Source organism: Nesoenas mayeri (assembly GCF_963082525.1).
Source record: "Nesoenas mayeri genome assembly, chromosome: 9".
In the NCBI taxonomy this organism is placed as follows: Eukaryota; Metazoa; Chordata; class Aves; order Columbiformes; family Columbidae; genus Nesoenas; species Nesoenas mayeri.
This window is the reverse complement of record NC_137557.1, coordinates 16794941-16934034: the sequence shown is the minus strand read 5'-3', so window position 1 is coordinate 16934034 and position 139094 is coordinate 16794941. Positions and strand designations below refer to the sequence as shown.

Below are 139094 nucleotides of genomic sequence, written 5' to 3'. Positions count from 1 at the left end.
TTAATTCCTGCTACGCCGCACCGTCTTCTTATTAAATCCAGGAGTGGGTTCCATCACATTTCCCTTAAAGGGAAAAGGGAAAGAGAGAGAAATGGAGCAGGATTTGTCTCAATGAAATAGGAGAGATTAGAGTTTGCCGGATAAAGAAAGTAGGAGAGGGGGGAGGGCACAAAATATGAAATTTTGTCGGCATGTGCGTGCGTTCTCTCTCGCAATGACCTCCTTACGCCCCATCCATCAGCCTGGGGTTGGCTTATTCTAACGAGCGGAGCCTTTTTCTGGTGTGTACCAGGCCCATCAGACACAATCTGCATGCCAATTACTGGAACAGACCCCCTGATACCGAGAAATGGAAATGAGCTGTCAAGCGAAAAGCGGCAGCAGCGGCGGGTTGGGTTTGGATCGCCTGCGCTCCCGCTCGGGTCCGTCTGCGCCCCGCTTGGCGTGTGGCCACGACAAGGGGGTCCCCGATGGGAAAAGTCATCTAGAATAATAATTTTTAAACAATTAAAATTAAAATTTAAAAAACCACCACCCAACTAGTATATTTTATTGTTGTTCACCTCGGTTGCTAACATTTGGGGCACAATGTAAAATTCACCAGAGGGCAAGAGCCAGCAGGAGGAGGAGGAGGGGGAAAAGAGTTGGGATAATTGTGTTTTTGTGGTGGGTAGATCAAGGGAAGGACACAGGGAGGAAATGTCATCGTGAGGACAAACCAGAACCAGGTCTGGTTCCTCCGATGCTCAAGAGTGGGTGTTCACCAGCAGCGCCAGAGCGTAGCACCCCAAATCTGCCAGCTGTGGGTCTGGCACCTGCTGCGGGGAGGGACAAATCCCACCCCAGAGAGGGACAAATCCCAGCATGGGGATGGAAAATTCCCACCACAGGGGATGTAGGACAGGGAAACGAGTTGCTCAGGCAAACATCCCCTCAAAATCAGGGTACCAACCAGAGCACACCTACCTACAGGATGTTTTCCTTCAAAAATGGGGATGGTAACAGGCTCTCCGCAAAAAACAGCAGCCAGGGCATGCTCAAGCTGGTGCCTTACAGCCCTCAGAGCCTGGAGAGCTTTGGAGAAATATTTGGGGGAAAAAATGCACCAAAACCCAACCATAATGCTAATTGTCTGCATCCTGCAGCCCACCAAGCCGTGATGGAGGAGAGCAGCAATTTGGGGACAGAGGCTGGTCAAGGAGATGATGCGTCCCCCTTTACAAAGGGCTGGAATGACGCAGGAGATTGAGGTTGGAGGGTTCAAGTGCAGGAGGAGGAAGAGGAAGGCGACTCTCTTCATCCCATCTTTGTGCCAGGGGAAGCCTGTAGGGCTGGAGCTGCCCCTCTTGGCAGCTGCGTTCCGGGGGGGTCGCAGCACCGCAGCTTGACAAGCATCGCTTAACGTGCCTCACCGCTCCGTAATAACCTCATACATCAGCAGGGAGAGCCCAGGGAGCGCGGCCGGACCAGCTCTGCTGCCGCATCAGCATCATTAGCACAAGGGCCCTTGGCCTGATATGCAAACGGGCTGCAGGTCCCCAGGAGAACGTCGGTTATTGCTGCATGGCTGTGGCACAGGCCCAGCCTGACATCTAGTGGCACTGGGCAAATTGGGGCAAATTGGGGAACCCAACAGCTCCCTCTGCTCCTCAGGCGCCTGCAGATCTCCTCATAGAATCATCGCAGAACAGTTTGGGTTGAAGGGACCTCCAAAGCTCCCCCAGTGCCCCCTCTGCCATGAGCAGGGACATCTTCACCAGCTCAGGTTGCTCAGAGCCCCATCCAGCCTGGCCTGGGACATCTCCAGGGATGGTTCATCCACCACCTCTCTGGCCAACCTGGGCCAGGCTCTCACCACCCTCAGGGGTCACAATTTCCCTTTATCCAGCCTGAATCTCCCTCCTTTAGTTTAACACCATCACCTCCCGTCCTACCACAACAGGCCCTGCTAAGAAGTCATCCCCATCTTTCTTATCAGCTCCTTTTAAGTACAGAAAGGCTGAAATAAGGTCTCCCCCAGGAACAAGCAGGACAGGCGGAGCTGAGTGACTCAGTTGCTTTATTGACGCCCCCGGCAGCCCCGTCCCCGGGCTGCCTCACTCAGCGATGCTGCGGAAGGACTGGACGGCGGGACTGGCCGCCCCCCACTCCACGGGCTTGCGGTATTCACCCTTGGTGAGCAGGTACTGGCGGCCCCGGTAGTTGGGATGCTCGTAGAAAACCCAGACGCCCTCCAGGACCCTGCAGGCATGGACCTCCCTCATGTGCCACTTCTCCATGATGGAAGGGCAGTCTTCGGTGGCTTCGAACATCTGCCCGCCAAAATCACCCTTCTCAAAGAGTTGGATGTGGCCCCGGCCTCCACTGGGCTAGAAAAAGGGAGGAGAAAAATGGAATCAATGTGTCCCCAGCTTTGCCCATCATCAGCGGGTGGGAGCAGAGCTGATGCTTGGTCAGACTGGGACCAGGCACCACCACCCCCGCCCCAGGACAGCTGAACAGCCCCCAAAAGCACGGTGGGGAGGCACCTGCAGTAACTCCCGTGCAAAGAAAGCATAAAAGTACTGAGCCCCAGAGCATTTGGGGCTCAAAGCCCCACCACGGCCCCAGTTTTGCAGAGGGAGATGAGGCCACGTCAGCGGGTCCTGGGCTCGGTCCCGCTGCTGCCACGAACCCTTCAGCTCTGCGTGAGTATCGGGAGAGACGGGACCCCTTCCGCTCCCCGCTCCTCCAGGCAACCAGGAGTTTAATGAGCTGCTGACCCCAGCTGGGTTTATTCCAGGCGGACGCGGCGCAGGTATTTTCCACTGTGTTTTGAAGCGCTGTGTTGCCCGAAGGCACTCGCGGCGGTTTTAATCTGCAGCTGCCTGGACAGCATCTCCCCCCCGCCTCCCCCAGCCCAGCTCTGCGGGAGATCTCAGATCCAGGCACTGATGCTGCAGCTTTTCTGGGGGTCCCCATGCACACCCCCAAACATGAGGGGAATCCAGGCACTGGCTGGATATGTTCCCTGCAAAACCCCTTCCCAGCTGTGCAACCTGGGACACCACAGCTGTGCTGCTCAAGTCAGTGATGCGTGGAGGAACAACCACAGGCACCAGTACAGGTTGGGGGGACCTGCTGGAAAGCAGCTCTGCAGAAAAGGACCTGGGAGTTCTGGGGGACAACAGGGTGACCATGAGCCACCCATGTGTCCTTGTGGCCAAGAAGCCAACAGTACCTGGGGTGCATCAAGAAAGGTGTGACCAGCAGGTCGAGGGAGGTTGGAGGTTGTTCCTCCTGCTCTGCCCTGCCCTGGTGAGGCCACATCTGGAGTTGTGTCCAGCTCTGGGCTCCCCAGTTTAAGAAGGACAAGGAATTACTGGAGAGAGTCCAGTGCAGGGACACAAAGATGCCGAGGGGTCTGGAGCATCTTTGTGCTGAGGAGACACTAAGAGAGCTGGGGCTGTTGAGCTGGAGAAGAGAAGCTGAGAGGGATCTGATCAATGGGATCAATATCTCAGGGTGGGTGTCAGAGGATGGACCAGACTCTGCTCAGTGGTGCCCAACGCCAGGGTGAGGGGCAACAGGCACAGACTGTAACACAGGAGGCTCCATCTGAACATGAGCAGAAACTTCTTTGATGGGAGGTGCCAGAGCCCTGGAACAGGATGGTTTCAAGTGTCATTCCCACTCCTGGTGACACCAGGGCTGTTTTCCCCATGTCCATGCTGCCCAGAAGGACGTGGGGACACTCACAATCAGTTCCCTATGTCAGAACGAGCCCTGGCTGGTTAGAGGTGAACAAACTGGTCTGAGTGCTCCTGCAAAACCCATGTCCTTCTGGGACAGGCCTTGCTCCCACCAGCAGATTTGGATCAGTCAGCAGCAGCAAACTGGAGAGCGACTTGCCTGGACACTGAGGTCTCTGGAAGAAGATGCAGATAAAACTGCTGCTGTTACCAGAAACCCACCTACCAGGTTCTCTGAGGGACCTGTGATAAGAGTGGAAGAAATTTATCTTCTCCACTTTTAGAATCACTTTGGTTGGAAAAGCCCCTCAAGATCATTGAGCCCAACCGTTCCCCCACCCCTGGCACTGCCCCATGTCCTGAGAACCTCATCTTTGTGTATTTTCAACCCCTCCAGGGCTGGTCACTCCAGCACTGCCCTGGGCAGCCTGTTCCAATGCCCCACAGCCCTTTGGGGAAGAAATTGTTCCCCACATCCAACCTCAACCTCCCCTGGTGCAACTTGAGGCTGTTTCCTCTTGTCCTGGTGCTTGTTCCTTGGGAGAAGAGACCAAACCCTTCCATGTTACAAACGCTTTGCTATTTGCACCAGCACACTAAAATCCTTAAATGACAGGTGTCTAGTTAAGATATCCCTCAGGAAGAGGTCACACTTACTATCTGGACGGCTTTGCAGGAGCCGAGGCGGTCGTTGAGGCCCATCCACTGGTGGTAGTCAGGATACTCGCCGTGTGTCAGAACGTACATGTTCCCAGAGAAGTTGGGTCTCTCATAGGCCACCCAGGTGCCTCCATCTACCCGGATGGAGTTGCAGCGGCTCAGGTAGGTGTGAAAATCGGGGCAGTCGCTGTCGCACTCATAGTAACGGCCTAGGAAATTCTTGTCTTCATAGAAGGTGACCTAAAGACAAGAAGAAGAAGGGAAGCAGGGAGTTTCCTCATCACCCCGCACCTGTATCCATATTCTAGCCACATCACAGTGTGAAATATCTGAAAACAAAGCCCTTGAGATGTCAAAAACTCATCAAGCCCAACCACTGAGCAGGACCAACAAACCCGGCCACCAATTCACAGCACCCAGTTCCATCCCAATCCAACACAAAGCTCCGTCGGTGAAGTCCTTGCCCTCTTTGCAGCAAAACACTGAAATCATTTACCTCCCAACTTCTCTAGGATCAGAAGTCACTAATTATGGCCAAGGGAGCCAAGAGTAGCCAATGGACTGTACTAAGCGGAGCTTCACTTAGTCTGGCTTACCAAGCGTTTGCAGTTAGACCTTTACCAAGCGTCTCTTTCCTCCTGGGCCTTGTCTTCCAGCCTCGTGATCGTTCTCCTTGTTCCCACTCTAATGGTCCCCAGTTGGCTTCTTCGAAAGTCAACGCCAAAACTGGACATAAAACTGCAGGAGCATTCCAGGTACATGGTGGATAGCACAGGTCTTCAGACACACGAAGATTGTGTTTGCTGCTCCTGCTTTGGTTGCGGCAAGCTTGTGATACGGCTGACAGATTTCTGACCCATCACCATGTTTCTTTCCCAAGAGCTGACTGCAACACCCTTGCCTTAGGGACACTTTTTCCCTATTTGATCACAACCAGTCTGAAATGATCTCGAGAGCAAACCCCATTCCTCTTGCCGAGGAATCACCAAAACAGCCAGCCCTGAGAGGTGACGTGTTTTCTTCAGAAAGCCCTTTGTGGAAACATTGCCAGGTCCTAGACCCAGACCGGTCCTTCACATGTCCTTCCAGATGACAATTAACCATCAAGAGCTGCTCTTCGCAATAAGACGTCCTGAACCATCACGTCTATTTTGACTCTATCCTTTGCTTGCTTGTGGTACTGTGATGCCGGATCATACAAGAAATTACAATAGTTTATTTAACAGACGTAGAGATGAGGTTCTTAGGGACATGGGTTAGTGCCAGGCTTGTGTTTAACAGTTGGACTCTATGATCTTGAAGCTCTTTTCCAACCAAAATGATTCTATGAATTCATCTCAACAGATCCCATTCACCTGCACCCAATCACCCACCCATCTTCCAGCTTAGCAGGAGTTTCATTAATTACTCCAGCATCTTCTAGAGTCTTGCATTGACTCAACTGATGTACAAATTGGTTGATCCAATGCAGCGCATGCTCAAGACAGTGTTTCACCACTTGCTGAGAGAATTTCCCTAGCCACCACGATTTAAACATCTAACGTGCAGAACCCCATAATCCAGTTTTCCCATAGTTTTCCCACAGCTTGAGCATTAAGACATCCAAACACCTTTTGATCCTGGCTGGTTGTACATGAGTTGGCTGCCGACATTGCTCTAACATCAGTGCCGTTAAAATGCTGTTCATTGTCACCGCTTCAACCCAGGAGACAAATTCCAACCTAAGACAACCCTCTTACTATTTTGTTTTCCATTCACTTTGTGTTAATAAATAATTTAGCCACAGTTTGCTTAGAGGTGGTTGGTCAGCGTGTCCCACCAGCCTGATCAGGCGTTTGGGGACTCAGACTAATCATGCCAGAGGATTTATGTCCTTGCTCTTGTGGCCTGTTAATAGACTTTTATTTAGATAATGTCATTTCCCTCACATTTTCCTCTTATTTTCAAGAGCTGCATCTCCCATTATGAACCAGCCATTTCAATTCCAGATTCATCGCTTTGTTTCAGTCACATCTTACCCCAACGCAAATCACCTTCCTTCAGTAACAACGTTTAATAACGTTTAATTCTCTCCTTCACCCTTTTCTTCTCCCTGGAACACGCGAGGCAAGAGCACAGCACAGAGAAAAGATGTGATTTGCACTGAATTTGCTCCTCCTGGACATTTTGCTGCTCCACAGCAACACATAGTGAACACATTCCCTGCAGCAGGCACCTGGCGCTCAGCAGGATAAAGACAGGACAGGTTTAAGTCTCTTTCAGCAGACAAGAGACCTGAGCATGAACCAGTTGCACTTCTCCAGCGCCTTCTTATGTACAGGGACATAAAAAATGTAGCACTGTGATCTACAGCCCCCAGGTCGGAAGGGAGCAGCACACTGCATTCGGTTCCTAGTGCCTGCTCAGAAATAGCCAAATCGCTTTGAGCCAAGATCACAGAAAAAAGCTGTGGAGAAGCAGGGACTGAATCCAGATCTTCCACGGCATCTGCAAAACCCCTCTGCCCCTTGGGTCCTACAGTCAATACAGGCTACAAGAAACAGAACCCAAAAGCAAAATAAAATGCAAAGATGTACATCTGTCCACAACCTCTTAACTCTTATTTAAATTTGACAGGAGAAATTGGCCACTAGCCCCAAGTTCTCCCCCTCCTTTCCCAGCCATTTGGCCCAGCCCAACCTGCAGCAAGGTCTGCGTGACCAACCAGCTCTGCGAACTTCGAGATCGCGGCGTCGGAGCAGGATCCCCAACTGATGCGCATCGCTAACTGCAGCCGAGCTTCCTCATCTGCCTTCTGCTCCAGTTCCAGTTCAGCTCTGCCGATGCCACCACATCACCAAGCCGGTTCACATCTCTCGGGGAATGTTTTCAGGCATCTTTCTGTTGTAGCAAACCCTTTGTTCTATCATTGAAGATGTGGCGGCTGCTGCTGGCATCAGGACTCGGTTCCTCTCGAGGAAGCGTCCACGAGACTCTGCTCTGCTCATCACGTTCGCTGCTGGCACAGAAGCCTCCGCCATCAATTTAACAAGGCATCAGGTCCTGCTGCATTTTAAAATATCCCCTCACCAGTCACTGTGTTCCTCTCCAGCCTCTCGCAGAGCCAGACCTAGAGGAAACAGCCAGGATCTGGGAAAAGACTAGGGAGGGCTCAGCTCTGGGTTCCCTCCACCCCAGGAGGGGTTTCGGGCACCTCCTCTTGCCAAGCAACTGACAGAGGGGAAAGCTGTCAGCAGAACAAAAACCACCAAGCTTTTCCACAACTTACCCCTGATAAATTCTGTACTCTGAGCCCCAATCGCGAATAGGCTGCAAATAAACTTACCTTGGTTCCAGCTCTGGACATTTTCCGTTCCAGCCAAGCTCCCCGGTGCTGGAGGAACGTCAGAAGCTGTTACAAACAGCCAGGATCTCAGGCGCCCTTTTTATAACGGGCTTGTTTTAAACCAGACAGCCGCTTCGTCATGAGAATGGGATCCAAAATTTGAGTCAGTGATTCTGAGGCTATAGCCCGTTTCCAGAAAAGCAAACAGGATTATGGAATAAAGAAAGGCTTCACCATCCTTCCTTTGTTACCATTTGCTGAGTCAGAACACCAAAACTCGGCCAAAACGCACTCAAAACACGCAGCCCCCTGCCAAGTCCTGGAAGACGGGGGACGATTTGGCTGCTCTCTCCCTTTCAAGCATGTTAAACAAGGAGAAATCCTCGTTGGCTCTAAAAGCCCAGCCCTGTTTGTAGGGAAGAGACTCAATATTTATCAGAGAACATTGCCCCGCAGCAAAGGATGGAGCTACAAAACAGGGAACACGTGCTCAGATGGGCTCGCAAAGAACAGCTTCGGCTTCAAAAAACACAGAGTGGAAACAGCAAAGAGGCTGTAGATTTTTACAGCACGCCCTCAGCTTGAGCTATATCGCTCCAAATGGTGCCTGATGTCGAGAAAAATAATGATGTCTGGCCACACACCCCCAAAATGAGCAATTCCAGACATCGAAGGGTAAAGAACGATGCCCAAATTTCCGACAAAATCTGCCAGTGTCACAAATTCAACTCAAAACTCTCACAGCGCTGCCTGCGGTTTGACAGAGTTTTCATTTGAACCGCGCTCAGCCCTGCTGAGCGGGGAGGGTGAGGATCGCTGGCTCCTGTCCACCCGCACCCCCCGCCAGCCCGGCGTGAAATAAAACCACCTCTGCAGCTATTCGCTGCCCAGCCCCAAGGCTTAGCGACACAAAGGGACGCGAAATCCAGCCCAGCGGCACCCGAAACGCACAGAGCCCGCTGCAAATCCCTCAGGACAAGCAGTCTCGCGACAGCGGCTCCACGCACGCCGAGACATCAGCACCTCGTCCTCTTGCATTTTAGGCGTCTTGAATCGCCCAGCGCTGTTGCTTACAGCTCTTTCTGCTACAATGCTGTGAGGCCACTTCATATATATATACATTTTTTAATTCAAATTCTGCCTTACAAAGATCAAAATGCAACCATAACCTGGGTCCTATCGAAAGACAACTCAGTGGGAAATCTCCAAGCTCCGCAGCAGTCCATTTGAACATCACTCCTTGAAAAGTGGGTTAAATAGAATAAACTCGCCTTGTATTGCATCCCCTGCCTCCCCAGGAGCAGAGACCTTCAGAAAAGTTTTAGCAACACAATATCATGCACTAAAAGTGCTCTCAGTTTGGATAACTCTTCTCAAGTCACACACAGCTGCTGCCTTTGGTCCCCACAGAGATGCCTTTGCCCATTTTGCCTAATTTATGTGCTCAGCTATGAGGGCATCTCCCCAAAACAGGCTCCACCAGCACATGGGAATGGTACTACTTTAATTCAATACTCTTTACAAGAAACATTAAATGGTGTTTCTATCAAGCCTGAAAACCTCCAGCTCCATGGTTGTTGCTACATTAGCAGTTTTATCTCAGTTGGCTGGTTCATATTTCACTCAGCAGTAAAGACGTGTCCCACTAACACCTGCCGCACAGGTAAAGCCCTTTCCCTAGGACACGCGCCAGGCTTAGCCCAGAACTCCGTTTTATTGACATTTGTCAAAACGCCGCAAATGTATATAAAGCTAATTCCATAAAATCCCATTGCTTAAGTGCCATCTCATATAAAATAAAATCCACTGCAATTCATTAATAAAAAAAATAAATCAACAATTTCTTTGTCACATTTATACAACCAGCGCAGCCGGATCGTACCACAAAGCCCTGTGTGTGGCTTCGCGCCGGGAAGGGCTCCTTGGTGGGATATTTGCACCCTGTGGACACCAACCACGATGGCAGCTTCCCCGCTACAGCATCTGCAACACAGCGTCTTCATGGACACACACTCGCTCCCTCACCAACAGGGTCGTTACAGGGAAAGTGGCGGCGATCAGAAACCCCAACGTGGACAGACAGACGGTCGCCAGTCCATGACAAGCATGTTCGGTCTTAATGACAACTGGTTTTGGTGTAACGCTGCCTGTTCCCGGGGCTCTGTAACAAAATAGAGGAGCACATTTTACTCCCAACACTAGCAAAGGAAAAGCAACTCGAAGACTAAATTAAAAATAAACATCAACTCTCAAATGGTTTGAAACACACAATGGTAGAAAAACCCAGTAAGCGCTTGTCTGCGACTCCTAAACCACTTTTACTTGGGAAGAGAAAGATGTTACAAAGTAAGAATTATTTGAAGTCTCAGTTGGTTCTGTTAAGCACAAAGTCAGGCAGGTAAGAACAGATTTAAATACATAAAGAGCAGCTGTTCAAATAGGTTTTGCCGTCAGATTCTGCACAATGCACCTGCACAGGCGCACACGGGTGTCCCCAGCAAATCAAACACAACACCTGCGGAGAACAAGGGAGGTGCTGAGTACACAGTGAACAGATTCACCCTGAAAAGAGGTTTTGGCTGCAAAATAAGAACTAAAAATCAAATGCAAGGCTCTCGGGAGCACGTTCACTGAACAGCCTGCTGCTTCTCCCACCTCTGCCTGGGCTTTGCACACAAAATGTGTTCTTGACTCACCCTTTCTTTTTCTTCTGCTGTCCAGGACGGCGATGCTACCCCGCTGCCTGCTTGGAGCCCGCGGCGGGGGGGACCAGGCTGTCCAGCTGCTGACGGTTCCCCGTCTGAACCAGCCACTCGTAGAATTTGTTCTCTACCAGCATCTGGAACTGTTTCCTCTGATCCCTGAAACCAAAGGAAGATCGGCAGGGATGTCAAGGTCACATTAATTATTATATTATACTTCTAAACCTCACCTTTGGTATCCAAATGAGGCTCCAAATATATCAGCTAAAAGCTGGGCTTGGTTCCTGAACTTCCTGTTTTAGGAAGAGAAGGTTTTTACCAAGTAAATGTGATAACAATGAACCCCAAAGACTGAACTTGGCGGAATTAGAGAAGTCACACAAAGTTCCTCATCCCACCGGCACAGCAACCCAGCTCAGAGCACAGATTAAAAACTGACTGAAGAGGGAGAAAAAGAAGATTAGTAACCAGCGTTTAAGCACTGAAGACACTAAACTCTGTTCTGACAGCATCTGAAAGAGAGAGGATGGAGATCAGGAAACAAAATGTGCATCTAAACACTCCTCAAATAATTCTCATTACTGGTAAATAACTTTTGGGGTGGTTTTGGTTAAGACGAGTACTAACAAGGTGTACAGCTCACAGAGTTTCTCCAGAACTGATCCTAGCCCTCTGGGAACAGCTCAGCTCTGGAATTTCTTAAGCCAAAGGTACCATGAGTATTGACTAACTCCTGCTGCATGTTATTTTCTACAAGCTTACGTGATTCCATTTGGGACATATGTAAAACATGAACATTTTCAATATCCTGTGCACATTTCAAGTGGTTTTGCTTTGAACTCACTCCTAATTGGATGTGCTGATCCCATCCCATACCGGGAAAAGCAGCAAACCAGCCAGATTCATTTTTGTGCCACTCGGTTTCCCAGAGGCTCAGGGTCCCCAGACCCTTTTTCTCAAGTTAAAGGCTCTTCTTTGTACTATCGCTTCCATTTGAGACATTCCCCAGAAAACAGGGTTCTAGGAGAGAAACTTAAATTCCTCCCCAGTGAATGTGAACACAAAGGCAGACGCTTCTTTCTTCTCTTCGGGTTTTATCTTCTCCAAGTGCTTTTTATATACGTTGATCTGCTGCTGACCCCGAAAGACTTTCTGTCTGATATGCTCGGAAAATGAATAAACAGGATTTTATGCTTTTGCAAGTTGTTCCTCAAGCTGTCTTACTGGGCCTGTCTTACGGGGTTTTTACTTTCAGCCTGGCAGGATTTACATTCTTTTTTTGCCCCACTTTCCTCATTCAGACAACTTCAACTTCTTGAAAGACATTCTTCTTATTTCTAACCGTCTCTTTCACCTCCCAGTTCAAGCACAGCAGCTTTTTTCTTTCTACAAGCCTGATATCCTGTTTGCTCTAAGCTTCCTGGTTGTCTCTCTCGCTGTTTCCCTGCCTGCAGGAGACAGAGACATTTTACACCGTCAGCTGCCCACTTTTTCAGCAAGCTTCTGAACCTGGCACAGTTTTCCCCCTCTCATGAAATAATCCACTCCGGTACCAAGCCCTGGCCTCCTGTGACTGCTGTTCAATCTAAGCACATCATCCGTGTTACCTCGTATTTCTTTAACAGGAAGATTTTTGACAGATCAAATGCCTTTGCAAAACTCTAGGGTGAGAAGCAGCAGCCCTGGGAGGACCACAGCTGGAGGGCAAAGAAACACCTTAGATGAGGTTGATAGACGCAACAGATGACACTAACACAAGGGCTGAAGCCACAACTTCCCTCCCCGCTGCCTTTCAAGACTCAGAGACAGAGTTTTGAAGGTTTTATGACTCTGTCACCACTGCTGGGTCACTACTGCTTGGCCAACCTCCCAAAATCCTGCCCCAGAAGCCTTTCTCTGGTGTGATGGGGAGTGTTGACAGTTTGACCCAAGAGGTTTTCATATTCTGTGTTCTCCAGAGGATAAATCCCCTAAGATCACCACTTATCAGCCCCCAGTTACACACCGTTACAAGCCATTGAATGCGCACAGAACAGAAAGAAAAATCTACGTGGCTCTAGCACAGCTTAGAGAACAAAACCTGTTCTCATCTCTTCAGGCTTTCACAATCTAATATCTGGGTTTCTGTCCCCATTCTTATTTGCAAAGGAAGCCAGGTTCTTCAGGTTACTGCAGCGAAAAAGGTTCACAAAAAGATAAAAGCAGTTAAACTGAAGTCAGGAGAGATTTGCACCCCTGTCTGACCTGGCTGGCTGCAGAAGAAAGCACAGTGGCAAAGGAAGCAAAGGGAAACTTTTCCAGAACTCTGCAGCAGGTAGTGGGAAAGCAAACAGACATGCATCAGTACGTGAGACAGGCTAGGACAGGCCTAGCTAGGACAAAAACAGCTGGGCAGAGGATTCCATGTGATCTAACAAAGAGAACTTGAAAAGCTGCTGCCCATGAGGTGACCTACTCGGTTCACAAGTCCATTCTTAGCTCGCCTCAGCAACAGACAGGACAGTAATTTAAAGCTTCAATCGCAACGTAAAGGTTGTGCTAAGAGCGATCACCCATCAGCCACGGGCCAGTAACAGGTCGAGCTGTTGAGGGAACGCACCCAGATCTCACCCACTGCAGCACTGGGAGCAGAACAGAGACAGCAGAGGCAGCAGCAGCGTGAAGGGAGGTGTGAGTTCCTCGCTCAGCAGTGTCTAGCCAGGCATCTCCTTGAGCCTCGCAAGCCAGGAAAGCGCAATATCACAGAGTTACGGTTTTGAGCATTATTCTCCTCACTATATTCATACGGAAGACCAGAATCCCAGGATTGCTAATTACTACAACTCTAGAAATGGCGTGCAAGACAAAGCTCATGCAAACCAACCCATTAGTACAGCATTTTTGTTGAGCTACACGAAATTAGTCTCCCGTTTGTACGGCCGAGCTGGGAGGCAGCTCCCAGGTTGCCGTCGGGGCGCTGCACTTACTTGGTCAGACCCGCCTCCTTCACCATTTTCTGCCAGATCTGCACCTTCTGCTCCCGCTGGCTCAGCGCTTTCTGATAAGCATGGGGCAAACCCCCCGGCGTCTCCGTGGTGTCTCCTTCCATCTCGAAAGGAATCACGAAGGTGTAGAAGTCCGAGGGGGGCAGGAGGTGGAAGACGCCAGTGTCACCGCTCTCCTTGCACACCAGCACGGGGTTGTCCCAGTGGTTGGGCAGCGTGGCCAAGCCCACCTGAGCCATGTGGTCTTCCAGCATCGGGTAGTGGGTGTGGAACGGGGCGAAGCTGATGGCATGGTTCCCTGAGAGGATGAGAGGCTGCGTGGGCGTGAGGATGTGAAAAGTACAGCCAGCAGTGGAGGAAAGGGACAAACGATGGCAAACCACGATGACCTTGACGTTGTCGCAGCTGTGGACGTGAACAGAGGCCTGGACAGGGCCGAGGACAAACGTGCTGTTCCGGCACTTCTCAATGGTCACGGAGCTGCGGAAGAAAACAAGGACATGGTGAGAAGGAAACAGCAAAACCAGGACTTTTCATCTAACATGAACTTAGTGCTTCACCAAACTTACTGAATAGCCACAAAGATTATTAAGGAAGTGGAGCATCTCCCCTGTGAGGAAAGGCTGAGGGAGCTGGGGCTCTGGAGCTGGACAAGAGGAGACTGAGGGGTGACCTCATTCATTGTTATCAATATATAAAGGGTGAGTGTCAGGAGGATGGAGCCAGGCTCTTCTCGGTGACAAACAGTGATAGGACAAGGGGCAATGGGTACAAACTGGAACACAGGAGGTTCCACTTAAAGATGAGAAGAAACTTGTTTGGGGTGAGGGTGGCAGAGCCTGGCCCAGGCTGCCCAGGGAGGTTGTGGAGTCTCCTTCTCTGCAGACATTCCAACCCGCCTGGACACCTTCCTGTGTAACCTCATCTGGGTGTTCCTGCTCCATGGGGGGATTGCACTGGATGAGCTTTCCAGGTCCCTTCCAACCCCTGACATTCTGGGATTCTGTGAAAACACATCCAGCTGTGTCCCAGAAGAATCAAAACTCACCGGAGGGGAGAGAGGAGATAAATGAAGGACTCATTGCAGCGATGAATTCTTACATGAGCCCCCACCAAGGTGTCCGAGCTCTTGGCCAGCGTCTGCTTGTAAACCTGGCTCATGATCACCATGGGGAGCGCCTCGGGCACCGCGCGAGTATTGCAGGCAATCTTTGCTCTCCGGGTTGTTCCTTCAACTGCAAAATCAAGTTCACCAATGCATTTAAAATTAAAAAGCATAAAAAGACTATACACAGACATGACAGCTCACTGTTCACACCCCTCAAGAAAATGATCAGCCCAAAACTTCAAGGACAGTATCATCAAATTTTGTCACTTCACAAGAATTGCATATTTTAAGACAGCAAAATGCTCCCTCTACAGTACAACCCTTGAGCAACCTCCCTGTCCTACATAACACGCTGCCATTCCTACACTTGTGCAGTCAGAGGAAATAAAACATTAACCTGATCCTTTTTCCTCTTAAGGGGGAAGGTGTCACATCCCTGCGGGTGAGGCAATGCGATTCAAGGCAAGAAAACCCATACCAGTTTTCAGTTTGCCACATACACATCACATTATCTATTTTCTGTGTCCAGCTTTACTTGAATAATGAGGACAGCGATACTGGCCTCACTCAGGGGAACCTATGAAAATAAAGCCATTACTGTTTGCTCACAGAAGTGCTCCAATGACCAGAAAAACACACACAGGTGTCACGCAGTACCTCTAGTCCCACAGACTCACCTCCACACTGTCACTCTGCCCACTACACTGACAGCAGGAAGAAAAAGAAGTAATAATTCCCCAGGCCCCTGCCAGATCCTGGACAGCAAGAGAAGCCAAGGCTAGAAAACTATTTCTGAAAATCAAGCTACCTTGCTGTGCCCACGCAAGTTTCTTCCCAGACTTGAGGCAGGCAGTCATCCCAAAAGGGTTTGTGGTCAGGCAAGCCCGCAGCCAGCTCTCCAGCTTGGGGAATGTGAAGGTTTTGGAGACCTTTGAGTAGCCGTTCTGTGCCTGGCAGGGCAGCCACAGCGCGAGCTCGTGCAGGGGATGGACCGTCCTGGACTTGGTCATGGTCCCTTCGATGAGAAAGCCGAGGGCGCAGACAGCTTCGTAGGACACCACACTGCTGCGGGTGGAAGGGGACGAGGCCGCGAGCTGCTCCGGCTCCAGCAGCAGCTCCAGCAGTTCCGAGAGGTGGGTCTGCACGAAGGCGCGGTGCTCCTGATCATTCCAGTTCTTAGCGGGCAGAAAAACACAGAAGGAAATGAGTTCTCACTGAGCTGACAAGCTGCACTGACATTATACAACGCATTGTTGCTTACACTCAGTCTAAAAGAGGGAAAGTGAGTAAAACACGGTGCTGTCACCTGCTCACTGCTTCTGAAATACAGAAAGGGAACTGGACTCATCAGCAACCTCTCCTCAAAAAAGAGAAAACATTTTATTCTAGCTCCAAGTACTAAATATTTCATTCTTGAAAGCAGAAACAGACTCGCCAACAACCCTTCCCACACAAATTCCTGGAAACAAATCAATAACTGACAGTCAAGGTCTCACAACTGCTCGATTGGAAAAATGGCCGTGTCTATTCCAGACCTTCGGAGATGATTAAGTGCCGCCTTCCGAGGCGCTGCGGGGAAAAGCGGAGGGTCATTTCTTCCCAGGCAAGCAGACCAATAAACCAAACAACATCTGAGGGAATCATTAGTTCACATTTAAAAGGGCTCCAGACCATTAAAAAAAAAGAAGGCTAGAATTATGGCAGACCTTAACATCAGCTTTTAAATAATGCTGGACTCTCCACAGCCGCCCTGTACAAGTTCCTCTCATTTCTTTTTTCATTTCTTCAATCGGTATAAAGTTACCCAGTCCCTATTTTTAATTATTTCACTGTGCCCCAAGCTGCGTTTCGCTAATTCATGCAGCTCACAACATCATCATCATGATAGAAACGCACAGCTTTGCAGCTGCCAATCTGGAATTTACTCTAAAACACAGAGAGCTGCAACTGATACATCCAACTCACTTCTCTTCTTTCAAAATACTGGGCAGTATTTTTAAAGGAAACAGTGGCATTTTTGACATGGTTGATGCACAGCTGACCAAAAAACCCCCCTTTCTGAAATATAACTTAATGGAGGGACCATCCTGGGATCCTATAGTGGATCACAGGAAAGCAGCTGCCAGAGTAAGAAAAGCAATAGAAAAACCACAGGGGCAGCTGCTTCTTACAAAGAGAATTGCCCATGCCCTAAAAGAACTTTCACAAGTTGCCTTTGGACTCTGAGGAATTCCTGTGGATGCCTTTTAGACAGAACACATCAACTGACAACCAATGACAGGACAAGGAGCAATGGGTACAAACTGGAACACAAGAGGTTCCACTTAAATAGGAGAAGAAACTTCTTCTCAGTGAGGGTGGCAGAGCCTGGCCCAGGCTGCCCAGGGAGGTTGTGGAGTCTCCTTCTCTGCAGACATTCCAACCCGCCTGGACACCTTCCTGTGTAACCTCATCTGGGTGTTCCTGCTCCATGGGGGGATTGCACTGGATGAGCTTTCCAGGGCCCTTCCAACTCCTGACATTCTGGGATTCTGTAAACTTAATTTCATTTACTGTCAAGTGAAGTGTCTCAAATGTGATTCCAGCTCAGTTTGTACCACAGGCAGTGACACCCTCCCAGGAACAAACCAGCCCCTTTCCAACCCACCCCAGGGCAGCACTTTGCCGTTTCCCACACAAGAAAGAATCCAACAGCTGCAAATACCTTATTCTCCCCGGCAGACTTTCCAGTCAGGCTGGGAGACCTAGTCCTGGGGCTGGGCCATTCCTCCCCGATCAGAGACCTCCGCAGAGACACCTTGTGAACCTGCTGCACGTACAGGAACAGCAGGAACTGCAGAGTGTCCACGGAGAGCTGGCCAAGAGGGAACAAAACAGGCGTTAGACTGGGCCAGGCCAGGCCGGTCACCCCTAAACCGACCCCCGCCCAAACTCCTGCCTTGCTCCGCTTCTGCTCCAGCTCCTTGGCGCTGCCACACGCCGCCTCGGCCTCAGCCCACTCGAGTCTGGCGTGCGGGTCTCGCCGGAGGAGGCTGTGGAAGAGCTCGAAGTAGAGCCAGGCCAGGCCGTGGCCCAGCTGCAGCTTCCCACAGGCGATGTGCCGCCAGCGGGGCCACGCCAGCCGCGGGAAGCAGCCCTCGCCTGCTCGCGCCCGGGCGTACGCCGCCACTTTCCGCAGGTAGTGCGGGGCGAGGCGGGCGGGCGGCGGGGCCGGCAGGGCTCCCAGCAGGAACGGCTCCGTCCGCACCCACAACCGCACCGGCGCCGCCGCCACTGCCGCCTCCATGGCGACCGCCGCCCACTTCCGGTGCCCGCCCAGGTGCCAACCAACGAGACGGCCCTTCCCTCCCGCTTGGAGGACTCACCCTCCAGCACGGCGATAGGATAGAGAGCGGCGTGACGGACCGAACCGCGATTGGCCAGCTGCCTCAAACCGACGCCCCGACAGGCAATTGGCTGGCGGCGTCGAGCCGGTGGTGAAGTGTGCGCAGATGATAGGGTGGCGGCCCGCGGCGCGCGGGGTCGCGCCGCTCTCCTATTGGCCGGCGGCGCTGGCCGGGCCCTGTTTCCCGTCTGATGGTGGCCGGGCCGGGCGGGTGGTTGTGGCGCCGCGGACCCGCCCGGAGCCGCCGCTTCCCTCAGCCCCGCCGCCCCGGGCAGGTCTGGCCGCTCCGTCATGGCCCCCGGCTGGCTCGGCCGCCTCTGCCTCCTGCTGCTCTGCCTCTGCCAGGAGGCCGCCGCCGGGTGAGTGCGCCGGGCCGTGCCGCCGGGCCTGCGTGTTCCCTCCCTCGGCGCCGGGCCTGGGCCCGCACTCCGGGCTCGGCGCTGACAGGGCCCCGCTGCCCTCCCCTCTCTTTCTTCTCCCTCCTCAGGAGGGACTTCTACAAGATCCTGGGGGTGTCCCGCGGCGCCTCTATCAAGGACATCAAGAAGGCCTATCGCAAACTGGCGCTGCAGCTCCATCCCGACAGGAACCCCGACGACCCGCGGGCGCAGGAGAAGTTCCAGGACCTGGGGGCGGCCTATGAGGTGAGGCCGGGGGCGGCGGGATCCCCCCCCACCTGCGGGGGGCTGTGGGGAAGGGTGAAGTCCTGACTCTGTTGGAAGGAATTTGGGGAGCTCTAAGTCCTCTCAGCCCTTCCCAGGTCATGCAGGGTGGACAGGGTTCGTGGTAAAACGTGCTGTGAGCATGAAGCCGAGCTTGGCCAGTGACTTGTTTCATGAGGCTTCACTATATAGTGTTCAGGGGAAGGTGAGCGCTGAGGCTGTGGCCCTGTTGGAAGGAATTTGGGGAGTCCCAGACCTCCCAACCCTTCCCAAGTTGTGGAATGTAGATGGGTTTTATCGTAAAATGTGCTGCGAGCATGAAGCTGAGCTTGGCCAGTGACACGTTCCATGAGGCTTGGCTCTATAACATCCAGGGGAAGGAGAGAAGTCATGACCCTGTTGTAAGGAATTTGGAGAGCCCTAAGTCCTCCCAGCTCTTAGGTTGTGGAGAGCGGATGTGCTTCATGATAAAACATGCTGGGAACACAAAACTGAGCTTGGCCATCAACTTGTGTCATGAGGCTTTGTTCTATAACATTGAGGGGAAAGAGAGGAGTGAAGTTATGACCCTGTTGTAAGGAATTTGGAGACCCCTAAGTCCTCCCAGTTCTTCTTAAGCTGTGGAGGGTGGACGGGGTCCATGGTAAAACGTGCTGTGAGCATGAAGCTGAGCTTGACCAATGACTTGTTTCATGAGGTTTCACTATATAATGTTCAGGGGAAGGAGAGGGGTGAAGTTGTGACCCTGCTGGAAGGAACCAGAGAGCACAAAGTCCTCCCAGCTCCTCCCAGACCATGGAGGGTAGATGGGGTTCATGGTAAAACATGCTGGGAACACAAAACTGAGTTTGGCCAACGACTTGTTCCACGAGACTTCACTCTATAACATCCAGGGGAAGGAGAGGAGTCATGACCCTGTTGTAAGGAACCCAGAGATCGGAGAGCCCCAAGTCCTCCCAACCCATCCAGACTGTGGAGGGTGGACGGAGTTCCTGGTAAAACATGTTGTCAGCATGAAGCTGAGCCTGCCCAATGAGTTGTCTCATGAGGCTTTACTCCGGGGAAGGAGAAAGGAGAGCTTCTAGGAATATAAAGACCTTTCTATAAGGTGCAGGCACAATACCTCCTTCCCTTATATTGAATTTCAGACATTCTACTAAGTGAAAAACAAAGGTAGGGAGGCTGCCAGGCTGATGAGAGAGCTCTTTCTGTCAGCGGACAAAAAGAGGCCTTAGTTCACTTAGCCAGGAGAAAGTGAAGGCAGCAAGTTAAAGTTATTTATGAGTTATTAATAGTTCTTTGGGGAAGAAATAGAGTTGCATCAACTGTAAGTATTGGCATGTATAGGGCCTGGCTGTAAGTTTCAGCTGATAGGAGGGGAAAGGTGGTTGGTTTGCCTCTTAGAAGGTGTTAAGATGGGAAAAATAAAGGTTAATCACAAATGCACGAGGCTGTCTGTTGTTTCCATAATAAAATAGTAGTGTACAAATGATACTTGACACTAATAGCCCAGTGCATGATAGCCCAGGGACTCACTTACAGAGTCCCTTTGAAGGAGTCGAGCTTCCGAAGGGAAGGGTTTCTGTTCTCGGTCCACAGCTGTAGCCTGGCTTGTGTTTCCATCCCTGACGTTCCTCAGATATGCAAATATAAAATAAATGAGGAAGTAAGAGAAACAGCTTGAATGCTTTCCTCTTTGGTCAGGAAAAAAAAAACCTGTATTCACTTTATTTTTATATCAGAGCCAGGACTTCTTTTTAGTTCAGACTTATCTGGCTGAACTCTGGCAGGGAAATTGGTGAAGGTAAAGAATTTCTTTTTGTGGAAAAAAGTATTTGCCAGCTGTCATTTGCAGCATCTAAAGATTGATGCATGTGATTTACTTCAAACCTGTGGTGTCATTTCTGTGAGTTGGGATTGTCATATTTGACAGTATTTAAAGCATGGGGAGTGTTTCTCTCCCTCTTCCTCAAGCTCCAGTTTAAGTCTAAACAGCTGAGAGTACTTTTTCTATTAAAAACATTGGGGAGAAAGTGGTTCTAAAATCCAATCAGTAGGGATTGTGGTGGCAGGAATAGCCGAATATTCATTTTATGCACAATAACCATATCTGCGTCCCCCTAACCAGGGTATTATTACTGCACAACAGCATCCTTGTTCAACATAGAGTGTGGAGTTCTGTGTTAGCACATGAAGTGAGCTCTTGTCAGGTGCTGGTGAAAATTAAACTAAGAAACTTCCCTTTAAATTCTTCATTCGTGTGTGTTTTGCTGGGGGACATGCATCAGAATATTAAAATCCAGTATTGATGTAAATCTCTAGCAAAGCCTTCAAATAGATTGTGGGGAAAGTAGGTTAATTAAACTACTCTGTCTTCATTTTAACAGCCAAAGGAATTTCCACCCTGGTCTGAACACCAAAAGGAGACAAGTCCCATAAGAGGGAACTGAGACTCCACTACGTACAATCAATAGCCTCAGGGTGCTTTGGGGATGGAGTTTCCAGGGTATTTTTTCTAGGCTGTGGTAGCTTTACTTACAAGGCAACCTCATGTAAAAGAAACAAGAACTCTCCTCAAAATACTCTAGATCGTGTTCTGGAGTTGTGATCTCCAACAGGCTGCATGAAGAAGGAAAATGAAGAGAAAAGCAAATATTTTGTCGTCTTAGTTGTATTGCTCGTGATATCACCAGGATTGTGCAGGACTCTGCCGGAAGAATTTTGCTCTGACACCAAGAGATCACGGAATGAAAAGCTTATCCCAGTTTTAGGAAATGTGCTTCTTAATGCAAAACCTGAAGGGACAAAGGGAGAATTGAGCTCTTACCTACTAGATGGAGCGAGTAAAGTCACTGTTGTTTTTTTTTTCCTGCTGCTAGAACTTGTAATCTTTACAATTTGAGGCTGTTTTTTATTGTTGAACCGTCTTTTCCACCTGTTTAGTTGCTTTTCCACTCCTCTCTAGCCTCCTGAAAGCTAATCTGGCAATTTTAACCTTCGCAAACACAGTATTACACAGTATCACAGTATGTTTGGAATTGGAAGGGACCTCAAAAGATCATCTAGTTCAATCACCCTGCTGGAGCAGGAACGCCTAGGTGAGGTTGCACAGGAACATGTCCAGGTGGGTCTTGAATGTCTCCAGAGAAGGAGACTCCACAGCCCCTCAGGGCAGCCTGGGCCAGTGTCTGTCACCCTTACTGAGAATAAGTTTTTTCTCAAATTTAAGTGGAACCTCTTGTGTTCCAGCTTGATCCCATTACCCCTTGTCCTATCATTGTTTGCCACCGAGAAGAACATGATCGATGGGAGAGGAAGGGGAAGGAAGACAAAATGTGATGGGAAACTTCTGAATCTCTGGGGGAGGAAGGAGCAAAGATCAAGACTTAGGAATTAAACTCAAAGCTTTACAGTCTTGAAAGCCCTGTGTGTTGGGTTGTGTTATTCTGCCTCAGCACTGAAGTTACCTGTAACTTTTGCTGCCCTTAGCTGCAGAGTTACCATACTGGGTAGGTTCAGCTTCGTAGCAAGCTTGCCATCGTTGCTAATTGTTGTGAAATAGGAGCCAGAGAAATACACGTTCTGTGTGTGTGTGAAGAACAAACTGAGAAACGAGGGTGGTATTATATGGATTTTCAGCACGTCCCCCTTTGTAGGAACCAATTTGAATTATTCCTTCAGATTCTTTTTTAATCTTTAAGATAAATTCAGTATTGTTAATATTTTGTGTTGCTTCTGCTGCTTCAATAAACTAACATTTAAATAAACTAAGGTCCTGTTTGCTTGTTCCCTGTGCCAGGTGCTGTCGGACGAGGAGAAGCGGAAGCAGTACGATGCGTATGGCGAGGAGGGACTGAAGGACGGACACCAGAGCTCCCATGGAGACATCTTCTCCCAGTAAGGAGCTTTTGCCACTTTAGGGCTTTCTTACAATTGGAATTTTAATTTTATGATGTTTGACACCGGCAAAAATCAACGTTAAGGGCTTTTACGCAGTGAGGAGTCACTAATCTTCAAGAAACAAGTTCACAGGTGCTGCAGCTGCATTAAACATGTAGGAACTTGCGTTCTCTGGTGTGTAATTGATGTTTAACGTGTTGTCACACATCATGTGTGCGCTTTGAGAGTCACTTTTTCTTTTGCTCAGTAATGCTTTAGCAACTTACACTACATTTCAGAGCAACTGTAGATTTTTGGATCGTTAAAACCTGGAAGTACTTGCACATAGCTTAGGCAGAAACTGATCTTCTCTTTGTTTAAGGCTCCTTTGGTTCTGCTAGGCGCAAATTTACTAACAATTCTTAAAGTTGCTCTTCTCCTGTCATCCTTCTGGGTGAGAACTTGCAGAATCTTCTGATGTGTTTTGAGGAAGAATACACAGACTTGCTAGGGTGTTTTATTTTCATCCCCCTTGTCCTCAAACTACTGAAAACCAACCTGTTAGTATTGACTAGATGACGCACTAGTCAGAGTTTGCACCTTGTGCTGGTAGCTGAGCCGCACTGCAGCACGGAGACGACTTCCCTTAGACCTTGGGCAGATTTTGAGGTGTCGGCATTCAAGTCCTGCTCCAAAACTCGTGGTTTTTAGTACAGAAAACTCTTCCAAAGTGACCGCTTTGTTTGAAGGCATTTAGCGGGTGTCCTCAAGGAGCAAAAAGAGGGATCTGGATGTACTACGGTGTTTTTGTGCTGCTCTGTCAGGGTCTAGAAGGATTTGCTGAGCAGCACGTTGCTGCTGCCTTGGCTGTCTTTTTTCAGCAAAACCTTATTTAATCAAAATTCCTTCCTGAACTAATTGGTGTGCTTTACTCCAGCTTCTTTGGGGACTTTGGGTTCATGTTTGGAGGGAACCCTCGCCAACAAGACAGGAACATTCCCCGAGGGAGTGACATCATCGTGGACCTGGAGGTTACGCTGGAGGAGGTGTATTCAGGAAACTTCGTAGAAGTAAGTTGGACCTCTTGCCTGTCACTGTCCCCAGCGTGTCCTCAGGTTTGAGATGCCTGGCCATGCTGGAAACGATATCTTCTCCCAAAGAACGGAACAAAAATGGAGGTTTGTTTTCTCAATACCTCGCAGTGGCAGTGGAGGCTGTTTATTCCTAGCAAATAACACACAGCAATACATTTATTCACCTGTGCTATGTGGCAATTTCTCTATAAAAAGATGCTTCTTGTGACAGTTGGCTGTCAGTGGCCACCTATAGCTTTTTATTGCAGTAGCCCAGTTGAAAAGGGTGTAATTGTTCTCACTCTAGAACTCCGTGATAATTGAGCACCCATTCATAAGCCTCAAATTCACTTTGCAATTCTTGTTGAGGATTTTCTGGGGCCTCTTTATATGGCCAAACATGTCACTGTAAATTTGTGGATTACATACTCGGCAAATGTTTGGTGGCTTTTTAATTTTTTTTTTTTTAAACAAGCTACATTTCTGGTGCTGACAATCCCTGCTGTTCTGCATGTTAGAGTTTGTGTTGAGTTTTTATTGTGGTAATTGGGGAACTCCAGATAATTTTGTCTGTCGTGTGGGACAAGGAAGCTATCATAACCAAAGTGTGAGGTGTTCCAGTGTCACCTTTCCTATCTAGAAAGGTCCAGGAAAAGCAAAATGCCAATAGTGGTGTTGGAAAGAGTTTTTCTGGTATGTAATGCGTGATCGGCAGGATGAAAAATATCAGTGTGTTTCGCTGAGGCTGTTCGGAGCTACTGTGGGGGCAGCACACGCAAAACCAAATGATGTTCAGGTTGTTTGAGAAATGCAGAGCATTGGGGAGACCCCAGGGTGCTGGTATTGACCTCGTCCTCTTCCCCATAGGTTGTCAGGAACAAGCCGGTGGCAAGACAGGCGCCCGGCAAGCGGAAATGCAATTGCCGGCAGGAGATGAGGACCACCCAGTTGGGTCCAGGACGCTTCCAGATGACTCAAGAAGTCGTTTGTGATGAATGTCCAAATGTCAAGTGAGTTTTACGCTCTTTACTGCTCTGTGGGTGTTTATTCTAAACCTGCCACTAGATGGAGGAAAGTATCTGTACTCCCAGTAAGACCCCGGGAATTTGGAAGAACTTAAAGCAAGCTTCATATTTCTAAGGAGCTGGGATTTATTCTTAGAGATGGCCAGCTTTGTTAGATGTAGAGCTCCCCAGTTTGCTCTTTCAGCCTCTTATTCCTTGAACAACTCCAGTGGTAGTTCCACAACTGAATGTGAATAAGCAAAATCAGGAAAGCCCAGAGTTCCCAGCTGGGAACAGCTGGACGTGGAATACTGTGGTGCAGTCGCATATCTGGATGCTGAATGTGCATTTAGGAGCTTAACCTTTTCCTTCTCTACTAGGTGAGTATCAGCAGACAAGAAAGGCAGCGCTTGCCCTCCAGATTGAGATGTGAGCAAGGAGAGAGTAGGTGTTAACTTGTGAGGGTGTTCTCATTACCCCAGTGATGTAAATTGGTGTGTCCACCTTCTGTTGAGATCTTAGTGCTCACTTGCTCTTCCCCTTCACAGGCTGGTGAATGAGGAGCGGACACTGGAAGTGGAGATCGAGCCCGGCGTGAGGGATGGGATGGAGTATCCTTTCATTGGGGAAGGTACGTGTGGGCTCTGCACAGCTGCGCAGCTTGGATTTGCCCCTTTTCCATCACGCAAGGCTGGTTTTTATAGCAGTGAAAGTGCCCAAGCCCTGCTTTGGGTCACCTGTCAGCATGGGTAGTTTTAAGTGCTGCATCCTCTCCTGGCTTTGGAAATTCCAGAGGTTGAGGGAGCGGATTCTGCCCCTCTGCTCTGCTTCCCTGAGACCCCCTGCAGCTCTGCGGTCCTCAGCACTGGACACACATGGACCTTCTGGAGAGGGGCCAGAGGAGCCACAGAAATGATCTGAGGCTGGAACAGCTCTGCTGGGGGACAGGCTGAGAGAGCTGAGGTGTTCAGCTGGAGAAGGGAAGCTTCGGGGAGACCTTAGTGTGGCCTTTCTGGACTTAAAAGGGGCCCATAAGAAAGATGGGGACAGACATTTCAGTAGGGCCTGTTGTGACAGGACAAGGGGTGATGGTTTTAAACTAAAGGAGGGAGGTTCAGGCTGGACATGAGGAAGAAATTGTTGTCCCTGAGAGCCTGGCCCAGGTTGGCCAGAGAGGTGGTGGATGAACCATCCCTGGAGACATCCCAGGCCAGGCTGGACGGGGCTCTGAGCAACCTGAGCTGGTGCAGATGTCCCTGCCCATGGCAGGGGGGGCACTGGGGGAGCTGGGAATGTCCCTTCACCCCAGACTGTTCTGTGATTCTTTGTTAATCTGATTGATGCTCCAAGTTCCACTCCCTTTGCTGGTACTCAGGGCACACACAGAAATAAGCTCAAAATGTGATGGTTTAGATAACTCTTGAGTAGGAACATCTATTCCAGGGTTGAGTATGTGAGGGAATCCCCTCTGCCCAAGGAGATCAAGTCCTTCAACATGGAAAGGACATCATTAACATGCAGGCAAGTCTTTTAGAACAGCAGAGAGGTATGAGCTCGGTGAGGAAATACTCCAAGACCTAGGTTCTTTCGTAACAGGTATGTGTAGGGCAGGTTTTAGCCATGTGAAGATGAACTTGTTTTTTTCCTTTAGCACGTGAGCTGCGAATCTCTCTTGTGTTTAATATGCTGCTTGTTTCTTCAGTTGCTGCCAACTATCTCCTTTAAACAGAGCTTTTCTTTCTCTTCCATAGGTGAACCCCACGTGGATGGGGAGCCAGGTGATTTGCGCTTCCGAATAAAAGTTCTTAAGTAAGTAACTGGCCCAATTAGACCCTTCTTTCTGGTTTTACTGGGAAGGAAGCTTGCAAGCAACTTTCTGGCCAGTGTTTCCCATGTAGCTTTATCCTTCAGCAACTTTGGTGCAGCCGCGAGTCTGATACCCAGGGCTGTGCAGGATGTTCAACCCTGATGCCGCTGCAGTAGCTGGATTCAGCAGTCTTAAGATGCTGCGATAATTCCGCTTTTATTTTGTTTGGCTTGAATTCTGACATGCAGAAGGAGCTCCTGTGTGAATCACATGGAATATCTCCTTTTTCCATCAACATATATCTCTCTTTTGTAAGGAAGTGCACTACTAAAGAAGCTGTGTGAGTCACAACTTCTTGACACGCCTCACCACTCATGGCCCTAGAAATAGAAAGGTTATTAGTAGTATATATCTCACACAGGAAAATGAAGTTAAATATCATTCATTCTTCACTTCCTCTCCAATTTGTGAATTCTCCAAGCTCAAAAATAGAGGGGAGGAAGCTAAAGGACCTATTTCCCTATGGGGAAGGAGGAAAGTTCCAATGTCTCTTATTTCCCCAGGCACCCAGTCTTTGAAAGAAGAGGAGATGACTTGTATACAAATGTGACGATCTCGCTGGTCGAGGCACTTACAGGCTTTGAAATGGATATCGCCCACTTGGATGGGCACAAGGTGAGGCAAGGGGTTGTGTGTAAACCCGATTTAACTGCAGGTCTCTTGTGCTGAGGTTTTTGCTAGAGACTTCCAGACCAGTTCCATGGATCCAAAACAGGCTCAGAACAAGGGGTGCACAGTGTGGGTCTGTGTACAAAGCTGTCACAGCAGTGATTTTTTTTTTTTTTTTGTTAGTTCTCATGTGTCCTGGCAGTATTATTGCTTGGGCCCCTTGAATATCATTGATTTTGGCAAAGAATTTACATCAGTTGAAGCTTTTTGGTGGGTTGGAAGGGGGGGTATTGGGTGTACACACACAACACTAGTAACATTGGAAATTTCTCTTGTCTCTAGGTTCATGTTGCTCGGGATAAAATCACAAAACCGGGGGCCAAACTGTGGAAGAAAGGAGAAGGTCTTCCAAATTTCGATAACAATAATATCAAAGGCTCCCTAATAATAACGTTTGATGTGGAGTTCCCCAAAGAGCAGCTGACAAACGACCAGCGGGAAGGTGGGTGTTTTAAAGCTCCGTCGCGGCAGTGGGGCTGCACAGACCTCTCGCCAGAGCTGATAAGAATTTGGCAGGACGGAAGCATCAGCCCGTTGCACTCAGGAGGAGCTCTGCTTCCCCCATGCCCCTTCTGCAACATAACACAGTTGGCTGATGCCCTGAGATTAACTTCCATTTCCCTTTGAAGCAAGCGAGGTTGGCTGTTGGTGGTGTAGGGAACCAGATTAGGTTGGGATGTAGCACTTGGCAGGTTTGCAGGTGCTTTGTTTCGTTGCCGGCCATCTGTCTGAGCTGAACGGTGTCCTGGGCTCAGCCTCTCTTTGCGCTGCCTGTGCTGGGATGGGATCACAAGCTGTTTTCGAGCTCCTGTTTCCACTTTCTTGGACGCAAGACTTTTGAAAATCGATCTACTGTCAAAGGTAAAGAGTGTTGGGCAGCATCAGGAGGAGGGTTGTTCCCCTTTACATCTTCTACCCTATGTGCTTTGTGGCCGTATAGAATCATCTTGGTTGGAAGAGATCCTTAAGATTGAGTCCAACCATAACCCACCCCTGGCACTGCCCCATGTCCTGAGAACCTCATGTCCGTCTGTCCAGCCCTCCAGGGATGGTGACTCCAGCACTGCCCTGGGCAGCCTGTTCCAATGCCCCACAGCCCTTTGGGGAAGAAATTGTTCCCCACATCCAACCTCAACCTCCCCTGGCGCAACTTGAGGCCATTTTCTCTCATCCTGTCACTTGCTACTTGGGAGAAGGGCACAATGCGGATGTGTGGTAGGAGAGATCTGCCCTTCAGCTTCAGCAGTCAATTAAAACTCAACGAACTGCACAGAAATCCTAAAATTAAGAGGAGGGTCCGTGCTGTACTCGTAGCTGGAAATTCCTCTTTGCTTCAGCAGCCTCTGCAGTGGGTTCTGCCGCTCTGCGCAAGGCACCGAAGGAGGCATCAAGGGCCATGTCCTCTGCTACAGGGTAAAGAAATTTCCTGGCACGTACCAGTGCAGCTTTTTGGAAAGTTCCCTTCCCCAGAACTTCTTCCTGCTCATCAGGCCTGTTGTACTTTCTTCTTCCAAAGGTGGATTCTGGCAGCTGTCATGGTAGAATGAGGCAAACACACAGCTTTCCTCAACTCTTCGTGTTTGCAGAGGGAAGCCAAGCCCTGGGTGAGCTTTTCTCAGCCCTGTGACACTCTCTGCTGTGTTGGTGACACCGTGGTACTGTTCAGAGATCAGTTGTCCAGCGCTGAGCGATGTTCTGTGCTTCTGGGCTGTGCTTGGAGTAAACCTGGTTTGTGTTTTGGCCCCTGTTGCTTTTCCGTCTGGTCGCAAGCGTGTTGTGCCCGACAATGGCGTCAGCGTGAAGTCCCATTCCAGGATCTGCTGCCCTCCTTGAAGCTTTGTAAGTTGATAGCACCTTTCAAACAGATGTGAGGTTTTTCCAGCTGTTGCTCTTGATGGTTTGTGAATCCACTGGGCAAAGAGCAGCAACAGAAACCTGAATGTCTGTGAAAACCACTTGCACACCTTTATAGATCTCCTGGAAACAGAGAGGTGATAGTACAGGTGTGAGTGCGTTCAGAGACGGAGCCTTTGGGTGTTCCACCCCATCCTGATGCAATTCCCCACGTCCCAGGAGACGGTGACAGGGTGAGCAGTCAGCTGTGTGCTAGAAAACCTCCAAACATCCAGCGATGGAAGGAGTTTTTGGGAGGGAATAGGTCTGTCCACATTGTACAGGAGCAGCTCAGCGTACTCAATTCAAAGGAAGGCTGCAAGCTTCACAATTCAAAACATCCCTTTTTTCTTATTGTTGGCGGTGGTCCTAATTTCTTATCTCCCCACCATATGTGCAGCTCCTGGGGCAGTCAGAAGATACTCTGACTCCGAGGGCACCACTCTGGTCAGCCAGAGTCAGGGAAAGCTTTAGAGTCAGGGAAATAATATGCTTGTTTTCCTGCCAGTGTGACATGGTGGAATTTATTGCCTGTTGATCAGAGGTGACTTTCTCTTTGACGTATCCCCTGTTCATCTCTACTGCCATGTGTTTATCGCCTTCTTTTTGGAGCTTTGGATCCAAAGCTTTAACTCTGGGGTGCTCAGAGAGGCAGCAAAGTGTCCAGGCTGGGTTGTAACCTCTTATCTGTTAGTGGCGTTAGAAAATTCTTGACGTTTGCTCTAGTAAAAAATGCCTGAGGCTGCAGTAGTGCCAAATATCAGGAATCCTGCCTGGAATTCCTGACAGAGCACCAGAAATATCCTGTGTGCTAATGAGTGTGTCCTTCAGGCCAGCAAGCAACTGCCTAGAGCTCGCTAGCAGGAAACGAGGTACAGGAATGGTGCGAATCTTGCTTTTTTCAGGGTTCCTGGAGCTCACCTTTCTCCAGCTATGTCCTTCCTTTCAAAGAACTGCACATGCAGGAGCCACATCCTTGTCCTCGTCAGCCGGGAAGTGACTTGGAGCTTCCTTTGGCTGGGGGGGAAGTGATTTCTCTGGATTCTCTTCAGGAGATTTTCCTCTTCAGGAATCTCTGGGCAGCAAGCAAGAGGTGTCAATAGTTTTTGCCGGGCAAAGAGCCGTCTCGGTTCCAGTGATGACCTCCAGGACAGTTTTGCAGTATTTTAACGAGGCTACTGTAACCTTATGCATCAAATTGGTGGTTTTAAAGGACATTTGTAGCCAGAATGATTTAAGGATAGACAAGCAGGACAAGGTTTGCAGGGAGACAGAGTCTCTTTTAGCTGGATTTCCTGGAAGTTTGGGGGTTTTTATATACAATAGATTGATTGATTTAATTACTGATCTTCCCTATCCCTGCCTGTGTTAACTTAAAGTTAACAACCGCTGTGGTATTTTCTAGGGTTTGCTCCCCAGGAACAAGTGACAGGATGAGAGAAAATGGCCTCAAGTTGCGCCAGGGAAGGTTGAGGTTGGATGTGGGGAACAATTTCTTCCCCAAAGGGCTGTGGGGCATTGGAACAGGCTGCCCAGGGCAGTGCTGGAGTCACCATCCCTGGAGGCTGGACAGACGGACATGAGGTTCTCAGGACATGGGGCAGTGCCAGGGCTGAGTTGTGGTTGGACTTGATCTTGAGGGTGTTTTTCAACTAAAATGAGAGTGTTTCTCTCTGTTTTGGTTCCTGAGAGCCCCTTGTAAGGCTGGTCTGAGCTGCTGTGCCCCAAGGGACCCCGTGTCCAGTGTGTGACCATGCTGACTTTAACAAGGGAGTCCCCTCCGATTATCTCTGGAAAAACAGTGTGATACATCCCTTCTTACCAACCTGTTTCCTCCGCTTTATGCGGATTCGCCCTTTAAGCAGCAGCGAAGCCCTTTGCCAGCCCTTCCCTGGCAGTGCTGACCCCAGGAGATGAGCTATTATTAATAATATTACATTTTGAAGGGCTGAGTCACTCTTATCCTGCTCTGGTAAGAATTTGATACCCACAGGACCTCAGGGCAGCCGGTTCATTGAAATGTTTTCTGAATGGGCTTGGAGAGCTGGAGAAGGTGGTGTTTGTAAAGTCATCTGGACTCCTTTGTGAAAAAACTGAAGATTTTCAAGCCTTCATTAGGATACTTAAACACACAAATAAGTTTGCTTCTCTTACTTGCCTTCAGGGCTTGCTTTCAGTGGACAGGAGTGTCCCCAAGCACCTCGTTCCGGTGTGAAAACCTCTGCTCTCTCATTCCTCCTATGGGTTTCTGGAGCTGGAAAGTCCAAAGGACTCAAACGTTGCTTTCTCCCCATTGTATGAGCAGAATCCTCTTGGGCTGCTGGGGAGATGAGCTGTGTGAATTAGACCCTGGAAATACTCCCAAAAAGTATAGGAAAGCGCCAGAACAGCATCAGTAACCTCGGTGTCGTTACTCCTTGTAGGAATGTGTTGTAGGGAACCAGATTAGGTTGGGATGTAGCACTTGGCAGGTTTGCAGGCGCTTTGTTTCGTTGCCGGCCATCTGTCTGAGCTGAACGGTGTCCTGGGCTCAGCCTCTCTCTGCGCTGCCTGTGCTGGGATGGGATCACAAGCTGTTTTCGAGCTCCTGTTTCCACTTTCTTGGAGGTGAGACTTGTGAAAATCCATCAAGGGTAAAGAGTGTTGGGCAGCATCAGGAGAAGGGTTGTTCCCCTTTACATCTTCTACCCTATGTGCTTTGTGGCCGTATAGAATCATCTTGATTGGAAGAGATCCTTAAGATTGAGTCCAACCACAACCCACCCCTGGCACTGCCCCATGTCCTGAGAACCTCATGTCCGTCTGTCCAGCCCTCCAGGGATGGTGACTCCAGCACTGCCCTGGGCAGCCTGTTCCAATGCCCCACAGCCCTTTGGGGAAGAAATTGTTCCCCAGATCCAACCTCAACCTCCCCTGGCAGAGGAGGAGGGACCTGGAAAGCTCATCCAGTGCGATCCCCCCGCCGGAGCAAGAACACCCAGATGAGGTGCCGAAGGAGCAGGAGCAAAGCTGTTGCACTGCTGGGTTTGGGGGCGTTTTTCCTTTCATTTTCATCTTTTCCACGATGCTCTCAGGCTACCACAAACTCAGAGCCCTTCTCCGCTAACGCTTTCCTTTCTCTCCCAGGTCTCAAACAGTTGTTGAAGCAAGGACCGGTGCAGAAGGTGTACAATGGATTGCAGGGCTATTGACCTGTGGCAAAACGGGACTTAACGTGAAAAGTCAGATGTGTTTGCAAGTCTTTTTCTCCTGCCCGCCGTAGAACGGAAAACAGGGAGGGTGGGGCAATTGTTGAGGTCTATATAAGTTTTATTTTCTTTGTAAATGGTGAAAGTGCTCAAACGAGTTGGAAATACTACCCTTTTCAGGACACAACTGGTGCTGCCTATCGTGTTCCACATCCTGGAACAACAAAGAGACTCCTTGAGGAAAAAAAAAAAAAAGGTGGGGAAAGGAGTTTTAAATTCCACGCAGATTGGAATCTCTGGTTTTTAAATATTTTGATGTGACTTTTCTTGACCATCCTAACATATTTTCATAGCTTCTCCCGCTTTTTATGTCCTTTGTGTCAGTCTTTTCCAAGTTCCCGTTGGTTTTGGTGGGTTTTTTTGTTAATCCCAGCCTTTCCTTCCCTTCCCATCCAAGTCCAGAGCGTGGGGTTGGTTCAGAGTCTGCGTTTCTGGGGCGGTCGCTGTTGGGAGTGGACTGGCGTGGATTATGTTGGACCCCACGTATGGTTGGGCAAACAGAGGAAAAGAGTCTCCTAAGACTCCTGTGCACTCTCTTAACTACCAAGTAGTCCTCTTGTCCCAAAAATTAATGCTCGGTTCTAAATTTCAAGTCGCAAGAAGACTCCTCAGACTTTCACGGTGGGATTTGTGGAAAATAATTAGAACGGTTCCTCATGGCCTTGGCTCCTTGTTGCCCCCAAATGTAACCAAGAGCTTGTCTAGAAGAGTCCACTTACCTCCTGCACTCTGTCCTCTGTGAGGACGGGTGACGATAACAGCACAGAAATAAAGTTTTGAGTTGGAATGGCAAAAATGACCGGGTTGTGTGTTTGGGCAGCATTTACCTTGGGAGAGCTGCGGGATGGACACATGAGGAATGGTCCCTTCAGAGATCTGAGCTCTGAGCTGCTGTGAGGGGTGAAACAAGAGCTGCTCGTTCCAGCACAGAGTTGTGGTCAATGGGGCAGAGTCCAGTTGAGGCCTGTATCTAGTGCAGTGCCTCAGGGGGCAGTACTGGGGCCGGTATTATTCAATATATTCATCAGTGATTTGGATGAGGGAACAAAGTGACTGTCAGCAAGTTTGCTGATGACACCAAGCTGGGAGGAGCGGCTGACACTGGAAGCTGTGCTGCCATCAGAGACCTGGACAGGCTGGAGAGCTGGGCAGGGAGAAATTTAATGAAATAGAACAAGGGCAAGTGTAGAGTCTTGAATCTGGGCAGGAACAACCCCAGGTTCCAGTGTAAGTTGGGGAATGACCTGTTGGAGAGCAGTGTAGTGGAAAGGGACCTGGGGGTCCTGGGGACAGCAGGGTGAGCATGAGCCAGCACTGGGCCCTTGTGGCCAGGAAGGCCAATGGTACCTGGGGTGGGTTAGAAGGGGGTGGTCAGTAGGTCAGAGAGGTTCTCCTGCCCCTCTGCTCTGCCCTGGGGAGACCACACCTGGAATCTTGTGTCCAGTTGTGGCCCCTCAGTTCCAGCAGGACAGGGAACTGCTGGAGAGAGTCCAGCGCAGCCACCAAGATGCTGAAGGGAGTGGAGCATCTCCCGTGTGAGGAAAGGCTGAGGGAGCTGGGGCTCTGGAGCTGGACAAGAGGAGACTGAGGGGGGACTCATTCCTGGGGATCAATATGGAAAGGGGGAGTGTCAGGAGGATGGAGCCAGGCTCTTCTGGGTGACAACCAGTGACAGGACAAGGGGCAATGGGTGCAAACTGGAGCACAGGAGGTTCCACTGACAGAGGAGAAGCAACTTGTTGGGGGTGAGGGTGGCAGAGCCTGGCCCAGGCTGCCCAGGGAGGTTGTGGAGTCTCCTTCTCTGCAGACATTCCAACCCGCCTGGACACCTTCCTGTGTAACCTCATCTGGGTGTTCCTGCTCCATGGGGGGATTGCACTGGATGAGCTTTCCAGGTCCCTTCCAGTCCTTGACATTCTGGAATTCTGTGAACCAAGGGCACTTGTGCTGCTCTGGTGTCCATCATGAAGCTTTGAGCATCCCTGCCAGAGACTCATCTCCACTTAGCAGTAAGTAGCTTTTTCCAAGGTAGGTTTTTTTTGAGGTAGGGGTTTTTTTGCTCTTTGTTGTTTGTTTTTCTTCATTGTGAGCTTTTGTAGCTCAGATGTGAGCAGGGAGCGGTGCAGAGCCCGTGTGTGCTGCCCTTGCTCCGGCCACGTCCCACCCAGCCCTTGGGCTCCAGCGGAAGCCGCAGCACCGGGAAGGTTTCCTGTTGGATCCTTTGGACGTTTGCCTTGGCAGAGCAAAGCGGGGGCTTTGGGAACAGCTCAGAGCGGGGGGCGAGGCAAATTTGGGACACCAAACTCTTCACCTCAACACTCATTTCCTCAAAATCCGTAAGCATTGGCCATTAATTGCAGCCGCTACCTATTTGGTGACCGACTTCCCCGGTGTCTGCAGGCAGCTCTGTCCCCACTCCCCCTTAACTTGGATTTATAAGAAACCTCAGACTTTAGAGCAACTCAGGTCTCCCTGGTTCCTGTTATCCCAGCCCCTCAGGGCTCTGTTTGACAATTCCCTTTCTACCTTTCGCTGGCCCGCGACCACTCTGCCAGCGCTCGCCTGCGGCAATAAAGCCAAAAAGCCACGATTTCACCCCAAAGTCTTGACTTTTGCACAGGAGAAGGTGTTGTGATTGTTACCTGCACCCCCAGCAGCCGGCAGTGCGTTTATTTCAGGCGTGAGCGCTTGTTCCTGCCGCTGCTTTTCCTTTCCCTGCTAATTCCTTTCCTTCCTGTGGTTGGGTTTTTTTGTTGTTTCATTGTGGGTATGAACGGCGAGGCCCGCGGGATGCAGAACAGCAACAATAGCTGCAGAGCCCCAGCTCGTACCGGGGCGAGGAGAAAAACAGCAAAGCAAAGCCCAAATCAAGGCAAACAACCCTGTTTCCTTCCATTTTCCTCCCCGTCTCTGTGTGCGGAGCCATGTCTCCCTCCTCTCCCCGCTTCAGACAAAGCCGCTGGGCTTTCTGTGCAGCGTCTCCTTCCAACATTTCCACTCATTTCGGGTTTGCTGTTTGCCTTAAGAAAGTTCCACAGCTTCCAGGGTGTCGGGAGGTGTTTGCCCAACCAGGGGGACGTAGAAGCTCTTTGGTGGCCGTGACACCCGCTGTCCCCTCTTCTGATCACCTCAAGCTGGTGTGAGTCGCAGCACACACAGATTCCTTTATTTCCGATAAACACTCAGGACCAAGTAGCATCCTGAAGGTGGAAACCTCCGAGCTGGGAATCCTGTCTTTATTTCCAGCTGTTGTGCTTAAATTGGATCAAATAATTTCCTCGTCTCCTTTTACCCCGAATCCTCGCACAAGTCAAGGATTGTTGATGGTTTAGATGGAGGCGCGGTGTTCAGTTCTTCCAGCAAAGCGCTTGGCCTTGAATGTATTTCCAGAAGTCCTCGGTGGCTGGAGAAGGGGATGTTTGGATACGTCCTTGCGTGGCTAAAATGAGATCATGATTTCTGAATTGAAGGGGTTTGATCCCCTCGGAGGTTGTGGCTGTACATGTTGGTGCAAGCGGCTCAGAACTGCTTTTCTAGAAATCACTGCACCTAAAGCCATATTGCCCATCCCAAACCAGATAGGGAACTTTTGAGGAGTTTTGACGCTGAGTATGTGGGTCCTGAGGAGCAATCTGGCCTGATTTGTTTGTTCGCTGCAGTTTCAGTCATGCAGGGAACAAATCCTGAGTTACTTCTTGCCCAGAGCATCCCTGAGTGTGGGCAGGGGGTGAAAATGTTCCCCAACAGCCATTTCTTCTCCATGGGAACTTCTCCGCAAGCACAGTGGTGTTTTTTTTCCAAAAAGCTTGTTATTTTGAAGCACTTATCTATATCTAAACTTTTCTGTTCCTGAGAGACAGGCGGTGGAGATGGGAGGGGAGAAGCAACGGGTGCCAGGAGAAAATTGCTCTGAGGACGCTTAGATTTGTGATGTTCCTGAATCACAGATGGTTTGGGTTGAAGGGACCTTCAAAGGTCACCCAGTGCCCCCCCTGCCATGAGCAGGGACATCTTCACCAGCTCAGGTTGCTCAGAGCCCCGTCCAGCCTGGCCTGGGATGTGTTTTCCAGCACAGCCCTTTCCTCCGCTGTTCAATATTTCCAGGGACCTGCCCGCTCTCCCACAAGCTTGCGGGAAAGCAGATACCAAACAGCCTCCACCCCAAAAATCTTGTTGCTTCAAAATAAGCATCCTTTGCTCAGGGAGAGCAAAAATCCCCTCGCCCCAGCGCAGCCCCGGGTTAAAAAGGATTTTCCAAAGCTGGTGATGCCGGAGACAAAAAAATCCGGGGCTGTGACAAGGTGACGTGTGGGGGAATTCAGAACGGAGCTTGTTTAGACCAGAACAGCGATGATAACGCCAGCACACACACTGAATGCGTCAGGGACGTTCACGAGGATAATCCCGTCTTCCTGCTCCCAAACGTCAGTCCGGTGCTGCCCCTTTTCCTGATCAAAACCATCAGCCCCATTTTATCCCCTTCCCACCCCACAAGTACAGGAGCCCCTCGCTGCATTTTCAGGCAGCTCCTCTGGTCCTTTATCCTTGGGAATGGGCAGGGGACCGCGGCTGCCAGGACCTGAGGATGCTGTGGCAGCGGCTGAAGGCTCCCGGAGGACACAGCTGGGGACATGCAGGGACATGGGCAAAGGGGAAAGCTGGTTCCTCACACGTTGGCATCGCCTTACTCACTGGAACAACGTTCAAGGCTTGGGAGTCTTATCTCAGCCCTTATCCCAAGCAGTGATAGAGGAGCCGAGTGATGGAAACCAGGCAGTGTGGGGAAAGCAAAGCCGGGACGGTTGGGTTGGGGGAGATGCTGCTTTGGGAGGGTTGGTTAAAGCCAAGTTTATTCACTAAGAAAGCAAAAAAAAACCAAAATAAGCAAATTTAAAACAGCTCTTAGTTGACAGGATATGTGGTTAAGCCCGGGTTGTGATCAAGGTAGACGAACAACCAAATTTGGGAGAGGATGGGCAAAGGATGTGGCCACCAGCCGCTGGAGGGATGGTACATGGAGCAGTGGGGCAGGTGGTGGTGCCCCCACAATGAGGCAGTTTTGGGGTGAGGAAGAGAAATTTTGGGGCTAAAATGTGCTGGGGGTGGATGCTATTGCCATTGGGGACCTCCCTCCTGCTGTGACGGACACAAAGCAGGCCCGGGGGGCAGGAAAAGGGCTTTTCCAGAGAACTTTAAAGTGGAGATTTCCTCATCTGTCCAAAACATGACGCATTTCAGAAGGACAAAACAAAACAACCTCCCTGGTTTCTCTGGCTGTCCCGGGTGCCATCCCTGGTGCCGTTGTGTCCCCCGTCACAGCCCTGGGGCATCGCTGTCCCATGGGATCTGTGCTCTGTCCTCCCTACTGGAGCTGCAGCCCGGGGTGGGGGGACTTGGCGCAAGAATCACTGGGGGTCTGGGGACCGCGTTGTGACATCTGCAGAGATGTCCATGTCCAAAATCCACGGCAGAGCCGCCATGCAGCCGTTTCTCCCCACTGTGAAGTGGCTACAAGTGTTTTTATCCCTTTGTGGGGATAAAACCTCCTGTGTCCGACCTCCAGCATCGGCCCCGCGTCCCCGGTGCCATGGCGGGGACAGGCCGTGCTGGGCCGCGGCACAGCCCCGGCCACGGGCCCGGCGATGACGTCCCCCTCCCTCGTTGTTTTTGGATCCTCCGGCCTCTTGGCTGCCATTCTCTGTACAAAAGAGCCCTCGGAAGGGTGGGGAGCACCCTGGCCCCTGCTTGGGTGGGTGGCTGGTGGCCAAGGTGATGAGATGTCATCTTCGGAGACCTCCAGCACTCCGACCCCGATGGCATCCTCCCGTCCCCTTGCTGGCCTGCAGCTCTTTTCCCGGCTCCCACCCTTGGAGCTGGAAGATAATCCAGCAAAGCTCCTCGCTCCTGCGCTGTCCCCAATTTTGGTGGCCCGAGCCAGGTCCTGGCTCATCCCCAGCCCCTCCTGCCCCTGGGGCAGCAGAGACGAGCACGAGAGGGGGTCAGCTCCAAATCTTGGAAAGAAAACGCAGCCAAGAATTTATTATTCATATAACCAAAGCCCAAGTGGGCTAAGAGCAGATTTAGCTCAGATTGGACATTGCAGGAAAGGAAAATAAAGCAACAAACACTTGTTGGATGGTGCTAGTAACTCAGCTTTGCATTTCTTTAGCTGCTCCTTGGGGAGCGGTTTCTTGCTTTGGGGTCCCCACTGTGTCACCCAGGTGTCCCCATGCTCCCGTGTCCCTCTGGGCAGCATCCAAGAGCATAGAACGTGTTGATCTGTGCAGAAAAAGCACCCCGTTATGGCCTGTCCTCAACCTTGGTGCCTCCTGCGAAGGTGAGGAAATGAAAAATAAACAAAGCATCACCGCTTGGCCATTGGACAAGTGACTTGATTGAGTAGAAGTGATGCTGCGGGCAGAGGGACGGGGGCTCAGGAGCCACAAACCCCAGTGGCTGCTCTGCAGGGGCCTCGCAAACTCGCTGCATGAGGTGACACGTGGGCTGCTGGCACCGACGAGCCCACCCGCCACAATTGTGTCCCTGTCGCCTGTGTCCCTGTCACCCATGACAGACCCGCAGCCAAATAAGTGACCACAGTGGGAGAGCAGACAGGGTGCATTTATTAGGGGACAGCTCCAAGCAGTGTCACTAGGGTGTGACATCCTCCCCCCAGGCATTTATCCCCCTCCCAACAGGGATAAATAAGGGGTTTGACGACCTTTTTTGCCTGTTTCTCCTGCCATTTTCCCCCACACACCCCTCCACCCCATTTTTCCATCCGTGTGTCCATGTTCAGGCTCAGTGCATCACGTCAGCTCAGCGTGGGGACTGTCACCAGGGTGGGAGCTGCTCCTGGGGGGACAACCCCGCTGGGACAGGGCAGGGAAGCCACTGGTGGCCTTTGGGAGCAAAGCCCGCGATGCTGGGGAGATGCAGGGCATGGGGACAGGCGACATGAGTTCGTCCCTGCATCCATGGGGTGGCGGTGGGTCCATCCCTGATCCACAGGGTGACACGAGTCCATCCCTGTGTCCACAGGGTGATGGTGGTTCCATCCTCTGCCATCATGGAGTGACAGTGAGTCTGTCCCTTGCCACCATGGAGTTGCAGTGGTTCCATCCCTGCATTCATGGGGTGATGCTGGGTCCGTCCCTGGTGCCACAGGGTGATGCTTGGTCCGTCCGTGTCTCCATGGAGTGACATGGGTCCATCCCCTGCCACCACGGGGTGACATGGGTCTGTCCCTGCCTCTACAGGGTGATGGTGGGTCGGTCTCTGCTGCCACCAGGTGATGGTGGCTCCATCCCCTGCCACCACGAGGTGACGCTGTCTTGGTCCCTGTCTCCATGGGGTGATGATGTGTCCGTCCGTGTCCCCACGAGGTGACATGAGATGGCTGCTGGCTCTGCTAGCAGCTCCCCCCCGTGCACAAGAAGATCCCCACAGCCATGCCCAGCAAGGCCAAGGTCCCCAGGATCAGACCCAGCACCAGTGGACCATGCGACCGGCTGCTCTGTTTTTCTGCAAGACATGACAGGGACACAGGTGATGACCGCGGGCACCCCACATGTCACCCTGTCTCCCTCTCAGCCCTGGCACAGACCTGTTCCGGCGCTCTGCGCCCGCAGGATGCTGACACAGGTGGTGTTGAGGAAATACTGGAGGTCCTGGGTGGTCATGGGGTATTTCATCAGCTCCCGCTGGGCGTAGGCGGCCACTGCGTCCCTGCCAGGCCAGCGCCGCTCCCAGGTGGCATTGGGGACGTGGAAGCTGAGGAAGGCTGTCCCGTTGAGGGTCACCTCATAGAATCACAGAATCCCAGAATGTCAGGGGCTGGAAGGGACCTGGAAAGCTCATCCAGTGCAATCTCCTCATGGAGCAGGAACACCCAGATGAGGTTACACAGGAAGGTGTCCAGGCGGGTTGGAATGTCTGCAGAGAAGGAGACTCCACAACCTCCCTGGGCAGCCTGGGCCAGGCTCTGACACCCTCACCCCCAACAAGTTGCTTCTCAAATTTCAGTGAAACCTCCCGTGCTCCAGTTTGAACCCATTGCCCCTTGTCCTGTCACTGGTTGTCACCCAGAAGAGCCTGGCTCCATCCTCCTGACACTCCCCCTTTCCATATTGATCCCCAGGAATGAGTCCCCCCTCAGTCTCCTCTTGTCCAGCTCCAGAGCCCCAGCTCCCTCAGCCTTTCCTCGCACGGGAGATGCTCCACTCCCTTCAGCATCTTGGTGGCTGCGCTGGACTCTCTGCAGCAGTTCCCTGTCCTGCTGGAACTGAGGGGCCACCACTGGACACAAGATTCCAGGTGTGGTCTCCCCAGGGCAGAGCAGAGGAGCAGGAGAACCTCTCTGGACCTACCTCATAGAAGCTGCTGGCTGTGCCGTTGGGGAAGAGCCGGCAGCCCAGGCGGCAGCACAGGCTCTGCGTGTCTGCGGGGACAAGACATGCACCAAGTTTATGAAGCACTATCCTCGCACCACCCAACCCACCCACCCCCAGCTTCATCTTTGCTCCGTTTAGCTGTGGCGACAGCTTTTCCAGGGGCTGATTTTCCCCTTCCTCGCCTGCGGTTTGAGAGACGCAGGAGGACTTTCAGCTCAGGGTGAGCGATGCATCGCTCTCGCCGGAGGATGCGGCACGGGGAACGTGGAGCGAGGGGAGGCGTGTGGAGCTCCCACCGGACACCCCGAGGGGAGAAAACGCTTCCCGAGGGCCAGGTAGAGAAATGCAGAGCTGGGAGAAAACTGCTTTGGGGGTAAGAAAATAAAAAAGAAGGTAAAACACCCCGGGCACAGGAACATTGGAGGTAGTGGGGCTTGTGGAGCAACGCAGGCAGGAACATGAAATTGTCACTGGCAGCGTCCCATGGAGGCTGTGGGGTGCAGGGGGGTGCAGGCAGGGTGGAAGGAGGGTTGCAGGCAGGGTGCAGGTGGGGTGCAAGGTGGGTGCAGGTGAGGTGCAGGTGGGGTGTAGGCAGGAGGCAGGTGGGATGCATGTGGGTTGCAGATGGGGTGCATGTGGGATGCAGGCAGGGTGCCTACACCTCCCCATCCCCCCGGGCTGCATTCCCCAGCCCTTTTCCCCAGGGGCAGCAGGAGATTGAGCATCACCCAGGGTGAGCTCCGGGTGAGAAATTTCCAGCTCCTTTTGCCCAGAGCGAGGTTTTGCACGTGGCCGTGTCCCTGTCCCTTCGTCCAGCTGTCCCTAGAGAGCCAGTTCCCCTTCCCCATGCATCTCATGGGTACCACTCACAGTTGATGGGTCTCTCCTTGCTGAAGAGCTTGACCAGCTGGCTGAAGTAGTGCAGGTAGTTGGTGACGTCCTCCCGCCGCCGGGCCCAGGCGTCTGGGGGCTCCAGCGGCAGCACCTGGGTGACATTGAGCCCCTCCAGGAGGTGGCTGAGCCGTCCGTCCAGGCTGGCGTTCCCCGAAAACTCCGAGCTGCCCTTGGAGACGCGGGTCCGCTGCAGCATGGTGAAGGTGAGCGGGGCTGCGAGAGACATCGCACATCACCCACCGTCTCATCGCCTTCCCGTAAGCCCTGTGTGTGTCCTCAATGCCAACCCCACGTCTCTCCATCCCCACTTGTCACCGTGTCCTCGCCTTACCCGCCTGCTCTGCCCCGCAGCCCAGGGCCACGCAGAGCAGCAGCAACCGCAGCATGGTGGGGACGGGGACTGGGACACGGACAGCGATGAGGACGGCAATGGTGGCCCCACAGCCGGCTTGGCGCCGAGTTAAACAGGACCGGGGAGGTGGGGCTGCGGGAGGAGGAGAGTGGGAGCCCGGCCAGGGCTCTCCCATTTCCTCAGCCCGAGCCACCTGCACCCTTTCACTGCCGGACAGGCCGGGGGTGGCTCCGAGCTGCCACCAAGTCCTACGGGACCATACGGCATCACTCCAGCCTGTGGAGAGCGAGCAGCTGGTGCTTGCCTCAGTTTCCCCATCCCTTGGATGGGCGGGGGCCCTGTCCCCATGCATTTGCGTGATGCTGGAGGTCAGTGATGACACAGCTCTCCAGGAGGAGATGTGGGAGGATTTGGGGATGGAGGGGAGCAGCACCACGCTGCACCCGTTGGGGCTGAGGACAGGCACCCAGCACCAGTGTTTCCACAAACACTGATGCGACAGGACCCCCGTCCCCGGGAGGATGTGACCCTGGGGATGGAGCATCCCCATAACCCTCATAAGGGGCTGCGGAATTGGGACCAAGAAACCCTGGTGCTGGGCTCGCCCTGTGTGTTTGGTTTTTAATTCTACCTAAAAGAATCATAGCAAACAATTATTTTGCAAATATAATAGGCTCAGGCAGGATCTCTCAGCAAAGCAATTTTTTTTAATAACGATATTGCAACACCGGGTGTTGTACCTAAAGGTCGGCACACACAATAGGGCAAAAAGCCCCTGTTTATATCCCCCCAAAATCCCGGCCGCTATTTCCCTCCCCTGTTCCCCATTGGTTGGTACTTCAGGGTTTACAGACCACACGACCTGCCTGGGTTTACATACAATACCCTTCCCCTTATCAATCTATTTAAAATGCAGATTCCTGGTACTTTGGCTACCCTTCCCACTAAATTAACTTGTTCCTTAGAGGTGTGGTGCCGGTACATTCCGCCCCAGGCTGTGCCAGCGGGGCGAGCCCGATATTTTAATATACACTTTGTATTTTTCAACGTTTTAATCTATAATTTTGTAAGGAACATTTAACAAAGAACTGTTGTTTATACATAACTGAGGACCGGGCGCCTGATCCCATCACAGGGGAAGGACCAAGAGACATCAGACTACGAATCCTTAATGTAAAACAAACATCTTTCCAGAATATATCCTGATACCTGTATTTAGAAGTTAATTTAGGGGGGAAGGGTAGACAAAGTACCAGGAATCCACATTTTAAATAGATTGATAATCACAGAATCCCAGGATGTCAGGGACAGGAAGGGACCTGGAAAGCTCATCCAGTGCAATCCCCCCATGGAGCAGGAACACCCAGATGAGGTTACACAGGAAGGTGTCCAGGCGGGTTGGAATGTCTGCAGAGAAGGAGACTCCACAACCTCCCTGGGCAGCCTGGGCCAGGCTCTGCCACCCTCACCAGGAACAAGTTCGTTCTCCCTTTTCAGTGGAACCTCCTGTGTTCCAGTTTGCACCCATTGCCCCTTGTCCTGTCACTGGTTGTCACCCAGAAGAGCCTGGCTCCATCCTCCTGACACTCCCCCTTTCCATATTGATCCCCAGGAACGAGTCACCGCTCAGCCTCCTCCAAACTAAAGAGAACGGTAAGGGTATTGTATGTAAACTGAGGCAGGTGTCAGGTGGTCAGTAAACCCTGCAGTACCAACCAATGGGGAACAGGGGAGGAAAACTGCGGCCGGGATTTTGGGGGGATATAAGCTGGGGCTTTTTGCCCTATTGTATGTGCTGACCTTTAGATAGGACACTTGGTGTCGCGATATCGTTATTAAAAAAATTGCTTTGCTGAGAGGCCCTGCCTGAGCCTATTATATTTGCAAAATAATTGATTCCTACAGCACCGTTTCCCAGCGCGCCTCATGGCGCGATATGTCGCGACATTATGGCAGGTATACGGCGCGCTCCGATGTGGCGCGCCGGGGGGGCGTGGCCAAGAGGGCGGTGGGCGTGGTCTCGACGGAGGGGGCGTGCCGGGGGGCGTGTCCCGCGGTGCCGGTTCCCGGAGCGCAGCGATGGCGGCGGCGGAGCTGGAGCGGCTGCGGATGGCGGGGGCCGGCATGGCCATCGCCGTGCTCACCAGCGGCGGCGACGCGCAAGGTGGGGCCGGCCGGGGGCAGCGGGGCGCGGGGTGAGGGGGGAGCTCGGCCCCGGGCCCGCCCCGTGGCCGCCCGGTCCAGAGTCCGCGGGGCCTCGGGGTGCGCAGCGGCGACGTGGCCCCGCGTTCGTGCCCTGGGAGAGGGGGACACGCCGCTGCCGTGTGCGCCCCACGGGGGAGCGGTCGGTGCTCCCCATCGCCATCACCCCGGGGCACCCTCTGCTGGAGGTCACCGGCCCCACGGGGGAAACCCCACGGTCCCCCCGCCAAGGGATGTTACATCTCGCTAATATTAATATTATATCTCGCTAATATTGATATCACATCTCGCTAATATTAATACTACATCTCGGTAATATTAATATTACACCTCACTAATATTAATATTACATCTCGCTCTCGAGCAACTGCTCCTCCGCACCTCCCACACATGCAATGAGTTTTTCCAGTCTCAGCCTGCGTGGGCATCCCCCCCCACCTCGAGAGGACACTTCAGGGTCACCTATAGAATCTGGTCCTCTATGGGGCGTGGGGCTCCCCCCAAGATCATGTCTCGCCTTTCCAGGGATGAACGCCGCCGTCCGCGCCGTCACCCGCATGGGAATATATGTGGGAGCCAAGGTGTTCCTCATCTATGAGGTTGGGGCACCCCCCTTCTCCCCATCGCGGGTTGGGGAGGAACCACCCCCCCAGTGCTGGGGAACCCCTCACTGTGCCCCTGCTTCTCCACAGGGCTACGAGGGGCTGGTGGAGGGGGGAGACAACATCAAGCAAGCCAACTGGCTCAGCGTCTCCAACATCATCCAGCTGGTGAGGCTCAACCGTCACACCCCCAAATCCCACCCCCTCCCCAAACATACATGACGAGGTGTGTGTCCCCCCCATCCCATTTTCTCTCCGCAGGGTGGGACGGTGATCGGCAGCGCCCGCTGCAAAGCCTTCACCACGCGCGCCGGGCGGCTGCGTGCCGCCCGCAACCTGGTGGAACACGGCATCACCAACCTGTGCGTCATCGGCGGGGATGGCAGCCTGACGGGCGCTGACATTTTCCGCTCCGAGTGGGGGGGCCTGCTGGACGAGCTGCTCCGAGAGGGTGGGTGACCCCTCCAAAACCCTTAGGAAAGCATTCAAGGGATGTTGGGGTCCATCCATCACTAGGCTCCTCCGCAGGATCCTTCGCAGTGGTGCAGGAGAGACAGTAGGACCCTAAAATAACTGGTGACGCAGACATGTCCCCACTAAATAGGGCAGATCAGTGAGGAGGTGGCGCGGCAGAACTCCCGCCTAAACATCGTGGGGCTGGTGGGCTCCATCGACAATGACTTCTGCGGCACTGACATGACCATTGGCACCGACTCAGCGCTGCACCGCATCATGGAGGTGATCGACGCCATCACCACCACGGCACAGAGGTGAGCACTGGGGACTGGACCACCCTGACATCTCACCCACCCTGAGAGAGGTTCTCCTGCCCCTCTGCTCTGCCCTGGCGAGACCTCACCTGGAATCTTGTGTCCAGTTGTGGCCCCTCAGTTCCAGCAGGACAGGGAACTGCTGGAGAGAGTCCAGCGCAGCCACCAAGATGCTGAAGGGAGTGGAGCATCTCCCGTGTGAGGAAAGGCTGAGGGAGCTGGGGCTCTGGAGCTGGACAAGAGGACACTGAAGGGGGACTCATTCATGGGGATCAATATGGAAAGGGGGAGTGTCAGGAGGATGGAGCCAGGCTCTTCTGGGTGACAACCAGTGACAGGACAAGGGGCAATGGGTGCAAACTGGAACACAGGAGGTTCCACTTAAATCTGAGAAGCAACTTGTTGGGGGTGAGGGTGTCAGAGCCTGGCCCAGGCTGCCCAGGGGGGTTGTGGAGTCTCCTTCTGTGCAGACATTCCAACCCACCTGGACACCTTCCTGTGTAACCTCATCTGGGTGTTCCTGCTCCATGGGGGGATTGTACTGGATGAGCTTTCCAGGGCCCTTCCAGTCCCTGACATTCTGGGATTCTGTGATTCTGTGACATTGCACCCACCTTGGGCATCTCACCCACCTTTCTTCTCCTCTCCCTGTGTTCTCGCAGCCACCAGAGGACCTTCGTGCTGGAGGTGATGGGCCGCCACTGCGGGTAAGCCCCGGGGATGGGGAAGCCCATCGGAGGGACGGGATGGTGGTTTTTGGGGCCACTACTGTCACTGTGTCCCCAGGTACCTGGCGCTGGTGTCTGGCTTGGCCTCGGGCGCCGACTGGCTCTTCATCCCCGAGTCCCCTCCGGAGGACGGCTGGGAGGACCTAATGTGCGAGAGGCTCGGGGAGGTGAGCGGAGGGTTCCCTACAGTCCTGTCCCCATTTTGTCCCTGGGGAGTCCCCGCAGGACCTGGCTGAGCCCCGCGACCACCACCTGACCCCTGTGAAGCTTCGGGAGCTCTGGCCATTGTCCCTGCGAAACGGGGCGCTCAGCCGAGCACAAATCCAGCCCTGGCACGCCAGGGGCAGCGCCGGCTTGGGGGCTCAAAACCTGAGCCCCCGCAGGCAGGGGAAGGATTCTGGGTGAGTTTTGGCTGAGCCTCAGCAGCCGTTTTCCTCCTCCCGCACCAGACGCGCAGCAGAGGGTCGCGCCTCAACATCATCATCATCGCCGAGGGCGCCATCGACCGCAGCGGCAAACCCATCTCCTCCAACTACGTGAAGGACGTAAGAGCCGCCCCGGCCCCCGGTTCCCCCCGCGGTGACTGGAGGGACCCCAGTGTGACACCCCCTCTGCTCCGCAGCTGGTGGTGAAACGCTTGGGCTTCGACACGCGCGTCACTGTCCTGGGCCACGTGCAGCGCGGAGGGACCCCCTCAGCCTTCGACCGCGTGCTGGTAGGTCCTGGGGAGGGGGAGCTGGGTGTCTTTAGTTTGGAGAAGAGGAGACTGAGGGGTGACCTTATTAATGTTTATAAATATATAAAGGGTGAGTGCCATGAGGATGGAGCCAGGCTCTTCTCGGTGGCAAACAATGATAGGACAAGGGGTAATGGGATCAAGCTGGAACACAAGAGGTTCCACTTAAATTTGAGAAAAAACTTCTTCTCAGTAAGGGTGACAGAACACTGGAACAGCTGCCCAGGGAGGCTGTGGAGTCTCCTTCTCTGGAGACATTCAAAACCCGCCTGGACATGTTCCTGTGCGACCTCACCTGGGCGTTCCTGCTCCAGCAGGGGGATTGGACTAGATGATCTTTTGAGGTCCCTTCCAATCTCAAACATACTGTGATACTGTGATACTGTGATACTGTGACACGGTGTTGGGGGACACGCTACGGGAAGGAGCAGGGAGCTGGGAAGCCCCCTGTGCTGTTCCCCTGCCTGGTGTGGAGGATTTTCTCAGCCGGTCCCCACGGGCTGCGTCCTGCTGAACCACGTGCCAATTTTTCCCCTTATTTGCTGTGAATTTCATGGGTTTGAAAGAAAACCAGCGTCTCTCTGGCTGTAAATCATGCGTGGAAGCAGCCACGTGGTTCCCAAGCCCAGGGGAGCGTTGTACCCGGCTGGTGCGGGTGTCCCCGGTGTCAGGGGACAGCAGGTGGCCCAGGGGACAGCGGGTGTCCCTTTCCCTGGGCAGAGCAGCAAGATGGGGATGGAGGCCGTGATGGCGCTGCTGGAGGCCACCCCTGACACCCCCGCCTGCGTGGTCAGCCTCTCGGGGAACCAGTCGGTGCGGCTGCCGCTCATGGAGTGCGTGCAGGTGGTGAGTACCGGGGCGGATGGGCACACGGGCCCATGGGTGGGGGTCCTGCCAGCGCGGGGGTCACCCTGCTGCATCTTCTCCCCGCTCCCTCAAGACGAAGGATGTGCAGAAGGCCATGGACGAGAAGAGGTTTGAGGAGGCCATCCAGCTGCGTGGGAGGTGAGGATGTGGGGAGACACAGTCAAAAGGATGTGCTGGGGTGTGGGCTTCTCCCCGTGGGTCCCTAGGGCCACACCGCCTTGTCCTTGCAGGAGCTTTGAGAACAACTGGAACATCTACAAGCTGCTGGCACACCAGAAGCCAGCGCAGGAGAAGGTGAGGAGGGATGAGGAGCAGGCAGGGGACACTGGCCCCACCTTGGGGACACGCAGCGAGTTGCTACCCCCTTGTCCCTGTCCCTGCAGAGCCCCTTCAGCATGGCCATCCTGAACGTGGGTGCCCCCGCCGCTGGCATGAACGCTGCCGTCAGGTCGGCCGTGCGCATCGGCATCTGCCAGGGCCACACCATCTACGTGGTGAGCGACGGCTTCGAGGGCTTGGCCAAGGGGCAGGTAAGAGGGACGGGGAACCTGGGTGCTGTGGGTTTCACAGGGGGGTGCGTTTGGGCTTGGAAGGGGGTGGTGGGGTGTTCCGCCTGCCCCAAAACCAAGAGATGCTGCTTGCAGATCCGTGAGGTCGGCTGGCACGACGTGGCGGGCTGGCTGGGACGCGGTGGGTCCATGCTGGGCACCAAGCGGTAAGCACACCCCTGGGGGGTGAAACGGGTGGGACACCACTGTCCCTGGGTGTTTTGGGGACCCCTTGTCCTCATTGTGTTCTCCCAATCTCTCCTCCCCGCCGCAGGACACTGCCCAAGACCTGCATGGAAAAGATCGTGGAGAACGTGCGGAAATTCAACATCCAGGGGCTGCTGGTCATTGGGGGATTTGAGGTGCGGGGAAAACCTGTTTCAGCAGGGACCAGGGGGGTGTCAGCATCACCCCTGCTGGGCTGCGGGGCCAGCACGTCCCCAGCGCTGGGTGCTTGCAGGCGTACGAGGGGGTGCTGCAGCTGGTGGAGGCCCGCGGGCAGTACGAAGAGCTCTGCATCATCATGTGCGTCATCCCTGCCACCATCAGCAACAACGTCCCCGGCACCGACTTCAGCCTGGGCTCGGACACGGCCGTCAACGCGGCCATGGAGGTGAGGTCCCATTTTGGGAACGATCCAGCATCCCGTCATAGCCAGGATGGGGTGTCTTGGTGTGACCTCTCCTTTTCTCCTGGCACAGAGCTGTGACCGCATCAAGCAGTCGGCCTCAGGCACCAAGCGCCGCGTCTTCATCGTGGAGACGATGGGCGGCTACTGCGGGTACCTGTCGACCGTCACCGGCATCGCAGTGGGCGCCGACGCCGCCTACGTCTATGAGGATCCCTTCACCATCCATGACCTGAAGGTGAGCAGGGCAGGAGCTGCTCGCTGGTTTGGGTGAAATAAGAAGGAAAACAGGGAAAGGGAGCGCTCCGGCCAAACCCCATGAAGCCACTGGGTGACATTAGTGGCTTCGTGGGCCAAAGGAGAGGAGCAGAAGGACCTGGGATGGCGACAGAGGACATAGGCACTGCTGCCATCCTGGTGTCTGTCTTGCAGGCCAACGTGGAGCACCTGACAGACAAAATGAAGACGGATATCCAGAGAGGGCTGGTGCTGCGGTGAGTGGGGACCGCTGGGGATGTTTGCTGGAAAACCCAGCCCCACGGTGGGGACTTTGTACCAGCACTGGTGTGGCCAGCAGGCCCTGGGCAGTGACCGTCCCTGAGCTGGGACCTGGGGAGGCCAAACCATGAATCCTCGGGGCAGTTTTGGGCCCCTCATGCCAAGAAAGGCCTTGAGGTGCTGGAGCGAGTTGAGAGAAGGGAACGGAGCTGGTGAGGGGCTGGAGCACAAGTGTGATGGGAGCGGCTGAGGGACCTGGCGGGTTCAGCTGGAGAACAGGAGCTGAGGGGAGACCTTCTGATCTCTGAACTGCCTGAAAGGAGCTTGGAGCCAGGGGGTTCGGGCTCTGCTCCCCAGGAACAAGCGCCAGGAGCAGAGGAAACGGCCTCAAGTTGCGCCAGGGGAGGTTGAGGTTGGATGTGGGGAACAATTTCTTCCCCAAAGGGCTGTGGGGCATTGGAACAGGCTGCCCAGGGCAGTGCTGGAGTCACCGTCCCTGGAGGGTTGGACAGACGGACATGAGGTTCTCAGGGACATGGGGCAGTGCCAGGGGTGGGGGAATGAGCTTGAGGGGACGCGATGAGCTTGAGGGGCTTTTCCTTTATTCTATGGAGCTGAGCCCTTCCCGCAGCTGGAGGGGGGGCCCTGGGCACAGCGGGGATTGTCACAGGGGGCACACGGTGTCCTGCCCAGGGTTGCCACATTGAACCAAGGGGACAGTCCTGCCCTAGACACCCCCACTGCTGTCCCCACCCCAGCCCCAGGGTCCTGTTGGGTCTCTGGGTCTCAGGAAGAACAAACCAAGAAAGAACAAGGTGTTCAGGGGAGGATGGAGGGACACCCGGGGGTGCCGGGTTATGAAGTGGTCCCCCCACTCCTTCCCTCTGCCCCCCAGCAATGAGAAGTGCCACGAGCACTACACCACCGAGTTCCTCTACAACCTCTACTCCTCCGAGGGCAAAGGCATCTTCGACTGCAGGATTAACGTCCTGGGCCACCTCCAGCAGGTATGGGGGACAGGGCCACATGGGCCACCGCTGTCCCCAAGAGCTGACCGGGCTTGTCATCACCATATCGTTGTCCCCAGGGGGGAGCCCCAACTCCCTTTGACCGCAACTACGGGACCAAGCTGGGGGTGAAGGCGGTGCTGTGGATGTCGGAGAAGCTGCAGGAGGTTTATCGCAAAGGTGAGCCCAGGGCTGGGGGGGATGCTGGTGCCACCCAGCACCTCTGGCTCCTCCGGGTTTGGCCACTCGTCCCTCAGCGAGGTGGCCACAGTGCATTGTGTCCCCATCCCAGGCCGTGTGTTTGCCAACTCGGGTGACTCGGCCTGCGTGATTGGGCTCAGGAAGAAGGTGGTGGCCTTCAGCCCCGTGACGGAGCTCAAGAAAGTCACCGATTTTGAGTAAGTCCCCATCCCCACACCCCAGCGGTTCGCCGGGTCCCTCGGGGACATCCCTGGGGACACCTGAGAGCCGTGTCCCCCCTGCCGCACAGGCACAGGCTGCCCCAGGAGCAGTGGTGGCTGAACCTGCGGCTGATGCTGAAGATGCTCGCCAACTACCAGATCAGCCTGACCGAGTACATCTCGGGGACCATGGAGCACGTCACCCGCCGCACCCTCAGCATCGAGAAGGGCTTCTAGTCCCACCAGCCCCAGCCGTAGCCCCCCCATCTGCGTCCTCCCCATCCCCACCTGCTGCTGGGGAGCACCAGGTCCCCCCCGTTCTCAGTAGCCCTTGTAGCTTTGCCACCAACCCCAAAAATCAGGCAGAGCCTGGTCCCGGTACCCAAACCAACCCAATCCTGCCCCAAATCACTGCTGCGGGGTCTGGTGTTGCCAGACCCTTAATCTTAAGAGTTTATTCTTATTATTTAATAATGGAGTATCTTGACCGCCTGAGCCAACTGCTGCTTTTAGTCATGCGGGAGGAGCTGAGAGGATGCGGTGCTGTCCTGGGGCGGGTTGGGGATGTCCCGGGGGCTTTCAGCTCCCCCGGTAAAGCTCCGTCGTCCTGGGGCGTTTGCTTTTTGGGGTGTCTGGAGGGCTCAGCACAGCACACTGGTCCCCGGCCACCTTGCATGCCGCGGGGCTGTGCCCATCATCCCACTGCCGCTCCGTGACCCCCCATCCCAAATCTCATCCCGTTCGCAGCGCTGCTCTCCTACTCTAGAGATAAAACCCGCTGGAGCCAAACGCACAGTGCAGAGAGTGGTCACTCCGCGCCGAGTCCCTGCGGGGAGGAATCTGGGGACAGACTTGGGGGTTAGGATGGGGATGAGCAAAACTGAGCTGTTTGCCGGAGCTGGATTAACGCTGGGCTGGGAGATTTCTCTGCTTCAAAGCCCAGGAGAGCGGGACCGCGGGCTCTGGCCACCGAGTGCGAGGTCGACATCCCTCTGCGGGCAGGCTTGGCAATCCCGGGGAAAAATCACTTCTCCTTGTTTTGGTTCCCACCTTCAAAGCAAAGCACAGAAGTGAGTGATTTATCAAGGCGCTGTGTTTGCTAACGCGGTTGCCAAGCGCGCCGGCTCCCAAGCGCAGCGCCGGTGCCAGATGGCTGCTCGTAGCCCCTTTCCCAGGACATTTGCCTCTGGGGGCTTTTCGCTGACGGCTCCAGCCTCTGGGACATCACCAGCACCACAACATATCATGGTCTTTTGGGTCGAATATAGTTATTTTTTCCCTCCCCGTGGAGTTGTCCCCAAGTGATGATTTCAGTGCTTTTTTCCCTGTTTGGATGCATGTTTTAGGCTCTGGATGAAGATGAGCATTATTGTATTTTCCCTGCTGGATGGAGGCAGCATCACTGCTGTTCCCAGGCATTTTATCTGCGCTGGGGGAGCAGAATGGGAATTGGGCTCTTCCACCATCCATGTGCCACTTTCAAGGATCCCCAAATGGGACCCCCCCCATTAGTCACGAACCTCACACACACCTGACTCACCTCCGAGTCCCTGAGGGCGCTTTGAAAGCCGGTTGTGCCAGATCTGCGCCCGCCGGCGTTTTCCATGGCCAGGAAGCGTTTGCTCTTGCCGGTCGATATCTCCCGCTGAGGCAGGTCAGGACAAAAGCCGGTCACGCCGAACAGCCCCGCAGTTGTGCCGTAGCCCACGTGGAGCCCTGTCCTTGGGCGTTTGGCTCTCCAGGTTGGGTTTTCTCCAGCCTGGTGAGCTCGGCAGCAGGGAGGCACTGCAGGGGCTGGCACGGACCCACAGCCAGATTTAGGGCGTGAATGGGGACAGGCGCGTCCCCACACTGCAGCCCTAACACCTCGATTCCCCTCCCAAAAAACAAGCCTGGAGTGCCAAGTTGTTGGGATGACAGCAACAGGCACAGCCCATGGGGACACCCACCCTAGCAGGAGCAGGAGGGGACATGGTGGCACGTCCAGCCCGATCTCCAAAGAGAGGACGCTGTGACAGTCCCACAGCACCGGGCAGGCTGCCAGCTCCCCGGTGACGATGCTGGAGCCCAAGGGACCGGCTCCCCCAGGACACTGCGGGTTACCCCGCCTGGCAGTGGTGACACCGGCACCGGCCAAGCGTGATGAGTGCGGCACGTAGGCGGCAAGTTCTGCCGGGGACAAATTGTTGTCAGCCAGGGATTAACAGCTTGACTTGCACAGCGGGTGCCAGAGCAGCCTCAGGCCGTGGCCATCGCACCACAAACCAGCCCCGGTGACAAACGGTGACGGTCCATTGCTCTCCCAGTAAAGCTTGGTGGGGGTCCACCCCAAACAGCAGCCCCAGCAGGGACAGGAGTGACTTGTGCTGCTGCGGGGACAGTCTGGGAGGGGACTTGGCGCAGCACGATGCAGATGTGATGATGGGTGAGTCCCTTGGGCTGTTGAGAGAAAACTGTAGTGCTATAAATCACAGCAGCTGTGTGAATGCAGCTGGGTTTAAGGCAGAAGAACAAGGTCACTTGGGGAGTTAAAGGCATCACAACTCTTCACTCAAGCAATGAGGGTCCAGCTCCCACCACGGCCAAGTGAACACGGTTGTGGACACAGGGCTGTCACCATCCCCAAGGACGGGGACACTCCGGGTGACACAAAGGCCACGCTGCCCTGCACAGCCCCGAGGGCTCCTGTCCCATGTCCCGGGTGCCAATCGTCCTGCCCGGGCAGACTCGGCACAAGCAAGATTTGCTCAGCAGCATTTTTGCTTCCTGCGCTCAGCGGGGACTTGTGGCTGTAAAAAGAAGGTTCCAAAAATCACACAGTGCTTCTGAAAAGCAGCCCTGGGCAGGGTCAACAGCACTGGACGGGGTGAGGAGCCGTTTCACAGATCCAGTGAAGCGGGAGGATGCGGGGGCCCCAGCCTCCTCCTGCTCCGCGGGGCCAACAATACAAGCCCTGAACCAGACGTAATGGAGCAATAAATGCCGAGAGTCATTTGCTGAACCCCGGCCACGACGTACACGTCCTCGAGGGATAGCTGGTTTTATTTGGTATGTCACAATGGTTGATTTGGTGTTTAACAGCTCTATAAAATCTTAGTAAACGCAGCTTTTCCACTTAAACGCCACCCCCGATGCCTGTGCAAACCAGACAGTAACACTCGCCGTGTTTTTCTCCTAACTGCAAAACGCACAGGGGCTTTTTACTCAGACATGAAGTGTTTTTAAGCTGCTCTAATGCCTGCAAGGGCATGTGGGGGTGAGAGCCCAGCTGAGCATTCAGGAGCTGGGAGAGGTGTTTGTTTCACCGTGGCTGCACTGAGCTGCTCTTTGGGCCGTCCAACAGATGCTGCGTGTGCTAACGAGGACCAGAGGAAGTCAGGGGTTTAAGATAAATTAAGAATTCGACATTGACCTTCGCCACCAGCACCAGACAGTTCTTGGCAATCACTTCAGGCGGCGTCTCCCCAACAAGATTTCACAAAACAAACCAAATCTTTGTGGCGGAAGCTGCCTGCAGAGCCTGCTGCACGCAAAGAGGCTGGCGGAGGGTTAGGCTGAGGGAGCCACCAGCAAGTGGTGACATTTCAGGCCGTCAGCGGCTTTGCCGTGACCGTTCGATCGCAGAGCGCGGCAGCACCTCTCCCTGCAGCCCTGCTCCCTTCTGCTTTGCCCATTCCCCCGCAGCTCCCATCGAACAGCGATGGGAGATACATTAACGGAGCTACACAAGCAAAGCTCCCAAGAGGCAGACTGGGGATGTGCAGAGCCAGGGGCCACGTCAGGAGCTGCAGGGACAGCCAGCACCCCCGTGCCAGTCCCTCGGGGGGCTCTGGGGATGTCTGTCACAGGCACCGTCACTCCTCCTGCAGCTCCTTCTTCCGAAAGGCCTGGAGCCTCCTCCCCACCGTCTGCTGGACCATCTCCAGCCCCTCCGCGTCCAGTTCCTTCACAAGAAGCAGGATGGCGTTGAGGACGTTGTTCTGTTGAGATGAGACAGATGCTGCTTTATACAAAACACGTTAACGCCAGTGTGGAAAAGGATATTGATTTTCAAAGTGCTCTTTCTAGGAACCCCACCACCTGCAGCTCCAGGGACAGATCTTGGAAGCCCTCGGGGCAAACATGGGCAGGGACTGGTGTGTGAACTGGAATGCAGGGCAAACCAGTCCACCCAGTCCCACGCAGGCTGCCCACACACCTCTGGCTCCCCGCCACCCTCCCAACTGGATTCTGCAAGGAAAAGCACATTGAGGAGCAGCCGCCCTCTCCCTCCAGCGTGACTGTGTGTAGGATGGGAAAGAGCAGGAACCCTCTGAGCTGGGGAATTGCAAAAGCTGGTAGAACCACAAAACCATGAGCTGGAAGGAACGCTTGAAGATCCCAGCCCAGCCTCCCACTGACAGAAGACTCCAGACCATGGCTCTGTTAAACCACGTCTTGAAAAACTCCAGGGAGAGATTCCGCAGCCTCTCTAAATAACTGTCCTTCTAGGGAAAGTTTTTCCTCATGTCCAACCTGAGCCCCCCCTTGTTTAATATCTTCTTTTCCCAAAGGCCAGAGCCTGTGGTTCTACCCACGGTGCTGCAAAGCAGATGCACTCAAGTATGTTTAAAACATCAACGAAAGAGAGATCACAGGCAAAAGAGATCTAGATCTCATCTCACCAACTAAAGGAGTGGCACTGAGCCCAGGAGACACCAATTCCCAGCTGAACAGCCCAGATCTATGATTCTCACTCAAGGCTACACCATGGAGAGGTCTGAGGAACCCCCTAAGCTCGGTCTCCTTCCCACCAGCCTGTTTCAGCTGCTCCCAGCTATGTATTCTTAGCATAAGCCCAAGGAAGGGACACACATGAGCAGACAGACCCAGAGGACAAACTCCAGCAGGGTTTCTTTACATTGCATGATGTCTTAAAGATGGAATATTTCAGCTGGAAGGGACCTACAATGGCCATCTAGTCCAACTGCCCAACCATTCCAGGGCTGAACAAAAGTTCAAACATATTTTTACTGGTGTCGTCTGACAGGTTTGGGGCACCGACCCCCTCTCTAGAACCCTATTCCATGTCTGACCACCCTCTCGGCACAGTAATGCTTCCTCAAGTCCAGCCTGAACCTCCCTGGCTCAGCTCTGACCCGTTCCTGTGCATCTTGACCCTGGACTGCAGAGCTCAGCACCTTCCTCTCCATGTTCTTCCTCAGGAAGCTGCAGAGCCAGGTCACCTCTCAGCCTCCTCTTCTCCAAACTAGACAGCCCCAGAGTCCTCATTCCTTCCAGCCCTGTCACCAGCTTGGTTGCTCTCCTCTGGACATATTCAAGGACCTTTGTAACCTTCTGAAACAGTGGGGCCCAGCACTCTACATGATAAAATGCAATCTGGTCTCTGAATGACACTCACTCTGTTCTTTCGGTTGCAGTCTGTCTCTCGAGGTGAAAATGAGGAAAATTTATCCCTAGGAACAGGCTTCATACCAAGCTCCTCTCGAATTTTGCTGAAGAAGAGGAGGAAAAGCAGATGTTATCATGACCAGCTAGGAGAACCTTACTCTGCCACACCAACCCTTTCTAATCACGGGCAACCCGCAAGAAGTGTCTCGCTGAAGAACTCCAGGCGCATCTATTCACCATCACCACCTACAGAACACAGCAGCTTGAGCAAAGCTCCCACGTGTGGCAGGAGCTCCACAGCTATAAAATATGAACCAGCTGACACAAGGAGGCTGCTCCCAGCTCCCCCTGGGATGAGACATTCCTGTGCCCAGTGCTAACTGGAACTGCACACCCTGTAAAAACCTGCTTGAACAGCATGTGCTGCCACGCTGATGGAGAATCACAGAATCATTTTGGTTGGAAGAGACCCTCAAAATAATCGAGTCCAACCGTTCCCCCACCCCCGGCACCGCCCCATGTTCCTGAGAACCTCATGTCCGTTTGTCCAACCCTCCAGGGATGGTGACTCCAGCACTGCCCTGGGCAGCCTGTTCCAATGCCCCACAGCCCTTTGGGGAAGAAATTGTTCCCCACATCCAACCTCAACCTCCCCTGGCGCAACTTGAGGCCATTTCCTCTGCTCCTGGCGCTTGTTCCTGGGGAGCAGAGCCCGACTCCCCTGGCTCCAAGCTCCTTTCAGGCAGTTCAGAGATCAGAAGGTCTCCCCTCAGCTGCTGTTCTCCAGCTGAACCCCCCAGGTCCCTCAGCCGCTCCCATCACACTTGTGCTCCAGCCCCTCACCAGCTCCGTTCCCTTCTCTCAGCTCGCTCCAGCACCTCAAGATCTTTCTTGGCATGAGGGGCCCAAAACTGCCCCAGCATTCGAGGTTTGGCCTCCCCAGTGCCCAGCACAGGGGACAGTCACTGCTGTAGCACAGGACACGCACCAGAGCGTCACAGAAACCGGGCTGAGCTCACACTCCCAAGAGGCTCCATCTCCACACAGCTGACGTGCTACAGAGTTAAGTCCCACCTACAGAAGAGCCTATTTGGCAGATCCAGAACCAGTGCTACTAAACCAGCACAGTAACCGGAGTAACGGGAATTTGCCCCAGCTGCGAGACCAGCCCCCGGAATATCAGGGCTGGCTGGCAGGGTCCTGTCCTGCTACACACAAGTTCAGCCCCAAAATCCCACCAGCTCACGAGCGAGCCCTCACTTGGTCTCCTCCAGGCTCAAGTTGAGCAATTCACTCGCGGTCTCCGTTGTGGATTCCGCAGCGCTGGACCCTGTGGATTCGCGGCAGCCATTCTCCACGCTCCCCCTGGCTGGCGGGGCCGTGATCTCCTCACCATCGACCAGCGCCTGGGACAGTTCTTCCTCCGTCACAGCTGCAAAAGCCAAAAAGAAAACTCCACTGCGGTGAAATCCAGCAGCCCAGGAAGAAGACAGCACCTGTAACAGGGCAGGTACTGCTGCTGCAGGGCTACACTGCAGGGGTTGGCTCTAAAAATCATCCTTTGTACCGGTCTTGTGCTCCTCCTGCAGTAAAACCTGCACAGGAGAACACTGGCAGCTCTCACCAGTTCACCAGTCTATCAAAGTGGGAAAGATATCAGGGAGGGATGCAAACATGCTCTGCCCTGTCTCTGGAAAAGGCTCCAAAAGCCACCAAATTGCTGTCACCAGGCAGATAATCTTCTAATTTTTAGTTGGTTTTTTTTTTTTTTTTTTTACAACAGCAGGTCCAATTACAGAACCTTTGTTTTGCCACAGCAAAGGAGAGAGCTCTAAAAAACCACTAATTAGTGGTACTGTCTCAGCTATAACGAGCCTCTCTCAGCTAACATGAACTGGGGCGCTGCAAGGAAGGGTGAAAACCACTTAGAAGTGATGAATCTCACAGAGGAGACACTCAACCTAACAGGTCCTGACCCAAGGAGGAGTAAAATGACACCATAACATGAGGAACCAGCATGTCACTGGGTCCCAGTTCCTGCTGCCCACCTTGGTTATCCAGCTTCTGCAGGCTGGGGAGGTTCCGCAGCACCGTCATGCGGTAGCGGTGGGGGTCCGACCCACAGCAGGGGTTTTCCGACAGCCACAGCACCCTCAGCCGGGGCAGGTTCTTGAGGAAGAAGAGCTCATTTAGGCTGGCAATATTGTTCTTCCTCAGGTAGAGTTCGCTCAGGTTCTGGCACTGACGCAGCGGCTCAAGGTCAGAGATGCTGTTCACGCTGAAGACAGATCACAGAATCCCAGAATGTTGGGGACTGGAAGGGCCCTGGAAAGCTCATCCAGTGCAATCCCCCCATGGAGCAGGAACACCCAGATGAGGTTACACAGGAAGGTGTCCAGGCGGGTTGGAATGTCTGCACAGAAGGAGACTCCACAACCTCCCTGGGCAGCCTGGGCCAGGCTCTGCCACCCTCACCAGGAACAGGTTTCTTCTCATATTTAAGTGGAACCTCCTGTGCTCCAGTTTGCACCCATTGCCCCTTGTCCTGTCACTGGTTGTCACCCAGAAGAGCCTGGCTCCATCCTCCTGACACTCCCCCTTTCCATATTGATCCCCAGGAATGAGTCCCCCCTCAGTGTCCTCTTGTCCAGCTCCAGAGGCCCAGCTCCCTCAGCCTTTCCTCACACGGGAGATGCTCCACTCCCTTCAGCATCTTGGTGGCTGCGCTGGACTCTCTGCAGCAGTTCCCTGTCCTGCTGGAACTCGGGGCCACAACTGGACACAAGATTCCAGGTGTGGCCTCCCCAGGGCAGAGCAGAGGGGCAGGAGAACCTCTCTGACCTACTGACCACCCCCTTCTAACCCACCCCAGGTACCATTGGCCTTCCTGGCCACAAGGGCCCAGTGCTGGCTCATGGTCACCCTGCTGTCCCCAGGACCCTCAGGTCCCTTTCCCCTACACTGCTCTCTAATAGGTCATTCCCCAATTTACACTGGAACCTGGGGTTGTTCCTGCCCAGATTCAAGACTCTGCACTTGCCCTTGTTCTATTTCATTACATTTCTCCCCGCCCAGCTCTCCAGCCTGTCCAGGTCTCTGATGGCAGCACAGCTTCCAGTGTCAGCCGCTCCTCCCAGCTTGGTGTCATCAGCAAACTTGCTGACAGTCACTCTATTCCCTCATCCAAGTCATTGAATACTACTGGTCCCAGTACTGACCCCTGAGGCACTGCACTAGATACAGGCCTCCAAGAGATAGGAGGGTCATGGCCCAGCAAGCCTGTCCCTCTGACGTTGGGCTGTTCTGGGGGGAGCACAGCGCTTTTCCTGCCCCCTGCCCTGCCCTTCACCACGAGGCTCACCCCAGCACAGGGGCATTTGGGGGCTTCACACAGAACAAAAATATATTTAAACAGTGGAAGTAATGTAAAAAAGGAGGCTCTCCTCTCTGCTGTGGCCTTTGCTTCCCCCAAATACTTGCACCCTTTTCTGCAGCAGTTTCTCACTCACTTAAGGAGAACCCAGATAAGGTTCCCAAGGGAAAAAACCTCAAATTTCCAGATATATTGGCTTTGCAAGATCCCCAGGACAGGTGAAGGATGGGTGTGCTGGGTAAGGGCTTAGAGAAATTAAAATCTGTATGACCTCCAAGAAGCATTTCAACAAGCAAACTGGCCCTACATGGAGACCCAGAAGATCCCATACAAACCCCGGGCTAGGACTTAGGAAGCAACAATCCAAAGAGGTTTTAACACCTCTGAAAACAGGGATCATTTTCTCAAGGAGCAAAGGAAAAGGTGCAGAGGAGCCAGGAGAGGAATAATCATTTCTGCATGTCTGCCGCTTGTGAAATCAGGCATGAGGAGCTGGGCAGCTCAGACACAACTACAGAAAGGTGGTAAGAAATGCAGGGCAAGACATCAAGACATAAGAGAAAGGACATTTTCCCTGCCCTCTCCAAAACCCGTGGCCTGACGTTCACCTGAATGTGATCACCTCGATGTTGGGCAAATCCCGGCATATTGATATCTGGGTGGGAAGAGACAAAACAGCAAGTTAGCACTCCCAGGAAAAAAAAAAAAAAACAAAACCAACAATATAAATAAAAGCAATATAAATCACAAACAAGCAAGAACAGGAGTTTAGGGTGGCTTCAGTCTAATCCAAGCTTGGCAGCACCAGAGATTTGCTGCCGCAGCGGGTGCAGAGTCAGCAGGAGGGGAAGCGCAGACACCAGCCAGCGTCACGTCGCTCTTCTGCTCCAGCAACTCCACAGGCTCCGAGATGGTTTTCCAGCCATCGCATGCATGAAGGGATCCCTCTTACCCCAGACAGCCCTCTGCTAGCGAGAGAATGTCACCCAAAGTCCCAAACAGATGGGGTGGGACTCAGGGTGCTGCTTTCCACGGGTCTGTGCTGGGACTTGGAGAGGAATTCTAAGCATTCTCCACAAACGACAGCAAACTCACCACCCTATTTAAAATTTTTTGTATGAGATGTTAATCGGCCCTGAAAAGCACTGCAGCTCGCTGGCAGCGGGCCAGCCCAAACCCAGGCCTGCGCCTTCCTCTGCACCTCCACAACCCCATAACGCATTCCCTCCCCGCTGAGGCTCCGCTCTGGTATGGGCTGGGGCTCCGTGATGGCAGCCAGAGCCGTGGGGCTGGTCCTGGTGGGATGGAGTGGGCGGCACGGTACTTACATCCGTCAGGTGGCTGCCCCTGTGGGAGGAGAGCGGGGGTCACTGGGAGCACGGCGGGGTTCACTAGGAGCCCCCCTGCTGTCCCTGCACCCCCACTGCCTCCAGCCTGTCCCCAGCACAGCTGCTCTGACATGGCTTATGTGGGTCCTGCTGTGCCACCCGCAGCCTGCCTGTCCCCTCACCCTGACCCTGCTGGTCCACACCAACCCTGATCCTGCCTGTCCCCTCACCCTGACCCTGCCTGTCCCCACCAACCCTGATCCTGCCGGTCCCCCACATGCTGACCCAGGCCTGCCTGACACTCACCCAGCCCTGTCCGTCCCCCAAAACCCATCTGTCCCCTCACCCAGCCCTACCTGTCCCTTCACCACAGCCCTGCCTGTTCAACCCACCCCTGCCTGCACCCCCACCCCAGCCCTGCCTGTGTCCCCTGACCCCCAGCTTTGCTTGCCCGCCATAACCCCAGCCCTGCCTGTCCCCTTACCCAGCCTTGCTGGTCCCCCAAAACCCATCTGTCCTCTCACCCCAGCTCTGCTTGTCCCCCATATGCCAGCTCTGCCTGTCCCCTTACCCAGCCTTGCCTGTCCCCCACATTCCAGTCTTGCCTGTCCCTTCACCCCAGCCCTGCTTGTCCCCCATATCCCAGCCCTGCCTGTTCAACCCACCCCTGCCTGCACGCCCAGCCCTGCCTGTGTCCCCTCACCCCAGCCCTGCTTATGCCCCGTATCCCAGCCCTGCCTGTCCCCTCATTCAGCTCTGCCTGCCCCCCACATTCCAGCCCTACTTGCCCCCCATAACCGCAGACCTACCTGTGTCCCCTTACCCAGCCCTGCCTGTTCCTTCACCCCAGCCCTGCCTGTTCAACCCACCCCTGCCAGCACCACCTGCCCTGCCTGTGTCCCCTCACCCCAGCCCTGCCTGTCCCCCATATCCCAGCCCTGCTTTCCCCCCATAACCCCAGCCCTGCCCGTCCCCCATATCCCAGCCCTGCCCGTCCCCTCATTCAGCTCTGCCTGCGCCCCACATTGCAGCCCTGTTTGTCCCCCCCATCCCTGCTTTTCCCCATAACCCCAGCCCTGCCTGTCCCCCATATCCCAGCCCTGCTTTCCCCCCATAACCCCAGCCCTGCCCGTCCCCCATATCCCAGCCCTGCCCGTCCCCTCATTCAGCTCTGCCTGCGCCCCACATTGCAGCCCTGTTTGTCCCCCCCATCCCTGCTTTTCCCCATAACCCCAGCCCTGCCTGTGTCCCAAGCCTTGCCTGTCCCTTCAGCCCAGCCCTGCCCTGCCTGTCCGACCCACCCCTGCCTGCACCCCCACGCCAGCCCTGCCTGTGTCCCCTCACCCAGCGCTGCCTTGTCCCCAGCGCTGCCTGTCCCCAGGCCCAACGCCCCCAAGGCCCCACACCCCGCATGCCGCCCCCTCCCGCCCGGCCCCGGGCCGCTCCCGCCGGCGCCCACCAGCAGTTGAGGCGGCGGACGCCATCGAGCGCGGCGGCCTTGGCCCGGGCCAGCACGGCCGCCCGCGTCAGCCTCATGGCCGGGCCGGGCCGGGCCGCGGCGCCAGGGGCGGGACCGCCGCCCGCGCAGGCTCCTCCCGGCCGGGGCGGGCCGGGCCGGGCCCGGGAGCCCCGCGGAGCACCGGTCTTTCCCGGCCTCCCCTTCCCCAGCGCGGGGGCTGCTGCCCGGCGCCCGGCTCTGCCCGCCCCCCGTCCGGCTGCCGCCCCGAGCCTCTCTGAGGGGCGGCTTTTATTTAATTCCTTCATATTTACTTGTAATTTTTATCATTGCATCTTGTTAGAGAGTGTTTTGTAGGCATAGCAACGCCTCCATGGGTATATATTTATATCTACACGTGAGTATAGCAACGCCTTTACGGATACATGTTTATATCTAACTTTACGCGAGTATGAAACGGAGAAATAAACTTAACAGCAGAGACAATTATACTGTTAAGTGTCATTCTGTATTGACAACGTTCCGGGGATCGTCCTCCATAAATGCCCCAAACATGGGATGCTTATATTCACATAATTATTACATATGCATTACAATTTTTGAAAATTTTGGCACACGCCTATACTATTTTGACATACATCTGTACTAAGAAATAATTAATGATGTTACAATTGTTTCTTTCTTACATCTATTAATTATTAGTCAAATATAAACTAAGCACTCTGCATCTAAGTGATGTTATTACTTAATCTTCTGTCTCCCTCTTGTCATAGAGAAGGATCTAAAACTTGAAAAATATCCCCTCGTTTTGCAGGTGGTCAGAAAGTATTTATGTCAATTGGCTAATGACGGGTATGTCTTTTGTAACTTAATCACTGTGTACATTAATTTGGCACCTTCTCTTCAAGTATATAACCTTATACCCTTAAATATCTTTCTATATACCCTTCTATATATCTATATATGAAGTGTACATAAATAAAATGTACATTTATACATGCGATGATGTGTCTCCGTTTTGTATCTCCGGCAGTTTACCCTCACTGGTTGGACTGGGGCAGCTGGAATGAAAAGGCCTGAGGAGAGGTGTGGTTAATAAAACCCAAAATAAGGGGTTAATGTGGAGTTTCCTGATGTTTTTCTATATGTTTCCCAGTCTAATAGAGCAAGTGGTATCGATAATAATCTCAGGCAAACCTTCTCCCTGGTCTTTTGAAAAGGAGAGACCTTAAATAATGCATATAGATGTGTAAAGTGCATTGGAGAGAAAAGCGTGTGATGCCGTGAGGCTCATCCTGAAGGGATCGGGATGGTGGGTCCCTCCCTTAGAAAGAGACCAAAAAACTTGCAAAAAGGGCAGAACATGCGGCTTGGGGTGGGTCAGAAGGGTCCCTCCTGCCTTTCTCCTTCCTGAAGAAAGGAATAAAAATGACACAGAATTAGTGAAGCAGAGCGGAGGGAGCCAAACCGCAGCTTAAAATGACCTCCCTATCATGTCGAGCTAACATAGAAAGCATTACATCAAGAACTTGGGAGTTATTTATTTAGCAAATTGCTCTGTTATTAAAAGCTAACCTCACTGCAGCGGCTTGCTGTCCTCATAGCCAGTTGGGTACAAGTATTCGATTCACTCCTCAAAATGAGGAGTGAAGAGGAAGGGCCACGTGGAGGATTCTTTATTCAGGCTCCTCTTCGCTCCCATGCAGCAGCTCTGTTGGTATTTCTTCCCTTTATTTTATACGCTGTCATTAAAACAAGATAGAAACGGCGCTGTTGCAGCCTGGACTTTAGTGCTTGGCCGTGTCGACAGAGCCAGTCCCCGATTACAGCTGAAATACCGAAATAAGGAGCAATTTCCAGCCTTCACAGTGCTTCGCAGAGCCCGTTATTATCAGTTCCTTTTGTTTTATGAATACATTTACCTGGGAATTGTGATCCTGCTGATTGGCGTATAATCAAAGTAAAATACTACGCTTCTTTCTACAGAGGGTGCGATGCTGTGAGATTCATCCTGAAGGGATTAAGATGGTCCCTCCCTTGTAAACAGACCAAAAAACTTGCAAAAAAGGCAGAACATGCAGCTCAAGGTGAGTCAGAAAGGTCCTTCGTCTTCTTCCTAAAGAAAAAACAAAACAAAACACAAAATTAGGGGAAATGTCCCTTCCAGCCCAGTTTTACTGCTCAGTCCCCTCCTTCCTACCCCCATTAGGAGGTCAGTGTCATGGAAGAACAAAGACTAAGAACATTTAAGTGAAGATTAAAGATTAAGAACAAAGCGTAAGTGAAAAGTCCTGAGAAGAAAACGCTGTTTTGTGACATGGAGCTGCTCTAATAGCTCCCAGAACGACACTTTCACTCTGTCCAGCGGTAGATGTTACACATAATATTTTTTTAATAAATCCATCAATGTACTTTCTTTTCAGGATTGATGGAATGGAAGTCACCTCATAGATTTGATACGTTTTAATTGGTATTTTTCTGCTCCTGATCAGCTGTCGTACCAAATGAGTGAATCGCATGCTAGTGGGATTTGTAAAATATGTTGAAAAATGGAAGATCTTTCTCTTGTGCTGTTCCAGGCTGCTGAGCAAGCCCGATGAACAGCTTTGAATGACTAATAGATATCACATGTAATCTGAGTAAAGGAAAAATCAACACCCATGAGTAACGCAAAATGAGGAAAAACGGTTACTTTGACAAACAGATCTTTATGATGTAAAAGGCAAATAGTGACGGTTGCTCGGCTTGCTAATTCTTCGGCGTGACGAATTGTGGCTTGTGAAAAAAATCTGCACTTCTGAAAGTTATGAAAAGATGCTGATTTTCCAGCGGCGCCCTCGAGTTCCGACGTGTTTGCAGGTTCAGAGCTGACCCGACAGCTCCCGCGCCTCATCGTGCCCCCGCGTGTTCTCCAGAAATCACATGAGGGAGTGAGCCAGCTCAAAATTAATTAGTGAACTGGCATTAACGACGGCTCTGCTGCCAAGGGCGACGGTCCAGTTTCTCGAGCAGCTTTCCGGTGAGCTCCCAGCACCGTCCTGCTGCGCCCCTTGGTCCTGGCTGGATGCTACCCGGAGCTGTGCTGTGGCTGTAAAAGCCAAATCTCTGCCCGCTGCAGAACCAGGTGTTGGCTGCAGGGTGTGCCCCCCATCCTTGAGCTCTTCCGCCTCTCCAGTGGGACTGAGGAGACAATACAGGGATAAATCAGCTGGAGTTTGGGGCCTCTCACTGCAGCAGGAACCCCAAGGGTCCCAAAAATGCTCTGAGCAGAACAGAGCAAGAAGGAAAAGGGACAGCGGGATCGGAGAGCGGGATCAGACAATAATAAATAATAATAAAAACCTTTTTCCCTAGGTGCAGGCTCACCTTGCCACTGAAAGAGCAGATGGAGATGAGCACAGAGAGGACAGTCACGCTTGAACCCGAGTCACATCTAAGCGTTCTTTGCACAAGCTGAGATTTTTGATTGTACCTGGAGATGATGTAGCATGTGTGAGACAGCTCCTGTAGGTGCACAAGCGGTTTTTAGAAAACCCGGCAGGAATACCGCTGTGGAGAGCATGGTCAGGACTCCCACAAATGCATATTCACGACATGAAAATGCAGGCTGGAAATAGCCCAAGCAAACCAGAAAATATCTCCTAAATTGGATTGCGCTCCCCGCGCAAAGGGAAAGGCAAGACTGTGCCTTCGGGAGATAATCTCCTGGGGATCATCCCGCACGGCTGCGTCACCGCCGCAGAGGCTGACGAGCGAGCTCAGATGTTTGCCGCAAGGTAGGTTTGCTTGGCTACCGCTTGGTTGAGCGAGTTTCAATGTGAACAGAAGCACTGTCCGATCCCGCTGTCCTTTTTCCTTGGCGGCCTGTTCTGCTCAGAGCATTTTTGGGACCCTTGGGGTTCCTGCTGCAGCGAGAGGCCCCAAACTCCAGCTGATTTACCCCCATATTGTCTCCTCAGTCCCACTGGAGAGGAGGAAGAGCTTGAGGATGGGGGGCAGACCTCATGGCCAACACCTGGTTCTGCAGCGGGCAGACATTTGGCTTTTACAGCCACAAGACCCGCTCTGAGGACCAAGGACTTTATAAAGCTTTATAAATATGGACCTCTCCTTGTGCCCCTTTGCTACAAGCAGCTGATGGGGAAAACTGATTTTTCCGAGCTTAAATTCTGAATGATTCAATAAACACAGTGGTGCTTTCTGTGACTACATCCTTCCACCCTTCCTTAGGGCTTTGTGTGTATCACTGACAGTGCTGTAACGCCAGCAAAGGATTGAGATGAAACCATTGAAAAGTGGCATTAAAAAAAAAAGCTGTGGTATCTTTAAATCAGCGAAGGCTGCAAAAATACTGTTCACCTTCTTTTTTGGTTGATAAATTCATCATTGTGCTCCGGGGCGGGGAGTGAGAAGGAAGGCAGCCAAGCGGCCTCCAGCTTGTCTCTTCTCATGAGTGTCAGGGCTAATAGAATAAGGAGCTGGAATCCCCTCGGGGTGTTCCAGGAGTCGGCACCTGGAAATCTGCAGTGCCGGAGCTCCATGACATTTAAAGCCGTCAGTCGAATCACTGTCTTTGCTTTGCCGTTCGCTGCTGTCTGGCGTTTTTATATTTATATTACTGGAGCGCGTTGCTGCCACTTCTTAAGTCTGTGCGGCAAATGGCGCTGGGAATAACCTCGGCAGCAAAAAAAATCTGGAGTTATTAATAAAAGAGGTGCCAAGCTGTTCAGCTCACTGCTCGCTGCTCGTTTAACAGCACAAGTGCAGGGGTGTGCAGAGCATTATCCCAACTCTCACTATACGGAAAATGCATCTAAGTGAAGGAAAATAATTGCTGCTGGTCTGTCAGATGGTTGTGGGAGCAGCTGTGGAGTGGGATCCCAGAATCCCAGCCTGGTTGGGTTGAAGGGACCTCTGTAGATCCGCAGTGCAACCCCTGCTCACACAGGGTCACAGAGCAGATCACACAGGTGGGTCCAGGGGGTTTGAATGTCTCAGAGCAGGAGACTCCACACCCGCTCTGGGCAGCCTGGGCCAGGCTCTGGCACCTCTCAGCAAACAAGTTCCTGCTCATGTTCACATGGAGCCTCCTGTGTTTCAGTCTGTGCCCGTTGCCCCTCACCCTGGCGTTGGGCACCACTGAACAGAGTCTGGTCCATCCTCTGACACCCACCCTGAGATACTGATCCCATTGATCAGATCCCTCTCAGCTTCTCTTCCCCAGCTCAACAGCCCCAGCTCTCTCAGTGTCTCCTCAGCACAAAGATGCTCCAGACCGCTCAGCATCTTTGTGTCTCTGCGCTGGACTCTCTCCAGTAATTCTTTGTCCTTCTTAGACTGGAGAGCCCTGAGCTGGACCAAGAATTCCAGATGTGGCCTCACCACGGTCGAATAAAGGGGGAGGAACAACCTTCAACTTCCCTCGACCTGCTGGCCACACTTTTCTTAATGCACCCCAGGTACTGTTGGCTTCTTGGCCACAAGGACACATTGGTGGCTCATGGTCACCCTGTTGTCCCCCAGAACTTCCAGGTCCTTTTCTGCAGAGCTGCTTTCCAGCAGGCCCCCCCAACCTGTACTGGTGCCTGTGGTTGTTCCTCCCCAGGTGCAGGACCCTGCACTTGCCCTGGTTGAACTTCATCAGGTTCTTCTCTGCCCAGTGCGGCCTGTCCAGGTCTCTGGATGGCAGCGCAGCCTCTGGGGTGTCCTCCCAGTTCGGCATCATCAGCAAACGCATCTGTCAGCGGTGGTTTCAGGAGGATTAAAACAGTATTTTGCTTAAATGTATTTTAAGTTCATGCTTAAATGTTTTTTAAATTCATGGCAGTGCCGTCCATTGGGGTGTCCGTGTTTGGTACCTGCACAGAGCAGCATTAACACTCTGGGGATGATGGTGCTTTACTCGTGCTGCTTGTCTTGAAATAAAACAAAATAAAGCAAAGGCATGTGACAACAGTTGGTCACTGATGGAGAACAAGGTGTTTGTCTCTGCCCGCAGACGCAGCGCTACGTGCCTTATGAAGAAATAATTCCAGGACTAAGCAAAAGTGATGCTCTGCTGCCCTCACGTGGGTATTTCAGAAATATCCCCGTCTTCAAACCCGCCCCGCACTAAACGAACGCTCTAAAACCCTCGTGCATAAAAAGCCTCTTGCGATTACACTGATGTTTTTAAACCGTTCCCGCGGGCTGCGGAGGACAATGCCGCAGGGAGAGCGTCGATCCCGGCCTTGACCGCAGTCTGCCCCGCGCGGGCGGGCACGACCGGCACTGGAGCTGCCTCTGAAGGCCACTCGAGCTGTGACCCGCCCGGGATCGAGCGGGAACGAACCCCACGCCGGGACCGCCGGCGGCTCCCGCCAAAACCCGCGGGCGGTGTCTCCCGGCGGGGGCGCGGCCTTGCTTGGGGGGCGTGACCTTGCCCCTGTTGGGGGCGTGGCCTCGCCTCCTGGGCGCGGAGGGGGCGTGGCCTGGCGCGCGCGCGCGCGCTGGAGGTCGCGTCACTTCCTCTGCGGAGAGCGCTGGCTCCGGGGACGGTCGGGTCGGGTCGTCGGTGGCGGGGAGCGGCGCGGCGGGACGATGAGCGACAGCGGGGAGCAGAACTACGGCGAGCGGGTAATACACGGAGCCTGAGTGCGCTGCCTGGCCGCCCCCCTCTCCCCCTTTCACCTTCCTCCGTCCCGCTCCGGGGCTGCGGCGCGGCGGGTGAGGAGGCTCCGGCGGAGGTGCGGGGGGGCCGGGGCTTGGCGGGGTAGGGGGGAAATGGCGGGCGGGGGGGCGCTAGGACCGCGCGGCGGGGCCGCTCGAGCTGCCCGTGCGCTCCGCGCCCTCCGCGCCGAGTCCGCCCGGCGCCATCTTGGGCTGGTGACCGGGCGCGCCGGAGAGGGACAAAATGGCCGAGGGCGGCGGGTCCCGGGCTCTGGCGGGGCTGCCCGCACCGCTGGGGCCGCCCGGGAGCCTGCGCCGGCTCCGCTTCCCCCGGGCTCTCCAGCAGCAGCCTTGGCTCCGCTTCCCCCACCACCCCCAGCCCCGTGAGGGAGCGTCTGCCTGAGGAAGGAACATCCTTTGTTACACTCCCCGCAAAGCTGCAGCTCACCCAATTCACCTTCGGCGAATTATTCTCTGTTTAGAAACTCCGTTCTGCTGCTGCTGCTCGGGCTTGCTTGTAAAACACTAACTCTCCTTCTTGATATAGTTGCATCCAGGGAGCGTGGTTTCTAATTTAGTTTAAATGGGACCGCAGATGTCGGAGGGTTAAAGCTCGGACTGATTTATCTCAGTGCTTGGGCAGTACCCTCTATTTGTGAAACCTGAGCAGATGTTCTGCAAGATTTTACTCTCTGGATGGTATTTTACCAATACTGCAGTAGTTTACTTGCTAAGCCTTACATTTGTGAGGTAAATTGGCAATACACAGTACATATGGCCTTTTTTTTAGTGAATCAGTCTTGGTTTCCTTTGAGGTCTTTAATTTTTACTGCAACAGGCGAGTGCAGCACATGGGTCAGTACTGTGTTTTATTTTGGGTTTTTTTCAGCATCAGCCTAACTTTAAAACTTATTGCAGCATCAGAGGGAGTTGCAGAGTCGATCGGTAGTTTAAAATGTAAACCTTCGCTAGAGGTGGCAAAAAAAGAGCGCGCACAAAAATGCAGTTTTCTTTCTTTGAATATGTCCTTTTCTTACTCAGATTCACTGTAATAAGTTTTGATAGTATAAGTGCTTCTATTTCAGGTTAGGTTAGAAAAATGGGGTCTCCAGGAAGCTAAAAATGCTCAATGGAATCGAACACTGAAAGATTAGGGATTGAAGAATAGACTCAAACCACTCCCAGTGTTGTATTTTCATGGATGTCTTCATGTTACTCTTGCAAGGGGTATATTTTTAGTGAGAGGATATTACTTCTGTCTTGCTTAACGTGTGTTAGTTTTTTTAAGAATTGGTTTAATTTCGATTGTGCAGTTCAGACTGAAAAAACAGTTTTAAGATGGTATTGTAGCTTCGGTGAAGTTTGCCAGGATAACCTGCATTGTATTTTCAGTCAGAAAGAGTGGAATTGTTAAAGCTTTTACAGCCAAGTCTTTTGGAAACGATTATGCAGGGTACGATAGTACAGCAGTGTCTGTCCCGCCTGCTTTTCTCTCTTATCATTTATGGAGTTTTATAAATAAAAATAGAGAACACGTGCAGGCAGTGTTCACCAAGGCTTAAAATGAGTTCTGTCTGAACTTTGATGAACCGTAAAGAGGTAAGTTGAATGCAGGAATGCCTGTTTGTAAAACTAAACTACAAGCCTGTTATTACGGACTAGATCAGGGAGTGGCTTCTGCAGCGCTATTGCCAGTGTTATTTATGATTTTTTTCTTTTTTTTTTTTTTTTTTTTGCTTACTTAAGGCTTATATTTTACCACGTCAATGGCTGGAACTGCTAAAGTCTCTGCAGAGTAGAAACAGTGTTTGGCTAAATAAATAATCCAGGATATGACTTTACAACTGTCTGTTAAGCTGTTCCAAGTCCACGCTGCCAACAAGAATCGTGCTGCCGAAAATGTGTTCCTGCTCTCTCCCTTGTGCTGGTGTTTGTATAGTCAGATCTGGGAATTAAATCAGCCGAATTCTTGTTTTCTGATTCCGTTTCCAGCAGCATTGCTTTGCAGGCTTGACTTGAGTGTGTAGCTGTGAGTCCTAATTGGGGGTGAAGAAGAAATACTGGGTGCTTTTGCAAGTAATGGGATTTGCTGTTTCAGCAGCAACACAAACTTAAACTGGCTTTTGTCACCAAAAAATAAATCCCCAGTCAAATTCTCTTTTACAGCTTATACGCCATAATGGGATTGAACTCTGGAAACTTTTTAACTGAAAAGACTCTAAATTATTTAATGCTACCAATACCTCAAATGTTGTCAGTATGCTGTGATAATTGCTGCATTTTTCAGAGTAACCGTCGTTTTCATTTATTGAAATTGTATGTGGGATTCAGGTGTGGAAGGGCTGGAAGGAAGAGTAGTTGAAGGAGAAAATAGTGAGTCTCATCCTGTGAATTAGTTAAAACTGATAGTGATTACTTGGCATGTACCTGATTGGAAACTGTTTAGTATGGTAGTCAGATTTGGGTGTGTGGGTTGGGTTTTTTTGTGTGGGAGGTACTTTACTTTATTTTAATTTTTGCTAATGGGTCAGTTCCCTGCCAGCCTGGACCACTAAATGAGCCCACTGGGCTTCCCTGCTTGTTAACGTAGTTTTTCACAACAGATTCTTGTCTATTTTTGGTAGAATTTGGAAACCCTTGTGGGAAGTGGGTTCTGCTTTCCCTCTGAGTGGCTCCTCAGATTCCCTCAACAGTGATCTGATCTGGTGGTCATGTACTTCAGGGAGAGACAGGCAAAAGCTGTTGTTTTTTCTCAGATCAGTAGCTAAATTCAGCAGCAGGGAGGTTTTAGGAATGTGATATTAGCACAGCCACACCTTGAATAAATCTGACTGCACATTTGATAATGTGCAATGTGAGGCTGCACCTTTCTTTAGGAAAACAACTGGAAATATAGATGTTGATAGGGATTTAAGATTAAAAAAAATACTAATAATCTTGACTGTATCTTACAATATTAATATCCGCCTACTGTCCCCAAAATAATCCTGCTTATAGAGATCTTTATGAATGTGCTAAGAGGTCTTGAAAATAACATTTTAATGTGTTGGAAGTATGGAAAGAAGAGTTTGGAAACCACAGATCTGGACTTCAGGGCTTCCACCTGACTTCCAGTAATGCCAGATGAAGGGGAAGAACTGTTGGTAAAGATCAAGGGATCTGGTGGCTTTAAAAATCTACACTTCACAAATTCAAGGTGAGAAAACCAAAAAAGGTTATTTAATAGTGAACACCAGTCTTGATCTGCTTACCAGCAGTGTTTGAATATAGGGAAAATAAAGAAGGTTATTTCTTTTCTCTTCTACGTGTCATGGCAGTAGCCTATTTTGGCATTTTTAAAAACTTCAAAATCACAAAGCCAAAGAGCAAAAAGTAGAAAAAGTGAACGTATTAAGAACCACAAAACCAAATGGTAGAAACTTTCCAATTTAAGTGTGTCAGTAGAGTGGGGTGTAAACTGAGTTTGGAGTGCTGGAGGCTCCTGGTGTTTGGAATTTTGGGGTGGGGAGGTTAACAGCTCTGAAATTTCAGGGGTTATTACTGGTCTCAGTAACATCTGGAGCAGGTGAGATGCAAGGAATTCCTTTGAGGCTGGAGGTAATAAAAGAAGGGGCCTAACCCTGTAAAATACGGTAGATCAAAGATAAAGGTTTCAGAAAAAGATGTTACGCAATACAAAATGTGGATGTTTAAAAACTGAAAATGTTGCAAAGTCCAAAGGAGCTAGGTGAACAAAAGCCAGCTGTTTAATTTTCTGATTTAGATATACAATTGTCTTAAGGTTTTTTTCTTCCTAAGTTTCTTCCCGGATCCTCAGTGTCCAGATTCCATATACGTAATACAGCAAAGATGGTTCTAAAAATCTACCACATAGCTGAAAACTTCAGTCATTTGCTTATGCTAATACCGTTTGTCTACTGATTTCTTCGAAGCTTATTAACTAATAAAAACTCTAAAAAGAGGTGTGGGGGTACATTTATGGGTAAGATCCTCCCAGCGTGCATTTCTTGTGTCCTTTTCAGCATTAGACCACCTGTATTTGTGAACAGAATTATTTTTCCTCAAACGTAGAAGAACAGCTTTAGTTTTTGTTTTTATCCCTCCTTCCATCTTGCTTGTCTAACTCTTAAAATCAAAGACTTATTGCTAAATTAATACTTTAACTCATAACTCATCTCCATGGATTGTTTTCCTTTGAATGTAGCAATGACTGTAGCTTAAATTTTATACTTGACGCTTAAATTAGTTCTCAGTATTTGCGCTAGCCTGTGCAGGGTTAATACATGAGGTGGCTGGAGTTTAGGACACTGTGACCTTGATCAACTTTGCTTTATTTCTCTTGCTATTAATTTAAAATATGCTTTATGCTGCAAATTGAGTCCCATCCCCCAGGCATTGTGTGGTCGGCAATTGTAAATAGCTAAACTTTGTTTTAAGTTGTATGGAAGTGGTTTAAGCACGATGACGTTTTGCTCTAGCAGATGAGTTTCTGGATGCTTAGTATGAAATGCCCATTAAGTTTAAGTGTTCAGGTTTAAGAGATGTTGCAATGATAGAACAAGTGATTTTTTTGAGAACGGTTTGGTGCTCCCGTATTGTTAGTGAGCGTTCTTGATCAGAATTGAAACAAAATTTAGAATTGCTTATTTTTTAGGAAAAAGTGGAATTCTGCTACTGAATGTTAAATTTTCCCTAATATCTTGAAATAACATCTTCTAGTGTGTTCAAACCAAGTGTTTAAGCCATGTGACTGAAGCTAAGCATTACACTAATTAAAAAAAAATCTAAAAGAGTAAAGATTAAAATGCTAATTAGGTTATATCATTACCAAGATTACAAGTAAATAATAGAGTAGATGGCGTATTCTAGAACAGTGTTTGAGTGTTTTGCACAGATTGGCATTTTTGGTCGCTGGAAAATTCTGATTTACTTGTAAGCATGAAGCCTGCAAGTGTAAACCCAGTTGTGCAGGCGGAGTAGGCGCGAGTGTGCTCCTAAACCTTCCAACCAGGAATTCTAAACTGTGAGGACGGCCCCAAAAGTCACGTATTTTTAAGTCATTGAAGGACCAACCGCATTGTGCTTTCTGCATCCAAAAAAAGTGCATCAGTTCATTGTCTCTGGCTGCAGTAGGGACCTTCCTTAAGTCACTTCTTGTTGATTTTGTCGCAGTATATGGCTGACAATGTGAAATATTTGGAGTTTCCTAATGCTAGAATTCATTAGTAGGTATTCAGTTGATCCACTGTGCATTTGCTATTAAACATAGGCATAAGTAGCAAATTCAGTTTCTTAGTATTAAGTTAAACTGAATTGACTGAATCGGTTTATAAAATAATAGGTCATTGGTAGAGTCAATTCTTGAACTGCATATATAGTAAAAGTCCACAAAACTTTTTCTTTTTTTTTTTTCTAGTTTCAGTTTTGGCACTAGATTTTATCCTGGAGTTTTTAAATATTCTTCATCCTGTTCTTTTTCTATTAAGGTTAATGTTGAAGAAGGAAAATGCGGAAGTCGCCATTTGACAAGTTTTATAAATGAGAATTATTTGAAGCTCAGGAATAAGTGAAGCTGAAATTTGAAAAAAAAGAAAGTGAATGCATGCTAATTATCAGACCAGAAGTCCCACTTGTAGAATATTGAGCAATTTGTGTGAAGTGGGGAAGATGAAAGAAGTCAGAATTTGAAACGGAAGAATGAAGAAAAGGAATAAAAATGAAGTTAAGATAAGAAGTAATCTGGAATCTGAAAGCACTACGCTAAGTAATTACTAGTCTGTTTATGTGTCCCTGTATATTTTGCTAAACATGCATGCATTATCTGTTTAATAGCAAAAGTATATGCAGGGTAAAGAAGTGTCTACCAGGGAAAAAAAAAAATAAATAAAACAACTTCCTAAAAATCTAGGCAGTTCTAATGCCAACTGCCCGGACACATAGATATGAATTGTTACCATTTATTTCACTGGAGCTTGTTTACAGACCTTAGGTAACCAAGAAATGGTGTACAAATTAGGCTTTCGATATCTGCGTGCAGGAATCCCGTTCTGCTTCCAGAAGCGGAAGCGCTCATGGCTCTGGCAAGTCGGGGCGGCACACCCCTGCAAGATCGCGCTCTAAGGAGGATTCCAGGCGCTCCAGGTCAAAATCTAGATCCAGGTCTGAATCCAGGTGAGTTGCTTCTTTTACCTCTCCCTCTTCTTCACAGGTGAGATGTGAATGGAAGTCCAGTTTAGCCCAGTTCTGTTTACAGAGGTAAAATCTGAGCGTGAAGCATTTGGAAATCTTAAGTCTTAGTTTCCCGGTGAATTAAAATATGATTTTCCAGTTTAGGTCACACTAGTGTATAAACTAGAAGCAATGATGTTTCCAGAGTAGTTAATATTCCGTGAAAAAGCAGCAATAGAGATAAATGTGAACTTCAACACAGACATCTGTCTGGCCTTATAAATATATATTAATTTAACTTGAAAATTTACAGGCCAGAAAGCTTTAAAGATAAGACAGCCTTCGCAGCTCTCAAAAAAAACAGTGGAGAAAGTATCTTGCTTATTGTATTTGTTACGTGGCAACACAAATGTACACTGTGAAAATGCCTTTTGTGCTGTGTTACCTGTCCCTATAGTCATCTGCAAAACAGGCTGGACCCAATGACAGAATTCTTCTTGAAACTGTTAACAGAAATAACTGAGACATTAAAATATGCTGATTGTATCAAAATATGACTATAAACGTCGCTGCTAGCCACTTCACACTCCTTTACTAGGTGTTGCCACTAGGAGTGGCACCAAAACCTATACATGGTTGAATGACATTATTTTCTGATGTGTCTAGATAATTGAGTGCTGCCTATGGAAATCAATGTGTTGACAGTTTTACTCATGCAGGTTAAAAAAAAGTGGGTTTCAGCAGAGGGATTTCTAGTTGAGCTGTTCACAATATAGTTTGAAGTGTGTAAGTGGTTAATTAGGCTGGCCAAAGCTTGGGAGTCAGGCTGGAGGAAGGTAGAGTATGAAATTGGAGTGACCTCTGGAATTGCTACGAGGGAGAGATTTGTAGGACAGTGCAGGAAAGATCCAGAACCCAGCTCTGGGCTCAGACTCCTGTTCTCAGGGCTTTATCCCCTTGGGTTTTGAAAACCTTTGGGAAAAGTTATAAAATAACAAGCAAATCAGGACCCAGACCAGCATGTCCTTCTGCACCTTAATCCATAACCCCTAGGGATTCCATACTCTCTTAAAAAGCACCGTGTTTCTCACTTGGAGAATAACCATAATACTGTTTAAGAATGCGATCACAAATTGTTTAAAATGCTGGAAGAAGCAAATGTAAGATCTAGAATTTAGGAGAAACCTGACTCATTTACTCTTAGAAGGAATCACCCTTTAAATAATACCCTGGCAACTGATTTTTTTAAATATTTGATTGACAATAGTAGAAGCTTATGACTACCACAGCTTCCTGAGCATTTAACAGCTGTCTTGAAAATTCCTCTGACTGGAAATACTGGAAGTATATTGCAGAGTTAGTGTGTTCATTAGCAGAATTGTGTCAGGGCACATATTTAGAACCAACATGCTTATATCTGCTTTCAGTGCCATCACGTGTTGGGATGTGATCACGAGCAGGTCATCTAACTGGCTCTCAGCAGAGAAATAACCTTGTGAGAACTTCCGTATTTCTTGGTAGTTTCTATTGCAAATGTATTTTTGAATTACCAGCTTTATAAATTAAACTTTCACTTGGGAACAAATCTGTGTCCTGGCGTATTTATCCATTGGGGTGTGGATATACTTGACTTAAAAATCTGCTTTTATTGGAGTTTTCATCGGGAGCGTAGGAAGCTTGTTATTTTTGTCTGTCTCTGAAGTCCAAACAATTCTTAATGAAGGAATAGGATTTTCAGCTGTGGTGCCTTTGCAGTGAAGAGTAATGGCAGTATGACATTTAAGGCAGCAATATAAGCAGTGCCTATTTAAAATAAGCCTTGTTTTCTCACATAGTGGATTGCCTGTTTTAGAAGTGTCTTGATCTTGTTCATTGTAATGGGTGCATTCTCTTACCTGGAGCATCAGTTCTGTCTTTGCCTTTTTTTATGTCAGCTGTTGAAATGTGGCTATACGCATGTGTTGAACTCCTTTTTTTATTATGATTTGTGTTTATTTACTATCTTCCTCGCTTCAGGGAAGTCCCCTCTTTTTTCTTTCAACTTTATGTTGCCAAAAATAATTTATTCTCACTATGTATTTAGAGGGAAGTGTTGTCATGGGACACGCTGAAGATGTTTCGCCTGGACATGTGTACACGCTTCAAGTTGAGAAGACAGAACATAGCTGGCTCACTTCTGATGAGGCCGAAGGCCTTTTTTCTTTAAGGAGGAATGTATATGATGCAGTTTGGCCATCTGGTGGCACTTACCTGGCCAGGGAAGAAGCTGTTAAATGCTCAGAAATAAAAATAAGTTCAGATGAAGAGTTTTGTTGATGCCAGCGTGGTGGTCATGTGTGAAACACAGTTGTACGATGGTGGTTGCTTATGGTTAGTAATCGCCACCTTGACTTCCACAGTCTAGAGGACAGACATTTAAGACACAAATAGGAGCCTGAAGATGAACAATTGCTGAGATTTTCTTTGCAGTTGTGTGGAATGCAAGTTATTCTTTGGCTGCCATCAGCTGGCCAAGCTCAGGTGTAGTAATCCAGTTTAAATGCCTGCCCAACTTTTCAACTAAGATTGTGTTGGGAGGGCTGAGGTCTTAGTAGGAAGGACCTAGTGCTGTCAGAAAACATTTTGGGAACTTTTCTGGGCTGAATTTAGTGAGCAGTTACATCTTTGCCTAAATACACTTAAAGTGCGAGCATGTAGATGTTAGTGTACAGCTAATGTCGAATAGCTGTTGAAACACCAGAAGGTAAATCACCCTACTACAGCTAAATTCCTTCAGTTGTGTTAAGCTCTTTTTCAGGGGTGTTTGCCAGACTTGTGTGTTTGTAATTATGCACTGAGTAAAAAGTGTTTGCTTTTCTGTGTCACTGAAAGCAGCACTATTCTGAGTGTTAGGATGCATCTCTGAAATCATATGTGCTTTATGTTAAGTCATATTTACTCCTGTTCCCTTTTTCTGTTAAAAGCAAGCCATCGCAGCTATTTCTACTTAAGTGCTGTGAATATGTTAAGCATATACTGTGTCCAGCCAAGATATCCTTGTTATAGAAAGTTAAAAACTATTAGGGAATTAAAAGGTAGCTAAAATGGAAGTTGAGGTTCATGTTCTGCAGTAGAAACGCTCTGAGAGCATCTACAGTAATCTAATTGTAAAGACTTAGCGCACGGTCCTTGAGAGTAGTGACTAAATTGATTATAGCTGAATCATGTGACAGTGCAGCTTTTCAGAAAAGAGTTATTTGGGCTTTTTGTTTGTGAATATCTGATATATTTTTTAAAGGGCTGAAAAAAAAAAAAAACCAAACAAACCCAACACTGCATCTTGTCCTTTTCTTTTTTTCTTCAGATCTAGATCAAGGAGGAGTTCCCGTAGACACTACACAAGGTCCCGCTCTCGGTCCCGCTCGCATAGGAGATCCAGAAGTAGGTCTTACAGTCGGGATTATCGGCGACGACACAGTCACAGCCATTCACCCATGTCTACTCGCAGACGTCACATTGGAAACAGGGTATGCCTATTATAGAACTCCATGACTCATACATAGTCCTGAACACATCCCGGAATCACTGATTTAATTCATTTGGCTTCCCAGAAAAACATTCTGCTTCCCCACTCAGGTCTATTAAAAGATATTCTTGAGGTTAATTGTCTTTTGATAAGCTGTGGATCTCTCTAAGTTTGCTTAGGATTGTGGAGCATCTTATTTGTTAATTCAATTAGGAGTGCTACCAGTGCAGGCTGTTGTCAGTACACCTTTTGTAATAAATGAGTGAATGTATGCAGGGGGTAGAATGTATGGGGGTAGAATTAGGAGGGAGAAATATTTGTGTGGTTTGGTGTGTCCAGCCTGCTTTACAGGCTCATGTGGCTGAGCATGGTGTGATTTGTGCTAAAGTAGCGGGGGGAAAAGTGATAAATTGAGGCCTGTGTGATAAAGCGATAAATCCAGCTTTATCTCTCTGCATTCAACAGCCTTTGGAGGGGCAACTTTAAAAATACAGTGCTTATTATGTGCTGTAGCTGTAGTTTGTACAGTACCCCAAAAAATGCAAAGTGTTTTTGAGAAAGGAGGCTTATGTATGTGTAGGTTCTACTAGAAAGCTGATCCAGCCTGATCTCAGCAGTATCGTTTTACTGCTGTTGTTTTGGCTTGAAGCTTTTGACACAACCTGCGCTGCAAATACAAGCAATTTTATTCTGACACCTATCTATCCCGTCCTTTAGGCAAATCCTGACCCCAATTGTTGTCTCGGCGTGTTTGGATTGAGTCTATACACCACAGAAAGAGATCTGAGAGAAGTTTTCTCCAAGTATGGTCCGATTGCTGACGTTTCCATCGTGTATGATCAGCAGTCTCGGCGTTCAAGAGGATTCGCATTTGTGTACTTCGAAAATGTTGAGGATGCTAAGGAAGTAGGTCGGAGTACAGAATATATGGCATGTTTGCTGTGTTCTCACTTGCTGTTTGACCTTTAAAATGGTAGAAGAACCTTTAAGTTACAAAACATACATCTCAGCAACTCTACGGATTCAGTAAATTGAAACAGAGTCAATACTGTGTAACAAATTACAGGATTTGTGCTTACAAATGCTACAGAATGAGCAAGGAATTCTATATTCACCAGGTATAGAATTCTACACTCAGGCCAGCCCTTGCAGAGCAGTGTTGATGGACTGTAACTAAGCTTATATTCTGCTTTAATTCCACTACTTCAAGTCTCGTGTTGCCTCTTCCAAATTTGGCATTAAGATTTCAACATTAGGTTGGAGCTTTGGGTCCTGCTGCTTGGCAGAAAAAAATAATGGATTTGGGTTTTTTAGTTCAGATTTACTTACGACTGAGATATTACTATATTAAAGGTTACAGTAGGTTTTGAGAATGTGTTGGGGGGGGAGAGACACAACCAACTAAACATAAGTGATTTTTTTTTTAACTTCTAAATGCTTTATTTCACGTTGCGTGTTGAAGTAGTTACATCTCCCTACATAAAAGTGTTCAAAGGTTCCTCTTGTTGGAAACAGGGGTGCTGAATCAGTTGTTAGATTATGTTCCTTTCAGGATTTTTGTGCAATATAAGTCACATTTTAAGTTGTTACTGATAGTTATATCCAGTCGGCCTAGAGCATCTTAGAGTTTAGGTTTGACGTTACATATAAATTAAACTTGGCTCTGCATCCAAACTGAGCATTTTTGGACTTATCTTAATAACTGAAGCAGTGGTTAGAAACTTGTGTTGCTAATAAAGTTAATCATCGGAGCTAATTGTATTTTATGCCCCTGCTCAGGCGAAGGAACGTGCCAATGGAATGGAGCTGGATGGCAGAAGGATCCGGGTAGACTTCTCCATCACAAAAAGACCTCACACACCCACTCCTGGAATCTATATGGGAAGACCCACTTAGTAAGTCACCTGGGTGGGGTTTTTTCCAAACCAGAACGGGATAGGATTAATTGTCTTGTATTTTGTTAAAAACTGTTTTTTAAAGTCTCTTTAACAAGAGCTGTGCTGACACTGATGTGATTATATGGCGAAGCTTCTGTAAACTGAAAAACTGATAAAGGAGACTCTCCAGAATTCTTTTATTTAAAGACTGTAGTAGTGATGCAGCTCTTTCCGTAAGAGGGGTTAATTTATATAGGGTTCGTCACTGGCTGAGCTGGGGTCAGCCTGCATTACTGTGAGCAGAAACCCATGTTCCTCAGTTATGCAGCCCAGGAATGACCTACCTAAACATTTAAATAAGTTTACAGTAAGCCTTTTTTAACATTCCTAAGTTCTTTTAAGTTTTTGCCCAGTATACCTTTTGCAAGCTCAAGTTTTTAGGAGTGAATTAACAATGACTAGTTGAGCAACTGTGTGGTGCAGTTTGCCTTATCTGCAGAATACACTTTTAACTTAAAGTTGCCAAGAATGTATAATTCTTTTCCCAAGACTTTCAGCTTATAAAACTGGTGGTTATGTAGCTGCTGGTGTGTTGAGACTTCATGTTGATTTTTTAATGGGAAAGTTCTTCCAAAATAAGTTTTCTGAGAGTTAAAAGTGAATGAAGAGTTGTCCCAGAACTGAATTTCTCATGTGCTTGTGATAGCAAAAGGTTAAGAGTTTTCAGACTGAGGAGGAAAGTAGCTGTCTTAAAGTTCAAGCATTTTTAAAAGCAATTATTTAAGTAGTTCTGTTCCCGTCTGAACTGATGGGAAAGTAAGAGCGCTCACGATATTCTCAACTGTGAGGACATGAGGTAATATGTAACCCAGTTAAAATAGTGCATACTTGACTGGCTGCACACCCGCTGAAAAGCACTGCAAACAATGTTTTATACTTCATTAAACGTAATGATTTTTCACTATTTGTAGTGGCAGCTCACGGCGACGAGATTACTATGACAGAGGGTACGACAGAGGGTATGATGATCGTGACTATTACAGCAGATCATACAGGTGAGATGATATTTTTAATATTCGATTGCTTTTTAAACTCTGCTTCCTCAGCTACGTTCCTTCCTATATAAGTAAAGCAGATCATCCCACGTATGTACATCAAAATAGTTTTGCGCTGGCTGTCATTCTGGAATCTTACTGTAAAATATTTACCGAAACAACTGCTGGGTACAAATTGGATGAAGAAATACTTAGTGATGTTTAACCTGTGGCATGAGTTAGTCCATCATGTTTTTATAATCTACTGATACAAAATCTGTTGAAAATGTGGTTGTTACCGAATTGGTTTTGGCGACAGAGTGAGTTTTAGTTCTGCATTTTCCATTAATGGTGTCAACAAGATTTACCCCTGTGAAATCTTCACATTTTTTGCGACACAAAGTTGGACACACAGATTTTAGTTAGTTTTTTCCTTCTGCCGTTACCAAATATTCTGTAATAATACTTCCTAAGTGGTTTGCAAAGCTTCAGTGCATCAGCAATGGGTGGATTTAGGATTGTTCCTTGATGGCAACCACGTATTCATGGAAATACACGAGTTCAAATTGCATTATCACAGCTCAAAGATGAAGGAAATAATTCATTTTAGCTTTCAGTATACTTTTCTGTTGCTTTCTGGATGTCATTGTGTATTTCTCTGCCTCTGACAGTCTATTTCCTTGAAATATCAGTGGTTTGTACGTTTGGGAGAACTGCAGCAGCTAAAATCTGAAGCTGACACTGGCCACACAAGAACCCAGATGTGTTGGCTTTCATCTTGCCAGCACTTTGATGCCAAAAAGCAGCTCCCTGACCAAAATTCCTCTTTGTTTCAGAGCACAAGGTGCAAAAACCTGCTTGGAATAGTGACCGTAGCCTTGTCTCATTTAACAAACCTAAAAATAATGAACTGTTAAGAGGTTTACGCTATCAGTGTTCTTGCACTTCTTCATAGTCCAAATTTCTTTTTTATTGCTAAAAAGCCAGTCAGGGTTTACTGGTTGTCCTCAAAATGTTGTTTGTTGCTTGCATGTCCTTAAAATGTAATTTATTCCTTGTTTAGATTATGGCACGACCCTTGAAGTGTTACCTTTTTCATTCCTGATAGTGAGCGGTGGCTCAGGTGTTTGTAAAACCTGATCGGGATTTGGAATTACGTCAGCTCTGGGTGTACACTTGCGAGAATAGTTGCAGGCTGTGACAGTGACTGAACATGAAGGATGTGAAGTAGATGGTGTGAGAAGGTGGATTTTATAGTGTGCTGGTCTGAGTGTTGCGTGTCAGAATTTATGGCCACACTTTGGTCCTGCTTTTTGAGGCAGTGACGTTCTGACCTTCCTACACACTCTCCCATCCTGTGTCTGTTGCGAACTAGGGCTTTAGGGTGGAAATACTCTGAATATTGACAGTTCCGGCAAGGGTGATTTCCATTTCCTATCTTTAAAAAAATTCTAATGTTTTAAAGCTCAGTGGAGAACTTTTGTAATGTCTTTTTGTAGCAAGTATTGAAAGAGTGTAAGTAAAGCCACCAATGGTTTGTCTGTGGCTACTTGAAAAATATCATGGTCTGCCCAGATAAAATAGCGACTTCTTCATCCTGCGCATAGTGGTTGAGGGGGAGCGAATAGTGTTGCAAATGTCACGAGTGCTTCCTTGAGGGAGGAAGGGTCAGAAGTGTTAAAGATAGGTTGTATACTAGTACTCCACCCTAGAAAATTGATTGGTAACGATTACTTCGTGTTCCTCGGCCTCTGTGCAGTGGAGCCTTAAGGGAAATGAAATTTCAGATGGGAACTGTCATGTTAAACTTTTAATTTCTCCTTATTGCCATGGAATGGCCAGTCTTGGCTGGAAAAGTATGTAAACTGAAGAATAACCTTAAACCCAAACCCAGCTTGCACTCTGGCTGTGTACCAATTGGAGAAGAATTCAAACAAAAATAGAGACCTGCTGATTCAGAGTGTGGTGTTTTGGGGGTTCTTTGTCCTCCATGGGATTTATGGCCTTTTTGAGCACCTATGGCAGTGACTGTTCCATAATCCAAACTCGATTTAGTCTCCTCCTACAAATGTTTTACTGTATCAATCTGGGCAGGTACCAGCTCAACCACTGAACATTGTTAGATACTATAATGTATTATTTCAGTTCTAGACAGGTTCTGTATGAGGACAAGTTTTACCACAGTTCTCTAATGCCTTTGTTTAAACATGATTGTGAAGTGTTAAAATTAAAGGTGTGGGGTTTTTTTCCCTGCCTCAACTTTTTCCTCAGGACAGTGAATTGATCTCGCTATTTTAAAAAAGTATAATAAAATTGCTTGCCTCAAGTGGGTAAGCATCTTAGAATAGAAAAGGTCTTAGAAGAAAGAGCTATATACTGACCTTAAATTGCTGCTCGTTGGAGAGCAGGACGTTGTAAAATACAATATTGGTCAGCTGGAATGTGAGTCCTCTTTGCCTTCTTCTTGACACCAGGTTTAGGCAGCTCATTCCAGGAATACATACAAATGAACACAGTAAATCAACATTATCCAGTGTAGGAACCAATGTTTTATTGTTTTCACATATGCTCGGTGATGCTTTTTGCTCGTAAAACGAACTTTTGATTTATTTTTTCAACTTTAAAAACTCATTCTGCTTTTGTGTTCACAGAGGAGGCGGCGGCGGTGGAGGAGGAGGATGGAGAGCTGTTCAAGAAAGGGATCAGTTTTACAGGTATGGCAGGAAAACTCTCCGTGTCTGCTCAACACTCGGAGTACTCTTGTATGTGGTATTTTTGGAGTATTTTATGAATCGAGTCTAGGATATCTTTAAACAAATTAACAGAAACTGGGTGGCTGCTGAGCACCTGCAGCTCTTTTGTGAGCAGTGCAATTCATTTCCAAGTTTCATTGCTATGTGAAGGGGTGAGGTTTGTATAAGGACAGGTTAGGGCGGCTTCGCACAGGAAAAGCTTGTGATTTATGCCAAGGAGTTAATGTCCGGAATGTTTGGAGATTTTTTTATTATTAGGAAACTAGTGAAACTAGGCAAGGAGATGCAAAACTTGGGAGTGCCTGGATGGGAGGGGTTTGGGGCTGGCTCTAGCTGTGACTGCTCCTCAAATCAACTCTTCATCTCTAAATAAATAATTTAAATGGAAAGCTAAGGTGTGGTTTGGCTTGCACTGCTTGTTTGGGATGCTCTTGGCTTGAAACACTAAAATCCTGAATGCAAGAGAGCTTCTATTTATTAGTCCAAAGTAGTATGACATCTTTGCTTTGTTATCCAGAGGAAATGTTGATCAGTTCTGCGTGTGCTTGGTAGTTTGCCCAAGTACACTCTTGATAGCAGGATGGGGGCAGAGTTGTCCCCATAAAGCTGCTGCTGTTTGTCTGCCACGGGCTCTAACGAGGGGATTGCTTGTCCCTCTCTTTTCCAGGAGGAGATCCCCGTCCCCGTACTACAGCCGAGGGGGCTACAGATCCCGATCCAGATCTCGATCCTATTCGCCTCGTAAGTTATCCTAGAGCTCACTTGTCAAAACCTCATTTCCACCTGAACTTCTTTCGAGGTTTTGCGTCCATAAAGACTATTCGGCCTCAGTGCGGTTATTTTCTTGGAACCACAGTTCCCTTTAATGTTTCATCGAGCAACTGGCAACCTTGAGGACAGAACAAATATTTAGTTTGCAAAAAAAAAAATCAACTAGGTAATGCCACTTGTTTGAAAAGTCCGAGGTACCATTTTTTTCTCTGTTAAAACAGCAGTTTGTAGCATTTTAGCAGTTTGGTTACTTCTAGGGGCAGCAAGGCTTGCGCATTCGAACACTGGAATTAAATTTCCCAAGATAGCTTGTTGAAGGGAACGTTAACTTCATCCCAGGTCCAAATAGTGCTTGTTTTTCTGAATGGCTCATTTGCATGGAAGATAAAGCAGCATTTTGATGGCAGAAAGTGAATAAAACACAATAGCATTCCTGGCACATTCCCTTTGTGAATGAATAAGTTGTGTTCTCATGTTCACCCTTGGTGTCTAAATGAAAACAAGCGCAACTGTTTTTACGGGTACGTAGGGAAAGTGCCACCACGGAGCAGGTACAAGTGAATTCTCGTGCACTAAACTGGCAGCGATGGGCGTATGACCAGAATTGGGGTATTTCTACCCAAAGGAATGTCCTGACTGCTGGATTAGAGATGAATCACAAGGCTCTTGCTTTGAGGCCTGGGAGTGAATTTAGACAGTGCTCTTAAAAATCTGTCAGTCCTTGGAAATCTAAGTGTATATTTATTGTTCTTTTTCTTTCAGGTCGCTATTAAAGCATGACATGTAGAGGAATTTCTAGCTACAGCCTTTGAGTTGAAATTGCAAGTTTGTGGACAATATTTTTATTGTCTCTTCTGTTGAAACAAGTGAACAGTGCCTAGCGAATAGGTGACTTTTACACCTTTTATGAAGACTACTTCTGTGACGTTCAATGCTGTTTCATTCTGCGTATTTGTGTAGTTTGGTGCTTTGTTTCCGGTTGTGTTTGGAGAGGAGTATGTTTTGCATGTATTTTTTTAGTCTCAATTTTGACTCCTGAAAGGTTTTTATTGTAAAGACAAAACTGTTCAGTTAGGTTTTTTTCTACTGATTCCAATGTATCCTGAAGATCAAAACCTGTGTAAAATGCTTTCAAAAAGTGAAAAATAAAATAAAAAGAAGTTTGGGTTTTCTTTTCCTACCGTTGCTGAGTAGAAGTTAGGGGTTGATGAGGGCATACAACACACTGTGTATTCTAGAATCACGTCTAATGCCCAGAAGTAAAAATTCACCCTCATTTTGTGTTGCTGGGTAGTTTCTCACTAAGTTTTAATCCCTTTCAGTCTGGAAACCCGGTGTGTGGAGAAGTCTGGGTGTGGATTGTACGCTGGCAAGAGCAGGAAAAGTCACTTTTATAGGCACGGAGCTGTGAGCAGATTATCGCCTGTAACGTGTAGGCCTTAAAATGAGGAGAGGGCTTGGGTGGCTGTAGATGACCACACAATGAAATAACATTTTGACTGTTCTTTTTCCTTATTTCTTCACTGATGGTTGTCCTGTTGACTACATCATTATCTGCACATGTGGCTAACATGCACTATAGCTCTCACATGATGCTTTCCCACCAGTATATGCCCATTTTGCCCACTGGGATTCACAAATCTTCCTTTTCTTTTTTCCCCCTATGTAGCATTTTCCATGCAGCCTCTTGACCTTTAGTTGATGACTTCCCCCATTCCTGTGCGTTTTTGTGCCATTTCCAGCGAGCAACCTCCATCATTTCTTCTCATACTGTGGTTTTCAGCTCCAGTTAGATGGAAGTTTTCAGTAACTGTGCTCTGTGATCTTCAAGAGAGGGGTGGATGATTGGAACCCTGCAAGTCATCCTTTCATTAAAGAATTTAAAACATAGTGTGATGGCACTTGGCTATAAAGTGCCACCAACGCACTTACAGGTTGGGATTTAGGTGCTGAGCCTATTTGACCCCCAAATTGTTATTCAGTGGGAACAATTATTAGTAGTCCTGTCAGCCTGACCAAAAAATACAGATAATCCCTTTTGTTCTCTGAGCTACTTCCTATTTCTTTTAGTCACAGTCAGTCATTTGCTGTCCTGTAAAGGATAAATGCACTTAAAGCTCTTCATTAAGCACATCTAAAGTCCATTTTTAAAATCACTCAATCACTCATTTGGGTTTTCAGCTATTCTCTATTTGATTTTAAAGATCTTGGGCAAACAATCTCACACTGTGGAGTAAATCTGCGCAGTTAGAGCTGGGATCTAATTAGTTTTTCATCTTAAGTTGGAGGTGATGTGTTGAGCTTTATGGCAGGAATATTTTTGGTGTAGAAATGGGGGTATACTCATTTCTGGACTCAAAAAATGATGTTTCTGCTGATGTAGGGAAGAAAATGCATTTTCCTTTGGCCCTCAGAAGCAGTTTTACACAAATTATGTGCAATTGTACAAGGCAAGAGACTGAAGAAATAAGCCTGACTTGCTGCAGATGCCTGGAAGGGAGGAAGGAGTAAAACAGGAAGATTTTTTTATAAGTACCTGGATATTTTTTATAAAACTGTAGCTGTTTTTACTCTCTGGACGTAAGACTGGACAACAGGATTTCTTTCTCCTCGTTATCCTTCTGACGTGTTTTCTTAGTCACGTTCTTACGCTTCCTTTGAATCACTCAGCAGGGCTTGACAAACGCCGGGTCAACATGTGTCCTTTGCTGAAGAGCCTTTATGTTTTAGTTAAAAATGAGGATTTCGCAACTGGTGGTGCAGTTCCTGGCAGCTGAGTTCAGCAGAGCATCCATCCTCCCCCTCCTTCCCTGCGCCGCGATACCTGCTGCTTCTGGCAGTGCCGGGATCTGCGTGAAAGCGAGATCTTCCTCCGTACAAGGTATGAAATTCAGCAGGGATGCTCTGTCAGTGCGAGGCAGCGCCCTAAAACCCACTTTAAACTGTGCTTAGGGTTTAGGGAGGCCTAAAATCCAGCCTTGCAGTGGGGAAGAGCCTTTTGTCTGGGTGTTTCCTGCTGCTGAATCAGCCCCTGCTCGGATGCTCCCCAGCATGTGTCACGCTGCCCATTCGGTGGGAGTGACGGATTGTTGTGGTATGTGACGCGCTCCAAAACCGCCTCTGAATCACCGCGGGACGTCCTGACGCTCCGTGGTGGGGAAGGGGGAGAAGCATCCCCCACTTTATGTCAGGAATTCCAGCGGCCGTAGGGGAGCATCCTCTGCCGCGGCAGCCGTGGCCTTTGCTGACCCGCCTTCCCGTCAGAAATCAGAGAAATAAAAATCTTCAAAAGCACGTGGAGGGGGAAAAGGAAACCGGGTGCTGATCTCTCCCCACAGGTGGAGTTTCCTCTGAGTCGCTTTGTGCCTCTCCTGGGGTGAGAGATGCTCTGGTCCCCACACTCGAGGATGGTCCTCATGGGGGTGGTGCAGCTCGAGGGGTGATTGTGGGTTTAGTATATTCAGAAAAACATTATTCTGTCAACTTGTAAAGTGGCTCATAAGCACAAATTAACTTCAAACGGGGTCTTAAGAGCGTCTAGGTCCAGAGGGGGATGGAGAGCACAGGGCTCCTGGCAGCCCATGCACGAGCAGCTTTTCTGCTGAACCTGACGAGTTCCTAAAAATCCTGTTTTCCCTACCAACTCCTTCCTTTGAGTTCCAGGAATTGGTTTTGTGATCATATTTCAGTTCTAGCAAATTCATTGCATGAAAAGCAGGTACTCCCACCCTGGGAGAGCTGCTTTCAGAGCCAGGAGAAGCCAAACCTTTTTTTCCTGCTTTGATACGATGGGTACGGTTCCATCCCCTTGGTCCTGGACATCCATCCCTTCCAAATCACCTAACGTGTTGGGAAGGAGCTCCTGGTACATCACTACCAACAGTCTCCATCGTTAAAACTTTAGGAGTTATTTTTCAGTTTCACTCAGCCCCTCTACAGGTGTAATTAATGAAGACCCAGTTATTAGTTCAACTCCCTGTCCACAATAGTCACCATCTCGCCATCCCATCTTAAGGGTTTGAAAGCTTCCAAAATTCTGCTAGTAGATTTTTTTTTGTTATAGTAGATTTTCAATCATCTCCTCACAGATGATGAGCAAAATGATTCCCCTGTGTTCCAAAGGGGTTTTTTAACCAAATTCTAGATTTTCTTATGCTGTGTAGCCCCAGGGTAGCTGTGGCAGCTCCGTGGTAGATGTAGCAGCGCCAGGCTAGCTGTGGTAGCCCTGGGGTAGATGTGGCAGCCTCCAGGTAGATGTGGCAGCCCTGGGATAAATTGGTAGCCCCACGGTAGATGTAGCAGCCTCAGGGTAGATGTGGCAGCCCCGGGGTAGCTGTGGCAACCTCGGGGTAGATGTGGCAGCCCCAACATAGATGTAGCAACCCAGGGGTCGATGTAGCGGCCCCAGGGTAGATGTGGTGTCCCCAGGGTGGATATGGTAGCCCCAGATGTTTCTCCTACCTCCTCCCAAAACCTCCAGCTGAGGAAGAGCGCCACCTCCTCCTCTTCTGTGTCTCATCTACAAAACACTCTTTTTTTTTTTCCTAATTTCTGCTGTCTTTTCAAGGCAGCCCTGCACATACACAAGCCCATTATCATGTCTTCCTGCAGACTAAACAAACCCTCCTTCAGCCTCCCCTCACTCATGGGTTTTTGCTCTCTTTCTCAGTCTCACTGCCACCTCCCAGACTTAAAATCATAGAATGTCCCGGGTTGGAAGGGACCTGCAAGGATCATCACATCCAGCTCCTGTCCGTGCATATGACAACCCCACAATTCACACCATGACTTGTTCAATGTCAGCATCTCTTGGCAGAGAGGAGGGATCTCCTTGAACATTCCACCAGTAGCGCTGCCCTCAGAAGATGACGTGACTTTCCTGCTGGGTCCTGCACCACTTTTGGGACCATTTACACTGTTTGGCCACTGCCTTGCCAGCTATTTTGCATTGGTACTCTTAAATCTTCCTCCCCAAAGCACATACTTCACTTGAGCATCTCATCCGAACCAAGACCATTCCACCAAAACCCTGGGAAAGTGAGTATCGAGTTTATAGAGTTGGGAAAACATCTGAAGAAGGTTGTTGAGCTCCTTCTGCAAAGCCAAAAATGAGGGGCAGGAGGGATGAGATCACACGGGTCATTGCAGACTTGCCACGTTACGTCCAGCTCCTGCAGAAGACTTGAGTCATAAATGAGTATCGCAACCTGCGGGCACTAATTACTCAAGAAATCTCAGGTTTCTCCAGCTGCTTCCCGGCGGCAACAACCTCATGGAATGACACGGCAGCTCCCTGCCTGGTTACCGCCCACAGCTTGTCACCGAGGATCAATTAACGAGCCGAGTAACGGTGAGCCTTTTTAAAAATGACATTATCAACATGTTTCAACCCAAAAGCACCCCAAAAAGGTGCTGAGTATGGAAGAGCCCCCAGCCCCGCCGCTAAACAGCAGCCCGGCAGGAGCTGCACTGAAAGCAAAGACGAAGAAATTGGAGGAGAAAGGATTCTTCTGGCTTTGCATCATCGCAGTCCAACCACATCTATTTTTTGCTACACGCGTGGCATCAAGCACCCGTCACCGCTATTCCTACTCCGTCCAGCACCTCCGCGTGACAGGGGACGAGTGGCAGTGGGATGGAGCGTGGCAGAAGGGAGCGTCGCGTTCGATTGTCCCGCCATGCAGCTGGAAATCTGGGGAATTCCATCACCGCCCATTGTCCCCCCCAGCAAAGGACAACTGGCCCCAGGGCGTGACGCTCGGATCCAAAGACACTTGTCCCCTCCTGTCACCCAGTATTACTCCTGCACATTATTTTAGTCTCCAGTCATAGTCTGGATGCACTTCCAGAATGATTTGAGGTTATATTCTCAAGAAGGCAGGTGGTGACACTGACTCTTGGTTGCTTGGGGACATCCTTCAGCAGAACCTCCGAGAGCCATGTGCCCCCAAAGCTACGGCAGCCGCCTACCCTGGCCTGAGAACACACGGAACTCAGTGCTGGGACATCAGAGCACCGGCTTCCCATTTCTTGAAGCTTTGCGGATGATGTAGCAATGGCTGGTCGGGCCCCAGTTGGGGTGGCTTTGTGCACTTGTGCTTTCCAAAAAAGAGTGTTTAATGCAGGCATTTAATTACTTACTGAGTTTTTTGCCTTGGTGCCTCAATGAGATGGTTTCCCTCTCCCTGAACGAACTTAAGTGGTTCTGAGCGAGGACAGAGCAGGATCTGCCAGCGGGACATCGGGGACAGGCGGGGTGTTGGAGATGGGGTGTGATGAGTGTAAGGGCAGAGGAGCTGGGGTGCGATGAGTGTAAGGGCAGAGGAGCTGAGGTGCAATGGGTGTAAGGGCAGAGGACATGGGGTGCAAGGGCGGAGAAGTTGGTGTGCAAGGGCAGAGGAGTTGGGATGCAATGGGTGTAAGGGCAGAGGAGTTGGGGTGTGATGGGTGCAGACGCGGAGGAGATGGGGTGTGATGGGTGTAAGGGCAGAGCTGTCGGGGTGCGCAGCCGGAGTAGCTGCGGACCGGGCCGGACCTCCCGAACCACCACGAGTAACGGACCTGGAGCAACCGCGACCCTACTCGGGGGCTCTGCGGACCCCGGGGCTGAGGGGACCTTCCTCCGCACCCCGAGGCGGGGACATCCCTGTCCGGCCCCCCCGCGGGGGTCTCCCGGCTCCACCTGCTGCCACCGCCCGACGGGGCGGCCCCGGGCCCGGCGCTCCCGTCCCGGCGGCAGGCGGGCGGGCAGGCGGGCGGGCGGGCGGGCGGGGGCGGTGGCGGGGCCGGGCTGGGCTCCGCTCGGCTCCGCCCGCTGCCCGCCGCCGTTGCGAGGCTCCTACGGGGCTGGAGGTTGGGGCAGGGCGGGTGGCGCAGAGCCGGGACCCTCCCGGCCACCGCGGCTCTACCGGCGGTACAGAAACCCGGGGCTGGCGGGTGGAGCGGAGCGGGGCGGGGGGGGGGTTTGCTCCCCATGAAGCGCCGGAGGATGAACAAGCTGTACATCGGGAACCTCAGCCCCGCCGCCACCGCCGAGGACCTCAAGCAGCTTTTCGGGGAGAGGAAGCTGCCCCTGGCCGGCCAGGTCCTGCTTAAGTCTGGCTATGCCTTCGTGGATTACCCGGACCAGAACTGGGCCATCCGCGCCATCGAGACCCTCTCGGGTGAGCCCGGCGCCGCAGCCCCCCCACCCCACACCCCCGGCATCCCCCCCAAACCCCCCTTCGCTCCACCGGGGCTCCCCCATGCCTCCGACCCCCCTCCCGGGGCATCCCCACCGCTCCCCCCCCCGCCCCGGCTCCTTTCCGCGGCCGCCCCAGCTCTTCCCAACCTTCGGGGTATTTTTTGCTGATTTTTTTCTTCGATTTTATTAAGAGGCGAGCGGACGCCGGGCCCCCCGACCCGTTACCCCCCCAGCACCCGCTCCCCTTCGGGAACCATTTTACGAGGTGCCCAAGCCCAACTCCCCGGGGGTGCGGAGCAAAGGGCGGCCGAAGGGGGGGCTGGGGGCCGGCGGCGGCGCAGGCAGCACCGGGCAGGGCGGCTACGGGCAGGCCGGGGCGGCGGGGGGGGGCAGGCCGGGCAGAGGGGCGCTTGTTTTTGGCCGGGGTCGGAGGGTGGTGTCGATGGGATGAACCGGGGGTGGGCTGCCCCGGAGTGATGCTGAGCAACCCCGCTGTCTCCGCAGGGAAAGTGGAGCTGCACGGCAAAGTGATGGAGGTGGATTATTCCGTGCCCAAAAAGCTCAGGTAACCCCTTCGCCATCACCCCACACTCCGCCCCCCCCCCCCCCCCCCCCCCCCCCCACCAACGCGGGGAGATGGGGGGAAGCTCTGGGAGGTTGTGGGGGGGAGAAGCGGGCGCCCCGTTGGGTTTTACTTTCGCTCCGGAAAGCGGAGGCGGGGGATGGAGCTCCTGCTCCCACGAGGCTCCCACGGGGGTCCCGGCCACGGGTGGCAGCGTCAGGTCCCACCCGTGTCCCCTTCGTGTCCCCCGCGCCCAGCGCGGGGCGGGCGGGCGGGCGCTCCCCTCCGTGCGGGGGCAAAACACCCGCTTGATTTTTGCGGATAAATTGTAAAAACCCACCCTTTTCCCCTCATTTTTCCCCCACTTTGGCGGGGGGGAGCCGAGATTCACATTGCCCAGCGGCCGCGCCGTCGGAAGATGTTGTTTTTAATAAGTAATTCAGCAATTTGCCTTTTCCCAAACGCCTCTTTCCCCCCAAAAAAAACCTCGATGCGTTTATATATTGCGTCGAAGCGCGCCCTCTGATTTCAGTCAGGTGGAGGGGAGCGCCGAGGCCGGACGGTTAAACCCTCGTTTAACACAGAAAATAAACCCCGGGACCGCGTTGCGTAGCTGCCTCATCACAAGATATTCTTATTGCTTTCCCCCCCCAACATGTGTCGGGATAAAAGATCCGCGCGCCGGAAAAAATCCATCGCATAGTCCCACCCGGATAATTTGCCATGTGGAAGTTTGGCCCCCGATTGACGCTCCAGTATTAATTTTGAAATGATAAAGCGGGGGGGAAAACGCTGTTGTGTAATTGAGGCTCGGTGGGGGAACGGCTCGTGTCCAGCATCACGTGTGCCGGAGCGGGATTTCTTCTTCGGCGGGGATCACACGCTTTCTTACCTTAAAACAATCCCCGAAAACAAGCCGAAATAAACCTCAGGTTTACTATTGCTAAGCTAAATCTCAGCAGCAGCCTTAGGTCTGTTTGCCGATGACTTTTTAAGAGTGATGGAGCCAGAAATGGGGAGTTTAGGAAGATACTATGGACCCGGGACTCGACCATTATCATGTCCGAAGGGGATGTAAACAAGGAATTCATCTTCACCTAAATTCCCCGTCGGGCTCGGCCGCTGCTGCTTTTCCTTCCGAGTTTTAAACATTTAAACAACCCAGAAATAAATGCTGATTTATTTTGCATCGCTCTGTTTTCAGCCGGCTCCGAGTTCTCTATTCCAGCTCGGCTCCCCAGGTTATTGAGATCTAATTTAAGCCGATATCTTTTTGTCACAGCTAAAGGAAATAAATATTGCTTTATATTAATATATCTAGTTGGAGAGGGGTGCCTTTGCCTCGATTTTATTCTTATAACGCGATTTTTGGCCGAGAACGGAGCCTCACGTGGTTGTGTTTTAGTTCCCCCCCACCCCCTTTAAATTAGTAGAAAATGTGATTTTTTTGTCGTCGCGCTCGTGTCCCTGGAATTTCAAGGGGGCTCGATGGTGTAAAACCCAACCTGGTTATTTAATGAAGCTTGTGTTTTAATTGGGTTTGGGCGATTGAGCCCCTCTTGGCTCCTGTCTCCAGCGTTTCTGCATCACGGGGATGGGACCCAAGAGGCACCGGCGCCCGACGCGTCCCCTTGTTCACCTGGGACGCTTCGTTCTCTTCCCCAAACCCCCCGTCTAGATCGATCGTACCGCCGTATTTATCCACATGTAAACACGGTTTGCTTGGAAAAGGGCTGGAAAAGCCGGGATTTCCTTGCGGTGCCGTTTGTGCGACGGCAGAAACGAAACACCAGGACACTCGCACGAGTTAAACATCAGCCCTTCTGCTGCCGTGCAAACGCTTTGCGCTCCTATAGGAAACACCCAACAGCGTCTCGATTGTTTGCTGTGTGGTTTTTTTTTTCCCTTGTATATTCTCTATTGTGCCTGGGGGAATTACAAAAAATAGCGTTTTATTCCCTTGGTCAACGTTTTAAAATTTTAAATTGATTTTTTAAGTATATTTCTAAGTCTGCATCTGAAGAAAGTTGCGAAGTTTGGGGGATGCTTTCAGTGCATTCCATGCGCTCACTTCTATAACTTCTTCAGCTGGAATTGCTTTAATTTTGGCAAGATATCCCGCAGCAATGTCAGTATTTTTGGGTTCATTGGGTATCCAGGGGGATGAGGGAACCATCAACATCTTGCCCGTGTCTTTGAAGACAAGTCGGGTGCCTCCGAAATCTTCAAAAATCCCGTTAATGGGAAATAAAGACATAAAAAAGAGATAAAAATTAGGGTTGGTTGTGCAATCTGGAAAATTAAGACCCAACCGCCCCAATACTGATTTCCTACAAGGGTTGGGGTGAAAATGATGAATTAATTAGTCGCAGGGATGGAGCGAAGCCCCGTTTAATGACATTTTTTGGGGTTCCTCATTGTGAAGGTGCCTTTGAATTTCTGCTTCCGATGGAATATTTGGCCGATGAGGAATCACTGGGGGTGATTTTCTCTTAATTCATAGAGAATTATCCTTAAATAACTTTCCTCCCTTGAGCATCAGTTCACTTCTCGTTCCTGCTCAGTTTGGCTGCGTTTATTTATGTCTCTTTTCTTCCCCACCCCCTTGTTTTTAAACTCAAAACGCCCATGACGCGAAGGCTCGGAATAAAAGTCCGGGCCCTTTTTGCCTCCCCATCTTCCCTTTCCTCCTTAATTACTCGTCATCTGCTTAATTAGGGGTGAGGGAACCCTCGTGCAAAGCGGTTGCTTTGCCAGGAAAAGCCACCAGCACCTATTTGCGTGTGCGGGTCTATAAATACACACGAGGAGCAAGAAAACAACGCTCCCATGGATCCCCGGTTCGAATAGCTCTTAATTTTAAAAACATCTCTAATTAAAAATCAACTAGAATTAGGGAAACCTAAAGAGCAAGAAGATATGTTCTCCAGGGAGGGTTTGCTTCGCTTCACCAATAGAATTAAACGCGGGTTATTCTTACATAGGCTGGGTTTAAATGCTGATTTCGGAGTGCAAAAAGTGGGGCTGCTCGGGTTTTAACTACGTATATTTAATATCGTTTTGCGTGGATATAAATGAATAACGCAGCTTTATTTAAAACACAGCGTGTTGCAGAGACATGGGCCCAATCTGCAACTCGGCAACGTCGTGTCTGTCTTTTTGAAACACCCCGTGTTTAGTGTCTTTTATGTATATGGAAAGAAAAGCCATTATATAGGGAGATACTATACGTAAAAGACGCTTTGTATAGTGTATTGTTTCTGTATAAAAGGTACTTTTAAATATATACTTTGTATATATATATACACAATTTTACATATATTTCTATTTTTGTGGTTTTATATATATATATAAAATAAGATAGTTAATACATATATAAATGTGTATGTGTGTATATATATATATATATGTATATATATATAAAAGATATATCTGACTTTACCAGCGTGATGCTGGTCACATCAGGCATGGGTTGACATCCTCCTGCTGCCCATGGGGTGTGTGACACATTTCCCATGGGTCTCATAATCCTCTGTTCCTATATGTTCCTACATGTTCCCTATGGACCTGGCCAGGAAACCCCCCCAAGCAGCCCCTGACACTCATTATATCAATAAGGGGGTGTGCTGCCCTCACCCGCTTGGTTTTACCCAGTTTTGGGGTGTGGATGAGCTGGGGCTGGTGCCGTTTGGGTTGTTTGGGTTTGATTTTGCCGCTTTTTGGCTCAGCTCTTTGTCACCTGCTGGGATGTCACTGGGCTGCACGGGGTGAGGAGGATGCTAGGGGGGTGACCGAGGCCATTAATTACCTATTAATTTTGTCATTTAATGTTTTCCCCCGCTCTGTTCCCCCCCTCTATTTCCCCTCTCTGTTCCTCCCCCATTTATTTTATTACTTATTATTATTATTCTATTTATTTTTTTATTCTGTTCTATTCCTCCCCCTGCATTTACTTCCTCCCCCATTTATTCCCCTGTGTATTCTCCCCCCATTTATTTCCCCCCCAATTTATTCCCCTCTGTTTATTGCTCCCTGTTTATTCCCCCCCAATGATTCCCCCCATTTATTCCCCTCATTTATTCCCTCCATTTAACCCCCCATTTAACCCTCCCATTTATACCCCCATGTATTCCCCTCCCATGTATTCCCCTCCCATGTATTCCCCTCCCATGTATTCCCCCCCATTCATTCTCCCCCCGATTCATTCTCCCCCCCGATTCATTCTCCCCCCCGATTCATTCTCCTCCCCGATTCATTCTCCCCCCCATTCATTCTCCCCCCCCATTCATTCTCCCCCCCCATTCATTCTCCCCCCCATTCATTCCCCCCCCATTTATCCCCTCCATTTATCCCCCCCATTTATCCCCCCCCATTTATCCCTCCCATTTATCCCCTCCCATTTATCCCCTCCCATTTATCCCCCCCCATTTATCCCCTCCCATTTATCCCCCCCCATTTATCGCCCCCCCCATTTATCCCACCCCAATTTATGCCCTCCCCATTTATCCCCCCCCATTTATCCCCCCCATTTGTTCCCCCCTCTATTTTGTTCCCCCCTCTATATTTCCCCCGCTCTTCCTCCCCCCCTTTTTATTTATTTCCTTCCCCTTCCCCCCCCTTTAATCCAGCCAAGCCGTGACAGATGGGCCGGTATTTCCCATTCATCCCCATTGTTAATACCTCCCCAGCTCACGGGGGCGGCTCCATCACGTGCCGCCCCCCCAGCCGCCTTGTCCACCCCAAAGAACACGCCGGAGCTTTAACGCCAACGGCTTTTAATTCCTTAAGAGCATCCGTGTCCCCCCCGCCCCGGGCTGGGGGGGCAGCTGGGGGCGCCGCAATGCTCTTGGCAACCGGTGGAAACTGGGGCAGCTCTTTAGTGCTTATCCCAGCGTGGCGCTGATGGAGCTCTGGGCTCATTGAGATCCACGGCTCGGTTGGGTTGAGCGAGGGCTAAACTTGTCAAGGGTGACCCTAATAGACCAAGAAACCCCCCCTCATATATAATAAATATATATAATAATATATAATGGTCAAGAGAAGCAAACTCAACCCAGTTAGAACAACATGTCCAGCTCCTCGGGCATCAAACTCCTGACCTGAAGCATTCAGGTGGGACCAAATTTGGGCCCCACCTGGTGACGGGCAGCATTTTTGGTCAATGTTTCCTTGCCTGTGACAAATACTGCACGAAGCAGGCAGGGCCCTCGCGGTTGGTTTGCAGTGGTTGGTTTTCGGCACGTTTCCCCTGTGTTTTTTCCTCCAAGTTCTCTTGAAAACTGATGTTTATTGGAAGGCGGAGCTGCCGCACAGCTTTGTCTCATCTTTATTCTCCTTCCTCTGTGTCCCTGGATTTTGGGGGGTTGACTTGTTATTTCACAGAGAGTGGTGGCCACAAAGCCTGGGCTGCTGGGAAGGGGAGAGATATGCCAAAAAACACCCCAATCCACCCAATTTTGGGGAATAAACTGCAGTTTTTAAGACACCTTCTTCTTTATTGCTTGATTTCAGCAAGCACAGATAACCAGAATGTAGCAGATGATGTTCTCGTTCGTGGACATCAGCCGATGACACTGGCAGGCACAGGTGGACATGGGTTTTGTGTCCCCTTTCCTTACAGGGTTGCAAGTCTAGCTTGTGATTTCGGTCTAACAGGCGCATGGAATACAGCACAGCTCCGTCGTGGGTTGTTTAATGAACCAGCTTGCAGCATCGCTCACCTAGAGACCCGGCTCCTGCATCCCGCGCGTGATGCTGGCCGGTGTGTGGTACCCAAGCCCAGCTCTGGGATGGAGGAGACGTCCCCTCCTCAAGCAGGAACCATTTTGGGTTGAATTTAGCAGGTGAACCTGTGTAAAAGTGGTTTATTTAACACTTGAAGCTGATGCTCGGTTGCCACCGGGCATTTTATCCTGTGCTGGGCATGGCGGTGGCTGATGGGGAAGAGGAGGGTGATGCATGAGATGGAGCTCTGACAGTTATCTGAGGGCAGCTCGTTACAGCAGGGCTAGCGGCACCACATACTGCTTTATTTTTCCACAAATTTAATGCCTGTAGTTAGTGGTTGAGACGATTTATTATTATTTTTTTTTTTTTTTTTTTTTAATTCCTACCAGCCTGCTTCAAAATGGATTGCGTGAAACGTGGCTGATGCCTTCATCACGGGGCCATGCGCTGGGGGCTGTTGTGTGTGCGCTAACATCGCTCCCCTGTGTCCCAGGTTTTTGGAGGAATGAGGAAAATGAAAATAAAGGGGTTTTGTGCCCCAGAGCCCTCCCAGGACTTGTGTTGGAGGAGGCTTTGTGTTCTGCTGCCCTGACCGTGCGTGGTCCCTGCCCCAGCCATGGGAATGGCACATCCATCACTGGTCATTGATGACCACATGTGGTCCAGCGCCACTTCAAGCAGGTGGGGAATTGGAAGCTCAATAAAAACAATACACCCGGTAGGAAGAATACCCTCATGTTAGAGCCACAGAGATGATGGAGTGGGGCATCTCCCGTGTGAGGAAAGGCTGAGGGAGCTGGGGCTCTGGAGCTGGACAAGAGGAGGCTGAGGGGGGACTCATTCCTGGGGATCAATATGGAAAGGGGGAGTGTCAGGAGGATGGAGCCAGGCTCTTCTGGGTGACAACCAGGGACAGGACAAGGGGCAATGAGTGCAAACTGGAACACAGGAGGTTCTACTTAAATTTGAGAAGAAACTTGTTGGGGGTGAGGGTGTCAGAGCCTGGCCCAGGCTGCCCAGGGAGGTTGTGGAGTCTCCTTCTCTGCAGACATTCCAACCCGCCTGGACACCTTCCTGTGTAACCTCATCTGGGTGTTCCTGCTCCATGGGGGGATTGCACTGGATGAGCTTTCCAGGTCCCTTCCAGTCCCTGACATTCTGTGATTCTGTGATGTTAAGTGCTGAGTGGTGTTAATGAGCTGCTGGGAGACCTGCTGGGTGGTGGGGTTGAAGCCTTAAGCACAACTGGAGTATTTTTAGATGTTTTGTATCAGCTCAGATGAATGTTGGAAGAGGGAATGTGCTGTAGTGTTCTGTTGAGAGTTAGGGCTACATGGTACCTTAGAATCACAGAATCATTTTGGCTGGAAAAAGCCCCTCAAGGTCATCGAGTCCAACCATTCCCCACCCCTGGCACAGCCCCATGTCCTGAGAACCTCATGTCCGTCTGTTTAACCCTCCAGGGATGGTGACTCCAGCACTGCCCTGGGCAGCCTGTTCCAATGCCCCACAGCCCTTTGGGGAAGAAATTGTTCCCCACATCCAACCTCAACCTCTCCTGCCTGCCCTGAAGTCCTTGGTGGCAGCTGGGGACAGGAGGAGTCCCTGGCCCATGGAGGAGAGGGCTTTGGTAGCACTGCAGTTGAGCACTGTTCTCTCCGGCTCTGGCTTCTCCAATTTTTTGCAGTGACCCATTATTTGAGAATCATCGGATGTCCTGAGTTGGGTCTGGGAGGGGTTGGTCTGGGGAAGTGACTGTCAAAGCCACGCAGGGGGGCAAGCACAGGGATTGTCATCCATTGCTGGTGGCACCACCCCTATGTGAGTAGCACCACGAGGTACAACGCTCCTCGGTGGTTTCAGCCACTTTGCTTGACCATGGTCCTCCTCATGGGACAAGCTGTGGATTTTGTCTTGTCCTTGCAGCCCACATCTCAAGAAATGTCCTTTCCCTGACATTTCTCTCTCACTTGGAGCTTGTGTTTTATGTGCTGTGTGTGGGGCGAATGCCCCAGGTTGTTGCACATGTTTTTCAGCATCTTTATAGTCGTGTTGCACCCCAAATTCATGTTTCACAAGGCAGATGGTGGCCCATCACACGATTCTGGTTGTCCCATGCTATTAAATCAGGAGCGTGTCACCGCCATAGGGGCAGAAGGATCATGTCTGGAGGACACCAACCTCCAGCTGCTTTGGGTCACAGGTCAGCCTTTCTTCTGGTTCTCACTGTCCAATGTGTCCTCCCTGTCCCCTGTATCTGGCCCCAAACTACTTGAGAAACTCTTGTTTTTCTGCCAAAATTGTTCGGTAGGGACCTCAGGAAGCAACGGAGCAGCGAGGGCAGGGACCAGCTTCACCACTTGGGCTGAGCTTTGAAGGTCTTGTTTCTCATTTTCCAGCTGTTGAAGGCAGCTGGTGGCATTGGAGTGCCGGGCATGGATGGTTGACAAGCGAGCAGGGCTCCTCCCGCAGGATTTGGCCCAAAGCCCCTGGTGGCACGTCCCCATGCAGCATTCAGGCTGGTGGTACCAGCCCTTCCCCATTGAGCTCATCCCAAGGAAGGATGAAGCTTCATAAAACTGGCTTCTAGCTGCCGATTGGCTCCTAAAACCTGGCGCTGTGTGTGTGCGTGGTAGCTCGGGCAGAAAACTCGTCCCTAAGGTTGGGAGAGGTGGTCCTACTCTGTCCTGGTGGGAGCATTGGAGCTGGACCAGGTGAGGACATGGGACACTGCTTTGGTTGGAGCTCATGGACCACAAGCAGGATCATGAAAGCTGATCTGGGTGGATGAGTTCATAGCTTGGCTGGATCCTCTGTGGACTTGAGTGTCTGAAAACTCCCTGCTGCCCAAGTGTGTCTTGTGGCCAGGCTGGGGAGATGTTTGGTGGCCGTTACCTCTTGGGAAGCCTTTGTGCATCCCTGCTCCAAGGTTGGGGGTGCAATCGTGTGAGGATGGAGGTGTAACCATGTAAGGTTGGGGGTGTAACCTTGTGGGTGCAACTGTGGGATGTTGGGGGTGCAACTATGTGAGGTTGAGGGTGCAGCTGTGTGAGGTTGGGGGTGCAACTGTGAAGTTGGGGGTGCAACCTTGTGAGGTTAGGGGTGCAACCATGTGAGGTTGGGACTGTCACCATGTGAGGCTGGGAGTGTAACCATGTGAGGCTGGGGGTGCAATCATGTGAGGTTGGGGGTGCAACTGCGAATTTGGGGGTGCAACCACATGAGGTTGGGGGTGCAATCACATGAGGTTGGGGGTGCAGCCACATGAGGTTGAGGGTGCAACTGTGTGAGTTTGGGGGTGCAACCATGCCAGGTTGGCTGTGTTGGCCATCATCTCCTCCAAGGAGATGTATTTAGCTTTCCCCAGGGTAAGCAGCCCCGTGTTTCTCAGGACATCAGCAGGATTCACTTTTGGAAAGCCCCCCTCATGGGACAGCAGGCCTGACCATGGGCTGGGGGTCCTGGCCCCTGTCCCCACCCAGCCGGGTGGTCCTGCTCAGGGCTGTGTGTCCATCCCAGCCATGCGTGTGCGGCTGTGACTCTGCACAGGCTCGTTTTGGGAGGTTTCCTTGGAAACCCAGCAGTCAGCACCAGGAGGGAGCGTTCCTGAGATTGCTTTGGCCCCAGGGAGCACTGACCAGGGCAAAGCTGGAGAAATGGCTTTACCTGGGGATAGGCTGCTCCAGCTCAGCGTGGGGACATGGGACGCTTTGGCAGGTTGTCACCAGCTGCCGCTGAGTCCCATAAAGCCTTTTCCTGCTGCTGCACCATGCCTGGAGGCCTTAACCCAGGGCTTTGTCTTTGCAGGAGCAGGAAGATCCAGATCCGCAACATCCCCCCCCACCTGCAGTGGGAGGTAAGAAGGGGACAATCCCCAAGTTCATCTCCTTCTCCATCAGCCATGCTGAGCAGCATGGAGTGTGTGGGCTGCTCATGGGCCACCCTTGACCTTCCCAGTAACCCCAGTAGGGACGTGGAGCGTGAACTGAGCTCCATGTCCTGGCGTGGGGCAGCTTGAAGCAATGGGGGGTCACTGGGACGATGGAGTGGAGCCATTTAAGCAGATGGGGGATGCTGGATTTTTGGAGGGCGTGGGGGTGAAGCCGGCTCTGTCCCTGCCTGCCTCACCTGCCCCTTGTGCTGCTCTCCCCCCAGGTGCTGGATGGCCTCTTAGCTCAGTATGGGACGGTGGAGAATGTAGAGCAAGGTAAGATGCTCCAGCATGGTCCTCATCTCTGCAAAAGCCCTAAGTTGCTCCCCAGCTCCGTCCATGCCGGATAAAACCCGGTGGGGTGAAACCTGACTTTCCCAGTCACCAGTACTGGGATAAAATGGTTTTCCCTGCAGACACAGTGGGTCAGGCATTACCCTCCCACCATCCCCACTCCAGGGCTTACCGGGAGTGATGGTGACATGTCTTCTCCTGCTGTAACGCTCCTTCTCTTACTTTCCCCCCAGTCAACACAGACACAGAAACAGCCGTTGTCAACGTAACGTACGCGACTAAAGAAGAAGCAAAAGTGTAAGTGGGTTTTTCTTTCGTTTCGTCCGTATTTTCACACCTCCCAAACTTTTCCTCGGGAACCCCAGGTATCTTCCAGGCTTCTTGTTTCCTCTCTGAGGCTCCTCAGGTTGTTTCTCAGCTCAAGCACTGTAAGGACTGTCTGTGTATCTTCTGAAGGTACAGCAGGCAGGTGTTGGTTTTATCTTGAGCTGTGTCTTCTGCCAGCAGTCTTCTCATTGTCCCACCGCTGGGCCATCTCCTGCCTTCTCCTCTCATATAAAAGATCTGGATCAACTTGGGGCCCTCAGCCCTGTGGTTGTCCCCTCTTCCTCGGTGCCTTCTCCTGCTGTCCCCAGGGGTCCCAGATGCACCATCTTGCAGTTCCCTTTTGAACGTTGTCCTTGGCCTTGTGCAGAGTCACAGTGGCCTTGTCCCCAAGGAGCAAAGTGCTCCACAAAGCTGAGGGTCAGGTCAAAGGTGCGTTTTGTAGAGTCTTAGAATCATTTTGGTTGGAAGAGACTCTCAAGATCATTGAGTCCAACCATAACCTAAATCTAGCACTATGCTATGTCCGTAGTTCATCAAGGAGTTGTCTTCTCAAGCTGGAAGTTCAGACCTAAACTAGGAATGCACTGGATTAATCACCAGTTTGACCACCCAGCCCCAGCTGTTGAGGAGGTGGAATATGGTGCAAGAGGTGGGAGAGATGGTGAAGAACCACTGCAATGATGGGAGGTGTCAGTGCCCCCTGCCACGTGGGGAAAATTCAAGTTAGAGACCAAAATATTCAGAGGTTGTCACCTCCTGCTTCTGGAGCCCAGAGAAACTGGGTGATCCACTTTTAAAAAGCTTTCAGAAAGTTCTGCCATGGCCAGAGGGCCCTTGGGTGGGTGAATAACTTGTTAGAGGAGGGGAGAGGGAGCCAAGGGTCCATGGCTGGTTTCTGCAGGGGAGGGAGCGCAGCAGAGGGTAAATCACCATGTGTCATGTAGAGGAGTCATGAAGAGATGCCACCCATCAAGAAAAGCTTTAAAGGATGAAGAACCCAAAGAGGCTGCAGTAGGGTTGTGTCAAGACACGCTTAAAAGATTATCATGGCCAGCAGAGTTTAAAAAAAATACAAATTAGGGATTATTTCAGAAATGCCAGGATTGTTTCAAGCAAAACGCTTTGTTACAGGTCAGTAGAGACTTTAGCCCTGTGCTAGAGGCCAGCCCTGATTTGGGTACGAGCAAGTAGTGAGTACATCTTGTACTTAGTGGCCAACATACGCCCAAGAGCCCCGTCCAGGCAGACCCTGTGCAGGAACGAGCAGTAGATAGTCAGATGGTTCCCAAGTGCAGATATTACCATGTTGGGAGCAGCTCTGTGTTGTGTTGCTTCATGTCCCACCACAGGGCACTGCAGTGCGGGAACGTGGTTGTGATGGAGAAAGTGGTTTGTGTTGCTGTTGAGTTGAGAGAAGGGAACGGAGCTGGTGAGGGGCTGGAGCACAAGTGTGATGGGAGCGGCTGAGGGACCTGGAGGTTCAGCTGGAGAACAGGAACTGAGGAGAGACCTTCTGATCTCTGAACTGCCTGAAAGGAGCTTGGAGCCAGGGGAGTCGGGCTCTGCTCCCCAGGAACAAGCACCAGGAGCAGAGGAAACGGCCTCAAGTTGCGCCAGGGGAGGTTGAGGTTGGATGTGGGGAACAATTTCTTCCCCAAAGGGCTGTGGGGCATTGGAACAGGCTACCCAGGGCAGTGCTGGAGTCACCATCCCTGGAGGATTGGACAGACGGACATGAGGTTCTCAGGGACATGAGGCAGTGCCAGGGATGGGGGAACAGTTAGACTCAGTGATCTTGAGGGTCTTTTCCAACCAAAATGATGCTGTTACCCCTCACCCCCTGAGGGACCTGCTGGCAGCTTCAGGCTAGAGTCATGGGTCAGTCAGTAAGTTACAACTTAAGGATTTCTCCATGGTGTGGTTGACAGTGCTGTAGAGACCAGAAACTCAGGTGGGTCCAAAGAGCCTTTAGACAAACTTGGAGACCAAAAGCCCGTGAAGTATAAACACGCCATTGGGCTTGGGAATTCCTTGAGTTCCCATTCCCCAAAGCTGAGGAGATACGGTGGTGGGAAATGGTGGTGGTTCTTCTGCTCCTTCCACCACATCACTAGTGCAAAGGGCTGAACCCATCCCTGGAGACCCCCTCACCACCTCCCCGCCTGTCCCTCCCTTGCAGAGCAATTGAGAAGCTGAGCGGCCACCAGTTTGAGAACTATTCCTTCAAGATTTCCTACATCCCGGACGAAGAGGTGAGCTCCCCTCCGCCCCCCCAGCGCTCCCGCCGCGGGGGCCACTCCTCCAGGGAGCGGGGCTCTTCCCCGGGGGGCTCCTCGCAGCCCAAACAGCTCGAGTTCCCACTGCGGATGCTGGTGCCCACGCAGTTTGTTGGTGCGATCATAGGAAAGGAGGGCTTGACCATAAAGAACCTTACTAAGCAAACCCAGTCCAAGTAAGTACCTCGAATGGTTTTGTTTCCTTTCGTAGGGTGCTGGAGGTCCCCGACATGGGTCCTCCATAAATCGGGGTTTTTCAGTTTGTTCTTGGGGTGCAACCTCTACGGGATGCTGGTAGAACCCATGTCCTAAAGCATTCCTGTTTGCCGGGGGGAGTGGGTGCGGCAGGAGGGGGATGCACGGTCAAAAAAGGCCAGGAATGGGTTTCTTGAAGCCAAATCACAAGAATGGCTGGGGATGAGGCTTCAGGGAGAAATGGCAAGTTTGGGGATAAAGTGCTGAAAAAGGGGATTCCCCGGTGCAGTGACCGGTGTCCGTTTGGTCTTTGCTCTTGGGATTTGCTCATCCCACTGTGCCCCATATGGGCTGGAGCTGTTGTAGGGCTAATGGGGACACTCGAGGACATCCTTCCTTGAGAAGGATGAGGTTTTTTGTAACCATTTGAAGCACTTTTTTTTTTTTTCAATCTTAACCATTGTTTTTTTAAGACAAAAATAAAAGGGGGGGAACACCTACTTGCCAGATTGTCCGTGTTTCTCGTGTTGATGTTCATGTTGATTTCACCTCTGATTTTCCACATGGTTTTCCCGCATGCTTTGTTCCTGCCCAGACGTGTTTGTGTTTAACCCAAAGCTGTCTTCTCCCATGCTCATCGTCCCGAACCTGCTGACCCCGCAGGATGTAGGACTCCTGTACCAGACCATCTCCCAGGGGCCTTCTAGTTCTCAGAGAAGCTTTTAGAGACAAATGATTTGGGACTAGCCCACCTGCTTGAGCAGGAGGTAGGGAGCCAAGCCCCAGTGTTGGCTTTGCAGAGGAGGTTTGGATGGGAAGGGGGCAGATACGTAGGGAGAGGAGCTTCTTGAGCCCACCTAGAGTGTGGCCACCATGGTCCCGGCTGGCCGCAAGCCCTTCTTCTCCAGGTGAGTCCCCTGGCATGATGAGCAGTGGGTGTAGCCGTGTCCTTGCTACCCAAGGTTGCCCTCTCGAAGACCTGAGCCTGACAGGGAAGGTGGGAGTCACCAGCTGCCGGTTTCTCTTGACCACAAGGCCAAACACTGCTGCCTGGGGCAGTTTGTGTCATCAAGCTGTCCCTTTTCATGGGTTGGCTCCCTGTGGATGCCCCGAAGACCTGATGTCACAGAGGAAAGCCATGCTCCATGCTCTCGTCTCTCCTGACCTACCTAAGGAGGCCATGTGCCATGGCGGGCCACCACCTCCACTCCAGACTTGGGCAAGGGGACCTTCTGCGGTCAACAGGAGTCTGTTTGCTTCGGTATGGTGTGTCAATCCCCAGCTGTGTCCCTGCTCAGGCCACCCTCACCCACCACTGTGATGAACCTGGGGATGAGGGTGCTGGTGACATCCAGTTGTCTGGCCCCTGCTCCTCTCCAGAGCAACGTCAGGTTCTGGATTGCTGTGGTCGTGTAGGACTTGACCCCATCTCCACACACAGCGATGCCTCTGAGTTCCAGGGGACAAAACTGTTCCCAGGTTGAGCCATCATTTTTGGCTGAGGAGGAGCCCATATCAAGAGCCCACCCCACCAGAGTACCTTCCGCAGTGGTTGCAGCGCTTGCAGCTGGCTGAGGAGAAGACCATGGCCACCAAGCAGCCATGGGGCCAGAATAACCTTACATGCACACCTTGACGGGCCTGTCCCTCATGGCCACCACTCTCTGAAGTGTTCCCAACCCCCCGCAAGGTGTCTTGGCAGGATTAGGGTTGAGGGTCCATCTCTCCATTCTCCCATTTGAATGGAGCTGTGCAGCAACAGCACTGGGATGTGCTGGGAGGTCCAGAGCCCTTCTCCACCCTCCAGCTCCGCGGGGTGGGACATGCCTGATCACAGTGGCCCCATCTTCTCTGCTGGTTGCCTGCACATCCAAGTTTGGGATGCATTGGAGCTCAGCCAGAAGCCTGGCCCATGTCCCTCTCCTGGGCTTCTCCAGGGTTTCTGTCACTTTGGTGTGTTTCTTCAGTCTGTCTGTGGCTCTTGGACCTTCTTCAATATGAAGGCTCAGCTGCATGTCCCATCTCCACCAACCTCAACTGCTCCTGGATTCAAGAAGCTGCCCAGTTCTTGGCTGTAGGGTTTGTTGGAGCAGCCACAGGTTCCTCATTGCATCGTCAACCCGGTGTGACTTTGTGGCACCACTGTGGAGCACATGGGCTTGTCATCACCTCTCGTGGCACGTATTGGTGCGCTTGCCTTGTCCCCAAGGTGACAGTGGGTGTCCCTACACCTGCTGGGCGCTGCTCGTGAAGGAACAGCTCACCCATGTCAACCCGGTGGAGCTCCACAGCCAGCAGCGCCTCAGAGGGGGTCACACAGCTCGTGGCTGAGTCACTGTGGGCTGGAGATGTGACCAAAGGGCAGGGAGAGCTCAACTGTGCCAGTGTCCCCATAGGCCAAGCAGGACCCATCTCCTGCTTGAGCAGCTCTGACTGAAGCTGGAGGAGATCTGGAGAGATGGAGCCTACAGAAGGGATCCAACTCTGTTCTTTCTTCAATGCTCAGATGACACCAACCTTTGGAAGCTGGTGGAGTTGGCTCTTCCCTTAGCTCATGGAAGGGTCACCCAGCTGCTCCCCTTCTAGCCATAGATGAAGTGTCCGTGTTCCTACGTGCTGGTTCATGAGCTCGTGGAAGATCTGACCTGTGCAAACCCACCCTGACCCTGCAGCATCCAAATCTGTTGCTGGTTGGGGGTGACTCCCACCACAACCCTTGGCCTTGCATGTGCAGCAGCACCCGTGAGTGACCCTGGTCAGGATGGGGACCTCTTCTGACAACAGAGACATGGATGGAGGGCACCGTGTTGGAGATGGTGGCTGAGCAGCCACCTTCTCAGAAGATGTGGGCCAACCTGGATGCAGCAGTGACAGGGCCACGAGGTGGTGGCCGACGGCGGGATGGCCACACGGCATCATCACGTGGAGAAGACGGGAAGGTCGCTGCACCCTATTCTTCATGCCGTGTGGTTGACGTGCGGGAGTCTCCTACCCTGCTGTCCTCTCTCCCTCTCTCCCAGGGCCGTTGGCGGGTCCGGGTGAGCGGTGAGGAGCGCGATGGAGGCAGGTGCCTCCTCCCCGCTATGAGGAGCGGAGGAACACGGGCCCAGGGAGAGCTTTCTGGTCTCCCATGGAAGGGTGTGAGTACGAGCGCTCTTGTTGACGTGTCCCTCCGAGTCATGACAAACCGCTGCCCACGGGTAAGTTGTCTCTGTCCCCAGCGACACGCTGGTGACTGGACGGCTTTGGGTTTTGGGCACTGAGAGGCTGAGGTTGGAAGGGACCTCTGGAGACCTTTAATCCCATCTCCTGCTCCAAGCATGTCATAGATGATAGACAAGGTTGCTCAGGGCTTAGTCCAGTTGAGGGTTTGTTCTGCCCCTACTTGATGGAGCGTTTGATGTTGATTGACATCCCTCAGCTCCAGGGAGACCTCAGGAACGTAGCTCAAATCTGAACCAACCAAAGCAAAACACTACCTGGGCTTGCATGAGACCAGGTGATTGTAGATGAGACTCACGTTCACGCCAAAGCTTCAGCAGATGTTGGAATGAGCTTTTCTGTGAACAGCAAGCTCAGCTCCTGAGCTGTCAAAGACGTTCGTGTGATACCAGACGCATCTCAGGGGGGCTCCTCTCTGTCGATTGTTTCTCGGTAGGGTTGACATCCATCGGAAGGAGAACGCTGGCGCTGCTGAGAAGCCCATCACCATCCACGCCACGCCGGAGGGCTGCTCCGAGGCGTGTCGTATGATCCTTGACATCATGCAAAAGGAGGCAGATGAAACGAAATCGTGAGTCCCTCTGGCCCAGCAAAACGGGCAGGTTGGGTGGAAGGGAGGGAAATTTGGTGCAGAAAAAGCCACCTGCTTTTTGTTGTCGGGCATTGGAACAGGCTGCCCAGGGCAGTGCTGGAGTCACCATCCCTGGAGAGTTGGACAGACGGACATGAGGTTCTCAGGGACATGGGGCAGTGCCAGGGATGGGGGAACAGTTAGACTCAGTGATCTTGAGGGTCTTTTCCAACCAAAATGATGCTGTTACCCCTCACCCCCTGAGGGACCTGCTGGCAGCTTCAGGGTAGGGTCATAGGTCAGTCAATAAGTTACAACTTAAGGATTTCTCCATGGTGTGGTTGACAGTGCTGTAGAGACCAGAAACTCAGGTGGGTCCAAAGAACCTGTAGACAAACTTGGAAACCAAAAGCCCGTGAAGTATAAACACGCCATTGGGCTTGGGAATTCCTTGAGTTCCCATTCCCCAAAGCTGAGGAGATACAGTGGTGGGAAATGGTGGTGGTTCTTCTGCTCTTTCCACCACATCGCTAGTACCCGTTGCTGGAAATTGGTTTCCTGGCCAGATGGGCCTTTAGATTTTATTTTTCAATCTGTTTTAGAGCAGAAGAGATTCCCTTGAAAATCCTAGCACACAACAGTCTGGTGGGGAGGCTGATCGGCAAGGAGGGCCGCAACCTCAAGAAGATCGAGCAGGACACGGGCACCAAGATCACCATCTCCCCGTAAGTCCTGGTGATGCCAAACCATCCCCTCCATCCAACACGGTACAGGCTGCATGGGAGCCAGAAATCAGAGCAGTTATGTCCTCCCATCACATTCTCCATCCCGGTTGCGTGTTCATAGTCCCAGGTAGACGTTCCTCATCCCAGGTGGATGGCTGGACAGGAGAGAATGTGTGGTCCCAGACTGTCTCAGGGGGGAGCCCTTATCTTTGAATTGAGTTTTCCTTTTTAATTTGGCTTGAAAACCACATTTCTGGATTTCTCGGGGGGTAGTTTGCAGGATTTAACCATTTATAACCCTGAGCGGACCATCACAGTGAAGGGCAGCACGGAGGCCTGCTCCAAAGCCCAAGTGGAGATCATGAAGAAGTTGCGAGAGGCCTACGAGAACGACGTGGTGGCCGTCAACGTAAGCTCCCTCCCTCCCCCTGGGATGTCCCCTTGTCGGGGTAGCCAGAAGAAAATTGGGGGGAGGGGAATCGATCTGGTAGAGCAAGGGTTGGTCATCACCTGTTGCGTCAAAACCATGTGGTGAGAATCACAGAATCCCAGAGTGTCAGGGGCTGTAAGGGACCTGGAAAGCTCATCCAGTGCAATCCCCCCATGGAGCAGGAACACTCAGATGAGGTTACACAGGAAGGTGTCCAGGCGGGTTGGAATGTCTGCAGAGAAGGAGACTCCACAACCTCCCTGGGCAGCCTGGGCCAGGCTCTGACACCCTCACCCCCAACAAGTTGCTTCTCATCTTTAAGTGGAACCTCCTGTGTTCCAGTTTACACCCATTGCCCCTTGTCCTGTCACTGGTTGTCACCCAGAAGAGCCTGGCTCCATCCTCCTGACACTCCCCCTTTCCATATTGATCCCCAGGAATGAGTCCCCCCTCAGTCTCCTCTTGTCCAGCTCCAGAGCCCCAGCTCCCTCAGCCTTTCCTCACACGGGAGATGCTCCACTCCCTTCAGCATCTTGGTGGCTGCGCTGGACTCTCTCCAGCAGTTCCCTGTCCTGCTGGAACTGAGGGGCCACCACTGGACACAAGATTCCAGGTGTGGTCTCCCCAGGGCAGAGCAGAGGGGCAGGAGAACCTCTCTGACCTACTGACCACCCCCTTCTAACCCACCCCAGGTACCATTGGCTTCCTGGCCACAAGGGCCCAGTGCTGGCTCATGGTCACCCTGCTGTCCCCAGGACCCCCAGGTCCCTTTCCCCTACACTGTTCTCTAATAGGTCATTCCCCAACTTACACTGGAACCTGAGGTTGTTCCTGCCCAGATTCAAGACTCTGCACTTGCCCTTGTTCTATTTCATTAAATTTCTCCCCGCCGAGCTCTCCAGCCTGTCCAGGTCTCTGATGGCAGCACAGCTTCCAGTGTCAGCCGTTCCTCCCAGAGAACCCCAAAAACGTTTCTCCATGTCTTTGCTTTCCCAGCAACAAGCCAACCTGATCCCAGGTCTGAACCTCAATGCCTTGGGCATCTTCTCGACAGGGCTGTCCATGCTGCCATCCACCCCAGGTGCCCGAGGGGCTGCAGCGGCCACTCCCTACCACCCGTTTGCAGTAAGTGCAAGAGCTTTTGGGGCACGGTGGACATGTTTTAGGGGGCAGAGTGGTTGCTAGACTCTCCGTCTTTTGGGTTTGAGTGGACACGGGAGCTAGAGGAACCATCTCATGGGGAGCCTGGACTTGGAGCTCTGACTCTTGGCCGTTTGGAGATGCTCATGGCAGAAGCGATGCTGAGAAGACAGTGAATGAAGGTGGCTTGTCCCTCCTTGAATTTAGCTCCCCGGGCAGATGAGCTGCAGTCCCAGGTTGTGCTGAGCATGATGTCACCCATGTTTAGGGACAGGCTGTGTCCCAAGGGTGCTGCTCCCTGAAGGTGGCTGGGGACAATGATTCCAGCATGGAAAAACCATATTGATGGTCTTCAGTACTGACCGGAGGGTTTGTGGTGGTGCAGACTGCGTTGTGCCCTGCAGGTCTGGTCCCAGTGGCCACCTGGACCCACCAGCATCACCGCGGGGTGTGCAGAATGTAGTGTGACAGGGGACAAGCAGCACGTCCTGTGCCACCACTGTTGTTGGCTTTGATCCCTGCCCTGGCACCCTGATGGTTGAACCTGTGGGAGCTGAGCTCCACCTGAGCTCGTGGGCAAGGGTTTTCCTGCTGCGGCTGGGGGGACGCAGGGCAGAGCGGCTCTGGGGAGGGGGTCTCATGCTGCTGGGGTTGCACACAGATCTGGTGTCAGGAAAACACGTGTCCAAAAGTGCTGATGGAGAGACACAGAATCATTTTGGTTGAAGACCCTTAAGATTGAGTCTAACTGTTCCCCCAGCCCTGGCACTGCCCCATATCCTGAGAACCTCATGTCCATCTGTCCAGCCCTCCAGGGATGGTGACTCCAGCACTGCCCTGGGCAGCCTGTTCCAATGCCCCACAGCCCTTTGGGGAAAAAATTGTTCCCCACATCCAACCTCAACCTCCCCTGGTGCAACTTGAGGCCGTTTCCTCTGCTCCTGGCGCTTGTTCCTGGGGAGCAGAGCCCGACCCCCCTGGCTCCAAGCTCCTTTCAGGCAGTTCAGAGATCAGAAGGTCTCCCCTCAGCTCCTGTTCTCCAGCTGAACCCCCCAGGTCCCTCAGCCACTCCCATCAAACTTGTGCTCCAGCCCCTCACCAGCTCTGTTGCCCTAAAGAAGAGAAGGTCCATCCCCAACCCACGGAGCACCCGTAGGGTGGCCAGGCTCTGGGGTCTCTGTTGGTCTCTAAACTCTTCTGCTGAGACACTTTGGCCACCCGGGCACGCGGGTTCATTCACTTGTGCTCTTCTCTTTTCCTGCCGACGCCAGCAGCAGAGCGGTCGGAGGAGGACGGTGAGTGCCGGGCTGGCAGTGCGGAGGGGAGGAGGAGTGTGGTGTGTTTGGTGGCACCCAGAGGGCCGGTCTGTCTGTCTGTCCGCTGCCAGCCCGCGCAGGGAGGATGCTCTGCCTGTGTGGCTGTGTTCAGGAAGTGTCTGCTTGAGTGTTTGGTGCATTGAGAGGAGCGGGTCAGGGCTCCTGAAAGGCAGCGGTTAGAGTCATAGAATTATTTTGGATTGAAAAGTCCCTCAAGATGGTCAAGTCCAAGCATTGCCCCACCCCTGGCACTGCCCCATGTCCCGGAGAACCTCATGTCTGTCTGTCCAACCCTCCAGGAATGGTGACTCCAGCATTGCCCTGGGCAGCCTGTTCCAATGCCCCACAGCCCTTTGGGGAAGAAATTGTTCCCCAGATCCAACCTCAACCTCCCCTGGCTCAACTTGAGGCCATTTCCTCTCATCCTTGGTGTGGGCTCCTTCACCCCAAAGCTTTGCGTGGCCTTTTCCAAGCCACCCTGGTTAGGCCAAGAGGCACCATCACCTCTGCCGTCGTTTTTTATAGTGAAATGAACGGGCAAAAAAAAACTATATGAAACCAGCTTTGACTTTGTGTCAGTTCCTTCCCCCTGAGTACTTTGTGTTTCCCATCTCATAAGGGTCATTTCTGGCCGTGTCCTCACCAGGACCCAGGGCCAAGTGGCTGCAGCTTCAGCTCTGGAGTTCTGAAGACCTGAGGATGGTGGATGAGGAAGGAGCCTCTTGGTGAAGGGGTGGAACTGGGAAGGTTTTGTGCCCATCCTGGGTGGCCAGGAGAGGACATTTTGGTGTAGGAGACATGGAGCAACCCAGGGCTGGACACTGAGCAAGGGAGGAGCACCAAACCTCAGTGCAGCAGGTTTAGGTGGAGCTGGGTCTTCTCTCCCCCAGTAACCGTGGTTTGGAGATGGCATCTGGTTACACTTGCCCAAATCTAGAGTGGTATCTGCTGCCAGGAGAAAGGGCTGATGTGTTTGAGACAGGGAAGAGTTGAAGAGCAGTTGGGTTGGATTGAGTTGGGTTGGGTTGTGTTGAGTTTAGTTGAGGTGGGTTGTCTTGGGTTGAGTTGTCTTGGGTTGAGTTTAGTGGGGTGGGTTGAGTTGGGTTGATTTGAGTTAAGTTGGGTTGGGTTGAGTTGGATTGGGTTGAGTTTAGTTGAGGTGGGTTGGCTTGAATTGAGCTGGATTGGGTGGAGTTGAGTTGGTTTGAGCTGGATTGGGTTGAGTTGGGTTGAGGTGAGTTGGTTTGAGGTGGATTGGGTTGAGTTGGGTTGGGGTGTGCCACACACCCCTTGCTTTTGGGCACGGAGAGCCCCCCTGCTTCCTCCCTGTCCCCATCCCAGCCCTTGGGACAACATCTCCTTCAGCCTTTGCTTTTTATTCTCTTGAAACTGGAGAAGGGAAATGATGATGAAAATCAGAGCCAAACGGGATGTTTTGCTCAGTTCTCACCAAACCTTCTCCACTGGGCACCGATGGTGTTGGCAGGTTTTGGTTTTCCAGGGTTGCAGCTGCTCCCCGAGGCTGTAGGGGCTGGTTTTCTGTACAAACTCTGGCAGAACATGGGACTGGGGGGAACTGGGAGCTCCCAGCCCGTTGTGCACCCTGGAGTGCATCTCTGCTCTTGGGGGCGGTTCCAGGGCCTGAGGGCTTGTCCCCGTGTCCCTGCCAGGCTCATGGAGGTGGCACCTGGCTCTGTCAGGCTGGGAGATTGGGGATGTCACTGACCATTGTCTTCTTTCCCACCACAGAGCTCCTCGGCGTATCTCTCGGGTCTGTACGGAGCCCCCCCAGGTGGTGCCTTCCCCCATCAGCACCCCGTAAGTGCCGGGCACCCCCATAGGACCTGGACATGGGGCTGGGGGGACAACTGCTGCCCTGGGGTGCTGGTGGGGGGACAGTCACCTCCCTCTGGGTCCAACTGATCCCCTGACCAGTCTCGCTGTTCCCGTCCCCTCGCAGCTGCCGGAGCAGGAGGTTGTGAACTTGTTCATCCCGACGCAAGCGGTGGGGGCCATCATCGGGAAAAAGGGGCAGCACATCAAGCAGCTGGCGCGGTTCGCCGGGGCCTCCATCAAGGTGAGATGGGCCTGGGCTCTGTGCCTCAGTTTCCCCTTCCAGCAGGGCAGGTCCTGTGGTCTGTGCCTCAGTTTCCCCATCCTACAGAGCTGGTCCTGGCTTTGTGCCTCAGTTTCCCCATCCTACAGGACAGGTCCTGGCTTTGTGCCTCAGTTTCCCCATCCTACAGGGCTGGTCCTGGACTCTGTGCCTCAGTTTCCCCTTCCTGTGGGGCCTCTGTGCCTCAGTTTCCTATATTAATAGGAACTCATCACTGATTCCTGCAGTTTATCACCCTTGCCAAGGGAGTCTGTCCCACATGGGGAGTGTCAGGTCTCACCCAAGCAGGGCCCCTCTCACTCTCCTTGTCTCCGTCCCCCACAGATTGCCCCAGCAGAGGGTCCCGATGCCAGCGAGCGGATGGTCATCATCACGGGGCTGCCCGAGGCGCAGTTCAAGGTGCGGTTTGGAGAGGGGGGACACCCTATGGGACAAGTGGGGAACATCCCTTGGGTCACTACCAGCCTGGGTTTGGCTCCGTTTGGCTGCCGGGGGGTGGCTTTTTGCTTGATGTGGTGGTTTTGCTGCTGCCAGACATCAGCACATCATCACCCTCCCCAGTTTTACTTCCCTTCTGTCTTCTCCCCAGGCCCAGGGGCGAATATTTGGGAAACTGAAAGAGGAAAACTTCTTTAACCCGAAAGAAGAGGTGAAGCTTGAAGCTCACATCAAGGTGCCTTCCTTCGCCGCCGGCCGCGTCATCGGCAAAGGTGGCAAGACGGTAGGTATGGGGTGCGGGGATGGTCCCCTTGGGGTGTCCCCCCTGCCCAGGGGTGCTCAGTGATAGCAGCACCATCCTGTCCCAGCCCCGTGTCCTGGTGGTGGCTCTTAGCGCGGGTGACCGTCACAATGTGGGAACACAGGGTGCCTCAGAGCTGGTGGTGTCACCGGTTTTTGGCTTTTCCAGACCAAAACGCGGGGCTCTGTCGTTTGCTGCAGGTGAACGAGCTGCAAAACTTAACGAGCGCAGAAGTGATTGTGCCGCGAGACCAAACCCCGGACGAGAACGAGGAGGTCGTCGTTAAAATCATCGGGCATTTCTTTGCCAGTCAGGTGAGGTCTGGCTGCGGCTTTTCCAGCGTTCCCAGACAGTTTCACCACTAACAAAAACCCCCAAGCATCCTCCTGCTCTGTTTTATCATCAAATCATTTTGGTTGGAAAAGCCCCTCAAGCTCATCAACTCCAACCGTTCCCCAGCCCTGGCACTGCCCCATGTCCTGAGAACCTCATGTCTGTCTGTCCAGCCCTCCAGGGATGGTGACTCCAGCACTGCCCTGGGCAGCCTGTTCCAATGCCCCACAGCCCTTTGGGGAAGAAATTGTTCCCCACATCCAACCTCAACCTCCACTGGTGCAACTTGAGGCTGTTTCCTCTCCTCCTATCACTGTATTTTTATTTTGATGGCTCCTGTGCACCCAGGACACACTGAAGGTGTTGTGGCAGCTCTCCCCAGCTGTGCCGGCACTAAAATTAAAGATTGGCTTGATTTTAGCTAAAATATTTGCTTTGGACACCGTGCACGGCAGCACCCAGGGTGTGAATTGGCTCATCCCCGGCATCAGCACCAGTGGGGAGCTCCTGCATCCCCTGGGTACCACAACCATGAGCAGGGACATCTGCACCAGCTCAGGTTGCTCAGAGCCCCGTCCAGCCTGGCCTGGGATGTCTCCAGGGATGGTTCATCCACCACCTCTCTGCACAACTTCTTCTTGTCTTGTAATTAAAACCTCGGAGTGTCAAGATGCTCCATTGCGGCTTTGGCGGGTGTGACGACAACCGCCCCCCAACTCTTTGCTTTTCTTCCCCAGACTGCACAGCGCAAGATCAGGGGAAATCGTCCAGCAAGTGAAGCAGCAGGAGCAGAAACATGCTCAGGGAGCCCCGGCCGCGCAGCAGCACAGCAAGTGAGGCTCCAGCGCCGCCCCACGAATGTAACCCCAGCGCCGGACAGGGGAGCAAACCAAAGACCCCCCAAAAACCCACCCCCCCGCAGCCAGGGCTGCACAACCGAAGGGTGTGGGGAGGGCTCTGAGCATCCCCAGCGCCTCCCGGCATCTCCCTTTAGTTGGACTAACATAGGCAGAGACAGACAGAGAGACGACTTTAATTCCCTAAAATCCACCTGTTCCATCCAGGTACGGCCGGAGGAGCTCGCCCGGCACTGGGGGGGGGTGCGGCGCTCGGCCCTTTTTAGAATTAATATATCGGTAACGGAACTAACGCCAATTTTTAAGTTTTGTAAGAATGATGATGATTATTTTTTACAGTGTTTTTTTTAATTGCAAAGGGGTCAGGGCGGAGGGGGACGTTTGTTTTTAGCGCAAGCCGGCTTTTCTAGAGTTTTACGAAAAGGAGCTAGTCCATTGGTTCTGTAATGCACAGTAGAGCTGAGATGTAGGATTGCCAGCAAGGGGGAAATATATATATATATAAATATATATATATATATATAAAATTAGTGTTAAAAAGTGATTTCTTCAGGGCTTTGAGAAGAGCAGTGCCTGTATGAGCCAACAGAAGGGATACTGGCTCCAAAACCAGAGGGATTTCTCTTTCATACACCCTTTCCTGTTGGCTTCAGAGTCCAAAACTGGGGTTCGCATCCATCTGTCTGTCCGTCCCCCCTCTAACATCCCTTGGAAAGGAAGGGAATTTGGGGGAAGAAAATCCCTTTTGCAGGGAGAGGAGGAGGAAACTGGGGGGGGTGGGGAAAAACAACCCAACAGATTTATGAGTGAAACGTTTTGAAAATGAAAACCCGAGCACAGCAACCCCACGCGACACACACAAACTACCTCAGGTTTTCGTACCTCAGCACCTTGTGCTTGTGTTTCCCTTTTAGATATTTTTTGTATGCCTTGTAAAACTCATAGTTGGAGCAATTTTTTTATTTTTTTAATAAAAAAACCAAAACGAAATAAAAGAAAACGAGTCGGAAACAAAACAAGGATCTTGACCAAGTGAGCTGCGATGGGGGAGAAGGAGAAGGAGAGCATCCCCGCGTCCCGGAGCGCTGCCGTAGTCTCCTCCTGCTATAGCTGAGAGCCAGTGGCCATTCCTGCCGAGAAAGCTTGAGAAATGATTAAAAAGGAAATAAAAATTGTAAAATAAAAATAAATGTTAAAAAAAAAAGGTAGAAGGGTTAAAAGCAAGGAGGCAAGCGGGTCCTGTGTCGGGGTGAGGTGCCGGTGCTGGACCTGGGGGCTGTGACACTGATTTATTTAAGTGTGATGAACCCACCTGATGGCAACAAAAAGAAAGGGATAAAAGATAAATATATCCAGCTAACAAGAGCCTGAGCTTGCGATCTGTTGCTTTCTTTGAGTGTCTCGTGTTGGTGATGGTGCCCCCTCTGCCGCCCTCCGCTGGGGAAAAGGGGGTGCATGGGGAGGGCATTTTTTGGGGGGGGGGGTGAAACCAGAGGGTTGCAGCTCATCGCTGTTAGTTGGCAAAGCCAAAACAATGCCGTGCTAATTAACAGCTCACTAATTATGCTGGGAAGCTTGGGTGTCCCTGTCCACCCTCACAGCTGCTCCTCCAAAAAGCTCCTGCCCCCCAGGAGGGTCCCAGCTCCTGTCCCCCCAGGACAACACCCCCCTGGGGATGGGACCAAAGTGGGCTGGGTTACCACTTGGGTGACGTGGTGAGAGGGGAAGGGGGAACCTGCTGGGGACCCCAGCGCTGGGGGGACACGGGGAGAGGTGACCCTGGGGAGGGCAGGTTCTAGTGTCTCCCCATAACACCCTATCATGCCCCAGCACAAGCAACAGCAAGAAGAGCATCAGGTTTGGTGTTTGCTGTCCCCAAACTGTCCCCGACAAGGAGCGGCTGCTCCTGGCATGGCCATGGGGCTCCCAGCCCTGAAAGGTGGGGCTGAGCCCCCCACGTCCCTCTTATGAGTAACAACCCCGTCACAGGGTGGGTGACACCGCATGGTGAGTGTCCCCCGACCCGGGGCAGCAACTGGGGGATGTGACATTACTCACACCCTCCGTTCCCGTTACTCACATCCTACACTCCCATTACTCACCCCACACCTTCCCATTACACTCCAGGTCCTGCCCGAGGTCTTGTAAGCAACCTAAAAATAATCACACCCACACAACAAGCTTTTTTTTTTCCAATTTATAAAAAAATCACTCTGGTTCTTACCAAGTAGAGTTTCATTCCAGTAAGGCTCTTTAAATAACAATACATACTTACTTTAATAAAAAGAAATAAATACTTCTCTTTTCACATTAGATAACTCCCTGGAGACAGACAAAAAAACCAAAAAACCCAACCAAAGGGGGGCTTCACTATGGATTTGTTCCAAAAGACGGCGAACTCATTCTTTCCATGCTCAGCACAAATCCAGTTTTAGGAATCAAGTAGATCGCAGATGTTCCAGAAACCGAAGAAAACTCTCTTTGAGGAAGCAGCAGCCAAGCACGTCCTTAGGAAGGTAAATCCAGTCGCCACGGCTGAGAATCCAACTTGTCCGTAAGGCGGCTGCGAGGTACGAGCGTCCGTCTCAACAACGAGGGGTTCACAGTATTTGTTCTCCAGCGATCGCTCGGCGAGGTCGCCATAATCGTTGTGCTTCGCACTCGAGGTGCGTTGGTTAAATCACAAAGAGAGTCACCGTCTCCAAAATTGGGGGAAAAAAACCCAACACCAATCCTTAACCGCTACGTCGTAACCGAAAGAGGAAAAGTTGTGCGCCCGCTGCTGCCTTTTCAAATAAAGTATTAGAAAAATAACTAAAATAAGAGTTAGTCACCCGCGGGTATCACAGTGTTACTCTAGTAGTGCATGTCTCACAGCAGCTGCTGGTGGATTATTTCCCACACCATCTTCTTGCGGAAATAAGGCATGTTATTCTGAAAAGAGAGAAATTAAACACAAAGTTGAGGCAGAAAATACGTGTAAACACCCAGTTCTTTAATATGAAGCTCCCTTTAAAAACTGGCCATGTTTGCCCCTACGGTATGAAACCCACATGGCTCCTAAGAGGGTGGCACAGGAACAAACCCAGATTTATTTCACTATACAACAGCTTGCAAGCACTATAGTAAAATAGCACCATGCTGGAAAATAACCGGTGACTTAATGGGTCAAAGGCTGAGCCCTGTTTCTCAAAAGAATCCCAAATCTGGATATCGCAAACCCAGCAGTTGCGATATCTTGCCCATTATCTCATGGATATCAGACCTAAGGCTGGAGCTCCAGCCCCAACAACCGGGCACCAAAACGGGCCAGAGGTACAAAACCTCAACCCCTGAGCTACCGGGTAACTTGCTCAGCTCTTGGTTTTGAACCTTTTGCTCACCTGTGTGAAAGTTATGGGTTTGTCTCTGGAGATGTAATCGGCGTATTTGCAGGTAAAAACGCCGCAGTCGCTTCCATTGGTTTGCTGAGGAATTTCCTAAGGGAGGGAAAGAAGATGGAGAATTTTCCTCTGTCGTAAAAACGATTTGGATGTAGCGCGCCCTACCCAGACCAAAAAGACACCCATGAACCTACTTGCAGAATCCAGCTCTTGTGCACAGGAATAAATCCAATTAACACTCATCAATCCTCCCCTCTGCTGCCTTTCCCTGCATGTTACCATCCGAATTCTTGGCACCCTGCAAGGTGTCTTGAGGCTTGCACAGCATCGTGTTTCTTAAATCAAGTCTTTAAATGCTGGTTTTTATTATTAATGTGTTGACAAACATCAGCTTTGTCACAGGTCAGGATTTGTGCCCCAAGCCATGATCCCAAATCCAAACCTGATTTTTTGGCTGACAACAGCTAAAGAGATTCTCAAAATTGATTTGGGAAACGAGGGCAAAGGCAGATTCACCTTAACGTGACAGACTCATTAAAATATTCAGCCAGCATGGAAAAGCATGGCTTAAAGACTTAATCCCAGCCTCGCTTCCCTGTCCACTTGCAGCCTGAGGTGATAGCGTAAGAACATGAGACCCTTGCGGATATTCCCTGAAGACTTGGACTTATTAGAAAGCGTCAAGATGTTTGAGACAAGGAGTTATAGTTCCCATTTAAAATCCAAGCGGTGCTCACGTACATGCGGCTCCATGTTGTGAAGAGTCCACTCCGAAACGTCCAGCTCCTCATTTCTTTTTTCCCGGCTTTCTTCTTGCAGGTAACGGCTGCGGTTAAAACAAAACACCAAATCACTCTGTGATTTCGGGCTGATAACAAGGGGCTGCTGAGGGGCGCCAGGAAGATGAACGCAGGATAGGGAAGTGCCAGAGGATCCTGATTGAAGGAGGAAAACAGCCAAATCTTTACATTTACAATCAGAGTGAGAAGCTGCGAGCTAATGGTCGCTGCTCAGGAATGAGACCAAGAATTCCAACAAGTCCAAAAATCACAGCAGAGGATGAACAGGAAAACCAAGCGAAGAACCACAATTCTCTAACTCTACTTTGTGCCTGAATCCCATGTACGAAACGCAAAAAACCTCCTCAGCATTCAGGCCAGAAAAGCACTGACGGAGCAGTTACTTACAACAAAGTGTCACAAATCTTGCTCCCTTTTTGTGCCATGGAGTCAAAGTATTTGATGGTCTTCTTTCTGACGTCGATGACCTGTACAATTAAAAGGCGACCATTAGACAAAACATGATCTTGTGCTGCACGCGCACAAGATCTAAATGACTCTTCTTGCTAATTTCTTCTCCCCGTCCAGTTCTAGAAGTTCTAAAACTTCACTCACCGCCAGAGCCCAGTGGACTCTCAAGTGAATGGGCACCAAGATGATGTCCTGCTTGAAGAGATCCACCCCTCTGGTCCATCTTCTCACGGCTTTGTAGCCCTCCGAAATGAGTTTAGGATAAAAGAAAGTACTAAAAGCATGGACCGATGGATAGCCTTCCTTCTTGTTTCTTTCCACCAGAAGACTCATGTAGAAATTAATGATCTGTACCACAAAGAGGAAACGTGAGATGTGAAATAAGACGCTGGCTTAGCAAATAAACACAGCGACACGTGTTTGCTGGTCGCCCTTAAATAGGCAGCTGAGAGAACTCCAGCCTCAGCTGCCGGCTTTTCTTCTGACAATTTTGCGCTTGGTTATTTCTGGAGTTTGATAAAACCACCTGCCAGCCACTCCAATAACCTCAACCACGTAGCATAATACAGGAAATAAAAGAACTTCCAGGAAGATTAGACCCTAAAATAAGAACCACACAGCTATTTCTAGGCTCTGCAGTGACGGTCAAATAACTTTGAAATGACTTCTGTAAACAGTGAAAGGGTATTTTAAAATAAATGCTGAATATCAGCGTGCTCCAGCTTGTTTTACCTCGTCGTTGAGCCAGCGGAGGTTCTGCAGCGTGTGGATGTCCTCCCGCGTAACCCTGAGTTTGAAGGCACTGCTCATGATCTCCTCCGGGTCACCGTCACGAAATGCGGCGACGATCTCTCTCTCCATGGCCTAAACCGAATGATTAAAGGGGAAAGGACTCGTGAAACTGAGTCCCGAGCGTGTCAATCTCAGCCTTCAGCTCAAATGAGGGTGTTTCTATCTAAGTCTGCTTAAGGAATGCAAATAAACCACCAGGCCTGTTAGTATAAAACAATCTGATCTGCTTTTGAGATTTTACGACCATGGTGAAGAGGTACGGCCAACATAACTGTACAGACCAGGTCAGCACGGCTCTGGGAGACTTAAACCTGGACTAATTTTAGGCCTGGTCGCAGAAGTCCCACAAACAGTGAGGTCAGTACAACTGAAGGAGTGCATGGAGCATATTATTAAAACCTTAAAACCAGCTTTATTGCTGCAAAGTCACAGCTGCAGGGACTCACTAACAGCTTAAACACAAGTTCTTAAGATTTCCAAAAGCCTTAAAAGCACCTCTAATCAATGGAATTCCTTGCAGCTGCTTCACAGTCTCTGTTTTGTCTAACAGACTGTCAGCTGCGTTACCTCTGTGAGCGGAGAAAGGCGTTCGGCTGGTTTCTCCAATTTTGGGAACTGCTTTTCTTCTAATTTCGGGAATTTCTTTTCTTCCAATCTCGAGAATTTCTTTTCTTCTAAGTTGGTGAATTTCTTTTCTCCTGAGTTTGGGAATTTGATTTCTTCTAATTTGGGGAATTTCTTTTCCTCCACGTTCAGGAATTTCTTTTCTTCCACATCAAGGGGAGGTGATTTTCTGGACAGAACAGGCGCCAGGCGTAACAACAGCTCTTCCGAGGTTTCAGCTCCACACTGTCTCTGTCAGACACAAGGACATTATATTTACACCCACTTGTTTGCTAGAGGACAGTGCAGAAAATCTTGCTCATGTATAGAGCTGGGTTTTTGTACAGATATCCAAACAAACTCCAAAATCACTTTATACTGATGGTTGCATTCCAGCCCCGGCAAAGCCTCTAAAAGTTGAGATTGGGATTAATATTTCTGATTTCCATTATTAAAACGTTATTTTTGATCTAAGCCGTGACCAGAGATGAAAGCCAAAGGGATGTTCTTCTCACCTCACAAACCAAGAGAAGACTAATGATACCACAGTCCAGCTTTGCAGCTCAGCTAAGTTTGTGAATTAAAGATTTTTAAGCTATACGCAACACATTAAAGGGGAAAAATAAAAATAGTAGAGTGTAGCATCCAGAAATAAAATGAGTAACAGCAGGAAACCCTTTGTGATAATGCTACTCATCAAAGAGTGCTCTTGCTTTACCTGGGAAAAACAACTGGGACAAATACATCACTTACGCAATAAGTGAAGAGTGCAAAAATTTCTGATCTCGAGCTGCTATATTTTCCTAAAAAGTGAACTAATGAATTGCACAAGCTTACCCCTGCAGTGGCTTGTTTCCCTGGCCTTGCCTGTTCACAGGAGTTTTCTGCTGGTGTGCAGTACCTGCGAGGAGAGAGAGAGAGAGAGGAAAAGAGGGAGAGAGGAGTGAGCTGCACATCCACACTGCCCCATGTCATCAAGAATCCACCTTCTGGACCAAAAAATGCTTGTTCAAGGCCAGTTCTGACTAGAGTCTCAGCTGCATACATGTGCAAGACTCCTTTGATTCCTTGTTATTAAAAATGAGGCAGCTACAGGATTTTTCCTTGTCTTTTATCCCCCTTTGGAGAGGATTATCATTAAAACCACGTAGACTCTGAAGAGCAAACAGGTACACAGACATGAAAGTTGTCCCTATCTATGTCCCTTCCTCAAAATGAAGAATCTGCGTTGTCAAATATCCCGTTTTTCAGGAGGGAGACCTACACCACTCTCAAGTTATCCTACACTCATTGTGCTTTACAGGCTTTCAGGCTTTCGTGGTGTAAGAGCAGATACAACAAGCCTTGTTGAATGACTTCAGTTGGGAGCTAAATCTGCAAAAAAAAAAGGCAAGGAAATGTTATTTTTCCTTGCACCCATCATATTCTATCAGTTATTTCCTCCTCTCCCTTCAAGCATAGGGGAAGCAGTGACTATTTAAGCGCAGGAAGAGTGCTGCACAGCTAAATATCATAGAATCACAAAATCATAGGGGTTGAAGGGACCTTCAAAGCTCATCCAATCCCATGAGCAGGGACACCTTTAGCAGCTCAGGTTGCTCAGAGCCCCGTCCAGCGCTCATGTTTCAAGAAAGAAGGGAAAGAATTTGCTAAAAAGCAGGACTGACATCACAACCACATCTCAGCTCCCATCTGAGCTTCTTCCTCTCTCATTTCAGGGAAGAAAGATGTGTGCACCAAACTGCTGTACAAAATCCCTCCCTGGAGCTGCACTTACTGTACCCAAAACCCCCAAATCATTGATGGATTGGCAGAAGGACACTCACAAGCAAAAACAGACTCTGCAAATCTAAGGACAACTTGGTAGAGCCACCACTCTCATCCTCACCACCTTTGTTGCCCCAGCAAACACCACAGCACTGAGATGATAAATATGGTTTGTCTTCTTCTGGATGCTACCGGAGGCTGAGACACAAGCGACGAGACAAAAGAAATGAGAACCACGATTTAAAAAGACTCTACCTGATCATATCGCCTCTCTGAGGCCACGGGGGGTCGTGAACTTCCGCATACTTGATACCTACGTGGAGAAAACAAGAAGTCAACTTTCAATTGCCATCAGATGTATGTAGTTCTAGGAGTCTGGGTGATAAATACAAAAATGTTCTAATGACGGTACGGTTAGGAAGTTGGAACTCTGAATATCACGTGCCAGTGTATGAGAGTTGAGCAGGGCATTTATTAAGTTTTAAATCCCAAACAAGTGATTTTTGCCAAGCCAGATGCTCAGAGGAACAGCTTGCCATTTTCCACCACAAAATAAGCTTTCCCTACCTGCTCAGAAATAATTTCAAAACCTGTATCATTGCCTAATACAGTCACAGATGGGTAAAAAGAAGTATTAATGAAAAATTATTCACAAGACTTTTTTTCCCCTTTCTTTCCAAAGACAGCTCATTTCATTCTAAAAGCTGACATAAGCTGTCCTAGCACAAACACGCTGCCTGATTCAGATTTCCTTAGAAGTGGACACAGATTAATGATACGGTAGTGCTGACAAATCTTTTCAGCACAATCTATACCTTCGAGACGTAAGGAAATGTCCCGTTCTGATTTGAAGCCTACCTGCAAAGCGGAGCACAGCCGAATCACGGGGACAGTCACCGGCCTTTAGTGTCACACGGGGATAGAAATCCCCTCCGTATTTTTGCTCTTCCAGGTGACTCACGGTCGTCGCTGGTTCCTTGGGGCAGGCTTGGACGCTGGCGCAGCAAAAAACAACAAAGAATCGCAATTTTGACGTGCGTGGAATTTGTTATCAGTGCGTACACATTAATAGAAAGGAGATGGTTTATTCCTACACCATGCGTTACATTCTATATTGGGAGACATAGTTAAAGCAACAGAAATAAGTAAAATTAGGCTGTTTAATCCCCTGACAGAAACATCTCATCCGGTTTCACAACAAAACGCAAAGGGAATTTCAACTATTACTTTCAACTTGGGCGTACTGAAAATACAGAAATCAGATTTTCTGTCTCTTTGGGATTTCAAAAGAGACTAATCAATCAAGAAATTGGAATCCTTTACCTTTTCACCAGCAAATCAGTGGCTTTTTTGGTATTTCTTTAAAAGGTATTCTTTGCACATCCTACAAATATCTGGATTAATCCGAGGAGACCACTTTGTATAACAGGACAGGTCAGCATTCATTACAACCGTCCCTGAGAAATTCTTTTCCATCTATTTACTCATTATGCTGACACTGAGAATGCAATGTCCACAATATACATATTTCTGGGACATTTTCCTTCAGATCTGCTCTTCTCTGACCTCAGGGACTGCAAGCTCATCAGTGCTGAACCACCAAGAGGAGACTGGGATTTTTCTAAGGCTTGGAAACGGAACCTAACACAGAATTTAAAGGAAACTGCAAGAAAACATGGCATTTTCTACCTTCTTACCGCGTAGAAAGGCATGCTGGAACTTCAGCACCACCGTGGCATCGGTATTTTACAATAATTAGGCCCTTTTGAAGCACAATTATTTCACTAAGCTGACAGCTTCTATGATTTTCCTATTTTTCACTTGTCGTTTACTTTGTGCAATCTCTTGACACGGTTCTAAGACGTCAAAAATACTCAGCACTGGCAATGTGTAAATCAGAATTACACACAAGTTCCTCCCTGCAGGTTCCTTTAGGAACTGGAATTCTACACACAAGCAGGATTTTGTCACCTTAGTATACTGCAAAGAGAAAACTTCCTAGAATTTGTGCAAGAAGGACTGGGGAAGGTGGGAATAACCAGTGCTGTGGGTTTTTATACTACAAGTTACACTGCCAGCACTACAAATAGATACTGTTCTTAATACAGAGACAAGACAGAGAAACACATCCACAGCAAAGGAATTTCACCCTTAGAATATTCAGAGAATACTCAGGCTTCATTGCAGGGAGCTGCAGGGGGGTGTCAGCCCTCTGGCACACTGAGAGTAGGAAAGATTCATTCCCCTCCACTACAGCGGCTACAATATTACCACCAAAAGTGAATGGTTATTTTTCCTCTACTTACTTGCGGAAGCTTGTTGGCTGTGGATTAGGGCAGCTTCTAGGATATTTTTCCTTTACCAGCTCCAAGAGCTGCTTATATTTCTTCTTTTCTTCTTGCTGAACGCCCTAGCAGAACATAAACAAAACAAACAGATGAGAACCACTGCATGTGAAGGAAATGTTTGTAATCTGGATATACTGCAGACTGCACAGGCCATTCCCGAAATACCGGCACGTTATTGACGTTTACTTCAATGTTAGCCCTGCTCTAGGAACTTGTGTCCCACTATAAAACTCAAAATTCCTTCTGCAACTGTTTCCTTAAACAAGGGTCTCTTCAGCTGTCTGCACCTCTTGCATAATAATTCAGGATAACATACACATTTCTGTCAATATATGTAACAACTGGGTGCTGTGAGTCCATAGAGTAATTTAATCATTCTCCACAGCTTTCTATAGGACTTTGGTTAAGTTCTTCTCCTGCATAAACTAGTTTTATCAGAAATTTTCCAATAATTGCTTAAGATATTGGAAGGAAAGGGCAGGGAAAGACCTCTCAGATAGTGCTGTAAGGATTATCAGCAACAGCGTGGGTTTTTTGCCTATGGTATCCTTTTAAAGTTGCTGTGTAAAGATCACCGCTGACCTAGGTTAAGGATAAAATAGTGAAATGACTTTCCAACAAATAGACAGTTACAAAGCAGAACAGCTCCACTCAGAAGCGGAACCGTTTGGAGGATCCTCCCCCAGTGCATCACTTCCATGAAAATGCTTTAAAATTCAATCTTTGGGCAACAAAGCATTGCTCTGTTCTGAGACTGGATGTACGTACAGGCAAATAAAACGCTATACGCTGATTTCACAGGAGCATTCCTTTAACTTCATTAACAACAACCCACCGTGCTGTTAAGAAAAGCTTTGTTATAACCAAAAAGTTGTTTCTTCCTCACCTCCTCAGCCGTGCAGAAGGGCCTCCCCATTTTGTTGGCCTCTGAAGAGGTGGATTCCGGCCCGGCATGCTCCTTAATGGGCGGCCGCAGAGTGAGGATGCTGTCTGGAGCAGGTTTGATGCAGTGTTTGCCATTCCTGCTCGCGCTAAAAACATCAACGGCAAAAGAAATAGGATCAAGAGAAGGCTCAAAAGTGCAGCTGGAGATGTTCCTTGGTACAGCAGCCTAGAAAACTTTGGAAAAATATTGCTACGTGGACACAGATAGAAATATTAGGCAGCACAAAGGAATTTCAAGAACAAAAGTGAAAGACAGTAAACCTTGGACAGAAGTAGTCAAAGAAAACAGAAGGATTTTTACCTCAGACATGGAATTGTCCTGTGATAAAAGGATAGTGTCTCCTTATTCAAGCAAGTATTGGTTGCACAAGGCATGTTATCTACAAGAGAAGAGCACAAACCATCAGGAACTGTACAAGGAAGCTGAAGAGCTTTATGAGTTTACAGTAAAGAGTTTCACTCAACATAAATTATTTTGCCATTTAGCATTTTCATAAATTTTCATTTTCTCTCTTACAGCATAATATTACTTGTGTAATATATTACTTCAGGATATATAACATTAACTATCGCCAGCCTAAACCTGAAACAAAAGAGGCTTATCAGGATCTACTGCCTAAAATTAGTGTTTGAAACAATTTACTTCTGGCAAGCTAAGGGGGGATGTATCAGAACTGAGATGACAAGAGACACATCTGGCCCCAATCCAGAAGGAATGTGAGGATGCAGGGAAGAAAATGAGCTCACACTTGAGTATTCTGAGATGCTACTGAGATATTGTGCCTGCAATAATCTGTACGTAAGCCTAGGGGTAAAATTAAACAGTACTCAAAGCACGGCAAAAAAGAAACGAGTTCATAACTTGACGTCAGCCTTACCAATTTCTATCATTTCTACGTGTAGCGCAGAATCTGTTGGTCTTTCAAGTGAAGAATCAGAAGTAGACCAAGTCTTAAATAAAAACAGAAAAAAGTACCAATATGAGTGTAACCTGAATGTGAATCCAAGCACACAAGCTTTATTTAGTCAGCTTTGTTATGACTCAGGGGCCACGATTTGTTATTTTAGGTTGCAGCAGAATGTGAACCTTTTACAGGACAAATACACCTTCATTTTTTAATAAAGGCTTTCAGATGTGCAATGATTAAAAGGTTATCACTTAGTTCTCCTCAGTCAGCTCCTAAAAATTCCAAGGTTTTACAGTTTAGACCTTGGAAAAATATGTTTTGTGCAAATAAAGAGTTAATGACTCTCTCAGGAATTCATAATTAGAGCATGACAGTTTCTTATTCCTCTGATCCTGTGGGGCAGTAAGAAAGATATGACACCTTTGAACCAAACTAAGGAGTGGAGCAGTTCATGACTCATTTTTCCAGAGCCAAAGTCCTACAGGAATCCTCTCCTGGCCTGGCAGATGACAAACCTAGCAGAAAGAGGTTCATCCAGAGGAAGCATGCAGCTTTTCTTGTAAAATAATGTATTTTGACTCCTTAGCTACAAGCTTGAGAAAAAAAGTAATGGTTTCCACACACACTTAAAGTATCAACTTGAACAATTGTCAAGTATCCGGTTGACAACAAACATTTTGCTCCTTCCTCAGCTGCAAGTGCCAGAGAAGAACATGTGAACTTAAGCACAACAAACTAGGAGCTGCCCATGAGAAATGGAGAAGAACCGCCCCAAATTCGAGATGCATTAGGGAGAGCTGCTGCCTTTTTCACCTGGCAGAGATTCTACCTAATTTCCAACTCCTCACTGACCTCTCCTGCAGGCTCTCTCGGAGCAGCATGGCTGACCGAAGCCTTCCGGTGCTTACGCTTCGCCTTGTTTGGCAAATTCACCACACCAGAAACACCTTCGACTTTCTCTTTACGCTCCGAGAAGCCGTAATCTAAAAAAACCAAAACAAACCAAAGACAGGCCATATGAGAACATGATTGAAAAGGGGATTAGGATTTCTATTTGCATACTGCAACGTGCAATACCTGGTTTACGATTTTTGCGTTCAGTCTGGTCAGGATCTTCCAGAAGTGGCGAAACGCTGGGGAAAAAAAACACAGATGAGTGTTTCACAACCACAGGTCAGCTTCTAACAGCCCAACTTCCCTTCACGGGGCCCAAAGTTGTTTTTTTTCTCCTTCTTTTCATGCTTCCTAATGTTTTACATTTGTTCCTATCACCTAATAAATCGCCTAAGTCAATACGTAAAGCTTTCCTCAAGAAGCCTACCAGCGATTACTAAACCATCCAAGTCCGTAAGTCACGACGCCAAGTTGCAATAAGTCTAAGTAGGACAGGAAATAAAAGGTGGGAGAGCAACCCATGCGTACACCTACTTAAATAACTGACAGCTAAATCAGTGCTCGTGAACTCGTTCTTGAAATACCTCTTAGCTGCACCCTTTCTTACGAAGCAGAACTTCAAGGTTTATATCAGTCGATAACACTGATAAAATCTAGTAAAAATTTTTACTTTGGAACAAAGCGCAAAGGTTGTTCCTAGATTTTTTTGTTTCTATTTGCTTCCAAAAGAAAGACGGCAGGGATTATTTGAAGAATTCTTTGGTCTTCCTTATGCAAAATAATTTCTTTCAAACTGTTACGTTGGTATCATCACTTCTGGACTATCTTCTGTCTCTATCAGGAGCACAAAAGTAACCGATACCCTGAATGCCACCTTTCATACAATATAAAGCATCTTTGCTATTACTGTGCTATTAAAGTCAGGCAGTAAATATTGGGAGTAGGTGTTAAACACCTGTAAAAATGCATTCTTAGTCAGTGTATTTGACTTTTCAGAAGGTAAAACTGAAGAAGACTAAATATTTGTATCCTCCGGCTCAATTTTTAGCAAGAGTGAACTAATTCTGAGCTGCTCTTCAGTGCAAACTTTCCAGCATCGGGGAAAAAGCTCAATTCAGCCTACCCAAGGCTACCATCGGAGATAAGCAGAGCTTAAATCCCTGACTGTGGCCACAATCACTGTTTTTGAACAGAAGTGCCTCTTTCTCCAGCTTTAGCGGAGCACCCAACACCTGCGAGTGTTGCTTTGTGCTTTTCGACTTTACCAACCGCTTGGAGGTTTGGAATTGGTTTGATCGCAAGAAAAGATTAATTATCTCTTGGTAATGCAGAAAGAAATGGGGAAATCTTTGATGTAGGAACATGGATGGGGAAAAAGTAAGGAAGAAACAAATCTGGGCTTAGCTATTGCTGTCTCTGCTTGGAATACACAACCCTGTGAGAAGATTAAACTGTGTCATTGCAACTGGGGCTTTGCCAAGGGCCTGGGGGAAAGAGGTAATTCATTCACAAAGTGTTTGTTGAGTAATATTTGAAACACCCTCAAAAAATGGGCCAGAAAATTAAAGCGATTTGGAACCGCTCGCCATGCAAAGGTGTGTTCATGGCCTTCTCCAAGCTCTAGAGAAGACAGCACCTATTTATGCTCAGCGTTTTCCTCGCCTTCTTAGCAACCACAGGGAAAAAATTAAGGTATCAGGAAAACTCAGTAATTCTGCACATACCCACATAGGCTCAGGCCCTGTTCTTTTCAAAAACTCCTCCCCCACCAGTGTCAAGGACAGTTCATTGAGACTTATCATGTAAATTTGTAAAAAAAAAATTTAAGTTTTCACAGGTTAACCCCCCTCCCAAACTCACACACTGTGCTTCAGTGGTGCAGTACCAGCATAGCTAACGCTTATCTGCTTTCCCCACCAGTTTCACCACCCACGCCCAGAATTTTTCATCTTTCTACCAGGGGAAAACCTCAAGCAGCAGAAATACCAACCACCTTGTGGTTCAGATTTCCTTGAAGAGACTCACGCGGGGCACCTGGGAACACCTGTTCCATTTTACAGCCCATCTCAGCGAGTGCAGTTTGAAAGCTTATTTTCAGCAGGACAGCTTCTGAAGCCACCTAATGCTGTTTCACTTGAGTTTCATCCTAATTACTTCGCCTGCTGTTCCCAGTGATCTCTTAGCACAACTGGGTCTCCCGGTCAGACCATGACAGCCCAGCTCGCAGCAAAGGCACGTTACTCGGTTTAGGATTGTGCTCCGCACAGCAGCCGTTAACAACTACGTGTGCAACAAGTGGCTCTTTCCACTACACATTCACGTTTCCCATTCACTTGGGAACATGAGACACTAAGTGGAGCCTCTTGGAGCAACCACACTCCCCAAACATGATACATAACACATACATTCACAGAATCCCAGAATGTCAGGGGCTGGAAGGGCCCTGGAAAGCTCATCCAGTGCAATCCCCCCATGGAGCAGGAACACCCAGATGAGGTTACACAGGAAGGTGTCCAGGCGGGTTGGAATGTCTGCAGAGAAGGAGACTCCACAACCTCCCTGGGCAGCCTGGGCCAGGCTCTGACACCCTCACCATGAAGAAGTTCATTCTCCTTTTTCAGTGGAACCTCCTGTGTTCCAGTTTGCACCCATTGCCCCTTGTCCTGTCACTGGTTGTCACCCAGAAGAGCCTGGCTCCATCCTCCTGACACTCCCCCTTTCCATATTGATCCCCAGGAATGAGTCACCCCTCAGCCTCCCGTCTTTTCAAAGCCCCGCTGTGCAGATGGAAAGAGAACGAGGTGAGAGTGGCTTTGCCAAGGGACTTATGGGGAACACCTGGAACCCGCCGCGATCTCACGGCACCACACGTGAACCAGTGTGACCGCGGGCACAGGGTGACCCGCCACGGACGGTCCCCCAGGCCGGCAGGGTGGGGAAGGCACGGGGGGCCCATTACACCGCCCTAGGGGTGATCTGGGCCACGGAGCGAGGGGCGCCCCGGGGCACGGCACCAGAGCGACAACCGCCGCTCCCACCTCAACCCCTCAGGCCGGGCAGCGGCGGTTGAGGCGCCGCGCGGGCTGCGCTCCCGCCGAGCAGGCCCCGGGGGTCCCTCAGGCCCCACCCCGGGGGAGCTGGTGGCGGGGCGAGTCCCTCGGGCGGCCGTGAGGCGGCGGGGGCGGCTCGCTGACCTGGGGAGCGGCCTCTTGCGCGGCGGCGGGCCCGGGGGCGGCGCGGGGCGGCGGGCGGCAGCAAGGAGAGCGCCGAGGGCCCCCAGCAGCCATTGGTACATAGGCCCCGGCGGGCCGCGGCGGAAGTGGCGCCCGTCGCGTGCGACGCCCGCCCCGCCCCGCGGGCAGAACCGCCCTTCCATTGGCTCCTGTCGCTGTCAGTTCGGGGACTGACGCACCGCCCCCCTATGGAGCGCTGGGGGGGGGTCAGTGCGCATGCGCGTTACAGCTTTTCCGTTACCTGAGGGAGCGTTTGTGGTTCCGCCCACCCTCGTCCTGCCCGGCCTCCCGGGCCCGCCCCCTGTGTCCTACTGCGGCTGCGCACGAAGCTTTTGCTTCAGTGATCCCCGAGCGGGGCTGACGTGCGCAGGGTGGCGGGTGCTCGGGCTGGGTGGCCGATGGGACCCCCTTGAGAGCTCCCCGAGTGCCCCCGGGAGCCTCTCTGAGAGGCCCCGGGAGCCGCTGAGCCCTCCCCGCCTGCTCCCCGCTAAGCGTTCAGCCCCGCTAAGTGTTCAGCCCCGCTGAGCGGGCTGGAGAAGCGTTTCCCCTTCCCGAAGTGCAATAGCCGGCGGGAGCTGCCGGCGACTCGGGGTCCTGGTCGCCCCTTCCTGCCTCCCGCCCCCTCCGGGGCTGAAGGGGATGCGAACCCCGGGCTTACCAAGCCCGTCCCCGCTTAAGAGCCCGAGACTTTCCGCTCTTTCTCTTGGCCGCGCCCGCAGCCGCCTGCGCCATGGCTCAGGTGCGACTGCCCTGAGCGTTCTGTTTGCCGTGGTGACCGCCCGGCTTTGGAACCCCCAGACCGGACGCCGGGGCGAACGTTCCACTCGGGCTGGCTCCGGGGGAGCCGCCTGCATGGTCAATTCGGCGCCTTAACACCGCGTTTCCCCATCGTTTAGCAGCAGCGGAAGCTGCAGCGGCATCCTGGGGACATTTTTTTCCCCGTGAGGAGTGAAAATTATTAAGCCAAAAAAAGCTACAAAGTTGAATTAAAGCGCTCGGGGCAGCCCTTGTCGCGGGAGGTTGAAACGAAGAAATAAACTTAATAGCAAAGTCAAATACGTTAAGTGTCGTTCTTTATTTTATCAGCGCTGGGGATCACCCTCCATAAGACTGGATGCTCTTTCGTTGCTTATATTCACACAATTATTACATATTCATTACAATTTTTGACGTGCAACACATCCATACTAAGAAATAATTTATGATGTTAGTTATAATTTAGTTTCTTACTTACAACACGTCTATTAATTATTCGTTAAATATAAACCAAGCACTCTAGACAATGTGTCACTTAACCTTCTGTCTCCTTCTTGTGCAGAAGGATCTAAAACTTGAAACATATCCTCTCGTTTTGCAGGTGGTCAGAAAGCATTTATGTCAATTGGTTAATGATGGGTACGTCTTTTGTAACTTAATCACAGCGCACATTAATTTAGCAGCTTCTCTTCCAGGTCCCGCTAGATTTTTCGCGTCAGCGGGGAGTTTTAAGTGATGGTGGTGTCCGGTTTAATTAAAATAGGAACCTAATTACCGCTTCAGGGCTTTGGCCGGGGAAGATGCCTGTACACAGGAGTGGGATGATGCTGCAGGGCCATGGAAACAGCCCGGCAGAGGGCACGGCAGCCCCGGAGATGCTGCTTCAATCCTTTCCCCATCCTGCGTTTTTAAGCTAAATCCTGCATCTCGGAGCTGTTGGGCTTTTGTTTAATATTCAGCTTAAGGCAAGACGTGGTTTTCTGTCCACTAAACCGACACGACAATATCCTACAAATTAAGAGAGGAGGGAGGGTGGGAGCCTGAAACGCGGTGCCATGAGCAGGGACGGTGCTGAGGCCTCTCACCTGCCCTATTGGGGGGTTTCTCCAGCAGAAATGTCCCCAAGCTGCGGTTTCCTCCACCCACCGCAGAAGTGTTAGCGTGCAGAAAAAATACAAGAAAACTTCTATAGAATTGTGTTTACTATTTTAAACAAGCTCCGTTGCACCTCCTGGTAACGCCGCTTCCTTATCCTCACCAGAATAATGATTTTAATGGTATTAAATGATTTTAAAACATCTATATGGACGACTGCGTGTTCTGGAAAGGTACCTGACCATGGCAGCACCCCATGTCCTGTGCAGCCTGAGGGTTTTGTCGCAGATATGAGGACAATTAATGTGGAATTGCACAACCTGATTCACTTTTACATGGTGTTTGCTGTGAAGTCTACTGCGTTCTCCAAAACAGCAATAACCACATCCACAAAGAATTTAGAATTTCATTAAATTTGTGCCGTCAGACTGAGAAATCTTCTTGGAGTTGTATCTCTTGTTGCAACTTACATTAAATGGTTGGTTTGTTGTTTTTTTCCCCCCCCTCCTCTCACATATATGACAAAAACTGTCGTTTTTTTGCTAAAGGAAAACATAAGCATAGCCCAATACATGACAGGCTGTATGTCGTAACTCCTGGCATGTCTTTACAGTGCAGTTTTATACTGGTTATATTTCCCAATCCCTGTAATTTATGCAGCTGGTGGTTAACTTCATGACTTCATTCCTGACTATGCCTTTGAGCTTCTTGCTCAGTGCATTGATGTGCAATGACTCAAAATTATGACATTTGGCGCATGTAAATCCAGAATCCTGTTATTGCCGCCTAAATACACATGGGTTACCTGTGTCCCATCCCCGATCTGGCAGCGAATACAGATAATTTCAGAATGTGGGCTCACTAATTGTGCATTACCCAAAGTCTCCACCTTTAGAGCAGGTTCAGCGTGCGCACAACGTTGTTCATGTACCTGGATGCTAAAGTGGCGCGTTTCAAAATTGTGGGATAAAAAGGTAATTCCATTGAGTTATTAATTTTGGGGCTAGAGGAATGATTGGTAATTTTAGGCATATACCTAATTTTATGTATATAAAGCGTAATGTACTTAATCTTTTGTTAAAGGATGTTGTTCAGGATGATGTTTGTCTGACACAGCACTACACCAACAAGCTGTTTGCCAAAAAGTTGTTTCCCCCCTCTCACATCAAGAGGGGCTGCGTTACCTCCAAAAGCTGCCGCTGCCCATTTATTCACTTTCTGCCCTCAAACAGGGGCTTGGCCTGCGGGTCTGGAACTCGGCGTTGCCAAACCAGCCCTGCTGGTCGCCGCAACGCGCATTCGCTGGCGCTTTCACATCGCTCGCTCGCTAATAGCCGCGGTTCTTCGCCTTGGGTATCATCCCACTAAATATGATTCAGTTTTGTCAACATAGCTGCCTTATGACTCGCCTGCGTTTAGCCGGGCAGCCCATTTCGTACCGTCGCTCTCTAGCGAGTGCGGTCGGAAAAAATAGTTGGGATTTCACCCAGGATAGCTCTGAGGCTGGAACTTGCTCGCTCTTTTTCCCACTGCCCCAATTCCGCAAGGTCACGCGTTTATAACGCGGCGCCTGTAGTTAAGGTGCATTTATAATTCTGATTGCATTTTTCCTTCCCTATAATTTACATAGCTGAAGGTGAAGTTCATGGCTTCACTGCGTGCTCCCTTCTTCACTTCTTGTCCCTTTCGGTTTCCTGCTGGGGATGGGAGCAGCTCTCAGCACAGCCCGGTTAATCCCATGTTTACAGTGTAAACAGTGTATTTCACCCAAACGCCCGCGTGTCCAGCGTGCCGGGCTGGGTAACCTCATGCACATGCAAGATGACTTTCCTTTCAGGACTTCGCAGCTCATCCCTGTGTGCCACCCAAAAATGGTCGCTTTGGGAGGCTCCGTCTCATGCCCAACTCTGGGCAGGAAAACTGCAGAGTGTGAACTTGGCTCCTACCCGAGCTGAGAAGGGCAGATCAGAGTTCATGCCCAGTGACACCTCCCAGACATTCCTCCTTCCCCACGGGCTGTCGTGGGGTCATTTGTCACTCAGTCTGGAGCACAAGTGTGATGGGAGCGGCTGAGGGACCTGGGGGGTTCAGCTGGAGAACAGGAGCTGAGGGGAGACCTTTTGATCTCTGAACTGCCTGAAAGGAGCTTGGAGCCAGGGGGGTCGGGCTCTGCTCCCCAGGAACAAGCGCCAGGAGCAGAGGAAACAGCCTCAAGTTGCGCCAGGGGAGGTTGAGGTTGGATGTGGGGAACAATTTCTTCCCCAAAGGGCTGTGAGGCATTGGAACAGGCTGCCCAGGGCAGTGCTGGAGTCACCATCCCTGGAGGGCTGGACAGATGGACATGAGGCAGTGCCAGGGGTGGGGAAATGCTTGGACTTGACCATCTTGTGGGACTTTTCCAACCAAAATGATTCTATGATTCAGTCAGAGGGGACGCTGCCATCTCCACCATTTTCTGGACTGAGAAGGACTCTGAACGGAGAGCAAGGGTCACCTCAGCTTCTCGTCACCATTGCCATGGTGTGGGCTTGCACGGAGGTGGCAGTTCACCTCCCCATAGCCCTGCTGTGAACAGTGTGGGCTCTGGTCCACCTCTGAGCTCAGATCTACACCATCCTGGGGTGACACAGCTTGCAGCAGGACAGAAATCACTGCCAGGTGCCAGAAGAGCACTGAAAGAGGAGATGGCGTGTCACCCCCGTGGCCACCCTAAAGACAGCTGGTGGCCTGCTGGCCACAGGACCTTCTCACCCCATCTTCCCATGCCTTCAGGGTGGTTGGCTAATGTGGCCAAAGGGAAGGGATGGGAGGGCAAAGTAAAGTGAGGCTGCGGGCACCTGAACCACCCCGGCCAGGGGGAAGAAGCTGCAAAATAAGACCTTGGAAAGCCATGGTGTGAAGTCTGAGTGCTCAGCCGAGGCCGCCAGCTCACCCAGGGTCTGTCGAGGGTGACAACAGCGATTGTTCTGGCACCGAATCTGCTGACCGCGGCGCTCCCAGGGCTCTATCCCTGACTCCAGCACAAGTAAGTGATGATACTTGACCAATTTCCTCCCAGATCCACCACTTTATCACGCTTCCTCAGATCCATGGACCTGCAGCTCCTTGCAGAGCACTGGCCTGAGCGGTATGTGCAGTGGCCATCTCCCTCAAGATGGCTCCGTGTGACTTTAGTTACCTTTTCCTACCAAAATGTGGCTGTGACCAGTGGGCCAGGTGCCGCTGTGATGCAGCGAGCTGAGTTGTGTCATTCTCCTCTGGTCGAGCGCAAACAAAAACACCCCAGCGCAGAAAACAACGCTGGTGGTGATGACTCAGGTCGCTGCGATGCCATGTTAAACTTCCTAAACACAGCCAACTTTTTATTATTATTATTCTTATTATTATTTTTTAAGCGGATGCTGAACTTTGCAGACGGGAATTGCCAAGCTGGGAATCTTGGAGGACTTGCACAAGCCCCATAAAGGGAAGATGGTGGCAGCAGGATCCTGGGAAGAGCTGTGGCCGTGTTCGGAGGATGCTGCTGGGAAAGCTGGCATGGAAATGGGGTTAAACTCATCTGCTCGCCCAAAGTGCTGACACGTATGATCAAAATGCAGAGCTGTTAAAGCTGATCCTATTTCCTAGGATAAAACCAGTTTCTGAAGGAAACGTCCCAACCACTTGAAAGTTCCCCCGGACTTCTTCTGTGCTGGCTGGTGATGGACAGAGGCAGGAGAGTGAGGAGGACCACAAGGAAGCTGCTAGCAGTGATTATATGATGTGCCGAGATGCAAACTCTCAATAATTTGAGTCATGCTCCCACATCTGGATCCCGTGGAGCATCCTCAGGAGCTTTGTGCCAGCTTGGGGGACAGGAGGGGAGTTGGGGACAGCTTTTGGGGCTGCAATTTGGGATAAATACTCAGGGCCATCTGCATCTTCTTAGTGCATGGCAGGTGGCTTGTTGAGTGTGTAAACGAGGCTTTTATTCTGGGATAATTACTGTGTGGGGTCCTCAGCACAGGACACACGTGGACCTGCTGCAGAGGGGCCAGAGGAGCCACAGGAATGACC

At 50.6% G+C, this 139094-nt stretch overlaps 9 protein-coding genes across 14 annotated transcripts; 4 read left to right on the top strand and 5 right to left on the bottom strand.

The window, feature by feature from the left end:
• Window positions 1-2096: 2096 nt before the first annotated feature.
• Window positions 2097-7737, bottom strand: CRYGS (crystallin gamma S; the record flags this gene model as incomplete). The annotated part of the gene is made up of 3 exons (XM_080350129.1): window positions 2097-2369; window positions 4389-4631; window positions 7717-7737. The coding sequence occupies 3 exons, from the start codon at window positions 7735-7737 to the stop codon at window positions 2097-2099; spliced, it is 537 nt and encodes a 178-aa protein (XP_080206255.1).
• Window positions 7738-8971: 1234 nt separating this feature from the next.
• On the bottom strand, window positions 8972-17796 carry TBCCD1 (TBCC domain containing 1; the record flags this gene model as incomplete). The annotated part of the gene is made up of 7 exons (XM_080349840.1): window positions 8972-9877; window positions 10413-10577; window positions 13385-13882; window positions 14451-14637; window positions 15319-15685; window positions 17215-17364; window positions 17449-17796. 6 exons carry the CDS (start codon window positions 17794-17796, stop codon window positions 10448-10450), a joined length of 1680 nt encoding a protein of 559 aa, XP_080205966.1. The 3' UTR covers window positions 8972-9877; window positions 10413-10447.
• A 218-nt stretch (window positions 17797-18014) lies between these two features.
• DNAJB11 (DnaJ heat shock protein family (Hsp40) member B11) lies at window positions 18015-32958 on the top strand. Of its 5 annotated transcripts, none has more exons than XM_080349798.1 (10): window positions 18015-18254; window positions 18383-18539; window positions 22357-22454; window positions 23374-23506; window positions 24377-24519; window positions 25062-25144; window positions 26265-26322; window positions 26884-26995; window positions 27332-27491; window positions 32311-32958. In XM_080349798.1, the coding sequence occupies exons 1-10, from the start codon at window positions 18187-18189 to the stop codon at window positions 32367-32369; spliced, it is 1071 nt and encodes a 356-aa protein (XP_080205924.1). In that variant the 5' UTR covers window positions 18015-18186; the 3' UTR covers window positions 32370-32958. The 5 variants fall into 5 exon arrangements, with proteins under 5 accessions (XP_080205924.1, XP_080205923.1, XP_080205925.1 ...); XM_080349797.1 differs by having other exon boundaries at window positions 32069-32958; XM_080349799.1 differs by lacking the exon at window positions 32311-32958 and adding an exon at window positions 31655-31681.
• Window positions 32959-39601: 6643 nt separating this feature from the next.
• Window positions 39602-41863, bottom strand: PROCR (protein C receptor; the record flags this gene model as incomplete). The annotated part of the gene is made up of 5 exons (XM_080349350.1): window positions 39602-39714; window positions 39797-39992; window positions 40560-40630; window positions 41454-41690; window positions 41809-41863. The coding sequence occupies 5 exons, from the start codon at window positions 41861-41863 to the stop codon at window positions 39602-39604; spliced, it is 672 nt and encodes a 223-aa protein (XP_080205476.1).
• Window positions 41864-43908: 2045 nt separating this feature from the next.
• On the top strand, window positions 43909-51053 carry PFKL (phosphofructokinase, liver type; the record flags this gene model as incomplete). The annotated part of the gene is made up of 22 exons (XM_080350004.1): window positions 43909-43993; window positions 44557-44630; window positions 44724-44801; window positions 44895-45084; window positions 45238-45403; window positions 46066-46110; window positions 46190-46298; window positions 46581-46676; window positions 46754-46846; window positions 47588-47713; window positions 47808-47872; window positions 47965-48028; window positions 48118-48264; window positions 48379-48449; window positions 48557-48644; window positions 48743-48895; window positions 48984-49148; window positions 49343-49404; window positions 50304-50415; window positions 50496-50595; window positions 50708-50813; window positions 50906-51053. The coding sequence occupies 22 exons, from the start codon at window positions 43909-43911 to the stop codon at window positions 51051-51053; spliced, it is 2343 nt and encodes a 780-aa protein (XP_080206130.1).
• A 3617-nt stretch (window positions 51054-54670) lies between these two features.
• On the bottom strand, window positions 54671-62444 carry CFAP410 (cilia and flagella associated protein 410; the record flags this gene model as incomplete). Its single annotated transcript, XM_080349419.1, has 7 exons — window positions 54671-54796; window positions 56218-56311; window positions 57468-57639; window positions 58256-58485; window positions 60189-60235; window positions 60909-60927; window positions 62368-62444. 7 exons carry the CDS (start codon window positions 62442-62444, stop codon window positions 54671-54673), a joined length of 765 nt encoding a protein of 254 aa, XP_080205545.1.
• A 6445-nt stretch (window positions 62445-68889) lies between these two features.
• On the top strand, window positions 68890-86281 carry TRA2B (transformer 2 beta homolog). Of its 2 annotated transcripts, XM_080350078.1 has the most exons (9): window positions 68890-68979; window positions 75050-75183; window positions 78524-78686; window positions 79403-79591; window positions 80465-80580; window positions 81534-81617; window positions 84248-84310; window positions 85017-85090; window positions 85883-86281. In XM_080350078.1, exons 1-9 carry the CDS (start codon window positions 68944-68946, stop codon window positions 85891-85893), a joined length of 870 nt encoding a protein of 289 aa, XP_080206204.1. In that variant the 5' UTR covers window positions 68890-68943; the 3' UTR covers window positions 85894-86281. The 2 variants fall into 2 exon arrangements, with proteins under 2 accessions (XP_080206204.1, XP_080206205.1); XM_080350079.1 differs by lacking the exons at window positions 68890-68979; window positions 75050-75183 and adding an exon at window positions 77286-77550.
• Window positions 86282-92093: 5812 nt separating this feature from the next.
• IGF2BP2 (insulin like growth factor 2 mRNA binding protein 2) lies at window positions 92094-117044 on the top strand (the record flags this gene model as incomplete). The annotated part of the gene is given in 18 exon segments (XM_080349716.1): window positions 92094-92283; window positions 92808-92868; window positions 102400-102448; window positions 102748-102799; window positions 103051-103114; window positions 105324-105596; window positions 109274-109408; window positions 110011-110133; window positions 110407-110542; window positions 111560-111688; window positions 112975-112998; window positions 114769-114837; window positions 114980-115096; window positions 115460-115534; window positions 115725-115856; window positions 116075-116188; window positions 116945-116965; window positions 116967-117044. Coding segments are annotated over 18 exon segments (1842 nt in total).
• A 2037-nt stretch (window positions 117045-119081) lies between these two features.
• SENP2 (SUMO specific peptidase 2) lies at window positions 119082-133919 on the bottom strand (the record flags this gene model as incomplete). The annotated part of the gene is made up of 17 exons (XM_080350128.1): window positions 119082-119998; window positions 120448-120543; window positions 121189-121273; window positions 121635-121714; window positions 121842-122045; window positions 122430-122561; window positions 123057-123344; window positions 123930-123993; window positions 125115-125172; window positions 125718-125854; window positions 127166-127269; window positions 128094-128238; window positions 128454-128532; window positions 129031-129103; window positions 129913-130043; window positions 130138-130193; window positions 133846-133919. The coding sequence occupies 17 exons, from the start codon at window positions 133917-133919 to the stop codon at window positions 119936-119938; spliced, it is 1869 nt and encodes a 622-aa protein (XP_080206254.1). The 3' UTR covers window positions 119082-119935.
• Window positions 133920-139094: the final 5175 nt, after the last annotated feature.

Excerpts from the sequence above, each read along its gene's own strand:
- DNAJB11 (XM_080349795.1), top strand. The coding sequence starts at position 18,187 with ATGGCCCCCGGCTGGCTCGGCCGCCTCTGCCTCCTGCTGCTCTGCCTC. Across the intron at positions 22,455-23,373 it reads CATGGAGACATCTTCTCCCA|CTTCTTTGGGGACTTTGGGT; the intron begins GTAAGGAGCTTT and ends GCTTTACTCCAG. Across the intron at positions 26,323-26,883 it reads TTCCGAATAAAAGTTCTTAA|GCACCCAGTCTTTGAAAGAA; the intron begins GTAAGTAACTGG and ends TTATTTCCCCAG.
- TRA2B (XM_080350078.1), top strand. The coding sequence starts at position 68,944 with ATGAGCGACAGCGGGGAGCAGAACTACGGCGAGCGG. Across the intron at positions 75,184-78,523 it reads AGATCCAGGTCTGAATCCAG|ATCTAGATCAAGGAGGAGTT; the intron begins GTGAGTTGCTTC and ends TTTTTTCTTCAG. Across the intron at positions 81,618-84,247 it reads TATTACAGCAGATCATACAG|AGGAGGCGGCGGCGGTGGAG; the intron begins GTGAGATGATAT and ends TTGTGTTCACAG.